This window comes from Vigna unguiculata, chromosome 1, assembly GCF_037176805.1.
Source record: "Vigna unguiculata cultivar grain cowpea cultivar isolate G323 ecotype 2 chromosome 1, ASM3717680v1, whole genome shotgun sequence".
In the NCBI taxonomy this organism is placed as follows: Eukaryota; Viridiplantae; Streptophyta; class Magnoliopsida; order Fabales; family Fabaceae; genus Vigna; species Vigna unguiculata.
The window spans coordinates 45,292,529-45,431,766 of NC_140792.1; the positions used below are offsets into that span (position 1 = coordinate 45,292,529).

General features: G+C 30.7%; 12 protein-coding genes, 1 long non-coding RNA gene and 2 pseudogenes across 23 annotated transcripts; 8 read left to right on the top strand and 7 right to left on the bottom strand.

The window, feature by feature from the left end:
- Positions 1 to 4,250: 4,250 nt before the first annotated feature.
- LOC146889008 (uncharacterized) lies at positions 4,251 to 7,541 on the bottom strand. The gene is made up of 4 exons (XR_014994318.1): positions 6,068 to 7,541; positions 5,926 to 5,970; positions 4,690 to 5,602; positions 4,251 to 4,607 (listed from the first exon to the last, which is right to left on the bottom strand). It is a non-coding gene; the product is annotated as an uncharacterized LOC146889008 (long non-coding RNA).
- A 394-nt stretch (positions 7,542 to 7,935) lies between these two features.
- On the top strand, positions 7,936 to 10,580 carry LOC114173190 (uncharacterized). Of its 3 annotated transcripts, none has more exons than XR_014995771.1 (3): positions 7,936 to 8,133; positions 8,343 to 9,143; positions 10,034 to 10,580. XR_014995771.1 is itself a non-coding variant. In XM_028057449.2 (2 exons), the coding sequence occupies exons 1-2, from the start codon at positions 8,119 to 8,121 to the stop codon at positions 8,808 to 8,810; spliced, it is 483 nt and encodes a 160-aa protein (XP_027913250.1). In that variant the 5' UTR covers positions 7,936 to 8,118; the 3' UTR covers positions 8,811 to 10,580. The 3 variants fall into 3 exon arrangements, 1 of the variants encoding a protein (XP_027913250.1); XR_014995772.1 differs by having other exon boundaries at positions 10,072 to 10,580; XM_028057449.2 differs by having other exon boundaries at positions 8,343 to 10,580.
- A 2,646-nt stretch (positions 10,581 to 13,226) lies between these two features.
- LOC114175209 (phytochrome A-like) lies at positions 13,227 to 18,692 on the top strand. Of its 3 annotated transcripts, none has more exons than XM_085674604.1 (6): positions 13,227 to 13,686; positions 13,763 to 13,867; positions 14,515 to 16,602; positions 16,841 to 17,657; positions 17,737 to 18,027; positions 18,316 to 18,692. In XM_085674604.1, exons 3-6 carry the CDS (start codon positions 14,526 to 14,528, stop codon positions 18,542 to 18,544), a joined length of 3,414 nt encoding a protein of 1,137 aa, XP_085530730.1. In that variant the 5' UTR covers positions 13,227 to 13,686; positions 13,763 to 13,867; positions 14,515 to 14,525; the 3' UTR covers positions 18,545 to 18,692. The 3 variants fall into 3 exon arrangements, with proteins under 3 accessions (XP_085530730.1, XP_085530736.1, XP_085530728.1); XM_085674610.1 differs by having other exon boundaries at positions 13,853 to 13,867; XM_085674602.1 differs by having other exon boundaries at positions 13,227 to 13,867.
- Positions 18,693 to 20,316: 1,624 nt separating this feature from the next.
- LOC114174456 (germin-like protein 5-1) lies at positions 20,317 to 21,800 on the bottom strand. Its single transcript, XM_028059324.2, has 2 exons — positions 21,521 to 21,800; positions 20,317 to 21,004 (listed from the first exon to the last, which is right to left on the bottom strand). Exons 1-2 carry the CDS (start codon positions 21,630 to 21,632, stop codon positions 20,463 to 20,465), a joined length of 654 nt encoding a protein of 217 aa, XP_027915125.1. The 5' UTR covers positions 21,633 to 21,800; the 3' UTR covers positions 20,317 to 20,462.
- Positions 21,801 to 36,877: 15,077 nt separating this feature from the next.
- On the top strand, positions 36,878 to 40,856 carry LOC114195438 (protein NRT1/ PTR FAMILY 4.6-like). Its single transcript, XM_028085914.2, has 6 exons — positions 36,878 to 37,468; positions 37,569 to 37,656; positions 37,770 to 37,987; positions 38,151 to 38,573; positions 38,666 to 38,784; positions 39,647 to 40,856. The coding sequence occupies exons 1-6, from the start codon at positions 37,319 to 37,321 to the stop codon at positions 40,524 to 40,526; spliced, it is 1,878 nt and encodes a 625-aa protein (XP_027941715.2). The 5' UTR covers positions 36,878 to 37,318; the 3' UTR covers positions 40,527 to 40,856.
- Positions 40,857 to 46,536: 5,680 nt separating this feature from the next.
- Positions 46,537 to 50,010, top strand: LOC114176106 (pectin acetylesterase 12-like). The gene is made up of 12 exons (XM_028061041.2): positions 46,537 to 46,938; positions 47,332 to 47,414; positions 47,735 to 47,864; positions 47,971 to 48,044; positions 48,193 to 48,279; positions 48,370 to 48,494; positions 48,602 to 48,662; positions 48,932 to 48,985; positions 49,115 to 49,192; positions 49,286 to 49,391; positions 49,476 to 49,621; positions 49,796 to 50,010. Exons 1-12 carry the CDS (start codon positions 46,734 to 46,736, stop codon positions 49,901 to 49,903), a joined length of 1,257 nt encoding a protein of 418 aa, XP_027916842.2. The 5' UTR covers positions 46,537 to 46,733; the 3' UTR covers positions 49,904 to 50,010.
- A 7,355-nt stretch (positions 50,011 to 57,365) lies between these two features.
- LOC114173358 (transcription factor MYB61-like) lies at positions 57,366 to 59,663 on the bottom strand. The gene is made up of 3 exons (XM_085674620.1): positions 59,031 to 59,663; positions 58,768 to 58,897; positions 57,366 to 58,680 (listed from the first exon to the last, which is right to left on the bottom strand). Exons 1-3 carry the CDS (start codon positions 59,161 to 59,163, stop codon positions 57,591 to 57,593), a joined length of 1,353 nt encoding a protein of 450 aa, XP_085530746.1. The 5' UTR covers positions 59,164 to 59,663; the 3' UTR covers positions 57,366 to 57,590.
- An 11,706-nt stretch (positions 59,664 to 71,369) lies between these two features.
- Positions 71,370 to 71,975, top strand: LOC146889009 (uncharacterized). Its single transcript, XM_085666966.1, has one exon. The coding sequence runs from the start codon at positions 71,370 to 71,372 to the stop codon at positions 71,973 to 71,975; it is 606 nt and encodes a 201-aa protein (XP_085523092.1).
- A 1,186-nt stretch (positions 71,976 to 73,161) lies between these two features.
- On the bottom strand, positions 73,162 to 75,303 carry LOC114178108 (WAT1-related protein At1g09380-like; annotated as a pseudogene). Its single transcript, XR_014985400.1, has 7 exons — positions 75,121 to 75,303; positions 74,486 to 74,548; positions 74,257 to 74,373; positions 73,923 to 74,173; positions 73,679 to 73,836; positions 73,442 to 73,593; positions 73,162 to 73,358 (listed from the first exon to the last, which is right to left on the bottom strand). The product of XR_014985400.1 is annotated as a WAT1-related protein At1g09380-like (transcript).
- A 5,574-nt stretch (positions 75,304 to 80,877) lies between these two features.
- On the bottom strand, positions 80,878 to 84,668 carry LOC114168622 (transcription factor PIF3-like). 3 transcript variants are annotated; one of them, XM_028053541.2, is made up of 7 exons: positions 84,490 to 84,668; positions 83,776 to 84,009; positions 82,615 to 83,674; positions 82,419 to 82,520; positions 82,225 to 82,290; positions 81,779 to 81,844; positions 80,878 to 81,688 (listed from the first exon to the last, which is right to left on the bottom strand). In XM_028053541.2, exons 2-7 carry the CDS (start codon positions 83,811 to 83,813, stop codon positions 81,176 to 81,178), a joined length of 1,845 nt encoding a protein of 614 aa, XP_027909342.2. In that variant the 5' UTR covers positions 83,814 to 84,009; positions 84,490 to 84,668; the 3' UTR covers positions 80,878 to 81,175. The 3 variants fall into 3 exon arrangements, with proteins under 3 accessions (XP_027909342.2, XP_085530764.1, XP_085530765.1); XM_085674638.1 differs by lacking the exon at positions 84,490 to 84,668 and having other exon boundaries at positions 80,878 to 81,070; positions 81,199 to 81,688; positions 83,776 to 83,828; XM_085674639.1 differs by lacking the exon at positions 84,490 to 84,668 and having other exon boundaries at positions 83,776 to 84,481.
- An 8,427-nt stretch (positions 84,669 to 93,095) lies between these two features.
- Positions 93,096 to 95,520, bottom strand: LOC114177985 (putative pentatricopeptide repeat-containing protein At3g23330 pseudogene; annotated as a pseudogene).
- A 381-nt stretch (positions 95,521 to 95,901) lies between these two features.
- LOC114195300 (hydrophobic protein LTI6B-like) lies at positions 95,902 to 97,006 on the top strand. Its single transcript, XM_028085721.2, has 3 exons — positions 95,902 to 96,082; positions 96,188 to 96,287; positions 96,760 to 97,006. The coding sequence occupies exons 1-2, from the start codon at positions 95,993 to 95,995 to the stop codon at positions 96,269 to 96,271; spliced, it is 174 nt and encodes a 57-aa protein (XP_027941522.1). The 5' UTR covers positions 95,902 to 95,992; the 3' UTR covers positions 96,272 to 96,287; positions 96,760 to 97,006.
- A 22,653-nt stretch (positions 97,007 to 119,659) lies between these two features.
- On the top strand, positions 119,660 to 123,381 carry LOC114192201 (D111/G-patch domain-containing protein). 2 transcript variants are annotated; one of them, XM_028081846.2, is made up of 8 exons: positions 119,660 to 119,859; positions 120,236 to 120,314; positions 120,764 to 120,959; positions 121,774 to 121,928; positions 122,178 to 122,321; positions 122,427 to 122,530; positions 122,683 to 122,836; positions 123,053 to 123,381. In XM_028081846.2, exons 2-8 carry the CDS (start codon positions 120,243 to 120,245, stop codon positions 123,140 to 123,142), a joined length of 915 nt encoding a protein of 304 aa, XP_027937647.2. In that variant the 5' UTR covers positions 119,660 to 119,859; positions 120,236 to 120,242; the 3' UTR covers positions 123,143 to 123,381. The 2 variants fall into 2 exon arrangements, with proteins under 2 accessions (XP_027937647.2, XP_027937654.2); XM_028081853.2 differs by having other exon boundaries at positions 122,683 to 122,822.
- A 1,166-nt stretch (positions 123,382 to 124,547) lies between these two features.
- On the bottom strand, positions 124,548 to 129,139 carry LOC114186131 (aspartic proteinase-like). Of its 2 annotated transcripts, none has more exons than XM_028074168.2 (14): positions 128,846 to 129,139; positions 127,731 to 128,100; positions 127,594 to 127,654; positions 127,357 to 127,451; positions 127,163 to 127,275; positions 126,888 to 127,056; positions 126,692 to 126,731; positions 126,350 to 126,414; positions 126,160 to 126,273; positions 125,995 to 126,059; positions 125,453 to 125,606; positions 125,234 to 125,353; positions 125,001 to 125,089; positions 124,548 to 124,878 (listed from the first exon to the last, which is right to left on the bottom strand). In XM_028074168.2, exons 2-14 carry the CDS (start codon positions 128,085 to 128,087, stop codon positions 124,794 to 124,796), a joined length of 1,527 nt encoding a protein of 508 aa, XP_027929969.2. In that variant the 5' UTR covers positions 128,088 to 128,100; positions 128,846 to 129,139; the 3' UTR covers positions 124,548 to 124,793. The 2 variants fall into 2 exon arrangements, with proteins under 2 accessions (XP_027929969.2, XP_027929962.2); XM_028074161.2 differs by having other exon boundaries at positions 125,986 to 126,059.
- Positions 129,140 to 133,898: 4,759 nt separating this feature from the next.
- Positions 133,899 to 136,617, top strand: LOC114186808 (Pyridoxal phosphate (PLP)-dependent transferases superfamily protein). Of its 2 annotated transcripts, none has more exons than XM_028074848.2 (2): positions 133,899 to 135,447; positions 136,385 to 136,617. In XM_028074848.2, the coding sequence occupies exon 1, from the start codon at positions 134,064 to 134,066 to the stop codon at positions 135,417 to 135,419; it is 1,356 nt and encodes a 451-aa protein (XP_027930649.1). In that variant the 5' UTR covers positions 133,899 to 134,063; the 3' UTR covers positions 135,420 to 135,447; positions 136,385 to 136,617. The 2 variants fall into 2 exon arrangements, with proteins under 2 accessions (XP_027930649.1, XP_027930640.1); XM_028074839.2 differs by having other exon boundaries at positions 133,901 to 135,423.
- The last annotated feature ends 2,621 nt before the right edge of the window (positions 136,618 to 139,238 follow it).

Consider the following 139,238-nt stretch of genomic DNA (forward strand, 5'->3'; position numbering starts at 1 on the left):
TTAAAAGTTTAAAAAATTTATAATTTATAATTTTTACCTTATATTTTAATTATATTAATATTATTATATTTTATATTTACATTGTTACATATTATTATATTTTATAATATATTATTATATCATTATGGGTCATCAAATTTTTTGAATTTATATATTTTTATCAGAAATATTAAAGTATTTATTACAAAAATTAACTTTTTGTATATATTTTTCATTTTAAATGTTAAATTTAATTTTTTTATCACATTCTATTTCTTTTACTGTCCGTTACGATTTCAAATTTGAATCCAAAATTTATTAATATTATTATATGTATTATGATTAATTTTTCACAACTTAAAAACGATATTATTTTCAATAAATTAATTTTAAAATTTATTCTAAAAACACACAGAAGGAATATATTACCTAATATTATCTACTGCTTGATGTTTACAAAAATCAACTATAAGAAAAGTTCAGTTTCGAAGGACATTAAATGAAAAAAAATAGTTTCCAATGTAAATTCAATGTAATGTAATATTATATAAAAATATAAAATGATAATATTACATTAATCCTACATAAATATAAATTTATTCTTAAATTAATATTTAAATTTAATCATAAATTGATATAAAGTTAAGAATACAACCATAATCAGTATTATTAGATCAATCAGTTTTCAAACACGTTAATAGAAGAAGATTTTGGTTTCCAATGCAATATTTTAAAACCATAATTGATATAAAGTTAAGAATACAACCATAATAAGTAATATTAGATCAATCGGTTTTCAAGCACATTAATAGAAGAAGATTTTGCATTTTGTATTAATCATTAGCGATAAATAAAGAAGCATATAACATCTCAAAAAACAACATGATGTGATGATATAAAATTTTTATATTTTTTATATACTTAAAATTGATAAATAATATTTTTCTTGAATGTCTTAAACTCTAATTATGTGTTTGATTGATACTTCATGATTCATTGAGTCCCACAAATCATGATTGTTGTTGTTCATAATAAATAGTCATAATTCAAAATGAAAAATTCTTGGAAGACGAAAAGTTTTCCATTTATTCTGTATATTTTTGACATTTATATTGAAAGACGTAAGTGTTGATTTATAAAGTTTATTCAATAAGCTAAGTTAAAATTTAAGAAGATTTTTGAAAACTGTATAAAGCTCTCTTAAAAAGGTAGGTAGATTTTTAAAATATTTTCCATTTAAAATTTTAATACAATAAATTCATATATAGCATTGCAATGAGAAACACAAAAAGTTGTTGGTTTCTAATATTTAATGTTATTTAATGACAAAGACATTCATCTTTGAGAAGTCGTAAAAATATATCTTGGAAGTAGGTTGGAAGAAACTGAAAAGTTCTTTAAGAGGTTGAAAAAATATAGCTTGGAAGTAGTGTTGGAAAAAACTGGAAAATTGTTTTAATTCTTAACATCTTTATATTTTTGGAAGATGAAAAGTAGATTTTGAAAAATATAAATATATTTTTCAGTAAGCTAGGTAAAAAAAACAAAGTCTTAATTTTTAATTTGGTAACTAAATATATTTAAGGTAAGTAATTTTAAGAAACTATTAACTGATCAGATTTTAAGAAAAGTGTAATATGTAATGACTATTTTTAAAATAAATTAATAAAATACATAATTTTTCTGTAGAAGAGGAGAAAATATTAATACTTATATAAAAAATATTTGTTAGTTATAAATCCTTCTTCTACTTTGAACTTTTTAAAAGTCTATGTTATCATTAATGAGACAAATTCATGGAGTCAGAACTTTATTTTAATTTTGTTTGTTAAAAAATTTAAAAACTTGGATTATGCCTTTATAATTTGTATTTATTATAAAAATAAAATGTAGTTTATGATTTGCATTTACTTCACTATAAAAATTCTGAAATATTAAATATTATCTTATCAAATAAGATTTAATATTATATTTTAAAGTATTCACTCTCGATTCTACAAAACATTTCAGTCATGTAATATCAGTAAATTCCACACAAAATCCTAATTAATTTATTATATTACGTTCTTTAATTAGATTTATTTTATAAAAATTAGCTACCTTCTCCAACAAACTTTGAAAAAGTTTCTAAAGTTGTTATTTTATCATATTTACTTCAAAATATTAATTATGAAGACCACCAATGATGTATATTTTGGGACAATGCACATTAGAACTCAAAACAGTATTGTTAGCTTTGCAATTGTATATAATTATATATTAGATTATATATTATTAGAGATTTTGGTCATTCAAAATAACTTTTACTCTATGGGAATGTGAGAAGATTTTTGGACCCGTATAAAAGTTTTTCAAGAAGGTATGTAGATTTTTTAAAATATTTTCCATTTAAAATTATAATACAATAAATTCAAATATAACATTGTATTGAGACACTAAAAAAGTTGTTGGTTTCTTCATAATTAATGCTAATTGATTATAAAAATGTGTTGGAAGAGACAAATTTTTATCTTGAAAGTAGTGTTGAAAAAACTGAAAAGTTGTTTTTATTCTCCTAAACATCTTTTAATTTCTGGAAGATGAAAAGTATTTTTTGAAAAGTATTAAAAGCATATCTAGCAAGCCAAAAAAAAAATTAATTTTTAATTTGGTAAATAAATGTATTTAAAGTAAATAATTTTATTTGCACTTTTTATTAATAATAAATTATTAATTAATCAGATTCAAAAAAGTGTAATATGTAATATTATTTTTAAAACAAAAATTAAAAAAATAACTAATTTTGTCTATAGAAAAGGAGAAACTATTAATATTTATATAAAAATATTTGGTAGTTATCATTATGAATTCTTTTAATTTTAAATTATAAATATTTTTTGTATTCTGAAATTTTTAAGACGTGGGACCGGAATGAGAAAACAAACAAATATATTTCATTCATGGATTTAACTTATTAAACTTTAATAAATATTTATTGAAGCATGAGCTTTATTTCAATTTTGTTTGTTGAAAAATTTAGAAAATTTAGATTTTACCTCGATTTGCATTTATTTTAAAAATAAATTGTAACTTATGATTTCCATTTACTTCACTATTATAATTCTTAAATAGTAAATATTATTGTATCAAATAACATGAAAATTATATTTGAAAGTATTCACTCTCAAAACTACGAAACATTTCAATAAATATCGTGTAATATTTTGTAAATTCCACACCAAATCCTTGTTAATTTATTGTATTACCATTTTTAGTTTAATTTATTTTAAAAACAATAGTTACTTTCTCTAAAAAACTTTGTAAAGGTTCCTAAAATGTCATCTTATGATACTTACTGCTCCAAAACATTAATTATGAAGATCACCAATTATGTTTTTTTGGGACATGACACTATCTTACTATAATAAATGAATGTTGTATATTCCAATACATGTATGAAAATCGAAAATCTGATCTACACATATGACCCCATATGAGTATCCTTGAAAGAAGATAAGTTGTAAATTGTAGACGTAGCAGCGACGTTCTTTGAGTGTGAAGAGAGGTACCGATAATCAAAGCGTGTTAGTGATAATAATATTACGTAGAACAATCATGATTATCGTCTTGAAAAGTGTTGATAACTCTGGACAGTGCAATTAATTTTATCTTGAGAAGTGAAAACCATAATGAAGAGAAATTTAAAAAAATGAAACGCTCATTGGTTGGCGATTTAGTATTTAATATTGGAATATGAAAACATTTAATAATTAAAACGTGTAGCAGATGATATAGCAGTTTAGTCATCATTATCTCGAGCAGTGCGAAATTTAATGCATTTGAATACTGATTGACACATTGTCATCATTATCTCGAGCAGAAATTTAATGCATTTGAATACTGATTGACATGATTTAGAGATAATTTGAACAACTTTTTGAAGGCGTTGGAATACAAAAAGTTTTTTAAACGGTCATTTTAAATTTATTTTTCCATAAAAAATGATCTTAAATTCTTCTGAGTATGAAAATGGTGAAAAATATTTTAATTATTTTATAACTTATATTATTTTAATAATAATAATTAATAAGTAATAGTTATTGTATTTCACTGACGTTTAAATTTCCAATTTATATGGAATGGTAATTAATGTTAATTAATTCAATTTCTAATTAAAAATAATTTATATTGACTAAAATGAAGTTGAACAAAATCTAATACAAAAAAGGAAAATACATATAATAAAAGAGAATAAAATATAACTTTTATATTGAGATATATAATAACTGCATACAAAATAAGAGTCGAATTGAAATCTTCTTATATATTGATATATATAAGAAGTTCAAACAAAATTACATACAAAATTTTCAACTTTAATACCAAAAAAATGGATAAAGAATTTTGATATCTCTGCTTGTTCTTTCACTTTCAACTTCAAAAAACAATTAAGGGTGATCCTCTGCAGAGAGTTGATGATCTCCATAGAAAGATCTTAGTTGGTTCCAGCCTTGGGTAATCATTGGAGTGTGAATATCCATGTTGTAAGCAACATGGTGAACATTACTTTGGTAATCAACAACAATCCATTTAGCAGCAAGGTCCTTCCAATAGCGTATTATGAACACTCGGTCGACGTGTCCAAAGTCCTTAAAAGATTAGCAAGTTAAGAATAAATAAATAAATAAATATAAATAACAAAAATAAATGAGTTTGAATCAAAAAATATACCTGGTCTTTCAAAAACATAGAAATGAATCTGCTAACCATTTTTGAAGAAAGTATGGATTGTGGTGTGGGCATGGATTCCATTGCAGGAGCATAGGTTGGTGATGAAGTAAAATTGTGAGAGAAGAAAATGGGTAACAGTAGAAAAATCAGATGTCTGACTTTGAATTGGTAAACATAGGGAATATATATATATATATATATATATATAAAGAATAGGAGAAGTCATAGTTGTTGGAAGTATCTGTACATACTGGACAGTCTGAACTGGTAAAAGTACAGATTAATAAATACGAATTAAAAAATAATACGTTAAAAAAAAGAATTATGAAGCGTCGTAAAAGTATAAGAAGAATTATTTAATGTAATTTACTAATGTTGATTTTTTTTCAGGAAGTGGTATTTAATATTGGAATAGAATAAAGTTTAATAATTATAACGTGTGGCAGATGATGGAGCAGTGACAGATGATGTAGCAGTTTATTCATCATTATCTCGAGCAGTGCGAAATTTAATGCGTTTGAATACTGATTGACAGGTTGATTTGGAAAAAGTTCGAAACAGTATTTGAAAGGGTTGGAATACAAAACGTTTTGTAAACGAAATGGTTTTGATGGAGTAAACCGTGATTGGAAAAATGTGAAGAACTCTTTGAAAAATGTCCGAATAAAAACAAAAATTGGGTAAAAATAAAGAGATTTGGTGATACAGTGCATTATTAAAAAATACCATTAACGAAAAAAAATGACACAAACAGAGTTTAAGGTAGAAAAATGAAGAAGATGAAGGATTTGCTTGTAGGTGGAAAAATATAGATAAATTGGTAAAGAAAAATGTATTTTGATACAAATTACTTACCAATTAAGTTGTACAGCGAAAAAGACTCGTGCATGACTTTGAAATCTTGATTTGAAGCCTGTATCCAGAAGAAAAACAATTAGATCAAGGTAGATAAACGGAAAAAATAGTTAGATTAACTCTTTTTGGTGTAGAACTTTGAAAAAATATAGTGTATGATGAACTCTTTGAAAAATGTCCAAATAAAAACGTAAATCGGGTAACAATAAAGAGATCTAATGATAGAATGCATTATTAAAAAAATACCATGAACGAAAAAAAAATGACACCAAGAGAGTTGAAGGTAGAAGAATGAAGAAGATGAACGGGTTGCTTGTAAAAGGTGGAAAAATACAGATAAATTGGTAAATAAAAAGGTAGATTTTGATACAAATTACTTACCAGTTAAGTTGTACAGCGAAAAAGACTCTTGAATCAGTTTGAAATCTTGATTTGAAGCATGTAAACAGAAGAAAAATATAAGAAACAGTTAGATCAAAGTACATAAACGCCAAAAATAGTTAGATAAAAAGTTTTTATAAACCTGATGTTAAATCTGTCGCAGTGAACCATATTAGACATGTAGCAACCCTAGAAAATACCATCATCGGAAAAAAAAGTTAGATCTGAGAAAATAAAAGAAGAATATGAGTTGTTCGCTTGAGAAAGGTCAAAATGAAAACGAAATCTGCGTAATAAAACCATATGTCGTAGTGAACCATATTAGTCATGTACAAAAACAAAACAAATAGTTAGATATGACAAAATATAAGAAGAAAATGAGTTGTTCGGTTGAGAAAACTCAAAATAAAATTGACTTCTGGGTTTAAACCTGTAAAAAAATGCATGAAAAAGTTAGATCTGACAAAATATAAGAAGAAAAAAATAGATGTTCGCTTGAGAAAAATCAAAATAAAAACGACTTCTAGGTTTAAACCTGTAAAAAAACGCATGAAAAAGATAGATCTGACAAAAAATAAGAAGAAAATGAGTTGTTCGCTTTAGAAAAATCAAAATAAAATCGACTTATATGTTCTTACCTGTAAAAAAGCGCATGAAAAAGTTAGATCTGACAAAATATAAGAAGAAAATGAGTTGTTCGCTTGAGAAACTCGAAATAAAATCGACTTTTGGGTTCTTACCTGTAAAAAAACGCATGAAAAAGTTAGATCTGACAAAATATAAGAAGAAAATGAGATGCTTGCTTGAGAAAAATCAAAATAAATACGACTTCTGGGTTTAAACCTCTGAAAAACGAATGAAAAAGATAGATCTGACAAAAAATAAGAAGAAATGAGTTGTTCGGTTGAGAAAACTCTAAATAAAATCGACTTCTGGTTTTAAACCTATAAAAAAACACATCAAAAAGTTAGATATCAGAAAATATAAGAAGAAGATGAGTTGTTCGGTTGAGAAAACTCAAAATAAATTCGACTTCTGGATTAAAACCTGTAAAAAAAAACGCATGAAAAAGTTAGATCTCATAAAATATAAGAAAATGAGTTGTTCGGTTGAGAAAACTCAAAATAAAATCGACTTCTGGGGTTAAACCTGTAAAAAAAGGCATGAGAAGGTTAGATCTGAAAAAATATAAGAACAAAAATAGGTGTTAGATTCACAAAAATCAAAATAAAAACGACTTCTGGGTTTAAACCTGTAAAAAAATGCTTGAAAAAGTTAGATCTGAAAAAATATAAGAAGATGAACGGTTTGCTTGCTTGAGAAAGGTGATATATTCAGATCTTCTCATTTGAAACAGCTGAAAAGAGGAAGATGAAGAGGTGTTGTCTGTGCGTGAGCAAAACAGAGAAAAGAGGAAGGTTGAGAAGAAGCTGAAGAGTGTACACTGGGAAAGACAGGAGAAGAAAAGAGAGAGAGAGAGAGAGAGAAACGAAGAGTGTAGACTGGGAAAGACGGGAGAAGAAAAGAGAGAGAGAAACTTTTTGAACCTCATAATTTGAACATTTTGAATTTTTTTTTAAAAGCTGTAAATTCTGGTTGATTGACACGTTAACAAATTTACCTTTTGTAGAATGAAAAATTTGAATTCAAGTAGATCAGATATATTATTTTATAGAGAAAGTTTTCATTTGTTAGTTTAGAATTGTATATAGTATTAGATTTGAACACAACCCTGGATAGACCCATCATCCCTTTAGTAGGTGGCCACCACAAATTTTAGTTCACAACTTCATTTTGATTAATAACATTGACTATCCTTCTATTTTGATTGGTTTGTCATAATTTTACGAAAAGCAACAGAACCAGCTTTTTTGAATTTTGTTGTATTATGATGGTGGCTGTGTTGTGTGGATGATAAACTGTTGAGAAAAAAAGGGTTATTTGGTCCCAAAATCAATTATGTGTGATACAGACAGAACAGAGTATCATTATCAAAACGAAGGCACAGATAATAAACCCAAAGACAAAGCTGCTACTGTAGGGATTAACTGAACCTAACATCGAACACGTGGACTCTGTTCTGCATTACAAGACCAAGGACTTCGAGTCGTAAAGATTAAGGAAGGAGTTCGCACATTCAAATCAAATCAAATCAAATGAAGCAGCTTGCGAAAAACATCACACATAGTATATATGCATACACATAAGGTTGAAATTAAAATCCAAATCAAATGAACTAGTTACCACTTTTTTTTTTCTTTTTTACAATTAGGCATTCATTCGTTTGTTTTGCCCAATTTCGCACCATATTTCTCTCTCCTCTTAACTGTTCATTATTCAATATTATTATTACTCAAATTCAACTTTGATGATAGTTGAGAATCCTAATTTGCGTGACCTAATTCGCTGCCACCCAGAAACAAGCGCGGTTGGAATTGATGTCTGGTTGTTCCGAGGAGGAGGGGATTTCGTTCTCGGACGCCGATCGTCGCGGTTACGAAGGAGGCAGTGACGACGATTCCGAAATGGGGAAGAGTCAACTTCGCAGAAGACGAAGGGTCAGTGGTTTTGGGAAGGTGGTTGTGCATCAATTCGCGAAAGCGAAGAAGCAAATACGCAGAGTCAGAAGCAGAAAGAGTCTTCTTGGGAAATCGCGTCCGGGGAACGAAGAAGGTAAGGTGATTGTTGTCCACGGTGACTGTAGTGGAGGAAGAAGGAGAGGGAATGGGTGTGGGTTTTGTTTTTCGCGGCCCAAAGTGTTGGAATCACCTAATGAGTCTCCCACGAGTGATCCCAATGACCCTAATTTCACTCAGGCCATGTTGAGAACTTTGATAGACAAGAATGATTTCTATTCCAAAGAATGCAACCCTCACTTGGATTAGTTACTATTGCAGATTCCTTGCGTTCGATTGGGTTTTAGGATAATCTGCTCAATTTGAAGTGGTGTAAGTAAAATGATGAAATTGTGACATTATGATGGCTCGTAAGGGAGGTAATTGAATGTTCAATAAAAGTGGTAGAGATGTGACTTGAGAGGCTGGAACTGTGTAATGTCAGACCCTCATTTGCATTTTTGTTCATTTAGAGCAATGTGGTGTAAGAAGTTATAGATAAGAAACTTGCTGCAATTCAATGATTACGGATTCAAAAGTTTGAACGGATTAATATGGATTGGAGAATGGAAGGTTGCTTGATCAAGTGCTGCTGTTGGAGAGGTTGGTGAAATTTGGATTCTTTGATATTCTGGAGTTTCTACTTGTCCCAATTTGGAGAAGTGGTGTACATATCAATACTGAAAATTTTTGAAGGCTGTTATTTTCGTAATCTCTTTCTAGCTGTCAGCACTTTTTGATTGGTTTCCTCGTGCATGCAAATTTTTCGTTCAGCTTGTTAGAGGTCTTGAGTGGTTGCAAATTATGGAATTTTTTTGGCATTGCAACCTGAGATAAATCGTTGCTCTGAACATCAGTTTGTTCTGATTCTTTTATAATTCGTGTCCTCATGTATTTGATGATATTTGGAAATGACAATGGTTCTCATTCTTGAGTCTGCATATATCTGGGAGATTTCAGAGAACAAATTAAGAAGTCATTTTGTATTTAAAGTCGGGAAGTTTTGCAAGATAATAAATTGTTCTGCATATGTTTGTCGATGATGAAGTATTTTAATACGCTTCATATGTTTGTCACTTATTCTTTCTAGCCTGCTGGCATCAGTGGGTTTCCATGATAAGCCATATGCATAATCAGTATGTATTTCAATCTTTCTCTTCTAGTTGTGGAGCTTTCTTTGGTTCCTCCAAGATCTTTTCTACATTCGACAATTTTATGCTTTCTTCTTTTTCATTTGGATGGATGCTTACAGTCCAATTTCAAGGGAGTTCAATATTGAACATTTCTAATTAAGGGGTTCAATTAACATTTTTATATATGTTTCAAATTACTTCCAATGTTACGAACGTTTTTCAAACATTTTATCATATTTATTTCATTTTGTTACTTCATCTCAAGAAAATTTAGTTTCTGCCAGAAAAATTCTTTGCTTCAATTTATTCCCAGCCAAAAGCAAAGTTATAGCAGTCTTTATGGGATTTTTCATGATGCAGGAGGGAAACCCTTTACTTTTGTGGTTTTGTTTGTGTAGCACCATGCCATTCCATATTGACTAAAGAAATTGAAAGGGAGGGTTGGTAAGGCGTTGTGGTTGTGATCCAGTGGCTTCTGTACGAAAGCCGAGTTCAAGGTACACATTTTACTATGGTCCAGCTGTTGAGTTATTCTGTTAGATGTGTGATCTAGGTCTACTTATGGTCCCAAACTTGGTAGTGGAAACCATGGAGGTACAGCTTCTGCTTGGCTGAGACTTGTATCTTTGACCCATAGCAAGGCTAAATTCTTTATGACTTATATTTTAGTTTTAAACATTCTACATGAGATACAAAACAAGAAAACCAAGATAAAGAAGAAGAAAAAGGTAGTTCTGTTTGTTGATTTATCTTTCTAGTGTTTGATGGTGGCATATAGTCACTATTTTTTCTGGCATCTATTTCATTCTCATCTCTAATTCTGAGGCTGATGCCCTGTAATGTACTCATTTATTTATTTGGGCGTGGAGGGATGGATGTTCACCACACTACTGCGCTTTTGTTGAAATTTGTTTGTCTAGCTTTCATTTTATCTTTTTTTTTTTTTGCTTTGATTGAAAATTTAAGTGTCTAGATTTTGATTTTTGTAATTAAAGAATCAGTAATGTAATGGATGAAGGAGAAACTGATGCTTTACAATATTTTACTTTATGCATAGCTTCATGTTGCATGATTATTGTGGGGTATCAGGTTAATTTAGTTCTGGCACAATCTATTTTTGAATGGGGATTGTGAGTTTGCTTAAATATTCTCGTAGTCTCATAAAGTAAGGTTAAATGTCATCATAAGTTGAGTTCATCTGCCAAAGAAAACCAGTTTGCTGTAATATAACATAGTTATGATTCTAAGGCAAAGCTTGCAGGTTTTGACTAATAGATAAGAAATATGGTATCTTATCACAACCATAGAGAATTTCTACTTATGAGATTCTTTTATCCCTACAGCTTTTGCTTTTGGTTACAAAACAGAGGAATCCCAAAAGCAAAAGCGTGTTATTCCAATAAATGGTCGCAAGGCTGGAAAACAATTCTGGAAACACATTAACCGAACTCAGCACATCACCTCGTTAAAGGAACATGTTTTTCGGAAAAGAAAAAGAATATCTGGAATTGTGGGAGGCAAAATGCCATAGCTATCAAAGAGAAAGATAACTGTAGTTGGTTTGTTTCTGTGAAATGTATTTGTGCTATTTTACCTTTTCCTTAAATAATTTAGTGATGGAAACCAAATTGGTACCAAAACAAGGTGGTCTGAATACGAATAATATTCTTACGATTCAAATTACAAGCAAGCACATAGCGTACTGCACCACCAAAACTACTTGTAAATGATAAACGTGATTAACCTACTATAGCAACTAGTTCAAAGAATTGTTTACCAAATATTTTATTTTGACAGCAAATATTATCTGTGATGAAGTTAATTATTGTTAACATTGATGTTTTTCCCGACCTAACAATGTTGATGCAACCAACAATATGTGTCATATTATTGTCAATGGCACCGACCATTATGTCAACGTTGTTATGTAATTGACATAGGAAGCTTAGAAGAGGAAGAGCTTTAAAGCTTCAACCTCTAATAAGGCACTTTTCATGTAGATATATAACAACAGCTCTACCATCAATAACCCATCTCCTCAGCATTGCAATTAATTTTGTATGCAGTTGTGGGCTTCTGAGAAAGATAAACACTTGGAGGGGGTGTGGGGAAAGTTTGAGAATTGGTGGATGATCTGAAAGATGAACTAATACATCAATAATACAGATGTTGAGTTTGCATGTGGGTAGGGTAAGGACCATGGTGGAGTAGGGAACAGCAAGCAAAGAAAACTAATTAAGGAGAAACTCTAATTCGCACATTAATAAGGCTTATTTCCTTACCAAGTTATCCATTGTTAATGTCATTTACATGTCTTTCTAACAAAGGTGAATCAGAACCTTTCACTGTGATTTTAATAAAAAAAAACACCCTTTGTTCTTAAATCCATAAATATCCATTTAAGATTCCACAATTAATAAATCATTTGTTTCAACTTTATACAACAGAAAAGTTTGATACTGAATTTGTGACAGTGAACTGGTTTGTTTAAGTAAAGAAAAAAACCTCCTTCGGTTTGTTTGTTTTTTTTAAATAGGTTACGATTTTAAAGTTTTAATAAATAACTAAGCGAATGTTCTTAAGGATTATTTTAAAAATTATATATTATAAACATTTTTCAATTAAAGTTTTTTAAAAATGATAAAAGTTTGAATATTATAAAAAAATAAAAGATGAATTATAGACATGTAACATATGGAGATAATAAAAACTGTAGTTTATCCATGATGGGGTTGAAATAAAAAGCCATTGGTCGTGTTGTGTGTAGTTGATTAGAAACCTTTCTAACTTCGAAGGCTATAGCTTGGAAATTGCAAGTACCACCTCATGACAGCAACCCTACGTGCACATTACGCTATCATTGAATCAACCATCTTCCAATAAAGATCTACTTTACTGATAAGGCCAAACCTCCACTACACAGATGCTTCTTTCAATTCACCATCCTTAATTTCACTCTATCATATCACTAATAAATCTAATTTCAGTATATATATTATTAAATTTTATCACGTGAATTATTTTTTAACTGTCAATGAGAACTTAAAATATAGTTATAATTAAGTTTAGTAGGAGTTATTGTTGAAGATCCACCTAAAAGATCGTGTTTCAAGCATGATCATTTCTAGAGAATGAATGTATACAAATTTTGTCTTATAAAGTAATATTCATTTAATAAAAATAAAATAGTATGTATGCTGTTATTATTACGTTGACTTGGTTCCCAAAGGTACATGGACGCTTTCATTTCTCAGCCGTCATAATAATAATAACAATTAAATAAAAAAGAATTAAACCTTAACAGGTATAGAAGTGTTTTAGAAATTGCAGCACTGTAAATAACTTACACATGCTGTGATTTCATGCGTGTACTTTCCATCATTTCATTGTTGGTAGCAGATGCACTGCAAATGTGGCTGCTTCTGCTATTCTTCCCTTTTTTGTAGTTAAAAGTCTGCTCAAAGGCATAAGCTTCGGGAGCTGCACGTGACACCCATCACTCTTTTTTCTTGTTGCTATTCGCTATGTATGTTTCCTCTCATATGGATGGGGCTGCTATGCTATCCAATGAAAAAAAATGAGTGACCCAGAAAGTAGTTTCCTTCTAACAGGGTAATTAACCTTTATTAGACAAACAAAAATAAGGTTTTTGGGTATTTTCTTCTGTTAATTTTGTATCCAGCAATCAAACAAAAAGGAAAGTCAGAGTTGTAGGTGATTAAGCAGATCATGATAGGAGCAGCAAAAGTTACTTATTTCTATTTATAGATGTAATCATCATCACCCGTCCCTTACTTAGAAACCAATCCATTATTTGATTAGCAGTAATAGTATAATAAACTATATGATTGCATGATAATATTAAATATAAGTAAGCAGCAGAAAGAAAAAGAGAGAGAGTATTCTTAAATTGTTATTTTTACTATGACATGGAAGTATCTACCGTGTCTCAGTTCTAACTGCCGAGTTCTGTGAGCTTGGAGGGGTTCCCACTTTCCACTTGTGTCCTAAAGGTCGGTGCTTTAAGATTTTCTTCTTCTTCTTCTTCTTCTTCTTTTTCTTCTTCTTTTTCTATTTCTTCTGATGCAGCTAAACAGTAAGTAGCTATCGGGGATTTATATTCCCTAGTTGCTTTCTGCTTCTACTCAAACCTTCTCTCTGCTCATTGGTTGGAATCAGATTTTTCCTTGCAAGGTGGGTTTCTTCTTCTGCATTTTCTTTCTAATCAGTTCGTGATTGTTGCTTGTTCTGGATATGTTGGTTATTATTCCTTATTCTCCTAAATTTGTTTCTTCTTTTTTTAACGTTTCTGGTGTATGTACTCCTTTCTGGAAAGGAAAATTCTTCTTTACCGTACTGTGGATGTTTCTTCTGTCGTTTCCGGGTCAATTCAGACACCGTACCATTCACTGTTCTTGCAAATTAAAGTGGAAAAAAATAAACAGAAATTTGAAAAAATTAAATAAAGTTATGTTTTGCTGAGTGGAGTGTGTTTGGTTGAGTTTATACCAGTGAAATCCTTTGGAGAATTTATGGCCTCTTACCGTGTGCATCAGATAGCAGCGGAAGAGTGCTAATGATACAAAAAAATAATACTGTTATTATTTGAACTTTGGATATATAGTAGTTAAGCAATATGATATGGCTTTCAAAGTTTGTGAATGTTCTAGTGTTGAAAAATTCACTTTCTCTTGTTGAATTGTGATAGTGAATAAGGATGATGTCATTTGACAAGGTCCATAGTAGCTTTGCATCTGTATCAGAGCAATCAAACAGATTCCGTTCTTCCTTGCGAGATATTAACTTAGTGATTCTGTGCTTGTGGTTTATTTCAAGTGCAGTTGAAGTGACAATGTCCTCCTCAAGGCCTAGCCAATCATCCAGCAATAATTCTGGCAGATCAAAATCATCAAGACGCAGTGCTAGGGTTCTTGCTCAGACAACTTTAGACGCAAAGCTGCATGCAACTTTCGAGGAATCGGGTAGTTCTTTTAACTACTCCAATTCGGTGAGATTGTCTCCTGGCACAGGCACTGCCAGTGGTGATCATCAATCAAGGTCTGATGAAGTAACAACTGCGTACCTGCATCAGTTACAGAAAAGCAAGCTTATCCAACCATTTGGGTGCTTGCTAGCGTTAGATGAGAAAACATGTAAGGTCATTGCTTACAGTGAGAATGCACCCGAAATGCTCACCATGGTTAGCCATGCTGTCCCAAGTGTTGGTGAACACCCTGCTCTTGGCATTGGCACTGACATAAGAACTATTTTCACTGCCCCGAGTTCTACTTCTATTCAGAAGGCACTAGGATTTGGGGAGGTTTCACTTCTTAACCCCATTCTAGTTCATTGCAAGTCCTCTGGGAAGCCCTTTTATGCAATTATCCATCGTGTTACCGGCAGTGTGATCATTGATTTTGAACCGGTGAAGCCTCATGAAGTTCCCATGACTGCGGCAGGTGCCCTGCAATCCTATAAGTTTGCAGCAAAAGCAATAACTAGACTGCAATCCTTGCCTAGTGGGAACATGGACACTCTGTGTGACACAATGGTTCGAGAGGTTTTTGAACTAACAGGTTATGATAGAATGATGGCTTATAAATTTCATGAGGATGATCACGGGGAAGTGATTGCAGAAGTGAAAAGGCCAGACATGGAGCCGTATCTGGGGTTGCACTACCCAGCAACTGATATTCCTCAGGCTACACGTTTTTTGTTTATGAAGAACAAGGTGCGTATGATAGTTGATTGTCGTGCAAAGCATGTGAAGGTTCTTCAAGACAAAAGAATTCCATTTGAGTTAACTCTGTGTGGATCAACCTTGAGGGCTGCTCATAGTTGTCACTTGCAATACATGCAAAACATGAATGCTAGTGCTTCCTTGGTTATGGCGGTTGTGGTCAATGACAATGATGAAGATGGGGATAGTTCTGATGCTGTTCAGCCACAGAAGAGAAAGAGACTATGGGGTTTAGTAGTTTGCCATCACTCTACTCCCAGGTTTGTTCCTTTCCCTCTGAGGTATGCTTGCGAATTCCTGGCTCAGGTATTTGCCATCCATGTGAACAAAGAACTTGAGATAGAGTATCAGATTATTGAGAAGAATATCCTGAGGACTCAAACACTCTTGTGTGATATGCTGATGCGAGATGCACCCCTAGGTATTGTATCACAGAGTCCTAACATTATGGATCTTGTTAAGTGCGATGGTGCAGCACTGTTGTATAAAAACAAGTTATGGAGATTAGGGGTAACGCCAAGTGAATCCCAGATAAGAGAGATAGCTTTGTGGCTCTCTGAATGTCACAGGGATTCCACTGGTTTGAGTACAGATAGCTTGTCTGAGGCAGGCTTCCCAGGGGCTGCTACTCTTGGTGATATAACTTGTGGAATGGCAGCTGTCAGAATATCTTCCAAAGACATAGTTTTCTGGTTCAGATCTCACACAGCCGCCGAAATTCGATGGGGTGGTGCAAAGCATGAGCCTGGTGAAAGGGATGATGGTAGCAGGATGCATCCAAGATCTTCATTCAAGGCTTTCCTTGAAGTTGTGAAGACAAGGAGTTTGCCCTGGAAGGACTATGAAATGGATGTCATTCATTCATTGCAGCTAATACTGAGAAATGCATTCAAAGACAACGAGAGTATGGAGATAAGCACATATGCTATCAATACAAGATTGGGTGATTTGAAAATTGAAGGGATGCAAGAACTGGAAGCAGTGACTAGTGAGATGGTAAGGTTAATTGAAACAGCAACAGTACCAATTTTGGCTGTTGATGTCAACGGAATGGTCAACGGATGGAATACAAAAATTGCCGAGTTGACATGTCTTCCAGTTGAGCAAGCTATTGGGAAGCATTTACTCACTCTTGTTGAAGATTTTTCCGTAGATAGAGTGAAGAAGATGTTGGACATGGCACTGCAGGGTATGCCTTTTTCTTTTCTTTTCTTATTCTCATACACTTGTTTTAGGTCTTAGCATTCATGAGCAGAGACTTTGAAATGAGTGTGGGTATTTAGATGTTAGGTTGTTATCTTACCTAAAGTCACTCATGAATATTGCATTAGTGAAGAATTCTAAAAATTTTAATTTGTCTTGCTTCGAAGTTAAACTTAATTTTATCTGAACCTCCTATAATTTAACATGTTACAAAACATGATCAGGTGAGGAAGAGAAAAATGTGCAATTTGAGATCAAAACACACGATTTGAAGATTGATTCTGGTCCAATCAGCTTGGTGGTTAATGCTTGTGCAAGCAGGGATCTTCAAGATAATGTTGTTGGGGTTTGTTTTGTGGCCCAAGATATAACTGCTCAGAAGACAGTGATGGACAAATTCACCCGAATTGAAGGCGACTACAAGGCAATTGTGCAGAATCCAAACCCATTGATCCCTCCAATATTTGGCACAGATGAATTCGGGTGGTGTTGTGAATGGAATTCAGCCATGACAAAGTTAACTGGGTGGAAGCGGGAGGAGGTGATGGATAAAATGCTTTTAGGGGAGGTTTTTGGAACACACATAGCTTGTTGTCGTCTAAGGAATCAGGAAGCTGTTGTTAACTTCAGCATTGTACTTAACAAAGCCATGGCTGGTTTGGAAACAGAGAAGGTTCCTTTGAGTTTCATTACTCGTGACGGGAAACACGTAGAATGTCTACTTTCCGTGAGTAAGAAGTTGGATGCAGAGGGTGTAGTTACTGGAGTCTTCTGCTTCTTGCAACTAGCAAGTCCAGAGCTGCAACAAGCATTACACATTCAGCACCTATCTGAACAAACAGCGTCCAAAAGACTGAAAGCTTTAACTTATTTGAAAAGACAAATTCGGAGTCCTTTATACGGGATTGTGTTCTCCCGGAAATTGTTAGAAGGTACTGAGTTGGGAGCTGAACAAAAACAATTTCTGCAAACGGGTACTCGGTGTCAACGCCAGCTTAGCAAAGTCCTGGATGACTCAGATCTTGACAGCATCATTGATGGGTATGATATTGCTAAATATTGTGCTTCCCTTGTGTCCTGCATAATTTTGACTGATTTTTTTTATGTGCATGTTGAACAGGTACCTGGATTTGGAGATGGTTGAATTTACTCTGCATGAAGTGTTAGTTTCCTCCTTAAGTCAAGCCCTGACAAAAGGTAATGCAAAAGGTGTCCGAGTTGTGAATGATGTTGAAGAGCAGATCACAACAGAAACCTTATACGGTGATGGTCTCAGGCTCCAGCAGGTCTTAGCAGACTTTTTATTGGTTTCCATCAATTCCACACCAACCGGAGGTCAGGTTGTTGTAGCAGCCTCATTAACAAAACAGCAGTTAGGGAAACTAGTTCATCTTGCTAATTTGGAGCTCAGGTAATTAATCACGTCACTTCAGTTCAATCCACATAAAGATCGACACCACTTTCAATCTAAAACAACATATAGTTTATGAGTATTATATAGTGTTTAACTTTATCGTTTATACCTAATATAAAACTTAGATTCATACTTGGATTATTTCCGACACTTATATGCTTATCCAGGTCACGCTCACCCTGAATTGGATTCATGTAACACAACTTCTGAAGGAAAAAAAAACTTGTTATGCTATATTGAGATTATATAGATATGTAATTTGTTAACTTTTGTTATTTTTTGCAGCATAACGCATGATGGTTTTGGGGTTCCGGAAACATTGCTGAACCAAATGTTTGGACGTGATGGTGATGAATCTGAGGAGGGTATCAGCATGCTGATTAGCAGAAAGCTGCTAAAGCTGATGAATGGAGAAGTGCGTTATATAAGGGAAGCAGGCAATTCATCTTTCATCTTATCTGTTGAACTTGCCGCAGCTCATAAATCCAACACTTCAAATTTTGGAAATAATTAAATCAAACCATATTTTTTGTACATCCGAAAGTGAAGGGTGCAAGAAATTTGCATTCCTTGTTCCATATTTAACTCTTGGTTTTATGTACCCACCTTCTTGTAAGGTGATAATGTAGATATGTAATGTATAACTAACGATTCACACTCTCTCCCCAAGTGGTCTCATTACAACAATTATGCGTCATTTGCAACAGAATGAAACATAAATAAAAGCTAACTAGGAACATTTCGCACCATTAAGAGAAGTTATTTCGAATTATTCAGAGATTTGAGTTTGAATCCCACCCAGCTTATTAACACTTACGACAAGAGAAGAGGTTCTTAGTTTAGGAGTTAGAAGGAACTGTCATGGTGAAAAAATAAGTTTCCTTTTTTAGTTTTATTATTTATTTATTTTAGCAATAATAAAATATTTTATTGTCCGTTGAATTTGTGGCATTAGTTTCAAAAATTATTAAAATTATCAATATTTATAAGTTGAGCATTTTATAGAAAATATTAAGTTACATTTCTAGAGTTGACAAATTTGATTAAACGTTTTATAAATAGAGTGGCCAAATAAAATGAATAACAAGCTACTTTGTTTCATGGACTTTAAATTTTGAATTCAAAGTAAATTGGTCATTATCAAATCCAAAGATAGCTCGTAAAAATATATTTAAAGTCCAACAAGATAGATTTATACACATTTTTTTTCCAGAAAATTGATATTATATTTGGAGATGGGTTAAATTGGTTGCACGAGGGAATATGCGAAATGAATGGGTTGGTAGTGTGACATTAGTTAATTGATTTTGTAATTTGCACCTTCCACATGTATGTCGATGACCTTGTTAAAGTATATAATTAAACTTCTCCCATACTTAGTTACCAGCTTTTGTTGTCTTTTCAAACATATTATGTAACGGTTCTTTAACAGTACAATATCACCTTCCACTTATATCACATTTTATTTTCCAAAAGAGAAAAAAACACTCATCAATTTGAATATCGCATTTGGATTGGTGACACTATAATAACTTAAACTAACCGTATCTGTGCTAAAACGGCATCGCTTGTGCTTGCACAATTTTTATATATAATAAAGACAAAAAGGTGTGAAGAAAGAATGAATGTGTGATAAGAAAAAAATAAAGAGTAATTACTGTAAAAAGTGTTGTAGTATAGAATTATTATAATAATAGTATACAAAATTGGTAAGAAGTCTCTGTAATTTCAAAGAGGTTAAATATAAGGCCTATACTTATATGTTTTATCTTGCTTCTACTTATTATCTTAACTTAAATATGTTTTTAATTTTTAAATTTGAATATAAAATTAAAATTGATTAATGTTATTATTTTTTGCTCTAAAATTTAAAATTACATGATGTAATTTTTTAATACATTAAAATAATTTAACATAATTAAATTATAAAAATTATAACTGTTTATTTTTAAAATTTGAAGTCTAAATTGTTTAAAAGTTCTTGACAAAAAAAATAATAATTTCACGATAAAGTTTATAGAGTAAAACCATATTTAGAGTTATTAATTTTATCTCTATCTTTTATTATGTTTTTGTCCCTTTCATGTTTTATTCTTTTTCTTTTACTTTGGTTCATACTGAAGAAATGAAATGAAGTGAGAGGCAAGTATGAATCGATTCACATTTTCACGGGAGAACAGTAGGCAAGGTTGTGTGGAGCACATATTGATAGCTATTACGAAGTCAACACCAGACACAGAACCACTAATGGAACATTTGATTAACAAAATAACAAGCATGCAATCATTTATCAAAGAAATGAATATACCCCATTTACTCACATTGAAATTCCTTTATGATTTTGCAACAAACATGAATCGTAAAGCAACAAGGAGAAGACAGAAGGGTGAAAGAGCAATGACAGAGACAACACAACAACATTCAGAGATAAATTATTTCTTAGGTGCAAGCCTGGTCTTGATTTTCTCAACCTCCTTGGTACCAATCTGAAAGGCCTGGGTCAAGACATTGTCTGGAACAGGTGGTGTGGCTGTAAACAAGGTCAGAGCAATGGACTGTGTGCCAGGTAATTGACTGTTGAATGCTGCAAGGGCTGAAGCAGGTTCCTTTGCATTGTTCTTTTGGAAGTGAACTAAGCCTTTTGGGAACACAAAAATCTCACCCTTGGTGATGGTCTTTGATATGAGCACATTGGCTGTGGTTATGAATCCCACATCGAGTGTTCCTTCCAGCACGAACACAATCTCGGTGGCGCGTGGGTGCGTGTGAGGAGGGTTGATGCCACCGGGAGCATAGTCAACTCGTGACATAGATACACCAAGGGTGTTGAGTCCTGGGATTTTCTGAACATTGGCTCCAGTCACCAACGACCCATAGGTGTTGTTTGTGGCACCTGGTTTCGCTAGTATGTCTGAGAAGAAATCAGAGGCATTTACCGCACCATCTTTGCAGGGGAATCCATTCACTTTAATACCTGTAACAATTGCACAAAATGAAAATTGTTATGCAGATCACAGATTCTCGTGTAAAACAACCTTGTAAATTTTCATTAGAACTTGATAAGAATGATGGTAGAAATGATTTCTGGTAATTTAAGATGGTAAAAGCTTGTAGTCAAATCCTGTATGTGTACTATACAAAAAAAGAAAAAAACTCACTGTCAGATTATACACGAATTAAAAATTCAGTGCACCAATCATGATACAGAAATGCGAAATGATTAACGGGAGTTGGTGAGAAGTTTATTTTAATTAATGGGAGGTGTTCGATTGCAGAAACGGGTGAGGGGAAGGGAAAAGTTAGTAATCAAATGAGGAAGTTTTGATTAAAAAGCAAAATTAAAGGTGTTGGTAGGTCTGGGAGAATGAATTGATTAAGAAAAAATAATGAAATGAAAAGGATGAAATCTAATGATTAAGTGGGAAAGTGAAGGTATGCATGAAAGTTGGCATCTTTGGATTTGTGCACAGTAGAAGATGAAAAATAGTACCTGAGGCAAGGTCAGCGACACAGAGGTCTTGAAGAGGATCAGGATCTGATGCAGTGATGGTGGTTGACACCAAAGCAAAAGTGAATAGTAGAAGCGAGGCTGCGAGCTTCATGTGAGAGAAGTGAAGTTGGGAATGAAAGGAGAAAAAAGCAGAGAGTTTTAAGAAAGGAGAAGAAAAGTATGTTGGAATTGTTTGAATGAGGTGGAAGTTGGAAGGAAGTGTTGGCGTGGTTGGGGTATTTATCACAACGAGTAGAGAGTAGATGGAGAAGAAAAGAAGAATGTAAATAATAATACATAATAATAAGTTGAATAAGTGGCGCGTGTGTATTAAACGCATGAAACATGCCTAATTCTTGGACTTAAAACATAGGAATAAAATAAACCTAAGACCTGTTTTTTGGTTTGGGCCTTTGATGAAGCTAAGGATGAATGACCCAGTCAATCGTGAGTTGCGGTCTCGCACATGTCACCTCTGCTCTGCTCCACACCATTTAGTTGAGTGTTTGATTAATTTACAGCGAGAATCGTATCTTGTTTTTGTGTTCTAACTTGAACAATTTCTTCCCAAAATTTCAAATACTGGTTTACAATACATAGCGTTTACTTTAAATAAAATGTTTATTTTAGGTCGTGTCTTCTACGGAACGAGCAACCCTCACATGGGTCAGTTCCATTTTCTATTAGGAAAAATGTGCTTTTGTTTTATATATTGTTTTAAATATTAATTGTTATTTCTCAAATATATTTCAAACAAATAAATAAATAAATTTAGAAAACAAAATGCACACCCGATCACTATTAGAAAGTGGATTGTTAAAAGTTGTGATAATATATATCAAATTAATTACAATTTCTACCATTAACTTTATCATTGACACATTTACTCTAAGCTTCATCTTCCTTTATTTAGAACAGTTAAATTTTTTTTAAAAAAAGTATTTTTTATAAGAAAATTTTCAAAATTAAATACATGGTGTATGCCTTCCCAACGTATTGGTTCTTTCGACGGATACTACTATTTAAACCAATTTGAAGAGACGAATTAAGATATAAAATATTATTCATTTGAGAAAATAAGTAAAGAAAAGAAATTTGAAGAGACGGATTAAGATATAAAATGTTATTCGTTTGAGAAAATAAGTAAAGAAAAGCACAGGTAGATTTAAAAAAATACCTCAAAATTTAATCTCACCACAAATGACGATTTGCAGTGATATATCAAATTTTATATTTTTTTTCCTCACATTTTATTATCATATAAAATATTAATAATAATAATTGTTATATTTATTATTAAATATATATTATTATATATTATTTATTATTATAATTTATTATATATATATATAACCGGTTATATATATAATTATATAATAATTAATAATAATTAAAATATTATTAAATATGTATACATATAAAAATTATTAAGAATTATTATATTAATTGTTAAATATATATATATATATATATATATATATATATATTTAACAATTAATATAATAATTCTTCATAATATATATAATAATCATTAATAATTAAAATATTCTTAAAAATATAATGACTAATATATTTATATATAATACCTAGCAATGATTATTATTATTAATTAATAAAATTATATTATAATTAATAATTATTATTATATTGTTAAAAACTAATAATATTAATATATATGTAATTATTATTATTATTTTTTATGTATATATATATAATAATTAATCTATAAAAATATAATTAAAATATTCTTAAATTTTAACTTTTTAATTATTCAGTTGTAATTTTATTAAATTTTTATTATGAAGGGTACTTTTGTAAATTTAAAATTTTATCTATTACAATTTTTTTTAATTTATCATATTAATTAAATCACTCACTAACTTTCATAAAATTTATCATTAACTTTATTTTTAAATTAATTTAAAAAAATAAACATATTTATCTCCTTAAATTCATACAAATTCATTTTTACATCCTCTTTCAAATCTATCTCTTCGTCCGAATGCAACCTAACACTATGTGAATGTCAAAACTTACCTTGATCAAGTACAATAATAATCATTTGAAAATCATTCTCTAATAATAATTTGACTTATGTTAAGTTACACAAACCAAGTCACACATTAAAATAAAAAAGTTGAATATATTTTTCGTTTCAAATTATTATAATTAATTGTTTTTCATCTTAAATTAAATTATAAAATATTTCATTTTGGAAGTTAATATAAAATATTTTTTCAAACAAATGATATATGAAATATTTTTCGTGTGACGAACGAAGTTTTATATTACACTAAAATATAATTTTCGCATATATTTTGTTAGCAAATTAAAATATAACCTCCACATATAATTTGTTCATGAGTATGTTTTACAAAATTTTTATAAAGTATAGAGATTAAATATTTTATAAATTAATTTAAAAGCTAAATTTTATTTCATCAAAAATAATTAGGGATGAAAATCATAATTAATCTAATAAAATTAAAATTAAAATGAGAAATAAAAAAATTATTTCATCAAAAATTCATACTACATACACACTTCTTTTTATTACACATAACTTATTTTATGTTGCAATACATACAAAAGAATACTATATAAATTGTTAAATCACATTTAAAATAAATATAAATAAATAGAGTTGTTTGAGCAAGCAAACAGGTGCGGAGCTCTTTGGGAGCAAGGAGGGGTCTACCCCCAAATTTTGATTTTTTTATATTTATATTTATATATATAAAATATAAAAATATATTTAAATTTTTTTAAATTTTAGGTAATATATTTTAGAAATTAATAAAAATTAATTTTTTTTACTTTTTTTATTTTTTTATTTAAACATAACATTTAATGTATTATAATAAAATATAAAATTAAATATAATAAAAATATTCAGGTTTAATTTTTTTTGTTTCTGTTTTTATTTAAAAATTGACACTAGGATTAGGTTAATTACACCAATAAAGTAAATCATCCATATTAAGAGTCTCAATTTTAATGAAAAGATCATTGATCTGTTTCCAGGAATTTAACGAAATCTAACTTAATTCAAAAATCAGAACCAAATTGAGACTAATAAAAATTGGAGGATAACATTTTTAAACAAAAACATGAATCAAAAGAGTAATTAAAAAAAATATTTATTAACATCATGAACTTTTTGTATATATATATATATATATATATATATATATATATATATATATATATATATATATATATATATATATTTATGAATATAGAAAAAAATAATAGTGTATTATGTATTAATAATAATGAATATATTTTTCTTTTAATAATTACGTGTCTCAATTTTTTATTAGATTATGATCAATTATTTTTTAGTATTATTTACAAAAGAAAAGGTATATTGATAAAGAATGAAATAATAAATTAATCGTTTAAGAGTGATGAAAAGGAAATGATTGACTAAAACAAGATAAATTCTACCTCTTCACATATTTTGAAACATTATACTAATGATAAAAAATGTTCAGTTAGAGAGGTCATTTTTTGAAGCATTATACTAATGATTAAATCTAATGATCTCAAAATTATATTACTTTGTCCACTCCGACACTTTTGGTCAAGATCCGCCACTGCAAGCAAACTACCAGGATGAATACAAATATCAAGCAAAAATAGATAAAGGATAAAAGAAAAACAAATTATTATACTCTTCAACGAACTTAAAACATATTACCAGCATGATACAGTAGAAAAATAATAAAAATTATCGACAAATGTATTTTCGTTAATAATTTTGATAAAACAAATTTTTTGTTGGTAGCATTTATTTATAAATTTTTGACGGTCGATCATTTATTTGTAATTTTGATTCAAGAACAAATTTTAAACCTTATTAATGAATTTCGATCATTGATAATATTAATTTTTTTTAATAATATATCTAATTTTAAAAGAAAATATTTTTAAAAGTTAACACATAGAAAATACTAATATATATATATATATATATATATATATATATATATATATATATATACCTGATCGATACTATTTCGATGCGAAACCAGACGATCTCAAGAACCCTTTGTGTCGAACTTCCTCCTGTTCCTCCCTGGACTTCTCCTGGATCTCCCTACCGTCTGCACTCAAGGGGTGGGGGTACCTGCAGGCACTCCGACGCTCAAGTCAGAAAGTGATTGATATGAGGTGTAATTGGTTAGTGAGAGAAGCGTACCTACCTTTACATGTTCACTAGGCCTTAATTTATACTAATTTCTTAATTGACCTGTTATTATTACTTGTGGGTCGTTCGTATTCGAGGATCGATTCTTTCCCTTTCCGACTGAGGTTACACGCATCGGTTCTTTCCTTATTGGCTGAGATTGTTCTTCCGTGTCTTTGTTAAAGATCACCTCTTTCCATTCTGAGTTTTGTCCGTCTGTACTTTTGTCAAAGATTAACTCCTTCCTTATTGGGGTTTGGTCGTCTGTACTTCTCAAATATCAACTCCTTCCTTTTTTGGGTTTTTGCCGTTTGTACTTCTCAAATATCAACTTCTTCCTTTTTTGGGGTTTTGTTGTCTGTACTTCTCAAATATCAACTCCTTCCTTTTTTTGGGGTTTGCCTGTCTGTACTTCGACAAATATCAACTCCTTTCTTTTTGGCTGAGATTGCGCGCTGCTCCTCTGTACCTCTGCGCCATAATCACATGTTCCATCTGCCACTCTCTTGGGCCGGGATGTACTCGACCAAAAGGGGCCGGGATATATCCGACCATCACACTTATTGGGCCCTCTGTGTTGTGTTGGAGAAAAGGTGAAAAACAGGTACCCCAATGACTGGACCACAACGAATGTGCCTCATACTTGGACCGGGATGATCCCGACCATTTTTATCTTATTGGGCCGGGATGTACCCGGCCATACACCAACAATATATATGAGCATTCTTTACCTCAATTTTGTAAACTTACTTATTAATATAATATTAACTTAGAACATTTTTTTAAGATTTAATGTGACCTGTTAAATTGTTATTAAACGAATATTTAGTTTCATGCATGATTAAAGTGGAGATATTCACCATCTTTCTTAAAAATTTGTTTTGTGAATATTATTTAGACTTAAGCTCAAATTTTATTAATCTATGTAATTTATTGAAATTTATTATAAATATTAAACTATCCAAGTCTTAAGCTTTTTATTAATATCCTCACTTGTAATTCTATAACTTATTATTAATTTTACAAACAATGAAATGTGCTGCCAACACAACTCTCAAAATAATAAATGAAAAAAAAGGATAATTTATAATTTATTAATATTTTTAACACGATATTTTCTAAATTACCTGGAATTCATTTTTTTTTCTAATGGACTCTTTTTATTGGTTAAAATATTTTTAAAATTAAAAAATCACAAGTGAAATTAATTAAATAATAAATTCTACCCATACAATTTTTATAATTTTAACAAATTCCAACCAGCAACTAAAGTGTGTTAAAATAATGTATCTAACTTTTTTTAATAAATAATTTAAAATTCTCCTACCTTACTTCCTTTGGTTATACATGTTAGTTGATAAGTATTATTAAATACATTTTATGCTGCAAGACTTTTAAATAAGAATAATGATATTTTGACAACTAAATTTTGACAATTTTTCTTATAATATGATGTATCATCTTTTAAGTAGTTTTTGAATATTGAGAATGAGAAAAAAATAATAAAAAATCACTTAAAAGATAACACCTAAGATTGTAAGAGAAAATTTTCAAAATTTAGTAATAAAAAATATTGTTCTTTAAATAATTTACTTCTTTTATCTAATACTCTTTGTGATTAGTACTATTCAAAAGAATTTGTAATTTGCATTATGCATAGTATAATGTTGGTGTAGTATTTTAATTTATATACTGCTAGGTGATATCTGTCACGAGGTAGCAGAAGTTGACATTGTTGTTTAGTGTTAATGAAAAGCTGAATAAAAGAAGTAGCAGTTGGATGGTTAAGAATAATAAAAAGCTTATCCAAAGTGCATGAAATGAAGCAACTTTAATTGCTTTGGTTTCTGGGTTTTGTTCCTCAAATATAATATATATGATCTTCTATCCAAAGGAAAAAAGAAAAAAGAAAAAAAGTGGTAAACGTTAGGTGTTGTGGGGACTTGGAATACTTGAGTCTGTGCTAAGGAAAGACAAAGACACAAACAAGCCATCCTCCAAATTCTAACTAATCAAATTACATCATTATCAATTCTTTCATCTTTTTTCTAATTGCTCTAATCACTCCTTGACTTTTCCATTGTACCCATTTCTGCAACATTGCTAATCACAAAAGCCATCAAAGATTCATAAATTCAGAGACAAATTAAAATCCAATCTCATATCATTATTGTGGACAACAGGACAAGTTACTTGTACATGGAAATTTCCTACATTTTGGGATGGGTATATAAGACAAAACAATCACAATATATATAAGTAAGAATAATTTGTATTCTTGACTTTATTGAAAAATAAAATTGGATTTTTTTATAGGTACCTAAAAATTTAATATTAATTAATCATGAATAAATTTACGTAAAACATTATGACCATATTCAATTTAAAATGAATCATTTTATTTATTTTTAGCGAATTTCAACTCACTTTAAATTTCTAATAATCTCATCTTAAATATTATTAAGGATGAACGACTCAAAAATTATTTGAGAATTTTTTTTAAGAGAGACGTAAAAAAATTTAGTACTAATAAATCAGGCCTATATAACAAATTATAGCATCATTTTTAACTTAAAACATTTAAACAATCAGTTTATGTATATTTATACTGTATATTAATCATTTTACTCATTTATATTTAGAAAAACTTCTAACTCAACGTGAATTCCAAGATGATGTTCAATTCTAAATTAAATTCATTATTGGATAAGTATTGCGCTATTCACACATTAAATTAATGAAGGGGTTTGCTGAAAAATAAAAAAATTCTAATCTATGAAGCTTACATCACTGTTTTCCTCAAGTATATGTAGAGGAATCATGCTCACTGCCCACCAAACAGTGAGATTTAATATTTCTCTCTTTTCTTACATTTTCTTTTTTTCTCTTAATTTAAGTTGTAGACTTTGAGCACATATAAAACTAATGTTTTCTTTAAACACCATTTATTTAACTATTTTGTTATGGAATTATTGGTGCTTTTTCCTTCACCTTTCAATCAAAAATTGACATTTAGTTTTCAATATAAATACTAGTAATTTCCTGTAGCAGTCTTTTGAAAACAGGAAAAATATTGAAAAGCAATTTAAAAATTGAAAAGGTATAAATAGAAAAACAAAATACAAATAATTTTTTTTGCTAAATTCCATCGCACAAAAATAAACAAGGGCATTTATTCTTGCACCTCTATAATTTCAACTTGCACCTCCGTTAAATGGTGAAATGTTCAGTTTATTCTTATGTTTCCTCCTTCGTTTTTTTTTTTTTTTTTCTCTTCTTCTTCCTGCACCAATTTTACACCTTCTTTGCAAGCTCGTGAACAGAGTTTCCTACAGTGGCTTCTCCATCTGTAAGTATAATTTTTCCATGGACTTCATCAAAGCCAATAAACCCAATACTCCTCCAATTAGGTTTTGCCTTTTTCAAAGGTTTATCTCATTAAAAAATATATTCTAAATTGTATAACTCAAAATGTATTTTTTACTTTTTATTAAAAAATATACAACCCAAAATACATATTTGTATTTTAAAATGTACCATTTGTAATAAAAATTTGTATTATATTGTACATTATAGAAGGAATATTGATGTTTAACATCATGGATGTGTTACACAATCCTGAACAGAAACTGTCGTAGAATAAATTTCAAAATTTGAAAATTAAGGGGTGTAGATTGATATTAGAGGAGTGAAGAAAGAAATATCCAATCAATAATTGTGGTCCAAATTGATTTCGGCCTAGCCCTTTACCATCCTGTCGGCTTAGTCATAAATATGAGATAAGATGAAAAAAGAACCACAATATTAATTTGTTACAAAACGAACAATAAAATACGTTAAAAGAGACAGAAAAAAAAAACTGGTAGCAACATATAGTTATTCAGGATTTTTATTTTTTTTGGTTTTCAGCCTTTTTAATACAATATTTCTTGTTGGTTAAAATTTATTTAAAAATTCCAACAAGGTTCAACTCTTATTTGATAATTACCTTTTAATTTTATAATTTGAATAAATTTTAATTATTAAAATGTGTTACAAAATTATAGTACTGAGAAAATGGTACGAATGAAGAAGCAGGTAGTGCAGATTTTGTGGTGGTTAAGTAACAGAGGAGATCATAAAAAGTTTCCTTGGCTCTGCAAAATACAACAAACAAAAACAAAGATTATAACTTTAAGGTGTGAAGCGACACGTACATCTTCTCCCTCAGTTTTGCAGCTTTTATCTATGCACCTCAAAAATGAAAAACAGTTTTTAGCAATCATAATTTATAAGAAAAATGATTTTTTACTGCTAAATTTTAACTACTTTTTTTATAATATAATATAAATTTTTTAAATAGTTTTTAAATATTAAAAATAAAAAAATAAGAAACATTTATAAAATGTTATCTAAAATTATAAAAAAAAAATATATCAAAATTTAATGATTGTTTCGTATATTTGCTACTTCTTTTTTTCCAATGACAAGAATGGTACCTCATTTCTAGATCGTTGTGAAAAAAAATTCATATCCTACCAAACAAGTTTGGTTACGTGGCTTCATTTGATTTGCTTAAAAACTAAATATAATTAAACTTAGGTTTAGGGATGGACATGGACTGGATTTTTAATGATCTAATCCACATCCATTTTAGATCCAAATAATTGGATTAGATTTTTGACAAAAATCCATTTTTTTAGCAAAAGTAGTTTGGATTTTTTTAAAATCCAAATCCAAATATTTGGATCAAGAATTAAATCCAATCCAAATATTTGGATCAAGTTCAAAATCCAAAATCCACTTTTTATAAAAGAAATTTAAATTAAATTTTTTAAGACTTGTGTCATTAAGGCCTGGGTGACCCAGACGGGCCCGACAACCCGAACGGGCTCGACGACCTTGAAGGGCCGGACAACCTAGACGGGCCCGACAAAACGAACAGGCTCGACAACACGAACGAGCCAAATGACCTGAATGGGCCCGACGACCTGGACGAACCTGTCCAAAAGTTCGGGCCCAATCGGGTAGTCGGACACGTTCGAGTCGTGGGGCCCATCTGGGTCATCAGGCACGTCCAGGTCGTCGAGCCCATCCGGGTCGTCAGGCATGTTCGTATCGTTAGGCTCGTTTGGGTCATCGGGCCCGTCCGGGTCGTAGGGCTAGTCCGGGACATGAAGCCCATCTGAGTCATAGGGCCCGTCCGGGTCATAGGAACCATTCGGGTCGACGTGCCTGTTCGTGTCTTCGTGCCATCTAGGTCGTAAGGCCCGTGTAGGTCATTAGGCTCGTTCGTGTCGTTGGGCCTGTCTGGGTCGTTTAAGTCGTCAGGTCCGTCCGAATCGTCGAGCCCATCTGGGTCGTAAGGCCCATGTAGGTCATTAGACCCGTCCGGGTCATTGGGCCCGCTTGGCCAGTTCGGGTCTTCTAGCTTGCTTGGCTTGTTCGGATCTTCGAACCTGCCTGGCCCGTTCGTGTCTTTGGGCCCACCTAACTCATAAGGTCATTGGGCCCGCCTGCCCCGTTCGGGTCATCGGGCTAACTTGAATTTTCTGGATCATTGGGCCCAATCAACTCGTTCGGTTTGTCGGACCCGCCTAGGCCGTTCATATCTTTAAGCCCGCCCAACCTCTTATGGTCGTCGGATCTGCCGAATCCGTATAGGTCATCGAGCAAGGCCCGTCCAAGTCTGAATTTAGCATAGTCCATCTCAACCTTTAGTCTAACCCAACTAAAAATTTAAATTGAAAATTTGGATTGGATTTTTTGGATTATCCATATTTAAAAATCTTGATTTATAAAATGGATATTCAATCCATAAAATATATAAAATGTAGATTAGATTGAAATCCAGATCCATTAAATGGATTGGATTTTTAATAAAATGGATTATAAATTGATTGGATTGGAGCAAAAGTGGATTGGATAAAAAAATTAGATTTTTTGTCCACTCCTAATTAAGTATGTGAAGTGAACTTTATATTATATCTTAGCTACGCTCATACTCAAATTCATCAATCATTTTAAAAGGATCTTATGTTAAGTCTATCACTCGAGTGTCAAACTTGTTAATATACTGAATCAAAATTACAATATCTTTTAAAAACAGAAGATTATTTTACACAAAACAAATTTGATAAAATATATAATATAAAATATTTCAAAGCTAAAATGTTAGAAGGTTATAAAATATATGCCACAAAATTAGTTAAACGTTACAATTATTAGTTTTTAGAATTAAATTTCATACCGTCCAATGCCTATGAAAACTTATAGTATTCTATTTAGGAAATGAAGAAGAACTTTTCTAGTAATCTTTATACATCATAAATAGATATATTTATTAAAGGTCGACGACAGCAAAAACAGGAAAAAGAAATTAATAAAATTTGATAGTGAAAGTAGAAAAACAATTTTGTTATATTAATAATGAGAAAACGATTTGCAAAAATAATAAATATTATAAAATATAACAAATTTGTAGGCTACAATTAAAGGACACAAATATAATGAAAACTTGTTTATGTTGCCAAAGGCGATAGGACAACCCATACAATTTAACACTATCCTATATGATTTTTTGTGTGGACAATATTTATTTAATATTTTTATTTAAATTAATTACTTAGATAAAATTTTTATTTTATAAATGTGTCTAATTGATATTAAATAGTTTCATATTATTTAGAAATTGAGTTCTAAAGTAGTTTAAATATTATTTCTTATTTTCATCAACTTTAATAGAGTCGACATTCTAAAGTGGACAATATCTCAAATATATGATGATCGACTCTAACTATGTCTTTGATTCGGAATATTGACATTCACTTTGAGTTCGATAATAAAACTATCATTCTCTCATAAAACTGATAACAGAATTATTGGTCCCTTAAGTCCTTTATTGAAAATAATCCGCTTACTTCCCTCATACCTCAAATGGAAAATAATATCTCAAATGTATAATAATTTACCACGATTTTATCGTCGATCTTGTGATTGAAAAATATATATATATATATATATATATATATATAATACATAAATAAAATAAAATAAATAAAATAAAACAACAAACTCATTGATATAACATATCTCTCTTATCTTTTATATTAACAAAATCTCCGGAAATCTCAACATATTTTCTAGCCACTCTAGTCACTTTTTTTTCTCTTAAACTTTTAAGTTTAACATTTAACCAATGTGACAAAAGAGCCAAATACGTAAGAAAGATGGCAATTGTACTTTTATCTTTAACTTTACGAAAATGTAAAGTTTTTTTTTAAATATTAAAAAGTATATAGAAAATACAACTCTTAAAACAATATTAGATGTTAGGATTAAGACAATGTAGAAAAACATCATTATAAAGAAAATTTTAGTTTTGGAAAAATAAATATGCTTTACAGACAAATTCGGTCTTTAATTTAAAAGAAAATAGCATCATAATTTTGCTTTTGTTCGATATATAACTTAGAAGTTATTTCTGATAACCGAAGTATTATGCTCCTCGCACGCCTCGATGGAAAGAAAAATAAAATGTAACTATTTTTTGATAATAAATATTAATAAATTAGAAACAAAACTATATAACAATAACAAAATAGTTGTTCTTTACAAACAATATGCAGAAAATGTGCTTAAAATGAATGTAAGACAAGTTCTCATGGGATCAACGTCTCTAAACTGTTTTCACATGCGTGGTTTTAAGATCATCATAATAAAATTGTATATCATTAATATAACTTTTTAATCCTTTTACATTTAAGCAAACCAATTATCATTCAAAATTCATATTCAGCTCACTATTAATTTGTTATTCATAAATCATTTTGACGTACATCAATTAAACAAAATGGAACAAATTCACGTGTGTTTGTCAAAACCATTTTGTTTACTTTAAAATCTGAGTTGATATTCATTATTTGAACAGAATCAAATCATTAAGAGTTTAATATTTCAATTACTAAACTATTAAACGTTAGAAATTATCATCTTTAATATTTCACTTCCACCCGAACAAAAGTTCAGTTTTCCGTTAACTAAAAATAATAATTGAAAATAGGATTAGATATGTTTTTACTATCTGAATTTTGATAAAAAAATTGAAATTTGTTTTTTTCCAAAGTTTTAATACATTTTGGTCCTTAAACTTTCAAAATGAATGAATATAGTTTTTTTAACCCAACTACGTTAACTCTTTTGAGGTGTCAAACACTTCTCATGTTAGTATTGAAGTTGTTTACACTCTGTGACACATCCTTGGTTCAATCTCTACTAAAAGATGTGTTCGACACATAAGAAAAGAGTAATGTAATTGACTTAAAAGAACTAAATTCATTTTTAAAATTTAAGAATTAAAATTTATCGAAGTTTTTAATGTAGATGAATTTCAATTTTAATCAAAATTTAGAGACTTAAACCGTACTTAACCCTACATAAGTAAAGAAAAGTTGGTTTTTATACATTGGAATCATTCAAACTCTAAAATGATATGAAAGTTTATTTTAAAATAAAATCATAAGAATTAGTGGAGTTTTAACTTTTACAATTATGATTTCAAAGTCAGAGTCCAACCTTTTCCATATAACATACATTGTCTTGTTAATTTGTCATGTTCAAAAATTACACTTAATGATTTAAGTAGTGGAAGACAAGCAGAAAGAAATAAAAACAATCTGTCATAAATACCAGAAAACATAGTGTATGTACTATGTATTAGGCACAAGCACAACTAATAACTAATAATAGAACCACCAAACAACTGGAACACAGTGTGTGAATGTTTTGAAAGAGCAGTAGAATTTGTTTTGTGGGGATAACAGATTAGAAAAGGAGGTGGAGGGACAGCAAGAAACCCAGAAGATGGTAAGAGAAGTGATGAAGCATGCACTTTGGAAAAGCATGAACAAGTTTGTGTTGTGGGGAAAGTGCTAAGAATGGGGTGTTGTTCAAAAAGCAAATGTGAAGGAATGGAAGGTGGGGTTCTTAATAAATCAAGCTTTTCTGAAAAAAGAACATTTATGAATTAAGAAGGGTTATTTCTATACCAGAGTCCCTCTGAGTAAAAGTCTAATCATGAACAGAAACTCATCCACCACAAAGGGATGCATGATTTTGATTGAAATTGATAGATCCAAAATTTTAAAGTGGCATCAGCAACTTCTATTAGTAGTGGTTGTTGATTAGTACCCACCATCTCGATAAAATGGTTTGTTTTGGTTTGTTTCTTCTGTTTATAGCTCCCTCTCATCACCAGTGACTAATTCACTTGCTTCCTACTTCATAGCTGGCTAATAATTTTTCTTTCGTCCCAAGTTTACACTAGGAAGTAACCATTTTAGTTCATGTTATTGGAACTGAAAATCGAATACAAAATTGTTTAAGAAAGATACTTTTTGAAAGTTATTAACTGATATAGCTTTTTATCTTTTGAAAAACTTGAACTTTCTCTCCAATCATGAAAATTAGCTTTTCTAATAAAGGTATATTTCCCTTTTAATTTATATTAAGGTAGAAAAAATGATAAAGTTGAAAGTATATTTCTGTCCAGTTTCTCTTTCTTTCTTTTAGTTTTCCTTTGTCGTCAAATGAGAGAATTATTTTTGGCAAGCCTCCCACTAATTTTTTCTTCTCCATTTCTCTTGTTAATCAAATCAAACCATGTGAAAAAAAATAAAAAACTTTCTTCTTGTATGTTGAAACGAAACACAGCTGTTACTCTAAAGATTAGTTTTTGAAAACAGAACCTTATCCTTTAGAAAGTGGGATGTGGTCCGTTTGAAAATTGGGTTCCAATTTCCCATATTCATTTTGGTCAGCTATAGCCTTGTGAATTTTATTTGTTGGCACTAATGCTATTGAGATTGCAGATTATAAATAAAAGTAGGACACTTGCTCCATTCTGAGCTCTGAATTTTAAAGTTGGAAAGATGGAGGGTTATTTTAATTGTATAAATATCTCTTTTATATATCCTCCATCTTTAGAAAACAGGACACTGATAGCATCAGGTGTTTTGATATGTCCCTGGAATGTAATGAACATGATTTGGACAATTATCAGGTGCATTTTCTTTTGACAAACACCTACAATGCAGATGATGTTGATGGGGTCATTTACTATGATGTCTTCGTTTCTGTGGGACTAGCTGGCTCTGGCTGGACCGGGGAAACAGAACTACCATGCATCATCTATCTCTACACAGACAAGTTTTTTACTTTTTAATTTTAACTTTCAAAGTGATTGAATTTTGTAAGGTGAAACTTTGATAGCAAAACCAGTTCGTTCTAACCCATCTCTGCTTCACACACCAATCAAACAGGGTGAGGGAACACTGAAAAAAGTGTTTTCAGTTGACAGTGATTTTCGAACAAAAAGATTTAGCATGATTGAGATACTAGAAGTTAGACTGTTATTGTGAAAGAGACAGTTCAAATGTAAGATGGATTTTATGAGTGGAATGAGATTCACAAAGCAAAACTAAAGGAAAAGCTCTTGAATTTCAGTGATGTGCATGATAAGAGAGGGAAAGTGACAGTCATGGACTTTTATCAAACAATGGAGCTCTAAAAGGACATTGAGGACACCATATGAGCTGTACCATGTGACCCATAGTTTCAAACTTTGAATATTTGACTTAGGATTTCGGTTTTTCGTGTCATTTCTCTATTTTTTACTGCACTGGGGGGAGGAACTGGAAGGTCAGCTTTGCCCAAATGTGAAGCTTTATGTGTTTCTTCGTAGTTCGTACAAATGCAAAATTTTGGGCAATATGTGATTTTTTTCCACAGAAATAAATAAATGATATCCTTTTTCTGTCTGACAAAGCTGCTTAACCAGAAGGACAAGTTTCAATTTCAACCATTGTCCTTTCATACGTATCAGAATAACAATTAATTAACCTAGCTTTGACACAAAGTTGCTGCTGCCGGTGCAGCTTTAATTCAACTACCAAAATGTTAAGAGTCCACATTTCACGCATTCACCCAAGTTCGAATCCAATCCAAACCATTACCAGTTCTCATTAATGATGCAGTATAATATGTTCACACATATATCAAGGTTGTTCTTATGACATAATTAAGAGCAAAATCATGAGGAAATCACGTGATGAGAGTATGCTGCTGCTTTATGGTTAATAAACAGTAAATGAATTTGAAGTGTGATATGACAAGTAAATCAAATAATGTTATGTAATCAAAGCGAGAAAAGTCTACGCAATTTCGTAAAGCAGTCTTTTCCTTTCAATTTGACCCATGAAAGCTTCTGGCTGAGGAAATAGATAAATGGTAGCAATGGATTGTTCAACGAAGACAAGCAGATAGATGGAGTGGAGTGGGGCAAGCATGTTGGGTTGATTAAGATAATTGATTGATTAAGCATCCAGAATTAACAGGCTTAAGCCAGTTGTGGCTCCAAATCAGTGAGTGTTGAGGGATACCCTGTCAAGAATACTACCCAAATCTTTCTTTTCTGTTTTGGATTTGAAAATGCCAAACTAGTGAGCTAAGAGGCCTTGAAAAAGGAGGGACAGAGAGCATGATGAGTAGCATGGAGGACAATTAGTGAAGGATACAGGGAATCAATTTAAGGTCATGGAAATTATAAACTAGGCCCTCTTGTGCATTTTATGCTCAAAGTTGCTCTCTCTTTACCATCCTTGTCTCAGCTCTATCTTTTTTCTCGAAAGCTTCCTTTTTGGGCTATATGTTCACAAACACCATTTCCCCTGAACACTCCATTCCTGTCTAAAACACACTTCTCCAAAATCTCTACAATGGTAAGCCACAAGGACTACTCCCTCATTCTTTCTGTTATGCTCAATCCTCCTTATCTCAACCTTTATCCTCTCTCTGTGTCTTTCAAATCTTTTCATACAGGCTGACCATGATGCCAAAGAAGAACAAAGGCCCCTCAACCAATGGAAGAGACGCAAAGGGGGATTCATGGCTTCCATGTTCATTTTTGGTATGCAAAAGCAAAAGGAGAAAAAAAACTCTAACTCTGTTGTATGATTTGATTGCAACATATATATTAGGCTTTTTTCACTTCACCCCCTTTCCCTTCTTTGTTCGTTGCAGTCTTATCAGCATTGGACAACATGGGTTTTGTGGCAAACATGGTGAGCATAGTCCTATACTTTTATGGAGTGATGCACTTTGATCTGGCCAGCTCAGCCAACACCCTCACAAACTTTATGGGTTCAACCTACTTGCTTTCCCTTGTTGGAGGCTTCATCTCAGATACTTACTTGAACAGATTCACCACATGCTTGCTTTTCGGATCACTGGAGGTTCTGGTAAGTGATGAACAATAAGTAATATCTTTGAAAAATCCCAATCCCAAATCCCAAGGACCTGCCCAACACATAGAAAGCAATGTTACTTGAACAAAATGATTACTTACTTTCAACCTTTTGATAAAGTTTCTGAAGAAGAAAAACTATTATTTCACACATGTAGGCTTTGGCAATGCTCACAGTTCAGGCTGCTTCAAATCATTTACACCCTGAAGCTTGTGGCAAGTCAAGCTGTGTGAAAGGTGGCATAGCAGGGATGTTTTACACATCACTGTGCTTGTTGGCATTGGGAATGGGAGGGGTGAGAGGATCCATGACTGCATTTGGTGCTGACCAATTTGATGAGAAGGAACCAACCGAGGCAAAAGCCCTTGCCAGTTTTTTCAATTGGCTTTTGCTGAGTTCAACTGTGGGAGCAATAACAGGAGTCACTGGTGTTGTGTGGGTTAGCACCCAAAAATCATGGCATTGGGGTTTTTTCATAATAACCATTGCTTCCTCTGTTGGGTTTGTGACCCTTGCTCTTGGTAAGCCATTCTACCGCATCAAAACCCCAGGAGACAGCCCCACTTTGAGGATTGCTCAGGTGTGTGCATCTCTCTATTTGGCTTTTCCTTCATCATAAGTACTAAACCATTTTTATAATGTTGAAAAACCATTTTTATTTGTTAACTACAGGTTATTGTTGTGGCTTTTAAGAACCGAAAGTTGTCACTGCCGGAGTCACATGGAGAACTATATGAAATCAGTGATAAAGATGCTACAACGGAAAAGATTGCCCATACCAACCAAATGAGGTGACTCTCCCTGCTCAATTTCATATTTAACAACAGGCATACACAGAATAAAGGCTAATAATTTCTTGCAAATGACAAGACTATTAAACTAAACAGGGTCCAGCAAATTGGTATGTTAGGATTCTTTTTCATGTACCTCGGAGTAGGTAACGCCAAGCACCATGGTCCCACTATAACCCATACACGTCAAGGAACGGCAGAGATATGGGGGAATGAATCATTATATAAGGGAAAAAAATCCTTGCCGTGTGTAAATTGCACAACGCAAAATAAAAGTATTCTGACATAACTAAGGAAGAGGCATTTAAAGAACAGTACTGAATGCAATCACTCAGTTAGTTTTTTTTTTCTCTTTTTTCTGAAATATTATCATTCACCTCAGTGGATAACTGTGATTTTTATTTTTGTCTCTGAGTAGGAAATTGGGTTCTCTGTCCACGCCAACCTGCCTCATGAAAGAATTTGTTAGTCCACCTTAAATGATTTCTTTTTAATTTGATTCAATCATAATTTGATTTGGATTTTAATTCAACAAAATATAAATGAATAGTTGTCATTGGGATCAGATACCACTTCAGAAGTCTGAAATAAATCTAACTTTTTTGTTACCATCAATGTCCTGCTAACCCGATTTCTGCTGAAATTGAAAAACTTTAGACTCATCAACCGAGCCAACTTCGATGATTTCTTCTTTTGTTGATATTTAATTATTATTCGGTTGCTTAAATCATAGCCTTCCAATGTATACAATAATTGAAAAATAATTGATGACAAGATTTGGGTTTAGGCATACACATGTCTCCTATCCCCTTTTTTCCACATTCATGCATGTTAAAAAGTTGTGGTTTGTTCAACTGCGCAGGTTTCTAGACAAAGCGGCAATTATCCAAGAAAACTCAAAACCCCAAGCATGGAAAGTGTGCACAGTGACACAAGTTGAAGAGGTGAAGATCCTTACAAGAATGTTACCAATTGTAGCCAGTACCATTATACTGAACACTTGTATGGCACAGCTTCAAACATTCTCAGTTCAACAAGGGAATATAATGAACCTTAAACTCGGGTCCCTCACAGTGCCTGCACCATCAATTCCTGTTATCCCACTTGTGTTCATAAGTGTCCTAGTTCCCTTGTACGAACTATTTTTTGTGCCAATTGCTAGAAAAATCACTCACCACCCTTCAGGCATAACACAGCTCCAAAGGGTAGGTGTGGGGTTGGTACTCTCAGCAATATCAATGGCAGTGGCTGGGATTGTGGAAGTGAAAAGAAGGGAGCAAGGAAGAAAAGACCCTTCTAGGCCTATAAGCCTGTTTTGGCTTTCATTCCAGTATGGTATATTTGGCATTGCAGATATGTTCACCCTTGTGGGATTATTGGAATTCTTTTACAGGGAATCACCTTCTAACATGAAATCACTTTCCACCTCTTTCACGTGGTTGTCTACAGCCCTTGGTTACTTCTTGAGCACAGTCTTTGTCAATGTCATAAATGCTGTCACCAGAAGGATCACTCCAAGCAAACAAGGGTGGTTACATGGCTTCGACTTGAACCAAAACAACCTTAACTTGTTCTACTGGTTCCTAGCCACCCTCAGTTGTCTTAACTTTTTTAACTACCTCTATTGGGCCTCAAAGTACAAGTACAAATGTGAAGATTCTGGTCCAGGTTTTAAGGCTTTGGGTGAAATGCCTCTCAAAAGGGTTGAGAGAAAAGAAGATTATGGCAGTGGTAGAGAATGAAAGGATTATTATTAGTGGATATTGAATAGAATAAGCATATATATATATTTATATAAGAGGCTGCTATGATGTACTGAGCTTGGGATGTGGAAGTAGGTAATTAGTGCTTGAAATCTCTATTGTGCTACATGTTTGCTTGTATGGTTGATTTGTTTTTGTTGGCTCTGGAACTGTTTCTCCAGACTTTCAAAGGTTTTCTTTTTTAACTTGTTCCTTTTTCGATGTAAGTTCATTCACCTGGTTTTGTAATAGCCTAATGGCCATTAAGCGATGTTAGTTTAATACTTAGTCTTATAAAAGAAACAAAGATGAAATCACGTTTGTATCTAACATTGTTTATAATTTGTAGTAACTTTTTTAGTGTGGTGAGTGGTCGAATAAACAACCTTAATCATGGTAAGTGATTTTTTTCTCCGGTATATTTACAGTGTAGGGGTGAAGATGAAATGATAATAATATTATGACTTTTTTTTTTTTACTTAACGTGGATCATTGAGTACTGTATTGATATATTTTTTTTAAATAATTAATTATTCATACTACGTCACCTAAGAGAATAAATTAAGATAAAAATCAAAATAATTTTCCAGTATAAATATAAAAATAGATATTTGGTAGTGGATGGCGAAGTGACAAGGGATTACATGAGAAAAAGTTTGAAAAGGAAAAGTGAAGGAAGTTCCATTGACACTTCGTTTAGGATTAGGTATCCAAGATTTGGATTATGACCCAAGGAAGGACCATTCAAATCAGATTCTACTCTACCCTTCATTATTGCTGCTGCTATCATCGTATATATGTAACCCAAAACAAACACTACTTAAACAACATGTGCAATTTATTTTACTCATCTGCCTCATAAAGAAAGTATAGAATAGTTCATGTGCACCGTTGAACCCAATGGATTAGATGATCTTAACTATAAAATAAAAAGATAAACATAAAAATTATATTAAAAAGTTTAAATTTAAATTATTTATTATATTTTCTAAAGATTTATTTCTTCATTGATATCTATAATTGTATATATTTAATCTCATTCATACTAATAATAGAAACTAAATTTAGATAAAAGTTTAATGAATTATTAAGATACTTCTATTCTTTAACTAAGTTTACTTAATTTAATTAATTTTGTTCATTAGACATAGGAAATCAATGACATATAGGTGAGCCAAACCAAGATTTTGGTCCTTTTTCAACTTGGACAAACCATTTACCTACTATTTCACTTTCAATTCACTATTATTGCTCCTTCACAATACATAAGAAATCAAGGCATCTAAAAACTAGGGATGACAAAGCGGGTAAGTTGGGTCCGTTTTGACTCGTCCCGCGTTTTGGTCCACAATATGCGGGTTAAGTTAGTCCGTCCCGCAGTTTAATTTTAGGTTCATTTTTCTGGCTCGCGGGCCGGCTCGCATTTGTGATGAGTGAACTTTGTTTTTTTTTTGTTAAGTAAAATAATTTTTTTTATTTTTTATTTCATAATAATTAATATTCTATCGAAATAATTTCAATTAGTTTACGTAATCAAAGACAAGAAAAATAACAACGAAGATTATAACTAAAATACAATAGCAACATGTCACCTTACAAGACATCTACTTAAAAATGCATAAAAAGATATTCCATATTCAAAAATTAAAATCATTATCTTATATACAATGATTATACATAAACATAATAATATTAATAATAATAATAATAAAAGGAACTTAAAAAAACAACATGATAAATGATGTGAGAACTAAAAAATGACAACATATAATTTTGTGACTCAGCAGACTAGCCCGTCCTATCCCATCTTTAGCCCGCACGGGCTGCGGACCATTACGGGCCAGCAAGTTCAACATTCTGACCCGTCCCATGTTTTTTTGTGCGGGCTTAAGGGTCAGACCGTCTGCCCGCCCCAACTTGCCATCCCTATGCCATCCCTTAGAACAACACTTGTTAAACTAATTGAACTAGATTCCCTTATCTACTTCATTTACCTTTACAGCTCCAGAAAAATAATCTTAAAACCTTCATTTTATTTTACAATTACAAATTCAAACACATGAAATAAAGAACTTACAAATTCAATATGTATACTGCATCACCCTGCGAAACTGGCTCTTATTTCAGATCGTTGTTCTCACCAATAATCAATTACAACCTTTGAATTCTAATTCTAAAAGTAATCATAAATGTTAAAAGAAAAAGTTGTAAGGAATAGGTAACCATTCAAAAACCGTAAGTAAGAAATATTCAGAAAGAATGAAATGTTCATGTTTCTATTACAGAAAAAATTCGAGAAAGATGAAAGTTAAGTCAGTATACATATTGAAGAGAACTTTCGGTATAAGAACTAACACAGAATTAAAATATAATCACTCATATACTATTACCTTTTTCCAGAAGAGTTCCAGATCCAGATTTAATTCAGCTCTTCTAAATTATTCTTGATTTGTTCTTTATTGCTGTAAGCCACTCAAAATAATAATAGTAACAATAGATAAATAAATATTATTATTATTATTTTTATAAGTTAAAATATGATATGCATAGCTGGAGATGCAGAAATAAGAAAGTAAAGGTTAAGTTTATGCACTTTAACACTATGTGTTGGTGGATGCAGGGCAGAGAGACCAAGATCATTGCCACTTCTGTTTTTGCTTCTGTTTGTGCTTTTTTCTTTAGCTAACCTTTTCCTCAACCTTGTTGGTGTTGTGCACATCGATGCCTTAATTAGTGTCTGCTCAATTATTTCTGCATAACACCAAATTTTTTCGAGTTATATCGCTCTTTCCCTTTTTCTCTTTAACAACTCACATAACTTATCATATATTAAATTTTCTATTTTTTCATGATTGTAAAAAGAGTAAAATTATGAGACATTGTTGTCTACCTGTGGGATGTAGGTGTGTGTGGCTGTGCCAAATTTGCATCTCGCATGTGATTGCGGGACATGTGAGGAAATCATGATTAGGATGAATTGTGCTTTACCACATTAATCTGTGTCTGTTGCATGTTATCGAAAACAGTCTTATATACATAATCTTATATACATTGAAAATTTCAATGTTTTTAATATCTGTTTACTGCTTTACTACCAAAATTAACTTCTACATAATCTGGATAATTTCTTTTTACTTCTCTTGAGAGTGAAAATTAAATAGCTACCTAAATGAAGTAGTAAGAATTTCATCAATAAAAATTCCATACGATGTATTTCCAAAATCTCTACAAATTCCATCAATAATTTGACCAATCTTGTAAATGGGTTGAAAACTTTCATAAGACAGAATCAATCATCCATACAACAAATTTAGAAAAACAAATTCTTTGAAAGTTAGAAGACAAATCTATCTAAAGAGATATAATGCACTTGAATATTCCAGACAATATTCAACACCAGGAAGAATCCAAAATCAAAATAAAACTACTCCCTCTTCACTCTCTGCACTAAAATTTGGTAATGTACATTTAAATTTGGAAAAACATTGTATGAACTTTTATATAAATATAGTCCAAATGTGATTGATGGGTTAGGTCAAGTTGAATATAATCTGAAACAGACATGAAAAGAGGAACAAGTTGAGTGGGTGAAAAAGATGACAAGAGCACGTGGTTTTGTGTGGGTAAACACAGATGAATGGAATTAATTAAGTTTGGAGAAGTGTGTAAATGAGTTGAGTAAATGTGAAGTTTAGGCGTAGAGCACACCACACAACAAATAGGTGGTGGGCACAAATGGAATGGAATAGAGATAAAATTGCGTACACGCATCAGGTGTTTCCCCTTCTAACACACTAACCACTCAACCTATGCGTGGGAAATGCAAATTCAAAAGAAACGCATATTTCATCCCTCCCACCAAAACTTTCGTATCTAAACAAAGAAGAAGAAAAAAACAATTTCCCAGTTTCTTTCTATATTCTTCACTTTCTTAAGTAGGCTCTGTGTCTAGTTAGAAAAGAGAAAAAAATGGACCCATTCACTGAATTCCAGAGTCATTATTCAATTTTTATATTGTCTGCAGCTATGAACAGGCTACCATATCTAATTCCCACTGTTTATTTGCTTATTATGTTGTTCCAAACTACGACTAAAGTAACTCACAACTCGAACTAAATTTGAAAGTTCCTTGGGTGGATTCATCAAAATGTAAATTGGTTTGCACCGGTTTTGAAACAATTGTTTTATGATCCTTGAATTGTTGGAACTACTTCTAATTAACAAGTTTTTTATTAGATACACATATTCATATCATATGTGGTAAGAATAAATAAGGCTAATATAATCTATTAAAGTTTTGAGTTTATATGGTATATTATTTTTTTTACGTGGTTAATTCATGAATTTTTCATATATATATATATATATATATATATATATATATATATATATATATATATATATATATATATATATATATATATATATATATATTCTATATTGACAATAACTCAACAAATTTTGTTTTTCAATAATTTTTATATTGATATTTTGCTTAATTATCTCTTTAACTTAAGCATTAGAATATCTAATAATGTTCCATCTCACCCCTTTCCACAAGCACTGCACCAAGATATAATTTGACCGTGAACCAATTGTTGAGATATTTTTATATCAGATTAACATTATATATTGACGATATTTTTTATCTTCACAATATATACATAAAAAAATTGTTATATTATCGAATATTTGTAAAAGAATTATAAATTTAAAGGAAGAATGTCATAATACTTTTTTTATTTTAAAAATAACAAAACTATGTACAAAATTTTTATAAGAAGGATATGATGGGGTAGGGAAGTCACATTTTTGTGTGGGTTAGTTCGTATGTAGTTTTGTTTTCTCTGGTTAATGAAAAATTTTACATGAATATATCCTTAAATTTTTTTAAGCTGTAACGCATAATAGAAAAATAATAATTTTAATGGTGATTCTTCTTAAATTATTTTACATTTTAAAATAAAAATATGATAGCACCCATAATAAATTAATTTTATTTTGGACAATAAAAACAACAAAACTTTGCAGCATGTGCTTGTAAAAAAGGTATTGATGAGAATGTGCTATCATCGCTCCTTCTATACTTTTATATTGTTATTTCATCGTTTTAGAATGAAGTTGAAATAGTAAGTGTTGTATGGACAGACGATTTTGATAATTACGGACATGCAGATTCACAAGGTTGAAAAAAAGGATTTCAAGATAACTTTATAACATTGTGAATTAATTTAAATATATTAATAATATAAAAAATTATACTTCCATTTTATTATGCATTGATATAGTGCGATTTGTTTTTGGTATGCATGTTAATTGTTTTAAAATATACATCTTTTACTTTACAACCATGCACAGTGAAAGACTCAAAGCTTCTCTATTTTCTCATGTTGGCGAGAATATGAAGGACAAAAACAAAATAGAAAGAAAATCTTAGTTAAAAAAGGTATAAAACAATAAAAGTGGTCACAAGACAACAAAAGAAGAACTACTCAATACTTCACAAAACCACCGCTTATAGCGGTGTCTCGTGTTCTCATTAAATCACACTGCACTTTTCTTTATTTCTTTTGTTACACAGATCAAAATGCATAACAGCATTAAAACCACAATCTACGGTTAACATTTCTTCTTTTGTACAAACATGTTGATGTGATTATAATAATTAGGCAATTCTTTTTGTAACACAATTCTTCGTTTGAATTACACGAGTTTAACTAAATTGAGTAAAGATTAAACGAATGTTCTAGTTTTGATTTGGTATCAGTATAAGAATTTGCTGAAAGTTAACTCCTTACGCATTTGTCATAAACTTTTGATTCCATAACTTCATCGAATAATAACAGAGCATCAAAATTAATGTAGAAAAAAGAAAAAGTAGAAAGAGAGTCCGTGACACAAACGGTGTACACAAGATATTTATTTGGCAAGCGTGAACTTTATACGATTCCAAACGTAGTGTTGTGTGTATAAATCTGATTCCTCTTCCTCCTTCCTTCATTTTCTTTATCTCTCTCGTTAGTTATTACCACCTTCGTAACTCTTCCTTGATTAGCTCCGAAATTTTAGAGTAGAGACAACATTTTTCAATAAAAATGGCTTTTCATCTGTTGCTAATGTCAGATTTGGGTGCGCATTATTGTTTGCTTCATTAACCTAACAAAGAACAGTGTTTTTGCCAACTCACCCACCAAGTGTTGTTTGCCCATGGCGAGAGTTTTCTGGACTGCCATTGCTATAGCACTAGTTTTCAGCAACTGGGTTGATGGGTTCGAAGGTTATTATGAACATCAATTCAATGAAACAGAGTTGTCTTTATTAGAGGCTCATGAAGCTTCCTTATCCTACGCCGGGAGTAACCTTCTGCTGGTAGGACTCACCCTTGTCCAAAATGCTGCTGCTAAAGGAGCAGGTAGTCATCTAGTTCAAATCTTTGTTATTTTATTTATTTTTCATTTTATAAGCAAATGAATTAGCCTATGACTCAGTCTGAAGTATAACTGCTGTTGCCACCTCTCCTTTTTTTAATATTATGTTGTTACTTGGAATGTACTTTGTCTGATTGAAATTGTTCTGTTTTCTCATTCATTTTTAAGTACTAAATCCTTGCAGCTGTCTCTCCGCAACATTAATTAGCCTAGCGTGTCTCAATTCATTTTAACCAAGTAAAATATGAATGTTTCTACATGCAGGAACTGCAATATATTTAAGGAATATTTGCATTGAACCGCAGCTTTTAACCATAATTAAGAATGCTTTGGCTATAATTTGGCTAAATGTAATTCCTTTTCTTTGGCTTTGGCAGTTTGCTTGGATGGAACATTACCTGGTTATCACTTGCACCGGGGATATGGATCAGGAGCAAATAGCTGGCTTATTAATTTAGAGGTATTATTACTGTCACTTGGTCTTTTCAATTGTTCTGTTTTGATTCATTTTATTTTTTTGTTGTAGTTTTTTACCTTGTAAAACAGGTCTTGGAAAAGGTTGATATGGATTTCTTTTTCACACTTGAAAAGCATTTGTAATGAATGAGTGTTGGTATCCCGTTTTTGTCACATGACATGACTGGACATGTCATGTATAGAAACAAAAAAGTTTTTGGATCACTAAATGCCATTAAGATTTTTATGTACTGAACAACTTACTTCTCAGCTTGATATGCTGTAGCGGTTTATAGTGATGTTGAAGTGAAAATTGTGTGGCAGGGTGGTGGATGGTGCAATAATATCAGAACATGTGTTTATCGCAAGAAAACCCGGCGTGGATCATCAGATTTCATGGAAAAAGAGATACCTTTCACTGGAATACTGAGTAATAAGGCTGAAGAAAATCCAGGTTTCTTTTCAGTTGAAAAATCTGAAACGATCAAATTCTTCTCTTTTCTTTTCCTTGTTATATGCATCAGCCGTGTTGTTTATGTTATTGTTCTTCATGTTCGTAGACTTTTTCAACTGGAATAGAGTAAAGCTTCGTTATTGTGATGGTGCCTCATTTTCTGGGGACAGTGAAGATGAGGTAGAGTTTGATATCCTGATGTTCCTAAAATTAATATTTTGGTTGCAAGAAGATGAAATAACAGAAGTTGTTGCCTTAAAAGTTTAGTATAACATGTGGAATAGCATTCTGAACTGTATTTAGTTTCATAAATTGTTTGTCAAAACAGACTGCTGAACTGCAATTCAGAGGACAGCGTATTTGGGCAGCTGCTATGGAAGATTTGATGTCAAAGGGAATGCGTTTTGCTGATCAGGTTATAGAAACTCATATGCATGGATATGTATGTATAATACTATGTCAGTAATATTTCTTCTGATGTAATGTGCATTTACTTTTGCTTCAGGCTCTTCTTTCGGGATGTTCCGCGGGTGGCCTAGCTACAATTATTCATTGTGATGAATTTCGTGGTCTCTTTCCGGTGACCAGCAGAGTCAAATGTCTAAGTGATGCTGGGTTGTTTCTTGATGCGTATGTAGCAAGCTGAACCACTTCAAGCTTTCACTGAAATTTCCACCATAATCATAGAATTTTCGTTCTTAATTTAGTGTCCAATTGTTGTTCCCTTGGAATTATAGGATTGACGTATCTGGCGGGCGCACACTCAGGAACTTATACAGTGGTGTTGTAGGATTGCAGGTAAGATAGTACGATTTATTAAGAAAGTACTTCCATATTCAATTATTCCATGCTTGTCTCGAAAAATTGACTTATAGTATGTGTTTCAACAACAGCTACAAAACCAAAATCTAACGTTGAATATGATATGAAATCATATTTTGAGCAGTTAAACTGTATTCTGAAACCAGTTTTAATTGCAACAGTTTGTATGGTTTGAAAACTTGGTCATTTACATGATGGGTACAAGTTTCAAGGCATGCTGATAAACATTTGTTTAATCATTGCAGGGAGCGCAGAAGAATCTGCCTCAAATTTGTACTAATCACCTTGATCCCATCTCGGTAATCATTGCCTTGTACCAAAAATTTAGGAATATCAGTTTCATTTAAACGAATATGGAGAAAAGGGATGCACCATTGTTTCTTGCTCCTAATTGAACTTTCACTGACTTGTTTTCTACCCTTTTTCAGTGCTTCTTCCCTCAAAACTTGATCGCCAGTGTTAAGACCCCGCTATTCATTCTTAATGCTGCTTATGATTCATGGCAGGTAAATTGTGTCACTTTATGAACTGGTACTAAATCATAAATTCTGGATCAGTAAATTAGCCGTTGATAAATACCTATCCCTGCTTATCATCAGATCCAGTCCAGTTTAGCTCCTCCATCTGCAGATCCGCATGGCTATTGGCATGATTGTAGATTAAATCATGCTAAATGTACTGCACCGCAAATTCAATATCTGCAAGGTAATAAATATGCTGTAGAGCAATAGCATTGATTATAAGTGGAGGGAAGCCTTTAATAAATTATTCATTATCTCTTTGGTGCAGGATTCAGGAACCACATGCTGAATGTTATTAAAGACTTCGCAAGAGCAAACCAGAATGGCTTGTTTATCAATTCATGTTTTTCTCACTGCCAAACTGAGAGACAGGATACATGGTTTGCTGACAATTCTCCTGTTATTAGGAACAAGGTGAGTCTGGCACTTTGAACTAATGCACTGTCACTAAAGAACATTGATTCACCTGTAGAAACAAACAACGTAGGAGGTTATAGATGGTTTTTTGATATGCTGCTACATAACAGTGATTGCTGGCTATTGCTATTAATATGATATAACATTGTTGTGATATTGATGAATGTGCAGGCTATTGCTCTGGCTGTTGGAGATTGGTATTTCGATCGAGCAGGTGTTAAGGTCATTGATTGTCCTTATCCTTGTGATAACACGTGTCATCATCTGATTTTCCGATGAACCAAAGTTTATCATCCTTCATCTCATTCATTTTTCCGCTTTTTCTCAAAAGTGGAGGATTATGCCATTCGATTAAATTATGGAAAACAATAAAAAAAAAAAAAAAAGGAAGCTGAGAAATGCAAATTTAATCTATCGACCATTACCATGTTGGAAATGCCAGCAATAAATAAATGTTATAGTTTAGTTCCCTTTTAGCTTAGAATAAAAAGAACGTGAACCAACAAGTTTGACCCACTTAGGCAGTAGATTGCTGTGTTTTTAAATGTCTTAGGAATTTGATTCATGATTGTGTATGTGAAAAATTAAAGTACTTTATGCCATACTATTGATATAAAAGAAATTTGAAAAAAAAAGGATGAATTTATCTGAATTTAAATTGTTATTACCCACTAAAAAATAAAGTAAAAAACGAAACAATCATACGTGAGAATGAGTCACTCGAAACATTAGCCTAAATTGAAGAATTTACAAAAGCCCACCAGCGCTGAGGTTGGGCGCGCTGCACGTTATTGGGCTGGGCATGGCCCAATGTTCCTTATATTGCAGTTGCCCAACCCAATCACTTACTAATTACAATACAACTCACAAGATTCCAAACTATTTTGACCCAAAAAAAAATTTAAAACATTCAATGCTTTAACTACGCTTCAAGACATGTACTGCGTAGAAGTCATGGAGATGATATACATATGAAGGGGTGGATGAGTCTCACATTGCTTGATCTGATTAACTCTAACGAAATTTGATTTGATTCAAATTATTGATTAAGTTCATATTTTAAAATTCAAGTATCTTTGGTTGGAATATCATACACATAAAACTTGATTCAACCAGAACTAGTAATATTTTACACATTTTTTTTATGTTTTGTAACTTTATAATAATAATTTTAATGTTGTATGATTTTATAGTTTTGACTTTTAAAATTAATCATAATTTTTTTTTCATTCATTATGATTTGCTATTCTGTATTATTATATTAATAGACTCGATACTACTTAAAATTAATCATTTTGTAGCTAACCATTTCAAAAATTTGATTTTTATTGAGAAAGATTCAACCCACCGTATCAAAATGACCTTGCATACGATTTTTATTATGATATGCAATATAAAGTTGGTCTTGCTTAAGATTTTATAGAGAAGGAATAAACTCGTTTTGCATAACCTAATTTTAAGGCACTCATCACCAGAAAAAAAAAATAATAATAATATTCTGTTTAAAACGTGGGTTTAAAGTCGTTAATTTTTAATCAGAATCCGACATTAACATAGTCCTTAAAACTGTTTCCTATTCATAGTGCAATGCGTTAAAGTTGGGCCTTAGATTGTTACCATTATTATTTGCCTTGTTCATGCTTAAAAACTCGTATAAATTAACCTTCTCCCGGATCAAATCTTCCGACGACAAGGTTATTTAATAATCGACACCGTCATTATTAGTTCAATCATTATCCAAATCATTTTATTCATCTTTGTCATAATCAACAAATTGTCTATTGGTTACTCGTCCTTTTATAAGTAAATCGTCTTGAAGACAATAATTAAAAATGAAAACTTTTGTTTATGAAACATGATACCAATATTTTTTACCCTTACTTGTGATTAAAAACTATTTTATCAATTTTTTTATGAGAACCGTGTGTGTCGAAGCAACTTTGTGAGCTTTGTTTAGCAAGAATATAAATTAGTATATTATGGGAGATCAAACATGGGATTGCTCTGCCATTATCTCATTATCCTACCCGAGATTTTTGTTCTGTTCCTGGACAGTGATGATTGTAGGGTCATAGAAAATAAACCCAATAATTTGTTTCACATGGTTGAAGATTCTAAACATGGAATCACAAATGTCCATAAAGAATATTTAAAGACTAAGACGAGTTATTGAATTTGTGTGTGCACATGGACAATATATAGAGCAAGTTTTAAATAATTCAATTTAAGAATGTGAGGGGGTGGCTTTAATATTTGTAATTATGACTCCAGAATTTGTCCTTATCTATCAACAATGAAACTTCAATTTCTTTTAAAAAAATATTCGTTTTTTTGCCTCTCCCTTAAAATAATTCTCTAATCGGATGATGTAAGAAGTGTTAGATTTATATATGAGTTTCATCAGAGAGATACAATACCAATAAGATCTGAGTTTAATTGCATAAGGCATTGACATCACTCTCAACCCAATATCTTAAAATTATAGGTTTATGGGTCTTCATCCTTATATAATGTTTTACTTTCTCATTTTTAATCAAGGGACTTAAATTCACATTTGGATTTTTAACGAAAAACTTAAATTGAAATGTATAATAATTTAAAAGAATCGACAAAATTTACAATTTGAAAGAGTTGAACCAAATTAAATTTGTAAATTACTTTAAACCGTTTCAATTGTTTAAATTATTACTAAAACCCCATCTTTTTTAAAATGTGTTTTTAAACAATAAGGTGTGTTATCGTTAAATTTACGTACTCCTATTTAATAGTTTAATTTTTTAAAAGGTATATTAATATAATGGTTTAGTATAATTTTTTAAAATAATTTAATTCAATTCAATATGAATTTGATTTGGCTCCAGAAAAAAAAAAAAAAAAACTCGGTAGGAGTCTTAATAAAAGCTCAGCCAAAAAGCTTCGACGAAAGTAGGTTATGCAATACAACACAGGAAATAGAAAGAAAATAAGGTGTTGTATGCAATATTATGAAACTTTCTATTGTATCACAAAAACACAGAGTGCAGTGGGGTCATTTGAGATAAATCTCTATTTTATGATGCAAGATTTTGTTCATGCAAAGTTTAAACTCTAGTTGGTCATAATATATGTTGCAAGTTAATAATAATTTATTTATCGGTTATTAATTAATAAACGCTTTTCTTCATTTAGTAAATGACATTAAATAAGGTATTAAATCAGTTGTCATAATTATACATATAACTAAAAACAATTATAAGTTTAATACATTCTTTATTAGTTAACCATTAATGATTCAAGTATTTAGTCATAATCAATATCTATTAAAGTGGCATCGTGTGACATTAGGTATTTAGAATCAAAATATACTAAATGACTTGTTCATTAATTGAGATGATATCCGATTAAAAATACTTTTTCCTATTTTATGAAAAGTATGTTAGTGATAATGATCAATATCTGCTAGTTTTGAGTCTGTTTAATAACCATATACATTCTTACGCAGGCTTTATACGTGTAATTTAAGAAATTAAACTTCTTTAATTTTGTTATTAGGTGCAATTAATGATTCTTAAGTCCGGATCGGATTCGAATTAAACTTAATTCTATTTAATATTTTAATTTTTATATTTAATAATATAATTTTCAACTTATGAACTAATTTCGGATTAATTAGGTGAATTATTCAGATTCTAGATGATTTTTTTATTACACTTCTATTTTAACTTCGAATAAATAAAATAAATATATTAAATATTTGAAAATTTACATAAATAATTTTAATGATTATTTTTACTATAGATTATAATTTTATTTATTTATTATTAAATTTTAATAAAAGAATATCACATTAAAAATAACATTTAAAATTTAAAATAAATTTATAGATTTATTAGGAATTAAATACATCTTTATTTTCTATTTTCTTCTATTTTATTTAATTTGGTCATATTTTTGTCGATTGAGTGTTAATAAAGTTTTAATTTTTGTCATTTTTTGTAATGTCATTTAAATCGTTAACGGAAATGAATAGTGTTATCACATGTTAGCTTATAATTTTCTTAGAATATTTTTTATTTTTTATTAATTAAAATTTTTGTTCACATGTTAAGTCAATTGTGACACGTGGTGGTAGTCACACATGCCGAGTCAGTATCAGTGTCACATATCAAGTCTGTATCAGTGTCACGTGTCGGTGTCTTTTATTCAATTCAGTCATAATTTTCATTATTTTTTTTTCAATTTAGTTTTTATTTTGTTAAATTCAATTCCAAATTTTTTCTTTCTAAATTGATCAAATTTAATTTTTTATAAATGTTATACTACAATTTTTATTAAAATTCAGATTTATGATAAATATTTATTTCATTATTTTTAAACCAACCATAACTATGTTATTGGAAGGAAATTATTAGATTTATTTTTTATTTTTGTTACATGTAAAAAATAGTGTTAGAGTTGATTTAAAATTAGAAAGAAAATTATTCATTATTTTTAAATTCAGAATGAAAATTCTTCTTTATTTTTAAACCAATTCTAATCCTGTTTTTTAAGTGTAGCAAAATTCAAACATAGATCTAATAATTATATTCCAGTTATATAATTATAATGAGTTTAAAACTAACGAAATAAATATTTAATAAAATTGTAAATTTTAATAAAGATTTTAGTATATTGAAAAAATAAATCTGATCACAATTTGAAAATTAACAAAATTAAGATTGAATTGAAAGATTAAAGAAATTCTGGACTGAACTGAATATAAGATACTGATGTATGACATTAACATTGACATGTGACATTACATGTAACATTGATACTAACTTGACACTAATACAGTCATGTATCACAAAACTGATTTGACACATGAAGGATTATTTTTATATTAAAAAAAATAAAAAAATCTAAAATTAAAAAAATCACTATATGACATATGACATATTACATATAACACACAATGTTCATCTTCCATTAAAGATTTAACCGTTATTATAAAAAATTTCAATTAATCAAAATTGACCAAAATTTAAAACAAAGATAAAATTGAGCAAATTCAGCTAAATATTACAAAAGTTTTAATTTACTATTTGGTAATTATTTATTTTAGTAATTGTATTTATTCAACGTTACCGGTGGATGTAACCCGTGCGCATAAATTTGTTTTCGAAATTCTGCGGTCAGGATTGGGAGTTATTTATTCTTGTAAGATATTATTAATAATATTAATTTTTGTGTGTGGCTGTCATTTCTAATGTCACTCAAACCAAAAAACAGGGCAACCTATTTCAGTGTCATGCGAGTGTGGGACCCATTCATTTAGAATTCTATCGTCACAACTTCAAATTGGTACTTTTTCTATCATCTAATAAATATCCTTGATAATCACTGATTTTAAGTTTCAAATCTTTTAATATATAACTATTTTTTAAAAAAATTCTATCACAATAAATAATTATATCTGTAAAAATTAAGCAAAAATGTATCAAAGTAAACGACAGTTATCTTCATAGATGGAATTTCACATTATTTAATAATATTATTTCTTGACACTCTTTAAATGATGAATATATTTTTCAGTAACTCCTTTTTATTTACTCCTCTGATATAAAGTTTGAACTCCTCTGATATAAAGTTTGAACACGAAAAGTATTTTAGAAAAAATATATTTTGAAGATAAATCGTGTTTCTTCTAAACTAATCAAAAGAGTTTACTTTTTATTTTTGATTTCAGTGTAATTAAAATTAAAATAGAAACAAAGTTTAACAATTGAAAGCTAAAATCTGGAAACAAAACTTTTTGAATAAACTTAGAGAAATTATTTATCTTTTTATGACATAAAAAATGGCATACAATACAAACAAACAATATCCAACGACGGTTGTGTCTTTTATTTATTTATTTTTAATTTATAAATTAGAAAGAAAATCGACTTGGACGGAATGGGTTGAATTTTCTCTCCAAGTACGTGTTTGGTTTCGCGTTTAAAAATGTAGAATTGATTTTCTAAAATAAAATCAGTACGTATTTGATTTTTAAAATTAATTAAAAGATAAAAATTTTATGTTGAACTAGAAATAACTAATTCTTACTTTTGTGTTGAAGAATTAATTTAAATTTAAACTATTAATTTCTTTCAAAAAAATTGAGGTAAAATTTTGGAAGAATGAAATTTAAATTTTAAATCAACAGTTATATAATATTCATAAAAGTTGTATCATGATATTAAATTTCTATTAATATATTATTGTATTGTTTAATTTCAAAAATAATTAAATTAAAATAATATTCATTATAATAAAATTTTTCTTCCTTTTATTTTTCAATGTTGCAATGCACTAGGACCGTGGTGCAACCAGTTGACCTATCAACCAAACTGTGTTGTTGAGACATAAACTATCTTGCTTAATTAATTTGGTTCACAATAGATAATGGTGAAACGTTTTAAGAATGTTTTATCATTGTTCTTATCTCGTGCAAAATTTCTGTACAATCCTAATTTCAAATCCATGTAAATAAAAAACGTGCAACATATTAGACAAGACCTAATTAGGTTATCTTACACTAATATAAACATGTAAAATTTAAAAGGTACATGTATATAATTAAGATAGATTTTACAATATATTTTTAAACAAATATTATCAATATATATTTATTAAAACACAATTTTTATGGATCCAGTTTCCTAAATATTGAGCACTTAAAAACAATCCTATTTGATAAAATATTTTTTTAAAATAAATTCTATTTTCTAGAAAATTCATTTTAAAATTAAATTTACAAATTAATTTTTTCGGTGTCAAATAACACCACTGTGACGGAAAAATGAACAGATACTTTTTATGCTTGGGATTATTAAAGAGTATTTCTTTATTAATTGTCGTAGATTTACTATTTATTTTAATAAACGAAGGTAACGTAATTTTAAAGATATAATAAAAAAATGAAAAGTGTATTTTTTTAATTAATTATTATAGAAAAAGAATAACAGAAGAGTGAAGAAAGAAATTAAAAAAGATGGTGAAAACTGAGAGAAAGTTATATGGATCATGTAAAATGTAAGTAAAATGTGTATCATTATTTCATTGTGTTGTTGTTTTACTTTTTGGTTGCGCCGCGTCTTTAGTATAACGAAAAAAGGCGTTAAACAAGTTGAGAGTGCCCTTTATTAAACTGAATTAGTCGGTGTGGTGCCATAAATTTGGGTGTTTTTTTTTTTTCTTCTTGCAGAGACTACAGTGTTGAGTTGGGAATTAAAACCGTCAACAGTTTTGGATTGCGTAGATTAGAAAGACGTAGGTGAAGGGAAGAGTAGAGAGTAGTAGTAATAGTCTTATCTTCATGGAGCTAAGGTTTGGCCAAAAAGTGTAAACACTCTTTTATCTGTATGAGACAGTGATAGACACCCATTAAAGAAAAAACGGTACCACGACACAAAACAAAATAACCTCACTGGATTCTCAATTGGAAAAGGATCAAGTGAAAAGCTGACTGTGTAGTAGCAAATCACGGACACACAAAAGATAATCATACTAGATTTCAAACTATATTGTGTCACACGCACGCTCCATCACCTTAATGGTAACTATTACACAGTATAGCGACAAAAACAAAAACGTAATTCAGAAAAATAATGCTCACTGTTATCATAAATTGTATGTAGATCCATATGAATACTGTATAAGGAATAATGGAGATCTATGAGGAACAAGCCTTATTCTGTGTTTAATGAACAAAGTGATGGAAGAAGAAGAAGCTTGAATCAATCACAAATATTAGTTATACTGTAACATAATGCTGATTGCTGAGGTGTTTTTTTTTTCGGTATAAATCGGACACATTTACAATATGAAAAGAAAAATTTACAGCACACACCTGCGGTCAGAACTGGCGACAAATTTCTGACCTACTTCACATTGGAAATGTCGGCATCTTGCTCCTCTCTTGGGTTGAGGTTTCCACGTGTTAAGTACAGTCATTGCCTGCAGGCTACAGGGTTTGTCCAAAGGCCACTGAAAATCTCTGGAGATCTTTGCTATATATATCCGAGGGTTGAAAGTGCTGGCTGTGCTGCCAACTGGTACTTGATTCGTCTGCTATGAACCCTGTTTCTGGCTTCACCTCATCACTGTAGAGAGAGTGAGTGGTTTGATGATGATGCTGCTGCACTGTGCTTCCCAGGAAAAAAGGGGTGTTGTTCAGATACTCCGACCATTTGATGTCTTCTGCTTCTGATTGCAAGGGCACCACATGAGAAGAATGAGCATCTTTAGTATCTGTCTTGGTGCCAGATTCTGGGTGCAGCCCCCATGTTATTGTGCTGCCATGATCAAGGAAGTTAGTGCTGCTTTGTAATTGGATGCTGCAGCTACTGCTCCCATTGCTTTTGCTTGCATTGTTGTTGTTGTTGTTGTTATTGCTGAAGGTACTTCCTTCCCAGTTCTGAACCCCGTCAGAAAATATGGAAGAAGGGTTGTTGTTGTTATTAGACTGGAGGCTGACGGTGGGCTTTACATGTGTTGAGAACACAGAATGGAGCATGGTGGAATTCAGCTCTGACATCATCTGGGAAGAAGTGGAACCAGGAATGAAACAAAGTGGGGTGTTGTTGGGGTTTGCAGTAGTGAGTCCCATGTTTGGTCCGTAGTTCAGGTGCTGGAAAGGGAAATATCCCATTCCCATCATATCAGAACTAGCCATGGAGCTGTTGTTGTCATGACAAGTGCCAAACCTGTCTAGGCTGCTGCTGCTATTGTTGTTGTTGTTGTTGCCACCACTGCTGATCTTTGAGGTAGCAGAAACTTCAAGGGGATATCTATCCATTGGCATAGAAGTAGTATTAGATGTAGTTATGGGCTTTTGCTTTGGTGGCTCAACAACACTCATCTCATTGGAGCCTTTCTGGTTGCTTCTGTCAGCTGTGAGACCCTTGTCCTTGTCATTCTCAACCTCGGAGAGGGGTTGGTGTGTGTTTGGGTCAATGCCTCTTTGCCTAAGCTTCTTCTTCAGACACGAATTCCATAGATTCTTTATCTCATTATCAGTTCTTCCTGGTAACTGGGCTGCGATCTGCGACCACCTGGTACACCCATCAAAACTTCAAAACCATGAAACAAAAACATGTATCGCCGACAACCTTAGAAAATGGAAAACATAACAGTACTACCTGTTGCCAAGGACTGCATGAAGTTCAATTATGGAGTTCTCCTCTTGCTGCGAGAACGCCCCTCTCTTCAAATCTGGCCTAAGGTAATTAATCCACCTTAATCTGCAGCTCTTGCCACACCTCTGAAGGCCTGACACACAAACATGACATAGAGAAAGGAAGAAAGTTTGAGAGAAGGATTAAAAGAGTTATTGTGTTGTGCAGATGGTGCGATATTGATAAAGTGATGATGAAAGATTATGTGTTGCAGAGAGTAGTGGTACCAGCTAGTTTTGGAACGGAGCTCCAACATCCATGGCCATGTTTGGTGATGTAATTCAAAAGCTTCTCGTCTTCCTCCGGAGACCAGAGGCCTTTACGAAGCTTCTGTTTGTAGCAGCAAGAGTGTCTCCCCATGTGCACTATGGCTGCCTTAAGCGATTTGAAATGTTTGTTAAAAGCGGCAAAGTCTTGTGTCAGAAGCTACGTGGATGGTTAAGAAGGACACAGGGGGTTTGATGTGAATTAATGGGAGGCTTTGGAGCTTAAGAATTTTGCAACTTGCATAGAGATTCGAATATATAGAAGGAGCCTTATAATATAAGAAGGGTGATTGGACACTGTCGTTTTGAATTTATATATCTGACCTTCCAGAACTAGCTTCATCTCTTTTCTTCACGAGACATTCCACATAATTGTTTCGGTCCCACACTCTGATCAAACGGGTGACATGCCACCAGGGAGGATCATATGCTTTGACTTATTTATGTGAATGTCCCACCACCACCATGGCCATTGGTCACCCTTTTTCTTTTCAGGTTTTTGTTACCAGAAAATGGTGTTTGCAGTTTCACAGCCAAGAGTTTTACACTCCCAATCAACTACTACTTACAACTACTTATCCAAGCTCAGTGTGTGGTTTAATACGATATAATTATTTTTTATTGTGAGAGATAGAGAAAGACGAGACAGAATAGGTTAAAGTGTGTGTTGTTTAGTTTATTAATAAAAAGAGTGATGTAATAAGATAGGAAGGGGAAAAAAACAGTTGTGAAATGGGTATATATGGGAAAAGTTAAGTTGGTTGTAAGGGAGTGAAGGTAGTCCTAAAGATAGGTATGTGAGAAATTGTGGTACAATGGTAGCTAGGACGGTTTTCACTTTTAACCGACCTTGGTGGTTATGTAATATGTACCATGCTGGTTTAGAGCATATAGTTGTTATCTCGTGAGTTTGAAAGTTGTGGGGTGTGACGAAATTTCTCCATTCCCACATGAGTTGGATTGGATGAGAGAGAAGAAAGGAATTTGATTTGGGGGAGTGGCATGGCCTAGGCAAAGGCAAGTCCAAGATTAGTAATAAGAAGTAGAAATAAAGGAGTTGAATTAAGAAGGGCAAAATTCTCGTGGAAAAGTAAAGGCTTAGAGGGGTAATGTAAGCAAACAAAGCATACTGCATTAAATTCACGATAACAGAAGCTTCTCTAGCTTCTCTTGCTCCTATTGCTGATAATACTTCAAGTTTTGAAAACTCTATAGCCCTTTCCTTTTCTTGTCCAACTTTTCCGCCAGATACTCTTTGGTACAAAACTGACCTTCTCTTCTTTTTAGCTTTTAGGGATCATTTTTCAAAAATCATTATCCTTTGGAAAAGTTCCATCCTTTGGGTACAAATACAAATTTACTTTTGACAAACCACCTAGTTAAGCTCACATTTCTTCTCATAGAAATTGTTGGACTTCAACCAACTATCCAAATGATTCATCATTTTTGCATTTTGAAAATTAAGTCTCTTTTTCATTAAATGTCCATTTCTTCAATTTCAACGTTCGACCTTTATCAAAATTCTGCGTCTCTGTGGAAACATACTAAAACCGTCCTTGTTTTATGTAGAGTACCATAACCATAGTTAATAATAGAGACAAACAACTCTATACAAGTACGACAATCGCAATAATATAACTGTCCCTTTAATTCGCTTATCCAACCCTGCATTTTTTTATAACCACATTCAACCTTATTATTTTATCTTTACCAACATATTTTAAGAACGCCTTCTATTTTCTATTGGACCAAACTTCACATTCATTACGTCTAAACTCATCAAATTTCCTCTGTTACTATGTCTGCATCTCTGTCTCGTATCTACTTAGTATTTATACCGCTCACCATCTACTGTCAAATTCAGAAAACATACCAAGAAGGTTTGTGCAACTTCAAAAATATTGCATTGTAGGAGAAAGATAAAAAATAAAGTGACCAAAAAGTTAGAAAGTTTGAGAAATGCACAATTGAGTCTCATAATTTCAGCTTTGTGTACAGAAAAATAAATCATTGAGAAAAGTTACCTGTGGTTCAGTTAAAAAACAATTGTGTTTGCAAAAAGATATTCAACAAGTTTGGCTAGCGATAGCTTTCCCCCTCTCTAGGGACAAATCAAAAAAGTGGAGCAGAGAGATCAGAGGTCCAAAAAGCCCATCAGCATTCTGACTTTTTGCTAGAAAAAAGTCAATTTTAAATGGCATTGTAATTCGTGTCTTGGATGGAGATTGGAGGATTCCTCACTATGTCATTGAGTTCTTGCTGAAAGGTAATTATCTAAACTAAGCCTTTCACTCTACAGAGTTTGTCTGCTAGAGAATTCAAAAGTTAACAGAGAAAATGATAATACCACAACCAGTTAGTTAAATCGGGGACTAGTTACTGTGTGCTAACAGAATGAATGGTATGTAATGAATAAAGTTTAACAATTTCGACTAACAGAATTAGCCTTCAATTATCAGATATAGTTGTTGAGGGAAAAAAAAGGACATGGCCATCGAGTAGTAAATTAATCGATGTCATAGACATTCGCTTCAATCATTTCAAAACAGGAAAACTTAACAGCAATAAGGGTCGCAGCATGTGTCTAAAGTAATGTATATTGAAGATAGATTGAAAGGGTGACCTACTTCTTTTATGTGGGAAAAAATAAATTAATTACATTAGATATCTTGGAATAGAAGTATTACATGACATTGTACGCATAATAAATTAAACTTTTCCTTTGTCCTTCTGAGATGGCACAAATTGTACAATATTCTCTGCAAGTTATTCATGGCGCACAAGAATCCAAAATAGTGTCTTGTCCTGAAGTGCTTCATTTTTTTCACAAACACGTTCTAAACCCATAAGGGTATCTTCCTTCACCTCTCAATGATACAATGCAAGTTTATATATTAGTAATATTAGTTTTGATATCTTTCTGCGATTGCGTGTCTATTTGTTCTGACATATTGTGAGGTTCCGCGGCCTAAGCCATGTCCTAATTCAGCCATCCAATTGGACATTTTGAATTATAAATAAGTCCTCCATGGAAAGATGCTTGTAATCTCCATAGTCCACGACCATACCTCATCATGCACCTCTAGGCTTATCTTATATTTCCCTTATGAGCTGTTTCAAGAAGTCAAACTCACAACATTGTAAAATGTTTATACACTCCATTACACTTGCTGTCTAAACACGTCTATAATATATGTCGGCTTCGTTGTCCTTCGGATATTCGCAGCAAAAATAATCAACTGGGTCATTTCATTACTGACAAAAATGAAGTTGGTCAGCCTTATAATTGAACCAATGTTTTCTAGTCCTATTCTTCTTCCACCCCTTTTGCATTTTTTTTTTTTTTTTTTTTTCATTTCTTGCGTGAAATCAAAATTGATGTCTATGTTTATGGGACAAATGAAGCGGTCTTGTTTTAACAATAAATAATGATAACTTGTTTTGTTATGTTATGGTAGGGGCAAATATTCGGTTCCAGGATAGAAGCTAGGGTGGCACCTTAATTCTTGTTAGAAACACGCTTGTATGGAAGAACCGTTCATGGAATCTGAATATGTTTTACTTTTTCATTTTGTTTTTTGAAAATTAACTGGCCATTACTAGTCACACAACACAAAGGTAAGAGCCAATAGGTATGTCAAATTCTCTTGAGCCATGCATTTTGATAATCAGAGGCAGACAATAGTTGAGACAAATCTAATCCAAAATCACTTGGACACTTTGCTGTGTATTTGTCTCACAAGTTGCTTTGCTTCGATTGCTTTGTGATGGTTGAATATATATATATATATATATATATATGTGGAAATTTCAGTAATTGCAGGTACTGGTCCCCTAGTTATTCTGCAGCAAAGAGCAATGCATAAGAAAGGAATTGTGTGGCATTATCGTCAATTTGGGAATATGTGATGTTAATCTTGGTAGGCCACACCTAAAGTTAAGCTTATTATTTAGGTCCAATGCATAGTGCCATAAATGAGAGATAAAGGACTATAAGACATAAGTATGACACTCTTTCCTTAAAGAAAAGAAAAATTGTATTCAAGTCTCTTCTAATTTGTCCACAAATCATTGATTGCCAGTATTGAAACAAGTTGAACAACAAAAATCTTGTCCTCACTACGAGCCCTCCACAGGTAAAATACAATGTATGTTAAAATTGATGGCCTGAAATTTCAAACACTAACCAAAATACAAGCAGTGCAGACAATTGGTAGCAACCATGACACTTCAATTGGTATTCTGCTGCTTGAGTGGCTCAATATGACCGTAGCAGGTTGAGTGAAAAATGTCTCTGTGACATAAAGCAGAAGAATAATTTGGTTTTAGAAATTGTTAATTATTTTATAAAATTTTCTAGAAGAGGTGGCAACTTTGTGCAAAGGCTGGCTTATCATGTGGGAGGGTGTAATAACAGTACTAGAAACGATTTTAATGATTTAAAAGGATGTGATGAAAGAAAAGAAAAATGTGTGATTTGAAATGCTTAAACCCCCGAGTTATAATTTTGATGGGAGGTTTGAGAAGGAAATTTGATGATCATAATGGGCATTTGAAATAGAAGGAGACATAATCCACTTGCCCTTGAAAAATGAAGATGCCTCTGCATTATCCTAAAAACCAGCATTTCCACATCTAATCCTACAACAGACAACTAATTGACAAGAAAGAGTAGTTGTTAGAACTCATAATTTCACTATACTTAACCATGTTTGCTTGGTATAATTGAACTAGCTTGTTAATGGGAGATATTTGATTATAATAATCAACACGAAACTGTAGAAATAGTTGTAACCACTCTGGAGTTAAGCTTACTTTGCACAATTTGGTCTCTGTCAAAGTTCCCACCAATACTATTATTATTTAGCATAGGCCTAAAGTGAAGTGTGTTTTCTTAAGTTAGACCCCAGAAGGAAGAAGTGTGTTACTATGATTAGAAATTAAGCAGCTGAAGAATTTGACAAGAGTTTGAGGTTGTTCCTTAGGAACATATTTTGCTTAGTTAAAAGTAATTAGGAAATTGGCATGAGTAGAAGAAGGAGTGTTAGTAGTAGAAAGTATGATGGAATGGAATGGAATAGAATTCGTGGCCAGCGAGTTCCCACCTTGATTTGTTGGATAACTGAAACTAGTAATGTTCACAAAAGTTTGAGTCTAAGAAGACCATATTAACCCGGTAAATTGGCCCATTAAGCGTGATTGGAAACACAGGCACATGCAAAACTTCATGTGTTTTAGTTAACAGCAACTTAGTTATCTTTAGTCTTGTCAAAGCAAGAAGCGATGATGATGATGACAGAAACATGAGTGTCTCATTCTTGACGTTGCTTTCCATTTATGGAAGATTAAGATCCAACTAATAATGATTATTAAGTTAAGGTCTAGAAGGCGTTCCCCACTAATCAGGTGGATTAGTTTATTAAGTGTAATCTATGAAAGAATGGTATAACCCCATCAATTATGAAAAGGGTTTGTCTGGTTGAAATGTTGGTTTGTACCCCATCTTTGCATAATTACATTTTTCACTTTTGCTTTGTAGTGGGAAATGATAGTCAACTTTATTGCTACATTTACATGATTGCTTGTGATTTTGGGAGAGAGCTTATGCCTCCATTTGAACTATTTGAGATTCTAATAGGCATTAGGTGTGGGACTTGAGTCTTCTCAATCAGAAGTTGTTTGTGGAACTTGGGGAATACTCCACACAATTTCATTACAAAGGTCTAATCAAACTCAAAGAGAAAACTAGTGCCAGACATTAGACACACCAATATCTAATTCGATCATCCTTCCACATCGTACATTCTTCTTACTTTACAAATACACCTTAATACATTCCACCCAATCCATAACTTTTGCCTCTCTACCAATCTACGCACAATCTCATCATCTCCTTCTCTATCATGCTTACCAGTTCATTATCTCCCAAAAAAATATGTACCTTATAGATAGTGATGTTCAAAGTCCACGCCCAATCAGATTCAATTAGCTTTTTATTGTGATATATACTCTTTGTTTTCTATTTAGAGCTGTGTGGGTAGAGGAGACCAGAGGTAGTGGCTCTCGTATGTTAATAGTCGGATAAATATTTGTCTTGTACCCGTTTTCATATTCGTACAGATATATGTTATACGGATATTCACATATTTTTTAATATCACGAATATCTACAAATATTCACGACTATTTAAAAAGTAAAAATTAAAATATTTAACAATATCTTTTAACCATAAATTTAAATAAAACACAATACATAAGATTCATAAATTTCAAATAAAGTCAAAATAACTTATTTAGATAGTGTTAGATGACAGTTTACAAAATGAGGAATATTGTATTTTAAAACCAATTGATAAAAAATAATTCATTCAAAATCAATGTGTTAATATTGTAATATTTTGTTTAATTTGAAGTAGAGTATAGCAGATTCACATGTATGGATGCTAATACCCGTCCCGTTAATAAAGAGGTATAAAAATTACCCGTACCAATTACCCACAAATATCCATTTACAATATTCATTCCTTATTTGTTATGAATTTTTTTGACATTTATAGTTCTATTTCACATACAATGTATTTTAATTAATAATAATAATAATAATAATATATGTTTGACAATGGAATATAATTTGTTAAGTGTTAGCTTTTATTTTTAATGTAATTGCATTAGTCATTCTCCGACGCTTCAAAGGATTTTTTACTTCAAAAAAATATTTAACTTTTTTATTACATTTTTTTATAGAAATTTCAAATTTTATTTATATAGTTATATTATCAATTAGTTATCCAAATTCTTGTAATTCAATAAACTAGTTATCAACTCAAAATGATAAAATAAGGGTTTTCCATGCAATTTACCTACTAGTTACATGATAATCTAGTGTTCTCAACTACACTCTTAAGCCAAAGGGAGGGCCAGTCTGGACTAACTTGATAAGTGGTCTACCGTGTGCCACAAATTTTCACCATTAGATTAATCAATCTAGACTATGTAAGTATATTGTAGTTATGATTCAGGAAATCCTACACTCCATGACCACGTTCACAGAAAAATCTCCAAAGCCATAGTTTTTTAATTGAACATTTCCTCTTTGTCTTCTCCTCGACCAAGGTTATTTATTTATTTATTTCTTTCATAAGCTGTTTAATTATATGACAAATTTCTATGCCACAGTTAAAATGTAATATTATATAAAACTAAATTCGTACTTTATCTTTTATATTTTCACAAGTATATAATTTTAATTGCATATTTAATGGTTCTTACTTTTGAAATTTAAGTAATGGTCTTCTAATTACTTCAAAAATAAGTATACACATTTATAAGTAATCATAATTTCAATTATTTATATATGTCAGATCTTATTAGAAAAATAATAATTAATTTTAGTATATGTTATTTTCAATAATATGATTTTTTTTATCAGTAGTTCAATAATATTAATGATAGACGAAATTTCTTTAATTTTAGAAATCGAAGAATCAGGCTTACAATTAAAATTTGTAGAACAAAATTTGAGATGTATTAAAATATATTAAAATTAGTTTTTGAAATAACAATTAAAAATTAAAATTACTGTAAATAATTGTCATTTTTTCCCTTTTTATATCACAGGAAACTGAGATGCTTAGCTTTTGAATTGTTATTGATGGTTCCCATCATGATTGTGTCTAGATTTCATATTCTGGTCGGTAGGAAAAAAAAAGTCATTCCACATAAACATCACAATAAAATAAGGTAACATCAATCAACATGAAGAGTACCAAAATACTTTATAAATAGTTTTTTTTAAAAAAAAAAAAAAGAAGGAAAAATGATTGCTTAAGAGAATTAAATTCTAGCCAAAGAGACCCATAATTGAATTATTTGAATAGTAAAGACTATAGATGAAAAAATTAAGTAAAAAAATAAATTAATTTTTTTTATAAGTTACAGCTATTTTACGCCTAAATAAAAAAATACAAATTTTAAAAGATCATATAGAATAACTTTATATATAAATTAAGCTGAACTTATGAATTTTTTTCAAATTAAAGTCTTTAAAAAAGAAAACTCGTTTGAATAGTTATAAAATGTGAAAGTTTCTCCAAGCTTCCTAATCACTTAGCTTGAGTAAGAGATGGACAGTTAGTCTTTTTTAGGTGATGTGGGTTCACTTCCTTTTTAATTCCACCACTTACATTTTAGTATTTTAATGAAGGAATTTCTTCCTTCACCCTCATATTTTCTTCCTACACCCCCCTTATATTTGATACATTTTAGATTATTCAATCCATAATGCAAAATTCAGAACTTACATTTCATATTATCCATATTAGTGTAATCTTTCCATTTATTTAATAAACAGTTGTGAATGTTTTTGAATGTGAAGGTGGAAGAAAAGATATGGTGGGGGTGAAGATGGTGGTTGAGGAAAGTATGAAGATGGGGAAGGAAGGCAAATTTGACTTTCTACCTTGTTTACGAAGGTGCACTTTTTTTCTTTAATAATATTGTTTTAAAATTCAAATAATTAATATAATAAAAGTATTTGTTCTAATTTTATTTTTTAGTAAATATTTTTTTGAATTCAAATAATTATTAAATCTCGAGTCTATGACTAGCTTCGAAGTAATGTTCACAATGAGTAGCTGCACCATAATCATTAAGACGAGAGGAACGAGACTGCTAGCCATTTGTTTGTCAGAAAGGTTAAATCATCCCAGAAGTATCCATTTTGGTAGCGAGTTAATTTTTTATAATTTTTTATTTTTTTTAAATTTAAAAAAAGAAAATTTGTCACGTGTCAATCTAATATCATGCCACGTGACAGAGACAGTGTGATGTGCCACATGTCACTAACTATTAAATGTGAAAAGTCTCATTATAATTTCTATACTTATTATTTTGCCTCAATTTGGTCTCAATTTTTAAAACGGAATCAATTTCATCCCTATATCAAATTTAATTTTTATAAATATTTTACAATGGTATTTTTATCATAATTGACATTTTTAACAAAATTAAGTTTATTTAAATGTATATTTTGCACTGGTATTTATTTAATTTTTTTTTAAATATTTATATATCTATAATTTATAGATAAATGTTAGAGATGCTTTAAAAATAAAAACTTTATAATATTAAATATAAAATTTTAAAACAATTTAAAATAAATATATCTAATTAAAATTTTACAATTTAATTTGTAAATTTGTTATTTTTAAACCAATTCTAACATTTGTCTATAAATTATTGATATATACATATTTGAAACAATATTTAAATAAAGTTCAATACAAAATATACATTTAAGTAAACTTAATTTTGTTAAAAATATCAATTATAATAAAAATATTATTGTAAAATTTATATAAAAATTAAAGGTGCACTTTTTTCTTTAATAATATTTTTTTAAAATTCAAATAATTAATATAATAAAAATATTTGTTCTAATTTTATTTTTTAGTAGATACTTTTTTGAATTCAAATAATTATTAAAATTATTTTATAATTTGATAAATTTATTCAAAAATAAAAAAAAAAACAGTACACAAATCCTTCATACGTGTGTTTTCATATATATATATATATATATATATATATATATATATATATATATATATATATATATATATATATATAAAGTACACAAATCCTTCATACGTGTGTTTTCATATATATATATATATATATATAAAATTTGTTTTGTGCATATTTTTTTATCTCTTAAATACTTGTTATTTTAAATTAAAATAATCATATTCTTAATTTTATCTCAAATTTAATTATTTTTATAAATTAAAATTATCATTTTACTATTTTCTCCTTTTTTAAATTATTATTTATTTTACACTAAAATGACATAGGATAACACATGTATTAAGTAGTCTATTACACATTATTATAGAAGAGACGGGACCATCACTTAGAGGATCATCACCAAATGGTTTACTTATACCAGACAAAACATAATTAATAGAATGTAAGAGGTGAAAGTATCCCAACCTCTTCCATGTTAAAACAAATCTGTCTAATATAACTCAATCAAGAGGAGGAGTGAATTGGTTATTCAATTTTTTATTGATTTTAAATGAATCTTGAAATTTTCTTTAATCTTTATGACCTCAAACAACCAGTTTACCAATTCTGAATTAATGGACTGACCCAAGTAATTAAGAATGACATAAAAGATGAAAAAAGCAAAGAGCACAACAATTTTTATACTTGTTCGATTCAAGATGAATCTACATCCAGTCTTCTCCTAAGCAACCCACTTAGGAGGATTCCACTAAATCAATAGAGTTACAAGAATTACAAGAGCATCTATATAATTCAAGACCCTAAAGACTAAGGAGCTTGATCTACAAATCAAGAACTTCCCTAAATGCAATGTCTCCACACAATTGCTCCTAGATCTTCACCTCACACAGTGAATCAACTGTAAATAGAAATAAAATAGAAAAGAACCAAGGAACGAATACACCTAGTGGATGTGCAGATTTAACACTTGATCATAGATCCAAGCTTGACCCTCCAAGATGAAGTCCATTATCAATCCTCCTGAATATCCAAATGAATGATCTCCAAGAAAGCAAGAACTCTGTGAATCTTGATCCCAGAAAGAAATCTCTTAGTTCGTCTCACAATAATCCAGTTATTTCTCTCCATTTTAAAACTGATTTCAAAACTTTTTTTATATCAGAGTTCTACTGCTGTAATTAATGGATTAAAAATTTACCTAATAGATTATCGTGGGTGTATTTTCACTGCATCAGTGCAACACCCTCATATAATCCATGATTTAAGTATTTAATCCATTAACGAGTTCTACATTTGACACATTCAAGAGTTTGACAGCTGATCTAATTCAGTTCAAGCTTAGTTTACATGTAATCCTATATATACAACACCTATGCAAAAGATAAGATCAGGACCAAACCTAAAACAGTGATACACAGTATTTGTATAGCTTTGGACATCATCAAAATCAACTTCATTGAATTTGAGGAGGCTCCCCCTCTCAACATTCCAAGTTGAGCCACCAATACCACCACGTGTAACCCATGCAACATAAATAAATAAAACTTCACAAAATCATAAACTTTAATTAGGATATATTTATTTGAAATGAAACCAATAAAAACTTTCAATCAGTACTTAAAAAAAGAAAAATACAGATGTGCACCAGTTAACTCAAAACAAAAAAGCTAGTACATATACCTCCTCAATCCTCTCTCATCGTCTTTATTAAGAAATTTTGGTGTCCAATTTTTAAAGTTACACTCAACTTGTTAAGCATCTATCTTTTTCCACCTCGAGAGATCTGTGTTCTTTTACGATAAAAACACTTTTAATAATTATAATTAAGTCATGTTGCTTAATTTTGTTTTTTTTCACTAAAATCTTAAAAATATTGTATTTTGTAAAATTAAGAAATAAAAGTTGCACTTGCTAATGTGTTTGTGTTTTGTAGGTTTATGAATTTTGGATACTGCCCTATTCAGAGGATTAAAACAAAAGGAAAGAGATCTTCACTTTTTTTTACATCCTATCTTTTATTTTCGGAAACCTTTGAACTTAGCATACACCATTTCTGCTAGGCATCAAATCGGCAAAGATAAAATACAAATATAGCATAATTCAAGTGTTATCATAATTACTTTCGCGTATATTAATAAAAGTAGATGGATTTAAATTCTAACATACACTATTATACCAATTCTGCAAGTTTTATATTCTTATAAAGACTAATGTGATTGAAAATTTGAAAGTGACGTGACTGTAGATTAGGGTAAAATCATAATCTAGTATTACTGATTGGTACTAAAGAGACAACCGATTATATAAATAAAAGTTACAGTCTTAAACTGCAAAAGGTTCTTAATTGCAAGCTAGAGAAGGGTTGGATTGGGCATGAGTCTCTAATGTGACACAAGATTACACACACATGGGATTTCAAATGAACTAGGAAAACAAGAATAAAATAAAAGCAAATAAATGAAACTTCTCTAAATCATAGAGAGAATATTACTTAATATCTTTTTTTATTTAAATTAATTTTTAGGAAATATTTCAGTTTTAAATATATGTTTCAGTTTTAGAAATTAGTTATTATTTTAGATTAGGAGTGAGATATTTTAAATATTTTATACTTGATATTTTGTCATATTTTTCTCTATATATAGGGTATATTAATAAAATACAAAAACATGTTCCTCCGTATAACATATCACATATATCTCTCATATCTCTCATATTTTCAAAAGTCCTAAGAATTCCAACTGGTATCAAAGCCATTGTTTTTACTACCGATAGAATGGAAGAAAATATGTCACACGTCGCTATTCCACTCTTTGATGGTGAAAGCTATGATCTATGGGCGGTAAGGATGCAAACATATCTAGAAGGGCTAGATCTATGGGAAGTTGTGGAGGAAGATAATGTTCCTTTATCTGAAAATCCCACTGTGGCTCAAATGAAAGTGCATAAAGAAAAGAAAACGAGAAAGACAAAGGCAAAATCATGCTTGTTCGCATGTGTTTCACAAATGATTATGACCAAGATCATGACTCTAAAGTCTCCCAAAGAAATTTGGGAATACTTGAAAGCAGAATATGAAGGGAACGAGAAGATTCGAGGCATGAAAATTTTAAACTTGATAAGGGAGTTCGAGATGCAAAGAATGAAAGAGTCAGAGACGATTAAAGAATACTTAAATAAATTGTTGGGTATTGCCAACAAGATAAAATTGTTGGGAAAGGAGTTTCCAGATTCCAGACTCGTTAAGAAAATTTTCTTGACGGTGCCAGATGTCAAATGTCACAAATGCGGTCAATTGGGACATGTGGAAAAGGTATGCAAATCTAAAGATTCTGAAGAAGATGTTCAAATTGTGGAAAATAAATCAGATGAGGATAAATAAGAGGAGGATCTACTTTTTACAATGTGTTACAGCCAACAAATCTACAAAAGATTGGATTATAGATAGTGGTTGCACAAACCACATGACTCGTGATAGAGAAATTTTCAAGGAGCTCAATAAGTCAAATATTTCCAAGATAAGAATTGGGAATGGAGAACAACTTGCTGAAAGTACAGGAACAATTTCAATTAAAACTCATTTATCCTTTGAAAATAAAGTATGTGTGATAAAAAATACTAACAACATAGAGGTATTCAAAGTTCACATGAAAGACAAAAGATTTGCGCTGGATTTTATGAAGGAGGAATGTGCTACAAATAAAGTGAGTATAAAAGAAAGATCAAAATCAGAAGATAAATATATCTGGAAGAAAGTAGATGTCCAAGTGAAGAAAGTAGATGGAAGTTCACATTCTAATATTCATAAAAGGTCCAATGCAATGAAATCCATACCGAACAAAGAAAAAGAAGATGATGCTGATATAAGAAGAAATATGAAGGATGATGCCAAATTGAAGAAAGATGTGATGCCATGGAAGAAGGAGAAAAACAAATATTGCAAGCACAAAAAGAGGAGAAAATCAAGCATCCAAAGATGGAGAATCAAATATGAAGATATAAAATTTAAATAAACAGATATTATTTTAGATTAAGAGAGATATTCTAAATATTTTATACTTGATATTTTGTTATATTTTGCTCTATACATGGAGTATATCAATAAAATACAAAAACATATTCCTCCGTACGACATATTACATATATATCTCATATATATCTCATATATATCTCATATATATCTCATATATATCTCATATATATCTCATATATATCTCATATATATCTCATATATATCTCATATATATCTCATATATATCTCATATATATCTCATATATATCTCATATATCTCATATATATCTCATATATCTCATATATCTCATATATCTCATATATCTCATATATCTCATATATCTCATATATCTCATATATCTCATATATCTCATATATCTCATATATCTCATATATCTCATATATCTCATATATCTCATATATCTCATATATCTCATATATCTCATATATCTCATATATCTCATATATCTCATATATCTCATATATCTCATATATCTCATATATCTCATATTTTTAAAAAGCCCTAAACAAATGGCCAGTGCCATCTTTCTCACTCTGCTTCATCATTCTTTTGCACATCTTCGGGTACTGACACGATTACCATTGGATGGCACATAGTATTGCATTTCATTTCGGTGTCATTCTTCGAATCCTTCATTGCTTCTTTCATTACCGTCTTCCGTGCTCACCTCTTCACTCTTCCCCCAGAGAAGAGTATAGAGCCCCAAAACGATCAACAGAGACCCTAGGGCACTAAACAAAAAAACAAATGTGAGCCAAAACCAGTTATTATTATTTTGATTGGTGAAAAACAATAATGCATGCGATTTTCTTACGTTCCAACATATAATTTCTCTCGCAGCAAAGCCCAGCTTAAAACGGCAGTGAGGACTAACTGCAAAGGGATAAATACGGATACATAAAGGGGACCTTTTCTCTCAATGGCCCATGACATAAGGGAATACGATAACCCGGTCGCCATTATTCCCTGCAACCAACATTAACATATACTTAGTATATGAATCAATGCATAGTGTATATCAATTCTTTTTTAAGGTAGCATGTGCATGTACCGCATAAAGAGCAGCGGAAAGTCTCATGGCATCGTGGAGTGACCAAGCTGAGGCACTGTGGTCGAAACATAATGCAATGAACATGCACTGAAAGCTTGCCAAGAAACACATTAAGCCTGTGCTTGTGTAAGGAGCTGGGAACTTCTTGCTTATGTCGGTCCAAAACACGAAAATGAATAGGTATAAGATATAACACAGTGGTTCAGTTATGTAAGTTGTACTAAGTTAGGATATGAAGTGCTTACTTGAATTATGAACCACAGCGCCCAAACAAGAGTGCTACCAATTAAGAACAAAGGACCTACAAACATGTTGCCTGAGCCAGAAGCGGTAGTTCCTTCGATTTTCTCTGCATATCTCCAGTGAATACTAGATTGCCCTAAACCAATGGTTTTTCCATGGTAGAATGACAAAATCATCGCTCCACTCACACACAATATTGTCCCGAATACCTTTGCTAGCCCATACCTCTGCTTGATTCCTAGATTCTCTTGTCTTTCCAAACAACAAAACAAAACAAAGATTAAAACATAGTCGCCATGTTACTATTGTGGGAATAAAAGGTATTTGGTACCAACCTGAAGATAACTGCCAGGATAAAAGTGAAAGCTGGCAGCATATTGGACACTGCACATACAATTGTAGGGGTTGAAAATTTTAGCCCCACAGAGTATAGCATCTGGTTTCCTGTAAATCTGCATTCAAGTTCAGTGTGATTAATGTTATCTTTACCTCTGTTAATGTTATGTTTTGGAAGAAATTAATCTTGCACGGTAATTAATCAAATAGATAAATAAAATACATTACCCTGTCAAGGACGATAGTAATATCCGAAACATAAGCTCCTTTGTCAACCTGGGAAGTGTCTTCCTGAAAGAAGAGATGGAAAAAAAATGAAGTTACCTTATTAAAAGGTAATACAGGAACGAAAATTTATGCATGCAAGACAAACATAAATGACAGATTTTGAATCAAGCATGGAGTTTTCCTATTAACTGAGTGACTATGGATGTTGTCTTTTTCGATAACATTTTTGTTATATCTTTCCCCTCTTCATGCATGTTCTTTGCTTCAGTTTCCCAGTAAGGCAAGAAGCATCTTTCATGAATTTCTGTATATTTACCAGTTTCATTAACCGTTTGAAAACGTATGAGATTGATTGACTTCAAGATAATCAGGAAGAACATGAATTTAATTTAAGAAAACTGTTTTCTTGATTATAATTTGCGTAATAGATGGAAAAGGTGTTATTTAATAAGAACAACTATCACCTCTCTTTTCAGAGTGGCCTCTACCCGATTAATACAACAACATATACACAGACACATGAATAGATAGATAAACGGCACCATCAACCAAAACATTTTCATGCATGCAAATAGTGTAAATGAAATGAAACAAAAAGCAGAGAGTTATGGGTGTATATATATTTAATAAGGTACCATTCAAGCCAGAGAGCAAAGGGAGCAAATGGAAACGGTGGCAAAGAATTGTCTATATGTGACGAGGATCAGAGGACTCATCCCCGAGTCTATGGCCAGTCTTGAGGTAATGTTCACTACAGCAATCAGTAATTGCACCATGATCATTAGAACGACGGAAACGAGACCGCTAGCCATAGCCATGTGAATTTGTTTGTGAATGAGATGCACAGAGAATGACTACATTCTCAAGCCACCTTTAAAGCCAACTTTAAGCAAACACTCTTTTCGTTTTCGGTTCTTATTTTTTAAATATTCTTTCTGTTACATTTCAAAATCAAAATCAGTTTTATAAATATATTATATTTTTCTTTAAAGATAGAAAATAGAAAAAGCAATTTATATATTGATTTTTTTTAATTTGTTACTAAGTTCATTTTAAGTTTGTAGATCTTATTTTGTAGATCTTAACTATGGTCGAAATACGGAAAATTATTAACCGTTGCTTCATTTAGATTTAAATTATTTGTTTTTTATTGGCTTAATGATTACATGTTTGAAATAATTGTATGATACGGTAATTTTATTAAAAAGAAATATAGATAATGTAAATACATTTTCATGATAAAAAAGTAAAGTATTATTTATTATAATTAATATTTAATGATTTTATCAAAATAACTTATTTACTCAACATGTTTAAAAATCAACATATTTTATATATCAAATCATTCTAAAGAATATTCAATAATAATTCACATTAATATATATATATATATATGTATTTTTTATCCTAATTATTTTTATTAATATTGTTACTATTGTAATCAAAATTTTATATACTTTAAAATTTATTATTATAATTAAATTAAATATTAAGTAGTGATATAATAAATCACTTGCAAATACTATTATAACACAAAAATATGCAGTGGCTTCATCCATTTAAATTTCTTTCATAGCCATTTAGATTTTAAGGTTCTGGAAGTTGCCTCCAATAAGTTAATGTGATAACTAATTGAGTAGCATAGACATCCTAAATGTAAAAGATATAAAATTAGGTCACCTCTTGATTTTTGTTTTGATTTTCTTTCGGACGATGATAATTTCTAGAATATTAAATCTTTTAATACTTCCAGATATTGTGTTTCAGAAGTGCTTCAGGACCCTATTTTCCAATTTTAGTGTTCCCGAAATGCATTTAGTAAATTCTAGAATTTGAATTTTGAAATATCTATAATTATTTAATAACATATTAAAATAATGTTTTTTTTAAGTCCAAAACACGAGAGAATAAAAGGGAAAATGATGCAAGTAAAATCCAAAAATAACATTTTAAAAAGTAAAAATGAAAACACAAAGGACCGCAAATGAGGAAAAATGATGCAAACGAAATCCAAAATTGGCATTTTTTTAGAATACAGAAAACATGAAAAAACACAGAAAAAAAAAAGAAGCAAATATAATCCGAAAAAGTTTTTGGGCCTTCAATTTTAGATAAGAAAAAAATTATCATGGACTACAAACATGTACATGTACTGCCTTCTCTATTTCTTTTGTTGAGGAAAAATGGTAGTAAAAAAATACAGAGCTAATAAAATATAATCTATACTGTTCTGTTATATAAAATGGATTAATTTTTTTATGTCTATATTATTTTTCTAAGTTAACATAGAAGCGCAGAAAGAAATTCATTTTAATGAATTACAAAAAATCTCGTAATAGGCCCAAATATCCAAGACTTCTATATGCAACCACTAGTTTAACTTCAACACTTCCTTTTTGTGCCCGTGCACATTTCCACACTCTTGCAAAATTACCCATTTTGTAGTTTATTTTTCTCTTTGATTTTATTAACTTAATCTTATCTTTTCCAATCAATTTAATGTCATTAGATATAATATATATATATATATATATATATAATTATTCTTTTTAATTAACCTGTATAGGGATGTTCTTGGTTTAAATTTTCATTTTTTATTTAAAAATGTCCCAAAAGATATTCAGAAGAATGTAAGCCCTATTTTTCAGTTCATATGTGTTTGAGCCTGAACTTTTCGTAGGCCCAAGACCAGCCCATGAAAGGGACCCCCAATACTCTGTCCAGCCCCTCACACTCTCACTTTTCTCATCTTCAGAAAGTTATCCCTCTCTCTTTCCTCTCTCTAGTGAAGCAGAAGCTCTGCTAGGGCATAGAGAAGTTCTCTCATCTTCAAGCTAGCCAAGTCCACCCCCAACCCCAAGTAAGTTGAACCTTAGGTTCTCTAGTCTGTTTTTCCCTTTTCATCGTTTGGGTACGTTGGTTTGGATGGGGTTTAACCTCCTGCCCTTGTTTTGTCTAGATTTTCATGTTTAAGCTCACTGCTCTAGCTCTTGGAAGAGCTGCAGAGAACAAATAAGATGAGTTAGACACAAGTGTCACCTTACCATGTAGTCCGCTATCTCCTCAGTTGGTCTCTCCCCGGTTGATACATGTCAGCTTGAACCCAGGAGGGGTTACCTGCAGAAGAGTCTCCGAAGCTCAAGTAAGTCAAAGCTCTCAGAGAGTCAAATCAGTGATTAATGAATGCGTACCTTTAAATGATGGAGTCCACGCGTATTTATAGAGCATTAATGACGTTTGACCATTTCATGGGCTGGGCCTTAACTTGGGCTCTAGGTGGGGCTTGCGAGTGGGCCAGGGCCCAAACCCAGGCCCTTAAGATTTATTGAATGTGGGGGTTTCATCATACCGAGTGTATTGAAGTGGTCGGCTTAGGCTGTAACCTTACCAGATATGCTCGAGTAGTCGGTCTAGACCGACTACTTGCCTTGATGGCTTATGTTGGTGATATGAGGTGCAGGTTGTCCTCTTAGACATTTAGTTTAGGTTAAAACCGGTACAAGTTAGGCTAACTCGGCCTAGGCTGGATACTTGGCGGTCTCGATATGCACATTGTTTACTTATTTGGTCGAGTTTGGCTAGGTATGGTACACCGAATCTAACAAGGTAAGGGAAGCTAGGGTTTCACGTTATTTCTATTTTATGTGATTAGTGTGTTGTGGAATATGATACAAGATTGGGGAAAACGTTAAATTTTGGTGTATTTCCAAGTTAGGGGTCAAATATTGTGATATTTGACGTTATTTTTCGTATTCTGGAAGCGTCGAGTGGTCGAGTGGTCGTTGGGTGAGTGTGTATTTTTTTGATATGCGCAGTTTTAGTAAAATTGATTTTCCCAACTCATTAACAGTTCAAATTTGAACATTTGGTTCATAACATGCTATTTTGTGGTTTGATCTGTTGGATTGTCGATTAGATGTCTGTAACTTGAGAAATGTGTCACGCATTACTGCAATGATTTTGGTTTTGTGATAATAAATTTTCTTAAAAATTTTGGTGTAAGAATTATGGTTGTGTGTTGTGCTTGATTGTATGGAATTGCAAGTACTTAAATGTTGACACTCATTTATTTGGGATGAATATTATTTTGTGATATATGTATGTCATGGTTTGCATTTATAAAGTATGAGATTAAATGAAATCTTGTTATGTTGAGTATGAAATGGAAAACATGACTTGTTTGGTTGGTGGATTAACATGAGACTTGAATGATTGAGATGGCATGTAAAAATTGTTGGTAAAAGAGTTTCAAGGGAAACTCTTGGTGATGGTGGTTAGTGTATATCTTGATATAGGAGATGTCTAGATAATAATCTTTCACGCTCATGTAGAGCAGAATGATTTATGTGGTGAGAGTGGTAAGAGGTCCTAGTCTTGGCTCATATTGGGCCAAGACATTAGAGGATTAACCCTGTGTGATTGAGTGATAACCCCTTACGTCTAGAATTTGCAGAGTTTAGAAGTCAGCACAGGCGCATACTTCCTTTAGAATTATATATTATATATCAAGAGTAGTCATAGAGTCTTGAAATTGTATGCGTTCACATGATTTGGGTGCCTGGGTGCCTATTGTGTTAAATTTTAAATTCTTTGAGCAATCTTTTATAAAACAATAGTACTCTTGTGTTCTGTTTTTTAATTGGCATCATGGTGTACCTAAATTTTCTCCCCAGTATGTTTTTGGAGAACTGTATTAGTTGTATTAGTGGATCCTCCATGCTTTATGTCTGATGCTCTATTAGTTTAGTTGTTACGCGTGGGTTTCTAATCCACCTTGACCACGACTTCCTTTACAAATTTTCTAATTTCTATGAAATTTTTTATAAATTTAAATTGGATTATGTATAAACTAATTTATAAAAACATCTTACATAATTTATTTAATTTTTAATTTACATATAAATTATTTTTAATTAACGGAGAAGTTTATTTTCATTTCATATTTTCTACCCTACAAATCTATAAGGACAAATTCTTCCTCATATACATTTTTTTTTCTTTAATATTGGAAAAGATGAGATAGAATTTGTTTTCACTCATTACCTTGGCCCCAATAGTGAAAAGTTTGAATTTATTTCGAAGAGATAATTTTTTTTTATCATCGTATTGTTTGGTACCAACTTTTTTTTTCATTGTTGCTTATTATTGAATGAAAAAAAAAAATTATTTGTAATTTTTTTTTGTGTGAAAAGAATATACAAGAATGAGGTTTTACTTATACAAAATAAATTTATACAAAAATTGCCAATTAAATATATAAATCATAGAAAAATAGTTTTTTGTTCATTAAAAAAAAAGTGGTTTAAGAAATGAAAAGTAAAGTGTTTAATATTAAAAGCAATTAAATAACACGTAGTTAGTCTATAAAAAGTGCCACCATAAGAACTGCTATTACCAAAATAAAAATTAAGTCAATATTAACATAAAAATGCAAATAATAATAACAATAAGGAAAATATTAAATTACATTCGTCATTCTCCAATAATCTCCTATGTGTTATTAACGAAAAAAACATAGATAATTTGTTTTATTCTCTTATAATCTCCAGTTCACAATTTTAGTCAACAAATTTAATTCCCTAATTTATAAAATTATACAACTTTGATATAGATTCATCAGTTGATTTTGGCATGAAAAGAAAAAAAAATGGAGATGAGAATCGATTCCCTAATCTCCAATATATTTTAGACTACCTTATCACTTAAGAATCTGGCTTATTCACTTTATAATCTAAACAATATTTTACAAGTATAACTACTTCTACACGAGATAATTAATTTTTTTATCCAAGTATCTTGATTTGTGTGAAATTATTATTTTTAGTACTTTCTTTGATATCTATACAAGACTCCAATAATGTTATCCAGCATGTTCTGTGAAAATAAATCCAAAGTGTATTTTATATTAATGATTTTTTTTACATAAATAGTTTTAATTAAAGCAATTTCTCTTAGTTCAATATACAATTGGTGAAACACATTACTTATTTATATACGAGTTTCGTTAATGTTAGAGAAAATTTTATATGTATATACGCAAGACATATTTAATATTATAAACTAAACAAACCAAATTTTTTTAATCTGATGAGTTAGTTGATTAATTTAAAAAGATTACTAAAGAGTATCAAATTTATATTTGAACTTTATAAACGAAAAATTGATGTGAACATATATATTCAAATCGTGATAAATATTAGTCAGATTCATTCTTCTTACATTTCTTGTGAACTAACTACTGTTTATTATATAAGGACTTGTTTGTACGATAATGGTTATTCCACTATGTGTATGGTTTGATTGTGTCAAAATATACAGTTCACAAGTTTATGATAATCTTCTTATGACATAATTTACTTTATCGACACTGAATCATAGCCCACAACGACAAGTAAAAGTGAATGATCAAGTTATTCTAATATAACATTTCCTTACTTTACAAGTAAAATGTCAAAAACAAAAAACACACGTATATCAGGTGCATCTAGTAATACTTACTACAAAAGTTGCAGTTCCTCTGTCAGTGGTATCACCACTACTTGGTACGAAAGTTGAGTGTTCAAATCCACCAGTTTTTGCTTCACACTAGCACAACACAAATGGACACAAACATCAACATGCCTATGGCTCAAAAAATCATCATGGAAACGAAGTCTGTTATACCCAAACCTTAATTCCAACCAAGATATATTACACAATGTTACGACACAAACCTGTGTTGACATCTGGTTTGTCGGTGTTTTGTGCATCTTGTGAGTTCACATGTGGCATCGGATCCTTTAAGTTACAGGCTGAAACCGAACCAACATTTTCCGTAAGTGCTGATGTTCCAGAGGCATTTGGTCCTAAAGTTGATGCTTTCATAAAGGATTCTCCTGGAAATGAAAATATGGGAGCATGTGGCATTTGCATTGGCATTGGCATCCCAAACACTTGAGCATTTGGCATCCCATGTAAAGCAGTGGAAGCAGGTGCATGTGCTGTGGGAAGTTTTGTTCCTTGCATTTGGGGCACATGAAGCATTGGAAATCCAGAACACTCATCATTACCATTCACCATGCCCATGCCACAACCCACTCCTAACCTCATTTGCATGCCAACACCTACAGGAGAAAATGGACCCATATGTGGTGCGTGCATCTGTTGTATTCCCGGAGGTAACATCATACCAGGCATGTAAAAACCGCTTCCCATTGACATTATCTATGTAAAAACATACCAAACGTTATCTATGTAAGATCCTACACCGTTTCATCAATTAAAATTCAAAGGATTCATGGAAAAGAAGGGTACTTGAAGTTGGAGTTGAAGTGTTTTCAGATACTCTATCGCCTCATCCAACATCGAAGCTTTATCCGCCTAATACATGATAAACAAGAAATCGAGTATACAAATAGAACTTAACTTTGTGATGTTTAAAACAAATTATTAAATGGTTTTCTATGAGTGAAAAGGCTTAATTACTTCAAGATGTGCCAAAGACAAAGCCACTATTTTACGACAAAATGACCCTGTTGAAATTCTTGTGGAAATATCTACATGCAGAAGATATATGTCTCAAAATAGTGGCTTTGTCTTAAAATTTGCTTTCAAGGTTTTACTTTTTAATAGCTCTTCAAGAAGCTCCGATGCTTTGATAATAACATTGTCCATTGACACACCCAATTAAAGCTTAAATCATATAGTGTGAAAAAACTTTCCTATGCGTACCAAGAAAAAATGAGAAAGTTAAGTTCAACCTTATTGCAATTTGGGATTAGTTCTTGTAATGCACGCATCTTCTCATTGATCCTGTCTCTTCTTCTCTGCATAAACAAACACCAAAGTTTTATTATCATATACATCAGAAACAATATAATTAACAAAGACTTAATAAGGAACATTGGTAAAAAATTTAATTAACTCAACACAAACAGTAGATAGTCTTGCACACCCTTTCAGAGAGATTATGCACTTCAGCTGAACGGTGTCTCTTGGCTCCAATTCTCGGTGCAGGAACCTCCTTTTCTACACCAACTGATTCTTCCTCAACATCCTTAAATTGAAAAAACGTTAATATAGTGGAACACCATAAAACAAATAAGAAAGCAATACTAACATAACAGACAGCGTAATTCTAAGAAACTAACTTCACTTTGGCTCTCAAAGTCGTCGGTGTCTGTGCTTTTTGTCTTCAAAATTTGATTTGGATCCTTCAAACCCCTCTCTGCGCCATTGCCAGAGCAAACAGAGGAGGATACTACAGCTGGCTCTGCATTTTTTTCAACAGCTTCCTTTCCTTTGTTCACACTTTCTCCAACGACTACATTTGAAGTGTCATCAACCCTGCACACATCTTTGCAAGAAGGATCACACTTTGTAGAAACACCACCATCCTGCTCAAGATGTTTTGGCTCCGTAACGTGATGATGACTTTGTGTGACTGTTTTTTTTGGACACTCTCCGAATAATTCAACTTTTGTTGATTCAGAAGGATTAGCTGCAACAGTTGCAGCAGCACCTTTTATCTTTATTCCCACACTTCTTGATCTTGATGCCAAACCAATGTTCTCAAGGTTAGCTTTGACAATAGCAGCAGGCTTTGCAAAGAGGGAAAAATTCATCATGGTGGAACTACTGCTACACGCAACTGGACCTTGCTTCTCCATCTTTAAGCTAGAAAAACCACTTGAGGGAGATGGAACATTATTTGTATTATTTTCAGCTATATCTACTATCTTGGATCTAACAGATGCAAATGGGGTGTTTTTATGAGTGTCCCTAAATACCTTACTACAACTATTTCTTCTGTCTAACAAAGAAAATCCATTTGATGCTGATGGCTCATTCATGGTGACCCCAGATAGTTCATTGAAAAAATCAGAACTATATCCATGTTGCAAAGAGTCATCTATTCCATAATTCAACCAAGGCATCACCATGTCTTCTTCTTCTTCTTCACTGAAATACACTTCACCCGAAGGGACCACCCTTTTGATTTCATTCAATTCAGCTCCTAAACTGCCAAACTTCCCCATCCTTGTGATGGTAGCATTATTATCATTAGCATATCCTCCTAGAGGAGTGTGAGATGGCGAGCAATGAGATGGCAAAGTTTTACAATTTGGAGTCTTTCGAGCTTTACAGGATTGACCTTGCACTGAAATCTGGCCCTTTTCCCAAACGAGCTCAAACAAATCATTGTTGGGTCTGCCACAGAGGTAGGGTTAAAACAAATGAGGAAGCAAGTCTCAGAAACACAACAAAGATCAAATGAAATGGGATTAACAAAAACATGATATTGAACTTACGCAGAAGATTGATCCGCTGCATAAGTGTTGTTGTTCATCTCTTTTGGGATCAAGTCTCCCTTAATTCACACGGTAAAACTCATGCAGAGGCATGATGAACTAAGGTAAAGAAACACTCTTATAATAAACTTAGCGATTATTGTTGTTGCATCCGACAAAAACACAATGTTAACTGCGAAGTGCGAACCACCTTTCACAGGCCACACACGGAATCCTGACGCTAGCCCCACCACGCTGTTTGATTTGAATATAGAAGAGGAAAGATAAGAAAGTAACAGTAATAAATAATTATTTGCGGATCTTTCTTTTGCTCCATATTAGGAAAGGAAAGTACTGCGACATGGATAAATAAATTAATGACATAGAAAATGGGGTCAAACCAATTCTTAAATAACCATATACCATAAATAAATTATCCTTGCCAAGTCAAGAATGAACTCAACAAGACTTCAAAATAATTCGGTCTTATAGTTGTCTAATCAGCTTTCAGTTCAGATATAGCACAAGCTATAATACTATTTTCTATGGATAAGATTACCGTCGCACTAATTCAATGTTGAGAGTGAAATAAAGGAAAACCGTGACAAATAACCAGGGAGTAAAACCCTTAAGAGAGTATCTTAAAAAGAAACAAAATTTCTTCACCCACAAAATTTGCTTAATGCAATAAATAGCGTTTGAGTTATGATGATGATGATGCATTAACAGTTCCACCTTGGCAGTTAATAGAAGTCTTAAGAGACCACCGTGTCACAGCTCGAACTTAACTTAAGAGAAACCTCAAAGTTTCAGAATAGGAAGGAACCCAGAAGAACGCGTCGTGAGGAAGTTGCAGATAAAAGCATTTAGACCCGAAGACACATGTCACATAACATGTCACATGTACCAGCAGACAGAGAAAAAGGAATAGATTCAGGAGTTTTCTGTCCGGGATGTGATATGTATTACTCTCTTCAAAATTTATATTACCATCTAATAACTACTTTTACTAATTTTTTATTTTATAGTTTAATTTTAATTTTAGTTTAATATTTTATTGAGATTTTAAATGGATATGGAAAAAAAAATTCTTTTTTTTTTCCTTTATTTTTTAACTATGGGATTCCAGTTGTTAAGGTTGTGTGGGACCCTTAATTTTGCGTAATCAATCTCAAACAAAATCCAACGGTTACCTTCAAGTAACTCTCATGACTGACTCACTCAGATCACACGGCTAACCTGGTTGCCACAAGGCCGTATGCAATTGATGATCACTAAGCAAGAAACATATGACCATGTGAATAGTTATTATTATTATTATTATTATTATTATTATTATTATTATTATTATTATTATTATTATTATTGTAGTATGTATTATGATTTTTTGTATTTGATTAGTAAAATTTACATTTTCAATAAAAATAATATTAAGGAAATAATATAAATTATAATTTTTTTAAAAGATAAAAATATTATTATATTGTGGAACTGTTAAAGTGTGTGTAAATTTTTTAATAGTTAAATAATTTATATTTGTCTTTTTTCCTTTGTAATTGCGTTAAAGACAATTTAGTTACCTTATTTAAAATATAATTAAAAATAAAAAAATATGGTTATAGATTTAATAGTTTAAAGAATGGAAATAGAGGAAAAACTAAAGTAGTTGGGTTGTTCAGCGTGATTTTTGACTCAATGGAATAAAACGAAAAGAACGATGCATGGTGAGTCACGTTTTCCCTTCAGTCTTCACTCTAACAGACAAACGTTTCTTTGGCATTGTTATCATAGTTGCAACAATCACGTCCTCTTCCCATTTTTATATTTTTTTTTTCATCAAATATATTTTTACATTTTTTTTTTCATTAAATATAAGGTGATCATGTCATCTCTTTTTTTTTTTTAAATACTTTTTTTAATAGAAATGTATTTATGTTAGATTTTTACTGATTAGTTTAAACTTTTCAAAATAACCGAAAGCTAAAAATAAGTTAAAACTACTTATTTTTTACAATCTAGTCTGAATTATCTATGCAGAACATGGACGAAAAAAATTGATGAAACACACGGAGATAGTTTCATGAATTTCTTTTACAAAGTTAACACTGATTCTTAACTTTTAGTTACTTCGCTGATAAAATACAATTGCAAATTAAGTATGTTGGAATAGATGAATTATGTGTTATGCAGTTTTCCATGTTTATGTATATTCTATATGCTTTTATGGATTGTCAGCAACATGTTTCGTTGTCTCCTGGAACAAATATAAAGTTACAACAATAATATGCTTGATTCGTGTAGTAAATTAATTGTGACATTTGTATGGTGGTTGCATTCATCTATTTGCTACTTTATCAGTACTGTACATATTCTTTGAAGGGTACGTGGATGATGCAAAATTAAAATATTTACATAATGTAAATATTCACAAAAAAAAAATGGTTTTTTTTTTCTAAACAAACGCGTTATTTTGTAATGTTTATTGATGTGTTTTTATATGAGAACACTACTTGTATGTTCAGATGTTTTTATTTAAAACCTTGGAGACTTAAACACTTAGCAATTGTTTTTTATAATTCTAACCAAACACAAAATAATTTATATTTTTAGTAAATAAATTACTTTTGTTTAAAGAACTTAGTTTCCTCACCAAAATTATATTTTATTTTTCGAGGTCCTTTGTTGGGGGAGTTAAAAAAGGTACCTGAAGAAAACAGAGAAGGCATTTAGTAAATTAGTAGGGGTCCATCTTATAATATGTGGAGCACATGCCACGCAAGAGATGAGATGAGTGAGAAGACAAACTCTGACCAAGTTAGCTGAGGCGTGAACTTCACGTGACTGTCTTGTCTTTTCCTTTGGTTATAGGCGAGATGTGATAAAGTGAATGTGATGTGAGTGAGTGTTTTTTGTGTTGTGCCACTTTACTTCACCTTCACCCACTTAATTACACTCTTTCAAATTTTCTGCAATTATCATATATCATTTAATTACGTGAGAGTGATAATATAAGATGCATTTATGGCTTCATATATCGCCATTTAAGATTTTCACTTATCTACACTTTTCACTTCAATGTTCACCTTTTAGCCTTATTCTTCGATTCCACACAAATCTTCTGCATAGGGTCCAATAATCTTGTTGCCTTTATAAAAGTGCATCAAAAATCGTGAGAGATATACGGTAATGAAGTAGAAAAACTACACAAAATATAATTTTAATATATAAATTTTGAAAAATTTGTGAGGTCAAATGGGAAGAACATCCAATCAAACTTTATCAAACCCTTTTTAAGTCTGTCCCAATCACTTAAGTTTAATTGTGTCTATATATACTTTTTTCCTCGTATTGTCTTCACTCTAGGGAGATGATCTGAAGAAGAGTAAATGGATGGATTTGAAGAGATAAAAAAATAATTATAGTATTGTTTGTTTTGAAGGACATATAAAGAAATTTAAAGAAAAAGTTTATGAAAATTTATAAATAATTTTATAGACGTGACAAATGAAAAAAATATTTTAATAGATTAAATTATAAAATTACTCTTTTGTCTCTGGAATGAAGAGAAAATAAATTTTATTTAGGTAAAATTAATGGAAAATACAAGCTATTTAGTTAGAATAAAAATTTAACAAGTATAATAAATTTAAAATAAAATTTGATTGGCTGAAATTTTGTTTTAATTATTTATTGAATTACAAAAACTAATAATATTATTATTAGTTATTATGGTGAAGAAGTCTATTGCACACCACAGCACAAACCAACAATCACGGCCACACACACATTAATTTGAAAAAAAATAAATAAATGAATGGTAGTTTTAGTTATTTGCATAGGATAAATAGTAAATTTTTGCTAATCCCTTCGATTATGTGAAGATGCAAATAACACACTCTCCTGCACCTGCATGTTCCTTTCTTCTATTACCTTCAAATTTGCAGAAACGAACAAACTTCTTCCTTGCAAATCCATCTCTATAAATAGTACAAGATTGGAAGCAAATACAACATTAATCTATCCAAAGATGTTTTAAAAATAAAATTGTAACAGAAGTGAGTTTAAGCTTCAAAGTACGATACATCTTAAAATTAATGACTTTAATAATATTCAAGAGAATTATACAAACAAGAGTATTTTAAAAAATCAAGTAAGAAACTACATTCTATTAGTGCATTCAATTTCTTTTTATGGTGATATGGTATTGTAATAAGATACTTATTGAACTCATGTGTAGGTGCTCTATTTGATTTGGGAATGAAAGTTTAATTGTTGTTAGAGTATTAAGATCAAAAATTTATGTATTTGAAATGAAATAAAAAAATTTTAAAAAATGTCATGTTCATGAAACATTTTTTTTGCAACGCCTGGGGAGCGAACGACGTTAATCGGTTGCACCTCGGCCGTGTCGGAATTTTGCTTTCAGAGCGGTGGTTCTTCCACGATACAGTTGTCTTGATTTCTGTCTTCTTGATAATCTGTTGTATTGCTAACAGTGTGCTATTTTGGTTTCTCTATTTTCCTAACAGAGGTTACTATATATGTGGAGGATAACCATTCTTGATTGTATGTTCAAGAACAAACATATATGTTTAACAACCTTTGTGGTGGAACATTAAAATTATAACAAATTAAATTGGTTTGATTTAGTGTGTGGTTTATAGCGAAATAAGTCTATGCGCTTTAGTGCGTGGTTTATAGTAGATTAAATCCGTGCACTTTAGTGCACCGTTTACGGATTAAACCTGTGTGTCTTAGTGTGTGGTTTATAACGGATCAAAAATCATGCACTTTAGTGTGTGGTTTATAGTAGATTAAATCTGTGAGCCTTAGCGCATGATTTAGCATAAACAATTTGTGCGCCTTATTACGTGGTTTAGTGGATAAAATTTGTGCGTATTAGTGCGTGGTTTAGCGAATAAAATTATAAAATTATAAAATCATGCACTTTAGTGTGTGGTTTATAGCAGATTAAATCTGTGAGTCTTTGCGCATGATTTAGCAGATACAATTTGTGCGCCTTATTGCGTGGTTTAGTAGATAAAATCAGTGCGTATTAGTGCGTGGTTTAGCAAATAAAATTATAAAATTATAAAACTATAAAACTATAAAACTATAAAACTATAAAACTATAAAACTATAAAACTATAAAACTATAAAACTATAAAACTATAAAACTATAAAACTATAAAACTATAAAACTATAAAACTATAAAACTATAAAACTATAAAACTATAAAACTATAAAACTATAAAACTATAAAACTATAAAACTATAAAATTAGAAAATTATAATAGGACTAAATTCAGTATTTCGAAATTGACTAATTCAAAAATTCACTCAAAGTTAAGGGACCAAAACCATATTTAACCCATATTTAAATCATATTTACAAATACTATGATACATGTACCCGTCCCGTTAACAGGTATAAAAAATACTTGTACTCATCACGTGCGGTTATCCATTTACAATATTTATTTCTTACTCGTTGCAAATATCCATATATACAGAATTTTTTGACATCTCTAATTTTTCCTATATTTTATTTTGAATGAAGAGGTGAATTTTACTTTTTTATTAGTAAAAGTTACTTTCATACAACTTTTTATTATAAGATTTTAGAGGACGTTTGATTAACAGTCCTACGTTCTATAATTATATATCTAAATACAAAAAAATATAATAATTGAATAATTTGTCAAAGTTTGACTCGATTTGTCTGATTCATTAATCTGATGGACTAGAGACATGTATCTTTTCTAAATTAAAATTTTAAAATAATTTAAAATATTAATTTTAATGCTCTGAAAGTTGTCTTGAGTAAATTGGCGTGATAACTAATTGAGTAGCGTAAAAATTCTAAATGTAGGATTGGTCCGTTTTGATCTAATCTGTAATTTATAGGCGAGGTAAGGTCGCTCGTCGGTTTTTTTTTTTGTTTTTTTTTTTTTGTATTTCAGGGTTTTTTATTATAAAATTGTAAAATAGAGTTTGTTGAATTTAAAAAAAAAAATTTGGGTGAAGTAGTTACGGGGGACAACTTTGTTTAAATCGTTTAACTTAACGACTTCAATTTTTACTTTTTTTTTTCAAATCAATTTTAATTTTTTTTAATTTTTTTTCAAAATCTCATTTTTTTTTCAGGTTTAACAAGTTTTTCATTATTTCTCCTTTTTTCTCAAATTTTTTTAGTTTTTAGTTTTCATTTTTTTAAAAATTATTTTTTATTTTTTAGTTTCGTTATTGTTTTTAAAAAATTTTAGTTATTAATTTTTTAAACAAAAAATTGAAAAAGTGAAGTTGTCGTGTGAGGACGATTTCACCTTTTCCAAATAAAAGAAAATGTTAGATGACGACATTAATTTAAAATAAAAATAAAGAAACCGGTCAGGGAGAAGACGACTTCATCTCCAATGTCATGACCATTTAACCATTTTCAAAAAAAAAAAAATAAGGAGCCCATTTATACAAATTTGACTTCTAATAAACCCCAAAATTTGACTTGATTGTGTTTATATATTCTTTTTCCCTTAATCTATCGAAACATTTTTAAAAATAAAATTGCAACAGGAGTGAGTTTAAGCTTTAAAGTACGATACATCTTAAATATAGTGACTTTAATAATATTCAGGAGGATTATACAAACAAGTGTATTTTAAAAAATCAAGTAAGAAAGTACATTCTATTCGTGTATTCAATCTCTTTTTATGGTGATATGCTGATTTAAAAATGAGAATTGAAATTCAATAAAAAATGTGTCTTTTTAACAAATTATATATTTATTCCAAAAGGTGCAAGTATACGATGGTAATGTTTAAGAGTTTTTAAATTTTGTTTTCATATATTGTTTATTTTTTACAGTGTTTATGTGTACTGTTCATGTCATATAAAACTTGGATCCGCATGCATTTTTATATATTTATTTATATATGAGATGGAAATGCGATATTGTTGCGAGAAACTTTTAATTTTTAGTGAGATTATTTTAAAATTAAAAAATATACTTAAAAAATAGGATAATTTAACCAAATACATGTATCTGTCATTTAATTTATGTACGAAAAAGGTGCGAACAATCAATTGCGCTCCTCGTGTATCATAACAATTTGCGTCTCATTGATAGGGATGGCAACGGGATGGCATGGGGACGGGTTTCACTATCCCATATCCATCTCCGTAAAACAAATTCATCCCCATTTTTATACCCAAACCCAACGGGTATCAAAGTTTTATCACATCCCATCCCCATCCCCACAGGATAACGGATATAATCTCGTACCCATACCCGTACCAGTTTCCTTACTAACTTCAATATAAATTTTAATTAATTTTTATAAATTACGGTAAAGGAAACATAATATTATCAAATATTCAATATTAGAAGGATGGTTGTTTCTTTGATATCAAATAATTTGAAATAAATTATAATTGCTTACATTTTAGATTGGAATACCAAATAAAATTTCATGAGAACTAAAACATTTATTAAATTTGCAAACTGTAAACATTAATGAAACCTAGTTGATAAAATTTAAAAATATTTTTAAAAAAATTTAAAGGAAAACAAATATTCAAATTAACGTATATTTTAAATGTTTGTTTACTTCAATTTTTTAAATTCTAATTAATCTCTTTTTTTATACACTAATAAAAATGATAATACATCACTTAATCAAAATGACGCAACTAACAAATAATAAACATAATAAAACAAATTTAACATGATTATTGTATCTTTTGAACTTCAATATATGTTAGATGGTGATAAAAAAATATTCATGACAATTACATTAAATTTTGATATTGTAGTAAATAAAAGTTATTTATACAATTATAGTGAAAAATTACAGTATGATTGATATAATGAGTTAAAAAATAAAAATAATTAGATAAAATATACTGAAATAGTATTCTACATGATGAAAATAAACAACAAATAAAAATATTAAAAAATTAACGAATGTATGTCTTAGAAACAATTTGATAAACTATTGAAAGAAATCACACAAAGAAAAACGATTGTATAATTAAGGGTATGATAAAATGAAAAATATCTTAGACATCTAAGAACACTTTTCAAATATCAACATATATACTCAATAGTTGAAAAATAATTGTTTTAACGAAACAAAAGAGTTTTTCAAATGAAACAAAAATTAATAAAAATAAGTAAAGAATTTTTTTTTATATTACATAGTAAATGAAAGATTTAAGCTATTAAACACTTAAATTGAGAGTATTGAACATACTCATGTGAAAGGAAAATATACAATAAATAAAAATATTAAAAAATAATAGAAATATTCAAATATGAGATATAAAAAATTTGTAATTGACATATATAATTTTAACATAATTACATAAATGTTATGATAAGATGAAAAATATATTGGAGATGTGAATGAGTATCATGACAACCCAAATAATTAGAAGAAATAAAAAATTGAGAAATAAATAAATAAATATATATATATATATATAGGGTTACTTAATTAATTGTGAATATTTTAATCATTTAAATAATGACCGGAGATATGGTGGGGACGGGTATTATGGCGGGGATATGTACATACCCATAACCATCCCCATACCCAATTGAAAAAGTCGGGGATTCCCCATACCCATACCCATACCCAGTCAATGCGGGGATTCCCCGTCAAAACGGGGACGGGTTCGGATAATACCCACGGAGACGGATTTATTTGTCATCTCTACTCATTAAGAATAACGATTTATACATAAAAGAAATCAAAATGGAGAACAAAAATAGGTTTATGTACATTATGACCACAAAAACACGTTAAACAACTTCATGTTGAAGTATTTCCGGAATGGTTGTCTAAAGCGTGAACCATAGAAAACTATTGCCATCTTAATTAATATTGACAAAATAATTTTCCTAATTAATAATACCAAGACAAGGAACCCTTCACACCTGAGAGAAAAACGGTATCTTCTCAATATTATTGTTGTTATAAATTTTTTATTTCTTCTTCACTCTCTAGACTCGAACTATGTGTTATTCCTATTAAGGTCTCAACTGCAACAAAATAATAGAGGTAGATCTTTATTTTTATATATACTTGTGTGAACTTTTAGTTAATATAGATTTCAATTCATTGTTGCATAAGTATTAAGAAAATTGTATTGGGTTTTGAACTCTAAATTTTGATTTGTGGTTTTTTTTTTTTTCTAAATGAGTTGAGAACTGGGAGTTTAAACTTTGTACAATTTGAGAATATAAGCAGGTTAGGTAGTTTTGTTAAATTTATACAGAAAATGAATATACACAAGAAACTAAAAAAAGTATTGGTGTAGCACATGTTAAGAAAAAAAAATGATAAAAAATAAATCAGTCCTTGATTGGATTGTATAAACTGTTTAAGCATGTGTAAATCAATCTTAGTTTTTTCTTGTTCTTAGGCAGTCATGACTCATGTTCATTTTGTTGAATGTGTTTCAAATTCAATCACCAGTAATCCCTACAAGAGCAGGATCCATTTGTGAATCGATGAAACCTATTGATATCTCTCACAATAATTTCTCTTTGAAAAATCTCTGAAGCAAACTTCATAACAGTATGGCAATCACCACATGTCCTCAAATTCTTCTTTATCCTTACCGGAGATCCAGGTGGGAGAACCAGAAGTCCAAATGCAAGAGCTAATTTCTCACTGTGACACCACAAACTCTGCTCTTCAGAACCTTCCACGCTGTTAGTTGCAAACTGGGTCTCAGCCACATACCCTTTCCTCTTCATCAATTCCTTCAACTTCTGCAACATTTCATAAATCTCTCGTGTCCTTGAATGAGACCTATCATTCACATTGAACACAAAGGTCCTGTTCTTAACATCAATCCAGCTACACCCAGTCTCTTTCCTCACCCCATTCATCCCCATCAATCTTCTGACTTCATCAGCTTCTTCCAACATCCCATGTCGAGTATAGATATTCGCAAGCAGCACGTAGTTTCCTGGATTATCCGGTTCCAACTCGAAAAGCCTCTCTGCAACCTCTCTTCCCATTTCAACATTGCCATGCTTTCCGCATGCCCCAAGAAAAGCCCCCCAAACAGACGAGTCAGGCTCGATCGGCATCAATTCAATGAACCTCCATGCTTCCTCCAATCGACCAACGCGACCAAGCAGGTCAACCATGCAAGCATAATGCTCAAGCCCGGGTTCAATGTTATGAACATCAGTCATAGAATTGAAGTACTTAAAACCATCATCAACCTTCCCTGTATGGCTGCAAGCCGACAACACCGAAACAAAAGTTATGTATTCTGGCACAATCCCCTCCTTCAGCATCTCTTCAAACAATTCAATTGCCTCATTTGCGCAACCATGTTGATGGCAAACTGTTATCATAGCAGTCCAACAAACCACGTTGCAATCCTTAGTTTCTCCAAAAACACCGTAAGCATCAAACAAACTTCCACACTTGCCGTACATAGTTACCAAAGAACTCGAAACACACGCATTTTTCATATGCCCGGTTTTTAATACACGACAATGGATGAAGGTTCCTTGTGCCAGTGCAGCAATACTTGCAGAAGCGTGAAGGAGAGATGAGTATGAAGCCTCGTCCGGTTCCACGCCTTCCCTTACCATATCCTGAAAAAAGGTGCAAGCTTGTTCGAAGTTTTGGCTATGAACACATCCCATGATCATTACATTCCACGTGACAACATCTCTATCTCCACCACCACAGAACAGCTTAGTTGCATCCTCTAACAAACCGCATTTGCAATACATGTCTACCAGCGAGTTCTTCACGTAAACCAACCCCATCAAACCACGCTTAACAATGCTCCCATGAACTTGTTTTCCAAACCCAAGCTCAACCAACCCAGCACAAGCACTCAACACGCTGGAGAAACTAACTTGGTCGGGGTCAAGTGAAAGAACCTCTCTAAAAGACCCAATGGCACGACCGAACATTTTGTTTTTAACAAACCCCACAATCATGGAGTTCCAGGAAACGAGGTTTCGGTGGGGCATTTGGTCGAACACATCCTCGGCGAAGGACATGGAGCCACAGGAGGCGTACATGTGGAGCAAAGCTGTGGCAACAAAAGTGTCGGTGTGGAAGGCGTGTTTGAGAAGCAAGGCGTGGATTTGTTGGCCCTGTGAAAGGAGCATGGCGTGAGCGCAGGCGGGTAAGATGGCTGAGAAGGTGAACTGGTTGGGGTATATTCCGGTGGTTCGCATCAGGTTGAAAGATGTGAGGGCTTGGGAGGGTTTGTTGAAATGGGAGAGTTGGGTTATGAGTGTGGTCCACGTGACCACGCTTCTTGAGGCGCCAGGGGTTGTGCCGAACAAGAGGACCGCGTGCTTGATGGAACCGCATTTTGCGTACACCACGAGGAGGCTGTTGATGTTGCCGAGGGACGTTTGATTGGTCGTTACGATATGCGAGTGGATTTGCGTCGCGTGTTTAAGGTTCTTCAGTTTTGCGGCCTTGTCCAGGTGAAGTTTGATGTCGGGAACTGAGGAGAATCGGTGCAATTTTGGAACACCATTTTGGTTGCTGCTGCTTCTTATTAGCAAAGCAAGTTTCATAATAATCATCACTCATGGAACAGTTACTCACTCTTGTTTTGCGAAGCTAACGAGACCCAAAAGCAATGGAAATATTGGGCCAGGCCTTCAGAATCAACCTAGTGTTAAATCGATTTCTTCCTGCACCCCATGTTATTTAAATGCACCAATAAAAGTTAAACTTCAGGTTATATAATTCTTGATATTAGCAATTTTTATATACAAAAAGGGTGATTGTCTTTATTACTACAAAAATCATTGTTAAATGACAAAGTAAGATAATTTTATATTAATGAGCATAGTTTGTGTTTTTCTTATTATGAATGATCACAAATAATAAGCGTAGTTTGCTTTGAATTCCATTATCATTTATGGGAAAAAAAAATCAAGTATTGAAAACATTATTTTCTTAACGTTTATTATACTTACATATATTATATACTTTTCCTATAACAATTAATGCATTAAATAAATTACGTGTATAAGTATTTATGATATAACTATGAGAAAACGCGTAATAGTTATTTCAATTTGTAGATGAGTAAAGAAATTGCACTTAATGCGAAGCGGTGAAAATAAGTGGAGTTGTTAAAACGTGTTGGCTGTAGTATAAATAGCATCACCACCTACACCTGGAACTCGTCGTCATCATCGTTGTGAAAGAAGAAAGAAGCAAAAAGGTAAAAGAAAATGGCCGGTGACAGCACAGCTAACTGCGTCGATATCCTCATTGCCATCATCCTCCCTCCTCTCGGAGTTTTTCTCAAGTATGCCTGCAAGGTATATGCACTCTCTATTTTCCTCTTTTCTTCTTTCTACTCGTTTCTTGCTTCTCCTTTTAATACCTAATTTTATTGCTTTCTGCTCTGCAAATTCCATATACAGTGTGAGTTCTGGATCTGTTTGCTGCTCACCATTCTTGGTTACATTCCTGGAATTATCTATGCTGTCTATGCCATCACCAAGTGAAACTCATCCACCTTTTGTAAGTAACCTTTTTTCCCTCTTCTTTCTCCATTTTTTTTTACGACTTGTATGAGTATTTGTAAAACTATGCAGTACTCTGCCATGCATGTACCAGATCAACTCAACTCTCTGTTTCTAAATCATCATCATCATTATGATGATTATTATTATATTCTATATTTTGTTTTACTCTTGAGCGATTTAACCAGCCAAAAAATGAAATTCGCGTTTTAATAGAACGCGCGGAAAAAAAAAATCTCATGAATAGGATAGCCATTTTCTGAAATTGATTATTTGAGCATGGAATTTTGCAGAATAGTTGTGGTTAGGTAGTAGCGTAGTACTTACTTTGCTTTGCCTTAATTATATTTCTTTTTTGTTAAATTTTGTGGAGAAATAAGAAGAAAGTGGACCTGCCATTTTTTGTTTTTGGTGATGGAGGTGGTCCTTCTTCTACTCAGCAGTTGATATCAATGGTTTTTTGTGAGCAGGTGGACAGTGATTGAATTTCAAAGGAGCGTGTGTATGTTCTTCTGTACTCATCGTTTGATCTTTGGTGGACGCACGTGATGCTTTCGTTTTCTGTTTATCCGTGTCAATATTCCGTTTTAGTGTTGTGTTTTTTGTTACTGTTATTGCCTTATGTGGAACCAAACGTCGACGTTGTGTCCTTTAGTTTTAACGTATGCTTATCAAATTGAATTCGTAATAATTATATTCTTCTTCTTCTTTCGTATATATTAATGCATTTTGTAAATTTTCTTCCTATTTAAAAGAAATGTTTTAGATTGACATTACTATGATATGACAAATGTTAATCATTTTTTTCTTATTTAATTTTTTTTAAAATCAATAAAATTAATTTATTGTCTTTAATAATCCCTTTTTTCATTTATTATGGAGAGCATTTTCGTCAAACAATGAAACTGCTCTCTCGTGTTTATCTTGCTGAAAGCTTTGCTTAATTAATAGGTTTAAGAGATGGATTGGCTGGATTCATGAAAAATGGATTCCTACAAAAACTTACAACCGATTTAAATTAGCTATGCATATATATATATATATATATATATATATATATATATATATATATATATATATATATATATATATATATATATATATATATATATATATATATATATATATATAATGTACGCAAAGTGCTAGTAAATTGAAGTGGTTGATAGTGTTTTGAAAAAAACAAGGGTACAAAATATTTTAAAATATATTATTATAATATAAATCATTACCGGTATAAATTATAATATTTTTGTATTATCAAAAAATAAACTAAAATCCAAAAAATTAATTAAACTGTACTTATAAAGAATATTAAATTAAGAAACGTGACTCGTCATATTTTTTCTACGTAGGAATTATTATTTTTTGGTCAATTAAGAACTCGATATTTTGAAGGTTTCGTTGCGAATAATATTATTTATTTTAAATTTTTACAACGGTCCTTTACATTATTTTTTTATCGTATAATAATAATATACCTTGTCTAACTTTTCTGCTTTTGTTTTATATATATTTTATTTCATCTATCATGTTGTCATAAAAAGTGGCATAAAATAAATAAAATGAAGTCCCCCTCTCGTAAATAAATGGAAGCCTCCACAAATGCAAACGTGAACATGGACAAAAGAAATATTATTAATAATAATATTACAACACTAAAAATAGGCACATACAGCCACGAGACACCTGCTTATGTTGTATTGGAATCATATTTGGTGATTGCGTAACAATTGAGTCGAAACCATTGTTTGTATAAGTTTCTTCGTAAAAATGATTTTTTTGAGTTAAATTTTGTTCATGTAAAAGTTAAAAAATTTCAAAAGAAAAATTATATATTTATTTTATTGTTTTAGAAAAGATTTTAAAGGACAAAACCATTACCGAAAACATTAGTAATATTTCAGTAAAAGTCGCATTCTAGGAGCATAAATTAGTCTTATTACTTATTAACATGAAAATTTTGTACAGACGATGTTTATTGACAAAAAAAATTATACTTAAAATTCTTTCTATTTATTTTTAATAATAAATGGTTACTGTATTCAATGATAGGCCCCAAGGTATGAAATCCTGAAGAATCTGGCAGGTGAGATATGAGAATAAAGGTTCTTCAAAATGGGGTCACATAAACATGAACAACCCAGCTTCATTGATGATATAATAAACATGAACACTTCAAATACACTGTATTCAAATCCTTAGTTCTCGTTTTTCTCACAAATTTTCAAATAGATGCATTGATCCTAAGGATATCGCAAATAGATTCAAATATATTATAGGTTTTTTTAAAGTATCTATATTTACTTTAAATCAAAATATTAAGAAAATAAAAGAAAATTCCTCAAACATATCATATTCTTGCGGGTAAACAATTTATAATTGAAACTTCTCAAACCATGCAATTATTAATCAACATCTTACAACATCACGTTTTAAAATCACAATTATGTTAAATATTCTCGTATCAATATCTTACAAGACATATTTATTCAATAATAAATATAGCCTAAATAAGTCTTTCAATCACAAAAATGCAAAAAATTAAAATAATAAAAAAACTTATTTATTAACATGAATCATGTTATCACTAATTGGGGAACATTATTTGAACCGTATTTTCCAATAAAATTGTACTTATTCATTTTAGTCACTTTACTTAAATGAAGTTGATGGTCACTTAAATAATGTATTCATGGTTTCACCTATAAGTAATTGCTTGAATGAAAAACCTTAAAATTACACGATTCCAATAATATATTTAATTCATAATACCTCTAAACAAATAAAAGTAATTTACTTTATTCCACGGTTCTATTTCTTGTATCACGAAAAGTAATTTACTCTATTATGCGATTCTATTTCTTATATCAATAGTAGATGTAAATTAGTAATAAAAATCAAATTTTATTGTTAAAAAATGGATTTATCGATAAAAAATTTATTGCTAATCACTGAAATCCGTAATAAAATAACATTATTGATGAGTTACATCGATAAATTTTATCATAATAATATTTACCAATAACTATTTATGAATTTTAAATATAAATAAGTACCACGGTTTTATTTCATTTTTTCTTTTGTTTATTCTTTTTTCACTTTTTTTTTCTTCCTCGTCATATCCTTTTTGTTACGCTTAACATCTTCAACTTCTTTTCTTTTTTCATTGGTGTTCCCTTCACCTTCATAGTTATCGATAATTCCTCTCATCCTTTTACCCCTTCTCCTTATTTTTCTTTCACTCATCTTCAATTATTTTATAACCGTCAAATTTGACAATAAAATTGACATTTATTTTTCTAGTAGATTTACCAACATATTTATTACAAGATTTTTAAAAACATGAATACGGATGAAATTATCATTGAATTTAAAAAAAAATGAATTATTAATGAATCTATCGATATATTTTCAAAAACTTAATTACCAACAATTTTTTAAAAAATCCATCAATAAAACAAACTTATTGATAAGTTTTCAGAAAAATCAATTACCAACAAAATTTATCAATAAATTTTACAACAATATCATTAAAACTCGTTCGACAAGTTTTGACATTCATTTTAACAATAAAATATCCATAGCTATTATAAGTTATGAATTACTAGATATTATTTTAAAACAAAATATGACATGATATTATTTAGATGATCAAATCGATCTAAGTATATTTATTATAAAAAGTTTCAATATTGAACAAAGAATTTTAATCATAATATCTTATAATTTCAAGATTTTCAAACTATTAGTCACTATTAAGAGCATGTTTCGATGAGTGTTGCCAAATCAATTTTAATTGACATGAATGAATTAATTGTAGTTGACGGAGAAACTATAATTAGTGACTTCTCCTTGAACGTGAAAATTTTAACTACAAATTAATTTTGAAAAAACGAATTAAACAACCTATAGACATTATTTTAATGATTTCATACACACCAAAATCAATTCTAGATCCATCTGACCAATTGACGTGAAACCACACAAACACTAAATTGACCAATTAAGTTTTAGAATTTATAATGGATCAAATAAAAACAAAACAAACCGTCATTTCTTTCAAAGTTAAAACTTGTCTTACTAAATAATTTAAACCCATCGATGAATGTTTTCAAGGGTTAACATTGCAGATATTTTACCTTAACTCGAAAACCATGGTCAAAATTACAATTTATTTGGTATATCCATACATTTTATCATTAAGCTCTACTTCAAAATTGTCTAAACCCCCTCTTTCATCACAAGGCTAATCAACCATCTAACATTCAATTAACTACACATTATATCAAATAAATTAAAATTTTATTTGTAAGGACTTAATCTAAATTAAAACAAATGTAAAACACATCCGTACCAATTAACAAATAAAAAAAAAACTTTGAGTATAAGTTAGAAGTTGAGTTAAAGTCTAATTCAACCCCACAAATATCCAAGGAATATCATTATGATAGTTTTTTTTTAATGGTTCTGATACCATGTTAGAAGTGAGTTTTAAGCTTAACTCAATTCCACAAAATCGACTTATAAAGCGAGGATTGCACCCACTTATATACTATGAATTGATCTTATCTCTAGTCGATAGAAACTTCCAACGGTGCCTAGAATTAATTTTAGAATATAATTATCTTATCTTTAACTTGTTCTTGATGTTATTTTTAATTTATGGTATTTATAAAAGGGAATATAATTTTGATATTAAAATTTTGTTTAAGAAATTTCAAATGTACAATATTAAAGATGTCCTTAAGTCTTCTCACATTCCTTTCAATTTTTAAATTTAAGATTTGATTTATTTTTTAAATATATTATTTAATCAAAATGTATATACAATATAAGGCTCGAAAGGTTATATCAAAATAATGAGTATAGGAAAATAATATTTTTAAAAATTATCAAATAAATTTTGTAATTTTAGATATAGTGTCCAGATCAAATCAAACTCATAATAATAGATTAAGTTAATTTTATTTGGAAGATATAAAAATGACACATATTTAACCCAATCCAAACTATGGTTATCCATTTTTCAAAAGTATTTTTCTTCCTAGAAAATTATTGATATTATTGAATCTTTTGACAGAGGATCACACGAGGATACAACATCAATAAGATATGAGATTCGTCTGAGCCGGTCACCAATATAAACCTTAGGTTCTGATATCACGGTTGAGTCTTCCAAGAGAGGATCACCGAGAAGATATAACAATAATAAGATATAAATCCAACTTACATATAACATAAGTGATTTACACCACGTCTAACCCAAGACCTTAAGACAATGAGTTTATGTGTTTTCATCTTCACATGATATTCAGTTTTTTTACTTTTGTTTCATATGAAATTTAGACTCACACTTTGATTTTTAACATATATTTTTATATTAGATATGATTTTTTTTATTCAAATCTTGACACGTGAAAAATTAACTTCTTTAACAAAATACTTAACTTAATCTATGTTGATAGAATATTATTTTCTCCCCTGGTAGTTTTTTTTTTTAATTGTGTTAACCTTCATAAATCTCAGTTAAAAGACTTCCAGATATATTTTTGACATACCTAATTTTTTAAATAAAACTAATTTTAGTTCTTTGCCTATTTAAATAATAATTTTTTATTTGAACTTGAGTCGTTTGTTATTTTTCAAAACACGGATATTTTATGTTTTAAAACATTATTTTAGACTTTTCTTAATCACTTTAAAATATGGAAGTTGTCCCATCATATTCATCTAGAAAACAAAATGAAATCAAATTATGTCAAAAGAAAAATCATATATATAAAAATAACATGAAACATGAACCTTAAAATACAGTAAATTGGAAATTTTACATTAGGCAAGTGGTTTCACTTCCACAATAACATCGTACTATTTATTAATCCCAAAATTATCTGTAAGCTGGGCCAAGTAGTTCCACTTTTATAATCAGCCCATATTGGCACCCCGCATTGTTTTAAAATTTGAGAACGCTATTACCACCCCTCTTTATTTTGTCACTTCACGCTCTAATATCTTAAAAGACGAAAATGTAGTTATAATGGAAACTTATTTTCATCCCATATAATGAAATAAAGCAAGAAACAAGTTTCCTTTGCATATAAGAGCTCTAATGCACAAGTTTCTGTTGTGTATCATGATTTTCGACATTGGTGCATTGCAAAATTAAGTTTTTATGTGTTTACAAAAGACTTGTTCTTATGAGAGTGTGATTATTTTTACACATAACGGAAAACTATTATTGTTTCAATTCTTACCTTATGTACTAATTGAATAATGTTGTATAAGATACACGACCCTATTTTTAAGTAATAAGTTTTTCTTTTTCTATTCAATTTCTTTCCCTTTAATTATACTCAATTTTAATTTCAGATTCATACTTAAATCTCTTGTTAACTAACACACCAGCTTCCGAATTATACTTTCAGACATATTTATATTGTATAACTCATTTCGGTGTTTAAGTATGAGTCAAAAATATCACACCAGATAAAATTGACAAAATTAAATATTATATAAGAATAAAAATTCATAACACTATTGTCTTAAAATTATGAAGTAAAAATAATATCAAATGTTTTATTTGTATAAGACTAATAATATCATATATATATATATATATATATGATCACAATCTTTCAATCTTTCAATGACTATAACTATATGAAAAATATATATAAATCCTTGAGGAAAGATTATTAAGAATAATTCAAATGTGAATCGAATAACAAATGGACACACATCAAAATTTTGTTTCGATATATTTTTTTTTCTGTATATTGTATCTATCTGTGTATAGACGGATGCAAATTGGTTGCAGAGAAGGGTTATAATTCTAGAAGTTCGAATTTCAAAATATACTGAAAAGCAATTTGACTAGATGATGCTTTTTAGATTAACTAAATTTGAACTCTTTATGGCAGGCTTCAATTCAACATGCCATGGATCACAATCAGAACATGATTCTGATGTAAATGAAGATTAATATTAGAAGGAAAAAGTGAAAGCTGATAATTTTGTTGGCTGTGGTAAAACAATAACTGTTTGAATGATTGAAAAGAGAATGTTCTGAACTTCTGATTACAAATAACTTCTGTGTTTACATCAAAGGCTAAAGGGTAAATGACTTTAGCTATAATTTGGTAAGATTCAATTAGCTGTTTATTCTCCAGCATATGTGAACTATGTTGCATGTTGACTAGAGTTAAAAATATAATATCTTTTTAATAATTTACAGTTTTTCACATGTTTGAAACTTCAATGTACAAACCAAATACACACCTGTTAGACTTAAATAATTGTTTCATCTTATTTATTGAAACAACTAATTCTCACGAATTTTTTATAAATATTAATACTTAGTTCGCTGGTATAGTTTTGGGATTCAAAAAATCGACTTATATGCTTTGGTTATGGTAGAAGTGATAGCATATTAAAACGCGGTGATAATTTTTCAATTTTCGTGAACTTTTATCTTGATTGTCCAAATAACCAAATTATATAAGGGTTTTTTCGCATTTTTTTTAATCTTTTTCTTTTGTTACTTTTGTTGGTGTTTTGTTTTTTTTTTTGATTTGATACCTAAGATGAATATGTCTTTAGGTACTCTTGTATTGTAGTAAGACTGTGTAGCTCTCCAAAACACGGTTGCATCCTCCTCTATTGTCGTTTGTTTTTCATGCTCCCAAGTTTCTATTTATAATATGAATTTATAATTTTCTAATTTGTTGTATGTTAGTTATGTGATTAATTTTATACTTCTATATATATATATATATATATATATATATATATATATATATATATATATTGTTTTATTTTGTTGTATTGAGTTAATTTAAATTTATCGTTTGAAATTTAATACTAAAATTATGTATTGTTTCAATTTTTTTTTTTTGAAGTTGTATTTTTTAAAATTAAAATAAGAGGACATAATACTAATAATTTCTATGTATATTGAATTATTTGATCGGACAGTTTAAAAAATTTAATTACTCTTTGATAATTTATTAGTGTATACATATTTTAATATATATATATATATATATATATATATATATATATATATATATATATATATATATGTGTGTGTGTATTAAAATTTATTAATAGTTGTCAACTATATTTTGTATAATTGTGAAATATGTTGTTTAAAACTATAGTTTTTTGAATGATTGAAAAGAGAATGTTGTGAACTTCTGATTACAAATAATTTCTGTGTTTACATCAAAGTCTAAATCAAAGTCTAAAGGATAAATGACTTTAGCTATAATTTGGCAAGATTCAATTAGCTGGTTATTCTCCGGCATATGTCGACTATGTTGCATGTTAACTAGAGTTAAAAATATAATATTTCTTTAATAATTTACAGTTTGAAACTTCAATGGACATACCAAACACACGCCTATTAGACTTAAATAATTGTTTCATCTTATTTATTCAAGCAACTCATGCCCACTGTTTTTTTATAAATATTAATACCTGTGGGTAATTTTGTTGTCTGGGTTCAAGATTTTCTTACCATATAAAACAATAAAGATACTGGGATACAATGTATAAGTTTATATGAAGTCAAATAAGGAACCGTTTACTTTTATTTACGTGTGTATTTGCATTTTTCTGTTTGCACTTTTCAATATCTCCTTATTTTCTAGTTTTTCCTGTTTAAAACTTTTATGAAGACACATCAAACAATACTTTTCGTTTTCTATACAAATTTCTCAAAATAGAAAAAATGGTATTAACAATTTGGTATAATTAGTCATATAGTACCTAATTTGGGACTAGGATGTCAAATAGGTACCCGGTTTTAAAAAAGTGTCAATTGCATTCCAATTTTTCAAAGAGTGCTTTAATTAGGTCCCTTTCAGTGTGTCATGCGTCAGTCTGTGGTTTTTTTTATTTTATTTTTTTAAAATTAAAAAAATTTAAATTTTTTTTAAAATTTTTTGAAAATAAAAATAAAAATGCCACGTGTTAAGTCCTTGTATGTGATACGTGGCACTGTGTCAGTATCACTATCATATGCCATTGTGTTGATTTCGATTTAGTCCCCATATATATTTTTTGTTTCAATTTAGTTCTTAAGTATGTGTATCTGAGTCAATTTTGTCCCAATTTTTTTTAATAATTAAAATCCATTTTTTTATAAAAATAAAAGTAATTGAGTATAAAAGTTTAACAAAAATTAAGTATTTGATATTTATATTAAAATTTAGTGGTAAAGGTCATTTTATTAAGTCATTTTTAATAATAAAAAAAATTAGTATAACATTCAAACCAATAGAAATTTTGGTTTAAAATTAGTAAGAGACAATAGTGTTCTATTTAAAAAAAAATTAACAAAATATGAGTACTTAATAAAAAAGTAATTAATAAAGTAATATGTTAAAAAGTCATTTTTAATAAAAAATATTAGTATAACATTTATATAAATAATAAATTTGGTCTGAAATTGAGAGGAACAATATAAATATTAGTACTTAATTTTGTAAAAATATTTATAGTTAATTATTTTTAATCTTATAAAAAATGGATTACAAAAATATTTTAATTATTAAAAAAAATTGGGACAAAATTGAATCAGATATACATACTTAGATACTAATTGAAACAAAAAGACATATATGGGGACTAAATCAAAATCAACATAATGACATATGATAGTGACACTGACACATGACATTGCAATGCCATGTGGCACTGACAATGCCACGTGTCACACACAGGGACTTGACATGTGGCATTTTTATTTTTATTTTCAAAAAATTTAAAAAATTTATTTTTTTTTTAAAAAAAAGAAAAATCACAGACCGACATGTGGCACGTTGACTAACGGCGTTAGTTAACTCTGTCTGAAAAAGACCTAATTAAAGCACTTTTTTAAAAGTTGGATGCAATTGACACTTTTTTAAAACCGAGTACTTATTTGACACCCTAGCCCCAAACTAGGTACTATACGACTAATTATACCTAACAATTTTATAATATAAAATAAAAAATAAAATAAAAGAACGTGAATAAAAGGAAAGAGACCCTATAAAATTCTCAATTTATTTCTCTTTGAGAAGAAACCCTAAACTCTTAATCGTTTTGAGTTATTATTTTTATATATTTATCTCTCTTTTATTTGTATTTTCTAATTAAATTATCATAATTTTCTTTTAAGAATTTGAATAGTGTAAAAGTTGAATCTTATATAACAAGTGTATCAAGAGTTATAGTGCGAAGTAACCTAACACCAGGGGTTTAATTTGGAGCAACTTTATCTTTATTTGTCTGCATTAAAAATCCTTTTTTAAATGATTGTGGGGATGAATAATTTGAGTACATAAATTTGAACTGACTTATAGGTGTTCAAAATAGAAGTACGAAAAATTATACTTTAACTTCTAATTTTTTATTTTCATTTTAGAGAATAAATAATAAAAATAAAAAATGAAAATCATCCATTGATTAAAAAAAATGTTGTTGACACGTCCATCAGAAAAAAAATTCTGTGTTTTAAAATTGAAGAGTAAACGAAGAGTGTGAACATATACGAAACAGGTGTCGAGGTGAGAAAGGAAAAAGGTTGTGTGGGAAACATGGAATTGAAGGGAAGGGTGTATAAACAATGTGCAAAAGACAACACATGAAGACATGAGAAACCTAGAAAACAAGGTTGAGTGCAAAACCCTTATTTGCATTTGCATGGTCACCATTATGTCCTGTTATACAAAAGGTGTACAACAGTACTACAGAACCATTTTCTTTTAGCCTGGCATCACTAACTCACTCCATTTTTTATTTTTATTTTCCCTTTTGGTTTGGTTCAGAATCCAGAAATTAAAGGACAAAAGCAAAGAAGACAGTATTTATAGTTATTTATTTAAAATTAGTTGCCAAACAAAGAAAATGGAAGTAGACAAGACAAGGGAATATTAGTTTCCAGAAAAACCCTTGGCAAGTAAATTGGAGTTCATCTCTACACACTCCCCAAATTCAGTGTGCTACCACTGCTTGGAATATCTCATGCCATCAAAATCATAAAGCTGATTTGATGGAAAAAAGTGGATTCTTACCTACCTTTTAAAGTTATATGTTTCGTTCATTAATTTTGTCTACAACAAACTTTGTTCTCAAATTTACGTTAAATTATTTATTAAATTATGTATAATACCACAAGACAAACTATCAATTTTAGGATGGAAAATATTTTTTTTAAGTTTAGATTTTCTACTCAATTTTGTTATTGTACTTTTAGAGTACTTTTTTAAATATATTAAAAGCGCTTTTACTATATTTTAAAATATGAAATGTAAATTAATAAATATATATATATATATATATATATATATATATATATATATATATATATATATATATATATATATATATATTGAAGATAGATATAATTCAGAAAACACAGCAGAACATTAAAATTAATTTTTTGACACCGGATACATTATTATGATTTTTAGGGATATTTTAGTCGTTAAAAAGGTTAATTTTTATATTTGCAAAAAAATGAAAGATAAAATAAAATATATAAAGTGTATGTAAAAATTTATTGAGCTGAAAATAATAGTATATTTTTAAAAGATATATATCTATCCTCAAAATAACTTTTTATTTTTTTCGATAAAAAATAATACCATGATATGTATAGTATAGTTGTTTTTTCTTGTGAAAATCACATCAATACTGTCCTTTTTCTTTTGAGTTGCTTTCTATTATTGAAATTTTTATATCAAAATTTAAATTACTTGAAACATATAGAAATGTGATGAGGTTAGGCTACGCGTAATAATTTTTCGTACTCTACCCGTCTGTCACCTACTCATTTTTATATCCGTATGGTTATTCATTAGAGTATCACATATTTTTTCAATATCGTATTTAAAAAAATTATATGTAATAACATATTTTAATTTCAAATTCAAATAAAATATAATATATAATATTCAGTTCAAATAACTATTTAAATAAGATTAGTTTACAGTTTTAAAAAAAATCAAATTTTTAAAAATTATTTATTTATTTTAATCATAATTTTTTAGTTTAAATTAGAGTATAATAAGTACGGATATTAGGGATACAGATACTATGATATCCGTACCCGTTTCTTATCATGCGAATATAAAAAATATTTGTACCCATTATCCACAGATATTTATTTAGAATATTCATTTATTATTCATTACGAATTTTATTTGTGAATATCTACAATTACGTATTTTATATATATATATATATATTATTTATGATTAATAAATCAGATTTTTAATCTGAAATCTTTCATGCATTTAGCTTTTAATCATAAATAACTGAACATAGGTGTAGGTAAAGGCGGGATTTGAAGAGATAAGATCGTAATTTTTTATTAATAACTGAACATAGGTGTAGCTTTATTATTAGTGTGCCATTCTTACCACTAAATATTTTTATTACTTAATAAAGCTTTAATGTTTTAATTATTAAAATGAAAATTTTCTATTAGTCTCTTTATTTGGTTCACGACCTTTGAATCCTTATATTTATTTAATTAATTGGAGTTTGGAGAAACATTGAAGATAGAAAATGTTTTAAATGCGAGTTTAAAAGTTTAATTAACTAAATTGGAAAGAATTTATATTAAAAAAATCTTCTTCTAGTTTTGCTTATTTGATTGAAAACTATATGCAATGGGCTCAAAATTTTTTGCGTACAAAGTTTTTATTTAAAACATTTGTATGCTTTTCGTGTATGTATATTATATTAATTAATCAAATGAAAAATCACTGAATTGTGATGTACTTTAGTAGACACCGGATGAAATTCACGAGCATATGGGGAAAATTATTACGATCAATAATTAGGTTTTTCTCTTATAATTATCCACTAAGAGAAAAAATATATATAATTATTGGTGATCTGATTAAAAAATAATCGTCAAATATCATGAAGTTGGAAGAATATAACTTCCTCCATCATTAGCTTATTTTTCACCTTCACTTACAAATCTGAACTAAAAAAACATGAACAAGCTTGTATATATATATATACTATAAAGGACGAGATAAAGACGGGCAGAAAAGAAAGAAGATAGCATCTTTTGAAAACCCACCACAAAGCACGTGAGAAGTGAGATAGAATTAGAAATATGCATGCCCGTGTTCAACGTGTCATATTTTGTTCTTGGAAAACAAAAACCAATTAAGGTTGACAACTGGATCCAGTTTTAAATTATTAAGATTTAGATTGTTTAAATTAAGGGACAGGTACGAACAAAACAGAGGACTGATATTGAATTTAGAAAAATAAAAAAGAAAAATTATATTTTAACTCTAATTTTTACTCTCTAACCTAACTTAACGTGGATTATTAATTTTTTTTTTAAAAAAACATAATAATATATTAATCAATTATTCACATTAAATTATATTAAGAAATAAAAAAAAAAATGGAAATCATAATATAATTTTTATATAAAAAAAAAATCATCAAGACATTCCTGGCTCAACTTTCTTCACTTTAATATTCATTAGCAAACAGTTTTTGCGTATAATATTATCGCATAATTTGAACAATATTTCACCTCAAATCAATACTTAAAATTAAAAATATAAAGCTGAAGTTTTCCAACCACAATAATTACAAGTCTCTCTAGTGAAATGAAAATGAATATTTTTTATAAAGTTTCTTTCTTTCTTGTTGGTTACTATTTTTTTTTTTATGTCAGTGTTGCCACCGGTATAGAATAAGTTATCAGTTTATGTTATTTGATGTACTTGGGTAGGGGTACTTTGTACTTCATTTTCAATACACTCTGATATATCTTCAAGAAAAATAGCATCGATGAACCGGTTATAATTAGAAAGATACTCATGCAAAGGGTACAGAGTTCAAAAATCAGTATTCAAAACATGTTCAAGGACACATGTCAAAGAAAAAGAAAATGGTACAGAGTGTTCTTTTGTAAATAAATGTATATTTCTCTCTAAATTAAAATCAGTTTCTGTAAATATTAATTAATAATGAGAAATAAAGAAGTTTTACGAGTAAGTTTTACAAATTAAGTAACCATAAAACTCAATTATTATATAAATTAATTAAGTATATAAGACTAGAAGAACATCAGTTAGTTTATAATAATAAAATGCAGAGAAATAAACACATATAGTGACATATATTCTTCTTCTTCTTCTTCTTCTTCCATATTATGGCATGCATGTGCAGGCATAGATAGCGAGATCAAGGTTGATGGTGAACACGGTTCTTCTGCTTATCAATGAAAATTCGAGCTTTGTTGTCAATATTGGGTGAAGCCACACCCCAAGTCCCTTTGTCATAATCGCTAGGCCAATCACGCACAATCTCACGCCCATTCCTTCGCCTTCCTTTCGTCTTCTTGTTACTTCTGAACAAGTTGAGAAAAAAGAAGAAGCTTAACATGTTGTTAACTCTTCTTGGCCAATGATTGTTAAATAAGGAATTGTTAGGTTTTTGATCGTAATTGGGAAGGTGGGATCTGAATTTATAGTGGGTTGAGGTTGGTGAATAGCCATGAATACTGGAGAATCTGATAAAGGAGTGGTAAGATGAAGGACTCAATCAGCGTTGATGATTGCATGGCATGGAAACAAACGACAATTTGAAGGTACCAAATACTTTTGCTATAGTCCGCAACTCACCTTCTTGACCGAAACAAGCTTTTCTGTGAAGAGTATTGAAAGAGATTTAATTAGTAGCTATAGGTATATAGATAGGGTACTGTTAATAATGCTGTCTAGGCTATGATCTCTGTACTTTCTCCTCACCTGTGTGAAGATTCACGTCATTATTAATTCATTGCCACTTTTTACTTTATCTTTATGCACGTAGTTCTGTACCACTGATAATGGACTTTTCCTCATCTACATTTCCTTCTTACCACCATCATAAGTGCATGCTTTCCCTTTTAAAATTTCTTAATCAATTTTTAAAATTAATTCATTCGTGTTATAATAAATTTGTTTACAAACATCCAAAATTAATTTTATAAATATCAAATTCACGTCAAAATAGAAGCAACTTTTTTTTTTTTAATTTCTTCATCAACCAAAATCATTTTTTTTTCATCAAGTAGAATTAATTTCTAAGCAAGAGACTAAATATTAATGTGTAGTTGGATAGCAGATGATATAATAGACCTAATAATAAGTCTCACGATAACCGATGATATATAATAGACCTAACAAACAAATTTCGTTATGATAGAATCTGACTCATGATTATTCTGATATCATGTTAAGAAGTAAACTTTAAACTAAACTCAACCATAAAAAACTAGTTTGTAAGGTGGTCTTTGCGTCCACTTATATACTTACGTAATTTAAACTCATTTAGATGTGAAATCTCTTACCGTTGCTAAAATCTTGTTAAACGAACTGATTTCTTCATCAAATAATAAGAGTAGTTTCTCATTAATATGTGATGGTGAATTTGAGCCCTCGATTATCTAATATTTTAGACATCATTCCAAATCCATTAGAGATGGAAACAATAAGAATCGATTGCTTTGAAGGAACTATACGATGATATGCATTAAATGAGTAGGTCTTTTGGCTACCTCAAGTGGCAGATATACTATTTTTTACAACAACAAAAAAAGTCTAGGACCCAACCTTTTTAATTTTAAAATGTTCAAAATATTATTAGATCAAATCATAGTTTTAATAAAAAAAGTTAAAGAGTGGAAATTCATTGTATACATATAAAAGCGTAAATCTCAAGAATATCATATATTTCACATTAATTTTGCAGTACATTAAAAAAGAATATTGTGAAAAATCTAAGTATAGAGTTGGTAATCTCAAACTAAATAAAAATGAGTAATATATAAAGATAAGTATTTATTAATCCATTATGTTAACGTTCTGGATTAAAACTGATGTCAGATTTAATTGATGCTTATATATAATGTGAGAGTTTTATAAACTGAATAAATTTACATGAATTTAAAAATGAGTTGTGCAAAAAAGAGGAGGAATTCACTTGGGATTTTACGTTTTTTCCTTTTCTAAATTTAACCTAATAGCACTTGATAAAGATGGTGGATACGTAACTCTTTGAGAACAGAATAAAGAAAGGAGCAAAAAGGAGGAAGGGAAATGAAATTGCAGTGTTTGAAAGTGAAGCACAAAAAAAGGTTGATAAGAAACATATACAACGTACGGTACTGTTTTTTTCCCAAAGAAAACCACAATAACCCTATTTCCTGGAAGCCTATAGGATTCCAAGAGCTGGCATTCACTCAAATGATAAAAAAAATAATCATGTCATCAAGGTCACTTTAAAAATAAATAGTGATGAAGGTTTTTTTTTTTTTTATTGAAAAAATTATTTGTGAAAAACAGTTAAAAACTTTTTGTTTGAAAACACTTTGTATACTTTTTTAAACATATATTTTTAATTGAAAAATACTTAAAAAATGAACAACCATAGACAGATGAAATGACATATACCTATTTAGATACGATTTTATGGTCAACAAAATGTGATAAAAACATGTTGTTCTCTTTGATTTTAGTTTATGGCATAGTATTTATTTGTAGTTTCGATATAAGTGTGTTATTGTAGTTTTTTAGCACATCTTTTTTATTAAACAAATACTTTAAAAATATAAACAAAATGACAAGATCCAACATACCTATCATGGACAATAAAATTATGTAAGAAAAAAGTTGTTTTTTTATTTTATTTTATTTTATAGCATAATCTTTATAGGGATAAATATGTTTTTGGTCCCTCAAGTTTCAGCGAAATTTGGAATTAGTCCCTCATCAAAATTTTTGACCAATTTAGTCCTTCATCTTTTAAAATGTGTGAATTTAGTCTTTTTAACCAAATTTTGTTAAGTTTATCTGATGTTTCAAGCGCATTTCATGATAGTATTTAAATTATTTACACTGTTTGACACATTTTTGCTTCAATATTAATTTAAATACTATCATGAAATGTGTTTGAAACATTATATAAACTTAACAAAATTTGGTTAAAAAGACTAAATTCACGTATTTTGAAAGATAAAGGATTAAATTGGTATAAAATTTTGATGAGAGACTAATTCCAAAATTCACTTAAACTTGAGGGACAAATACATATTTAACGCATCTTTATATCTATGCGTGCATAGCCAGTTTAGAGGAGAAAAACACTATTTGATTTTATTAATTTATGTTAGTTCCAGAAAAAAAAAACCCATCCAACATCTATTAACTTATGTGTACTATTTTTAGTTAAATTTTGTTGAAGAGAGTAATACAAAAAAAAATGTTATCAATAACCAGAATTCGATTACATTAAATGTGAATGGAAAATTATATCAACTTTAAAACTTGAAGAGAAAACTATGCAAATTAATTGTAAAATAAAAATATTATTTTATATAATTATTATGACATGTCAAAATTCAAACTCTAAAATAAATTTCGAGTTAATAAGATTACAATAATTTCCAAATTTAATTTATCTAAAAAGTTACATTTTAAATTTGATTTCCCATCCTTTAAAATTTTAATCAAATCTAAAACAACATTAAGTTCAAGAATATGTTTGATTTTTTTTTTATTAAAGATGGTTGATACAAAATAAATTGAAAAGGGGAGAGGATGATGCTAATTTCACTATTCAAAAAGTTCTGTCTCGTTCCATCTTTATCTTTATACTCCTACACATTTATGTACTCGTCTCTTATTATTGCGAATATTAATTAAATATTTAAAAAAAAATTATATTAATTAAAATATCATACTATCATGTATTAAGTGAAAAACAATGTTTTTTCTATAATATCAAATATCGAGAAAAAACTATTATTGTATATCAAATAAGAATTATAAAGGTCAAATAAATATACAAATTTGTAAAAATAATTAAATATGTAACTTATAAAAGTAGGTTACCAAACTAAAGATTAACAAAAATATGATATAATTTTTTTATATTACCTTAATAAATATAATGTGTTTTAGAAATTCAAAAGGGGAAGTATGAGAACGAAAATAAATATTAAAATAGTTATGAACACAAAAATTAAATGAATATATAGATATTCGTTCCATCTCTATATCTAATTTAAAAAATTGAATACCGAAACATTATAATTTTATATAATATAAGGTGTATATTTAAAGGTTTTGTATTGAATACTCTCTTATTTAGAGGGTGTGTAAGTGTATTCAATATATATATTTTATATAATATAAGGGTACTTAATACAAAACACTCTAAAATGATACTTTTAAATTTTATATTTACATTTTTAATATTTAAAAAAAAAAAGTTTAAAATATAGATTTTTTATTGAAATTAAAAATTACAAAATAAAAGTAATTTTAATATATAGATGAATTGATTTGATATATATAAATTTTTTAAAAAATAGTTTAACATATATACATAAATTATATTTTAATCTTAATTACTAATTTAGTCCTATTATAGAGGGTACAACATTGATCAATTAAAAAAATATGCTAAATTGAGTCCGTAATCACAAATATAGAAAGGATAATGATATTTTAACCAATTTTTTTGACATACTTTTAACCCACCACTTCAATCACCATTAAATTATCATATCACATCACTAAAAAGAATCAAAATAAATGATCAAATGGTGATTAAAGTAATAGATTAAAAGTGAGTTAAAAAATATGAATTAAAATATCATTATCTTGACAATTATTATGACCTTAACTAAATTGAATACAAGATCGTGTGATGTGACATTGACATTAACATATGACACTATACTGACACGTAGCACTGCTACATGGTACGACAATGACCTGACACATGACACTTTAAAAAACCCCAAAAATAATAAAAAAATATATAAAAAAATAAATAATGAAAATATTACAAATTTACACATGTTATGTACAAATATAATGTTAGCCGCAATTAATAAAAAAACATAAATAGATTATTTTTAAAGATTAAAAAAACTTAATTGTATCAAATAAAAATTACGGATTTTGTAATTTTTCAAACAAATTAAAGAAAAAAAAAACAGGTAATTTAGCTAAAAAGAAAAACTCCTTTCAAGAACTTCAATATGTAGTAGGATATATTTTGCCCCTGTTTTCTCCACCTATTTATAAACTTTTATTACAAATGATTCCATTCTACTCTGGTCAAAACAAATAAACAATCAAAGGTATTCTTTAGTGACAAATACAGTAGGCGTGAAATGATGTCCCAAGTTTCAGTCATATCATTTAAGTAGAAAGGGAATCCATGTGGATTTGTCCATTAACATCAAACCAAGTCACTATTCGCTATATTTTCTACAATTTTAGCTTTTACATCGTAATGAAAGAAATAGCTTTTACACTTTTAAAAAGATTTTAGTTATTAAAAAAAGTTAATTTTTATATTTATAAGAAAAAAAGTGAAAAAATTAAAAGGTAAAATAGTAAATATAAGATATGCGTACAAATTGGTTGGTAAAAATAATAGTAATGTGAATCAATATTCTGAATTATTAGCTCATAAGAACACCTCTTCACCCTTCTAAGAATGGCCTCAAACTAACGAGAACATTACACAGTAAGGATGTCTATAGACTACATATGACCCAGACTCCGAATTATGATTTAACAATATCGTGATTATTATTGATATCTAAACAAACATGGTTTTTTGTGCTTCTCAACTTATTAATCAATAGTAACTAAAGACATGGAGGTTTAAGTCAGGTACAATAAAAGAACAACCTAGTACTGTGACTGAGCTTGACAATGAATTTCAGATTCTGAAACGCGCTTCTTGTATTTTGCAATGTAAGCTGTGGCTCTGAGGTCAATGACAGGATCAGCCACCCCCCATCGTCCCTTGTCTTCATCACTAGGCCACACTTTGGTCCCAGAAACCTTTGGTCCTTCATCATAGTAACTGCTGTAACTGCTTCCTCCTCTCTGCTTGTTGTTGCTGGATTTGAATATGTTGAAGACAGAAAGAAAAGAAGATTTCCGTTGCCTGTTTCTGGCAGCCATGGTTATGGTGAGGAGAATAGTGGGAAGAAAAACTTGTAGGAGTTGAGGTGTTGGGTTACTTGTTGGAGGGTGGAGGCTGAATTTATAAGCACAAGTTGGGAACTTTTTTAAACTGGGATTAAGGGTGGAGAATCCGATTCAAACCACTGTTGTGATCAATATTCATGGTCCAATTAAAGCTGACATGGAACATGTAACACGGTTCCATCTTTTGGCAAAGGCACATTTTCTGTGGTCCGCTGGTTTCACTCACTCATAGACTTGGTCTTGGCTATGCCCCATTCCCCCTTTGGTCATCAAAACTTCACAATTGCTTGGGTTCCATCTTCCACTTACCCTTTCCTCTCTTCGTAACAAACATTTTTTTGTAATATGCATTGACAGCTATTACAAACCTCACTTTTTAACCACACTTTCCAAGCAAAAAGATATGAACACACTTAACAAACCTAGAAAATCTCTAGTATCTAGACCCATCTGTTCCATGTAAGATTTCACTAAGTCTTTGGATATCTAAATTTGAGTTTGAGTCTCTTGTGAAAAAATTAACCCCTAGAGGGATGAAGACCGATAAATTGTCTCTCTTAAGGTTTTGGTTGAAAGCACTATTGATTTCTTATTTGTGGGTTACGTTTATATTCATGTCTCATTGATGTTCTGTAACTATAATACACAAAATACGATACGTCTATTGAATACGACATGTCAATACGTTTATTTGAAAATAATAAAATATAATCCGTGATATATTGATACTAAAAAGCGTACAATAATTCTAATAGATATAATAAATATATTATTGTTATTACGAGAATCTAACTTAAAATCATATTTAAGTTATCAAAATAAAAAATTATAAATTATTGTCATCATAAAAGTATTATTACTTTATAGATTATGAATTGATAAAATATTTTAAAATATTGAACATGAATATATGTCGGACATGAATATCACGAGACACGGACACATGATTCATATTAAAGTATCGGTGCATTATCGCGACTCTATATAATTGTTTCTCGAAAGATCCATGAGTGATAAGGTTGGTACTCGTGGTCGTGGTTTGTGAAATGGGAAAGTGAACGCTGTTTACTTAAGTAAGTTACCTGCTTATGTAAATAACATGACATTAGCAACAATAATATAAGGTGTAGTCTGCAGAATAAATAATCATGGTCGTGTTTTAACGAAGTGAAAATTAGTTGGAAGACAGCTTTTTAGATTGGTTCATGCACAATACAGGAGCGTAAGGTCCAGCGGTTTCTGAGATTTTTTATAACAAAAGGAGAGTCTTAATTAAGTGCTTTTAAATAAAGTTGATTCTCTCTGGGGTTAAGTTTTTCTGTTGAACCGCAGAACGTACTTGGTGGCTTTAAAGTGGTGGCGCCCTGTAACCCAAAACCTCGATTGCAAGTTTTAACATTCAGAGTACTCATCCAAAAAATATCACAGATTAACAGTAAGCAAGGTACTGCTGTTGTGGACAAATGAACTTTTTCGCTTTTCTCTCAAATATCTCTCAAATATCTCTCAAATATCTCCATTCATTAATTAAGATATTTGCAAGGGCCATGGTTTGGAATACCCATTTGTACTTAAACCACACCCTTTAATATTAATATATTCCTTCTTTGCATTACAACTGCTATTTTAAGTCTTTCTTCTGATCATGTTTTCTAGCTGTAATCACTTTTAATTAAGCTTTTCAACGTTATGCTCAACAAAAGAACAATTCAGTCCTGTGTCTAATATTTCAACTACAAAGATTTGTATAATTAATAAGTAAAGTATAAATCTTTTATATTAATTATATTAGTGCGCCCTTAAAAGAGTTTATCTTTAGTTATATAAAAATTGTCCTGAAACTTAACATATTCAGTCTTATATTCAACCTTTTCCCTCATCTTCTTCATTTATTTTAAAAAATTACTTGCTTTTTAACCGAGCATGCAAAATACGGATCAGTGGTCCGGTTTCTTTAACACTTGTTTGTTTAATAATGTTTTGTAGCATGTCTCATGTAATAAATATAATACTATAGTGTTAAAAAATGATACATGTTCTGCTAATAAATATATATATTATGACTATGTGTAAAGACTCTGATTAAAATCAATGTGGAAAAAATGTTTGCCTGAGCTGAAAGTGAGTAGAACATGGCTCAAGCTTTCTTTCAGGGTGGTATTATTGTAGTGTGTAAATGGTGATGATTAAGATGAGATTTCTTTTCAGTATGATTTGATGTTTTTGTGCTAGCCTGCACCATTTCTAGTATATTGCCAAGAACATTTGTTATTTATTTTGGGTCATCAAATTATTCCGCTCCTCCTCATTATTTAGTTTGAGGAAAAAAAAATAGAGAATATTATAATTTGATCTTTTGAATGCAACAAGCTGTTTCTCTTTCTCTTTATTTTTATTTTTTTTCTCAAATTGGAGAGAACCGAAAACATAAGTTCCATAGAAATTTTATTCTTTCTTTTTTTATGTTATGAGGCAACCCAGACAGGAAAAGAAACGTATTTTTTATTTTTCTCTTCCTCTTGTTTCTCTCATATTCACTTGTTCTAAGCATATTATAAATAATACCCACTTTGAATAAGGAGAGCAAATTTGGAAGAATGAAAAATGAAAGAAAAGAAAAAAAAGAGAGGAAAACTAATAGGAACCACATTCCAATAAGTACCGAAGTTGTTGTTGATATTGAGATGAACTCAATGTTACGAAGAATGGACCTAATGATTCTTAGGCCCATTCTTCGTGATATTGAGTTCATTCTCAGTATCAACAACAACTTCCGTATTTATTAGACTGTGATTCCTATTAGAAACAATATTTTTACATTACCAATTAAAAAAAAAAGAAAGAAAGATAAACTTAAATAGATAAGAAGTAAAGAATTTTATGCCTTGAATCTATAACATTCAAAATTGTCTCTTACAGCTCATGTGAAACTTTCTATTATAAAAAACTTATTTTGAAAAATGATCATTTATTTGTAAAAAGTAAAACAAGCATACTGAGTTAAAGTAATTTTTCAAGTTTTTAACTGAAACAAGAAATTACATTATTTATATATATATATATATATATATATATATATATATATATATATATATATATATATATATATATATATAAAAGTAATACAGTAATGTTTGCAAAAACAACACCAACCAAACGTAGGCTTGTTTCCGTAACTTTGATACGATTCCGTATAGTTATTCTTGTTCTTAGTTTCCACTTTTTTTTCGGCCCAAGCCCTAAACACAGAAAACGTATCTAAAGACACACTTTTCAGGTTTAGCCCAAATTGAATGAAACCAACCCAATGTCCAATCCTTACATATCCACCACTCGTGTTCTTTCTCTCTCTTCTTTTTCCATTTTTCTATTTTTTTTTCCTTTTAATATTAAAATATCGATATTTTTGCTTTCAACTTGATCCTGTTTTTTCCCTCATCTTATCAAATCTGAACATCTCAAGCCCAAGACCCTGCGTTGAAATCTAACCAGGACGATAACGTTGTTTCCAGAATATACGCTATTCATCCTATCATCAAGGTTGTGTACTTTCTCATACAATAATATTTCCAAATCGTGGTTTTGTTCTTAGAATGTTTAAGCCAGGGTTTTCTGGATCTGATTACAATTTTCATTCCCAACAGTTTTCCTTGTTTTGTTTTGGTTAAATCTCAACAAAGTAGTAGATTTCTTTTTCCAAGGTGGGGGAACTCATTAGCTGAGTTGTGTTGGCCTTTATCATTACAATTTATTTTTATTCTTGTACAATTTGCCCTGCACTTTTCAATCTATGTTGGGTTCATGTTGTGTTTTCTCCTTTCAGCTTATTTTTCCACCTTGATTTAGTGAACAGTGCACCCACTCTCCGGTTGGCTATGTCTTTACATCTTATGTGTGATTATTGTTTCCTGTGTAGATCCAAAATGGACTATCGATGGACTAATGGTAGGCAGGATACAGGTGGCCGTGACAGGAGGCAATCTAAAAAGGAACAGGTAATTGGTGCCCCCCTTCTCCTCAATTGAGTCGTGTGCGAGCTTACATTAAGGTTTTTGATATGTCAATTTTAAAAAGTTGAACCTATCTCTGTAGTTGTAGTGAATATGATTATGAAGACCGGAATTTAGAAGATAATGATTGCTGGTTCCATCTGGAAAACTTGTGTTGCCTTTTACTTGTGTGTTTTTTTAAGACACTAATATATTTGTTTGCTAATTATGAATCTATTCATTTTTAATATTTTTTTTATCATAGATATAAATTTTAAAAATAGCAGCTATCTCTGCTTTTCCGCTATATCATTTTTTGTGGCTGGGTGCTATCTGGGATTTAAAACATTGTGTATTATATTTATACTCGATGAATATGATATTTTGTCTTTGAGACATGTTAGATATGCAATTATTACTGTGATTTCCATTGTATTGAGATGAATATTTTTCAGGCATATCATGACTCTCTTGTTGAGGATTTGTCAGATGATTTCCGCTTGCCAATCAACCACAGGCCAACAGAAAATGTTGATCTGGACAACGTAGAGCAAGCATCTCTGGACACACAGTTAACATCATCTAATATTGGCTTTAAGCTTCTCCAAAAGATGGGATGGAAAGGAAAGGGTCTTGGGAAGGATGAACAAGGTTTGTACAGTTCTTTGATTTTAACAATTTGTTACTCTGTTTTTGAATATTTGTTTATACAATGCACTTACCCATTGTCTTAGCTTCTGCTGTGCTGCACAATTTTTCCCTTCTCCTTGGTTCATCTTGAATGTCTCCCCTTACCCCTCTGTGAACCCCTCTTCATAGTGTTGTTAGAACATGCGTTTTATGTCTATTTTTTCCCCTTTCTTTATTCTTCTGGAATGGTTGGAATGAAAGCAAAACTCTCTCTGGCATGACTTATATCTCATGGTGCTTCTGATAAGCTGACAGATCCCAGGTCCCATTGCTGGTGGTTTCCAATATATAAAACTTCACTTCAAATCTTGTTATTTTGGTCTTTATTGCTGCTTCATTCAGTCATTCAATAGATCAACACCTAGTAGTAATTTGTTCTAAGCGTAGAAAGGATTGCTGTAATTTTTGTTATTTTATTCCAGCATTTAAATTGATTTTCTATTTGTATACCATTAGATCTTTGTTAATGTGACCTTTAGCACCCTTTTTAATTCTATGCAAAGTGCTATTTGCACAAGCTTTTTATTTTTCCTTCTGGGTGAAAAGTTGTATTTTTCTCTGGTTCGTGCTAAATCGCATCATTTATTGAATCACCTGAGTATTTGCACTTGCCTCTGATTCAAACAAGGATTTTGGCAATGAGTTCATTTTTTTCAATTATTGTTTTGATAATATAATGTAATGTTCCTGATTGAGGGGATGCTTAAGCTGAAAGTGATGTGATTTTAGTATTGTCCTTTATATTATATTTCAAATTGACTTGGCATGTGTGCAGGAATCACTGAGCCAATTAAATCTGGGATTAGAGATCCAAGACTGGGAGTTGGTAAGCAAGAAGAAGATGATTTCTTTACTGCAGAAGAAAATATCCAGAGAAAAAAACTTGATGTTGAGTTGGAGGAGACAGAAGAACATGTGAAGAAGCGGGAGGTATGATTTATCACTCCTTAGTAGTTGGTCTTAGTGCAAAACCCACATAGTAGTATCGAGTTGATGTTTATATTTTCTCAAACCTGCACCCCTCATAGCAGAAGGCTGCATATAGCATATATGCATGTCTTTTGACCGGATTGGTATGTCATAAGGAACCATCAAGTTTGGAAGGTCTTGAGAATTTCCTGCAGTTTTTATTACCTGGTGGCTTCTTCTGCCTGCTTCGTGCACATTATGAAAATTCAGGTGTTAGCTGAACGTGAGCAAAAAATTCAAACTGAAGTGAAAGAAATCCGAAAGGTGTTTTATTGTGATCTCTGCAACAAGCAATACAAATTAGCTATGGAATTTGAAGCACACTTGAGCTCTTATGATCACAATCACAGAAAGGTAAACAATTTGACTAACTGTAACTTGGCTCTGCTTTTGTTAATTTGATTTCCAAATTGACTTTTTTTTTTTCTCGTAATCCTAAATCCTTGATGTTAACTACAGCGATTCAAACAAATGAAGGAAATGCATGGTGGTAGTAGTCGAGATGATAGGCAAAAGCGAGAACAACAGCGTCAAGAGAGAGAAATGGCAAAGTTTGCTCAAATGTACCCATTTGCTCATATGTCCATTTATTTTTATTCACTTCTTCCCTTTTTGTTTTGATCATGGGTGGGTGGGTGGCTAGGGGGACAATAGTCTAATTTTTATCGACTTTCTTTCATGTCATTTGGTTTTCGGTTTCCTTAATGTCTATCAGTGCTGATGCTCAAAAGCAGCAACGGCTTCAACTGCAACAAGAGTCTGGATCAGGAACAGTGTCCTCCGAATCTAGAACTGCTACTGCACTTACAGATCAGGAGCAGAGAAATACTTTGAAATTTGGGTTTTCATCTAAAGGTAGTGCTTCCAAGGTATGTCCAGCTGGTGTCTAGGGTATGAAAAGAAAACAAAAATTGTCCATAGTACTTGGGAATTTGCAGTGCTTGCTGTTTTTATACATCTCAATGTCAAATTCTTGATACTGTTTTGTTCCGATTCAAGTCTTGCATACTTTCAACCCTGACAATCCATTTAGTGTTCCTTTTGCATGCTAATAATATCATTTTCTTTTCGAAAATGCTTGGCAGATAACATTTGGTACCAAGAAACAAAATGTTGCAAAGAAGCAAAGTGCCCCGATCTCCTCTATATTTAGTAATGATAGCGATGAAGAATAAAGGAACATTACTCATGCAGTGGCGTATCAGTATGTTGTGACATTTATCTGGTTTGGTTTGCATTAGATGTTTTATTAAACATTTGCCACCATCCTCAGTTCAAGAGGAAGAAAACATTTGGAATTTCACGATAATTTGGTAGACCAGAAATGTTATCTGTTTATCTGTGTGACAATATTATGTAAGGATTTTATATTTTTTACGTGGGTACAATAGTTATGTTAGTTTCCGTAGTTCAATTGATTCTTGAATCAAGATTTTAGGCCACGGCCAACAACTTGGATGTGTAGTTTCCAATATGTTGCAGATGAAAATTTATTAGGTTGTCGTTGCTACTGATGACATAAAACAGTAAAACAAACAACCTTTCGTTAGCTTGAAGCTGAATGCTGTGAATTTGTGATTACAAAGCTTTTGGTTAGATGCAGTGATGTACTATTCTCAGAACTCATTGACGAAATGAAGAGAACTTTGAAGAAAGTTTAGGTTGTGGGAGCTTATATTTGTTAGACGTCGTTTGCTACAAGGCTTGTGCATTTACTTTCACGCGCGGAGGCATTATTCATTTTTCCTCGATAATTTAATTGTTCCACTTGTTCATTATGAATATATAAGTTTATGGGAATAAAAAATGAAGTTGTTAAAATAGGTGATGTTGAGTACCCAATTTTTTATACAATCATCTTACAAGTCTATTTTTATTATTGAATAATTTAGTTTATATTTCAGTTTAATATTTTAATATCACAAGATAGTCGTCATATGGTTGTTAAAAAGATTTAGTAGATGTATCTTTTTCCCTGTTTGATTTGCTCATCAATTCGTATCTTTTAAAATTTAAACCTGTTAGATATTAAAAAATTGGATTTGGATACTCTCTTATTTGCTGTCAGCGGAAAAACACTATTTAGGAAATTCTAATCATTTATTGTGTTCATTTATTAAATCTAAGCGTTGCAATAAAAGTTACTAAAACCGTAAGAGTAATGAGAAACAACCATTTAACGAATTAGTCCATTTTTATTTCAACATTATATATAGTAAAAAACATTATTAGACAAAATATCCTGTCAGTGATAATGAAGATAAGATCTAAATCCTGAAAAGTTAGATATATATTTAAAAGTTAAATTTCAACATTAAATAATTAAAAAATAAATATTGAAACTTTATATCAATAAAAATATAAAAATACAGGTAGAAAAGAGAAGGAAAGGAATGGAAAGAGAAAAAGATTTGGGAAAAAAAATGGGAGTGAAGAGAAGTAGATACATGAAAACAAACTTCACATAGGTGAAAGAACAAAAAAGTATAAAAAATATTTTTAAATTTCTAATCTGATAGACATTTTAAAACGTATAAAAGAAATAAATAAACCACCTTAAAACTATGTCTAAACACAACATAAAAAAGCAGTCGAGAAAATTTATAGTGATAATCCACAGGCACTGGTTGTGGGAAAGCATGATGAAGTTTGGCATGAGTATGGCCCAACACTTCCAACTGTAAATTTATTCCTACGTCTTAAAACGATAAAAAAAAGTCCGTGATTCCATAAACAGCTACAGATGTTACAACAACTTATTTACATTACACTAAAGGCTACTGAAATGATTTCAAACACATCTTTCAGAACCATGATTACTCATCATCACACAGCTTGAGCAAACCCAACTTGGAGATTTCCGTAGTCAAAGATGGTGTGATATGCCCTCATGAAAATATCCCCAAGAATCCTGCATACACATATACACTACCATTCAGGAACAAAGCTTACATGGATAATACACTTCATTCATGGTTGTTCTGTACATTCTAGTGATCTTAAATGGATAAATAATTTAACAAGTTAACATACCACAATGGACCCCGTGGAGGAGGAACATCAAAAGCCATAAACCCACTAAGGCATACTTCTGTAATGCCTTCTCCAGTTCTCAAAATATACTGAAACCACAAAAAACATTCTTAGATCACAAAGAAGAACTAAATAGCTACCCTTAATCTATCTATCTATAGATAACAGTATAATCATATCCACCAAAGCCAAGCACAGTGTAATTTAATTTATGGGAATGTTCAAACCCTAACCTGCTCTGGTGTAAGGACAAAAGGTTTATCTCCAATTGTGAATGTAATGTTTGGCAACTTGGAAAGACTACTACAACTTATCACAGACTCTCCAGAGGGACTAGGCAAGCTCTCACACAGCTGCCAATCATCAGAACAAACATCAACCACATGTCAGTACTCTAAACCATATATATATTACTGCTTGAGCTTGTGGATGGGATAATATGAAGGGCATACTTGATTCACATAGTTGAATACTTTGTCCTTTGTTTGTTTTTGTTTTAGTTGATTCTGGATCCAAAGAACAAGCATCTGACAAGAAGAACACAAGGGAGTATCTCTTGCTGTCAACTCACTCTGTTCCTTTTCAGTTACCATTTCAATCCCAGGGCTGCACAACAATAGAATTCAAAGTGATTTAGGAATCTGTTTCAGCCAAAATATAGAAGGTTTTTTAGCATGAGTGAGGTCAAGTCAAAACATAAACTCTCCCAATGGCAGTAGAATAGAATCATAGAGTAGTAAGCTAGTAAATGCAAATGTAATGAAGGTTCCTTGACAGTTTTTTTAAACAACTCGTCTTTTCTTATTTGCTAATGCATGGAATTGATACATCTGACTTTTTAACCTTGATAATCAGAAAGAAGTATCAAACATTCATCCAATCTCTTCAAAGTATTACCAAACTAACTAGCAATTAAACAAATATGGTGAAAAAGCAGTGCAAGGGAAGCAGAAAGTGGAGACATCTATATAAAAGAGTCATAGACCTTTCTGACCTCTTAGATTGAATCCTTTTGGCGGAACATAAACCAACTTGGGAACATATGTCATCAGGTTTCACCTACAGAACAAGATCAAACTCATTAAGGTCCAAAGAGTGAAAATGCAAATGGGAAAAATATCACAAGCCAAAAAAAAACCATGTTCAATTCGATACCTACCCCTGCTACCAAGAGATCCCATATCATCTCTCCATATTGAGAAACGACATCCTTACATTCTACACTGAGAACTCCTTCAGCTCCAATAGCATGGTTGATTTCAGCTACAACAGGCTGAAATTAATGGTCAACAGAAATTATAAATAAGAGTAAATAAGCCAAAGATTTCCAGAAATATGGAAGCACATACAGTTGGACCAGCCAGCAAAGATGTTCCTGAATCCACAATAGCAGCACAGCCACCCGCACAAACACCTAAAAAGCATTGATATGTTTCAGAATTAGAAGTACATTAATCAAAGCACATGCAACAAATAAGAGAGAAAAAATGTCATTTCTCATACATTGATGTGGAGATATAGTTTGTTGACACTGTATTTCTTGAAAACAAAATCAATTCAAGTATGAGGAAGTAAAAAGTCCATTACAGATTCACTCCTTATACCATATTCCAAATCATCTTAACCACTCAATGACTCCATTAGTAAATCCCAAAATAGAAGTTTTTATTGTCGAGGAACAATAAAATCACCTGTAGAAGCACCTCCAATGAAAAAATCTCCAATTTCAATCTGCAAAAGGAAACTTTCATGTTAAAGAATTTTCTGGTGTGTGAATACATAGGGTTTAGGTTTAGGGTATATATATACATACATACATATATATATATATATACATACATATATATAAGGAATTCCTAATCAAATAAATTGTGTGCTTTTGCTAACCTGCCAGTAACCTTTTTCAGTAACTGGAACATAAGTGTGGTCTCCTTTGAAGTGCTTCGGGTTAACACCCCCGAAAACTAGTTCACCACCTTTTTTCGCATTTGGATCCCCATTCAACCAAAAAGAAAACACCTTCTCACTGATAAGATTTTGCTCCACCATTTTGTACCTGTGATTTTATGATGGACTGGTCAGTTAAAGGCCCGAAAAATGGAAACAGCTCTGATAATGAAATTAGGTATAGATGAAACAACAAAAGAAAGATTGAAACACACCATAATGGAACAGCATTTTCAACTGAGATCTCCTGAAATCCAAGTCCCAGTATTCCATCGAACTTTGCTGACAGAAAGGAAAGACTTCCTTCTCGGGTAGCTTCAATGAAATCCTACAGTTCACAGTAGTAAAATATGTAAGCATAGCTATCTACAAATATATATTGAGTGGGAGCTCACAAAAAAGTACTCACCAGTTGCTTGACAACAGCGTTACCAACTTTAACACTATCTTGACTGAAGTAACCAGATATTGATCCAGATCCATAGTTTATTTTACATGATGTTCCTGAACAACAAGGTAGTTACAAACTGACGATTAAACTAATATTACATGACATACAATAAGGTATACAATATCATATAAGTTAATGCATACATCTAGCACAGTACCACTTTAATCAACATGAATAATGACAAAAAGGAATTACCATTTTTGATATATGTTCTGGATTTCTTTGGCTTGTACCAGTTATGGGTATAGCAAGCAAGCTGCGAGAGAAAACTAGTCAATATGATAAGCTTATATGTACATGTTTCTAAAATATACAAGTTAAGTTGAACTCACAGAAAAGTAGCATTTTGATGATGGAACCCAAAGGTTGGAACTACCAGTATCAAACACAACAGTGAAGGTCTGAGGGGGTGTGCCAATTCCAATCTCACCAAAATACTGAGCATCCAAATAGTTTTTCAAAGGTACAATATCTTCACCCTTTGCCTTACCAATAAACTGATCATGCTCACCCATAATTGGCCTTCCAGATCTTAAACCTTCTCTTGCCTTTCTAGCAGCATTAATACTATTAAGATCTAGAGGTCTCTTCTTCAAACCAATTCTTAGAATTCCGAAGGAGAAAGATGGAAGAAGGGAACATGTTAAAGCCCATAAACAAAAGGCCACCAACAAATGCTTTTGCCCCATGGTCAAGGAAAATCTGCCGTAAAAGGTAATCAGAATGTAAGTTGAACTGAACACAGTCCTAATTTTACACAAAAACGCAAGTAAGAATGGAACAATAAATGAAATAAATCAGTTGAGACACTAAGTCCTTGTAGTATATTCTCCACACAGACAAACTCAGATAAATAAACAGAAAAACATAACCCTCTTTTCTACATATATGTAACTGTTCGGGTAGTAATTACTCCTACCATCATAATCACAAGAAAATTTTTAGCTTCTTATACAATCTAGATTATTGGTCATCTAAAACAAGTCAACTTTAAAACAAAAAAATGGCATTGTGCTATTTCCATGTTTGGTCAACGTGGCAGAAAGGAAAAGATATTAACTTTATTTACAGTTGATTTATCTTTGTGTCCTCCATGGGAGTTATAATTCTCCACCCGCTTAACACATAAAACATAAAGCACATAGAAAAAAAAAATCATAATAAACAGAATCAGTTCACTGTACTAATGTTACAGACAATTTTACACAGATCTCCAACACCCACATACCAATTATACGAACAGATTCCACAAAATCCAAACTAAAGGAGAATAAATAGGTAATTTGGGGTGGATAGTTAGTAGAGGACAGAAGTCAACTGGATTAAACTCATCATCATGTTCCAAGATTAAAGATTGAAAACCAAAACAAAAACAAGATGAAGAGGTAGAGGAATCAAATGGTTGAACACACTAAGATGACAAAATTTTTTGAAATAAAAAACAAACCTTTCGTAGCTTAAAGCTACTGCAGATGATAATGTTGCTGCTATGAGCGCCCAACAGATGAAATGGAGAGAACTCCGAAACACACACACAAGGTGGAAGGTCGTATCGAATAAATAATAATTGATGGATGTCGATTCATAAGTTAGCAGTAACTTGCTATATCTGCAACCTAATTAACATTATCGAATAATAAAAAATCATTTGCTTTAGAAATATCTGCTTCAGACCAAAAAATTGCAGGTCGTATTTGTGAATTTTTTTTATGTTTAGATTGGCACATGTCTGTTTCTGCAAAAAAAAATAAAATGTTTTGATTACTTTTAATCAAACATAATTCTTTTCCTAAGAGTGAAAAAAAAAGTACTACTTTTTAATGGACTATGTTTTTTCTATAAACTTTATCACTGATTTACTTTTAAATATTTTTTAAAACACAAATTATTCTACACTTTCTGTAATTTAATGGGAAACTTTTTGTTGTTGTACATACATGATGATATATGATGTGAAAATATTAAATATTTTAAACTATTTATATAATTAACAAAATTAAATTTTTAATATATATTTTATTCTTTTGTTTTCATGCTCACACAATAAACAGCCCCTTTGGTGAGATTTAATAACACTATATCACATCACATCAAAGTTAAAAAATTTAGTATTAGCCTTTGTTTCTTTTTTTTTTCTGCAGATAAAACTTCATTTTATTTATTTATTTATTTAGGGCATATGATGTGAGAAATGCATGATTGATAATTTCATATTGCGAGTGAAGTTTTTATGATCGTGATAGAACTTTTAATTATTATTGATTCACTGTTAGAAAAATAACTATAACATAATTATCCTTTCATTGGAGAAAAACATAGGATACACTTAACGATAACAATCAATAACATTAATGATTTTCCATTTCATGAGTAGGTGTCGTGTTTCATTCCGCATAGAACCAATCAGATTTAAGAATAATATATTGAGATATTTCTTAAATGTTTACACATGCTAACCAAGGATACCAATTTATTTTTCTCAAAGAAACATTGTTTCTAATTTAGTTTATATTTTGATGCATTACGCAACCTAAGTTTTCCGTATATTGTTATATTATGAATTTGAGCAAAATAATTTAGGTCAACTAATTTGATTAAAAAATATCCATCCAGTTGGAGAAGTTGGTGTGAGGGTTTAGAAAATTGACAATCATACAGATAAGGTACGCAAAAAGAAAAATATTGATCAAAATTTCGATAAAAAAAAGAAGAAGTATGTCGTGCTATATTAAAATACTCATGTTTTTAATATTCGAATGTGTCCTATTATAGCATCTCCTATCACTTATCATTTTGATGGGAAAAAAAACATTAGATAAACACATGAAATTACATAGCTGGATTCCTTTTCTACTTTTAAAAATCATTTTATATAACATTTAAAATATCTTTTAAAATTAAAAATTATAACTACATAGATTTTGCCCGTTTGAAGAAAGATAAAAAGAGAGAAAAGATAAACAATGTAATAAAGTGGATTAAAACTAAATTATAAAAAAAAAAACAGTATGAAAATAGTTATGATCGTTACATATCTTTTAAGGAAATTTCGTAGAACTTTCACGTTATGGCGTGATTTTCTTTTTCGTTGGTTTGCTTTTATTTCGGCGGAAAGTGATTTTGTCCTTCCAATGATCCAAAAATAAGTCTTTTATTTTGAATCCAAAAGCAGAACATTGAGTGGTTAACTTATGTTCCTCGTAATCCCCAATGGAATACTTAAACTAAATGATAACTACCAACTATATTGACTGTATTATTTATTGGACATCTTAATGGGCTTTTTGTTCAAAAACCCAATCCATAAAACCCAACCCTGGTCCCAATGACAAGTCTTTGTACTGATGCACTTGATGATTCTATGCACTTTGAACATGGTTTGTTTTTGTTTTCCCATTAACCATTACAAGTATTACAATGATGTAATGTAATACCATTAAATTGAGACACAACGCAAACAATGTTATGTTTGTCTCTACACATGTTTGTCATTGCAATTTTTGCAATAAAATCATTATCTGAACGTAACGTAAGACACCACACCACGGTAAGTTAGGTAATGTTATACTTGCATTGATTCTGTTTTCGTAACTCCACAAACTGCTATGTTTGTTTCTGTTTTCTGTCTTTCAATCTGAATTTAACTCTGAGTCACGCGAAGTCATGGAATCTTTGAGAAATTGTTGGTAGTTTGGTACACTATATTCTGCTACCAATCATGTCATTATTTAGGTTTTTATATATTATTGGGTACTTTTTGTCTCTTTGCTTGTTAATTTTAATCGGTTTTAAATTTTAACTTTGCACACCTAATCATGTCACCAAATTGCTGATAACATCACTTTATTATCCGTCATGGGAAATTAGTGGGTGGTTTACATTAATTTATTTTCATTTGTTAGATTAAGTTAAATAGTATTATTTTGTCATATATATTTCGTATAAGATTTCTGTTCATCTATTTATCATTTTGTAATGTCATTCTTGGAGCCAAGTTTTATCGTGTCATTTTTCTTTTCTTTTTCGCTGCTACTTTTATGTTTTGAGAGTCCCTTTACAAATTAAAAATATTTCTATCTTTTTTGTACCACTTATTTGAGTGCATAACAAGAAATAAAGGAAGACTTTCGTGTTAAAAAAATTGTGAGTGAAACTCACTATTGTCAATTAAAATTTGTATAGTGTAAAGGATAAATTTAAGGGTTAAATATGTTTTTGGTCCCTTAACTTTCAGTGAATTTTGGAATTAGTCCATTTTGAAACTTTGGACCAATTTAGTCCTTCATCTTTCGGAATACGTGGATTTAGTCCTTTTAATCAAATTTTGTTAGGTTTATTTGACATTTCAAGCACGTTTCATAATAGTATTTGACTTAACATTAAAGCAAAAATGTGTCAAACAGTATAAACAACTCAAATACAATCCTAAAATGCGTACGAAACATCAAATAAACCTAACAAAATTTGATTAAAATGACTAAATTCACGTATTCCGAAAGATGAATGACTAAATTGGTCCAAAGTTTCAAAATGGACTAATTTCAAAATTCACTAATAGTTAAGGGACCAAAAACATATTTAACCCTAAATTTAATAAATTCACAACAATGAATAAATCGTATTTGAAAGTCACAAAATTCAATACTTCTTTTAATTATAAAAAAGTCGTATATATCATAAAAAAATTCTTTTGACAATTTTTTTAATAGTAAAGATTCTATCAAGTTATATAATTTCTGCTTATTTATTTCTTCTCAAGTTGTCAATGTCATGCACGCATGAGTTTTTCTTTAAAAAAAGGTTTTATTTAATAAAATAGTAGTTTCATAAAGTTTAATCTATCAAATATAAGAATCATGTGAACGAAGCACTCCGGGGGTGTACATAAATTGTAGGTGTTACTTTCTATATTTATTTTGGGTTGTTCGCCTTATGTGATTGAGGAATGATGTCAATATCTTATGTGGTTCGACTCAGGTTTTATCGGTGTTTGTTCTCTCCAGTAAAATCTCTCTATAGACCTAACAAGTGGTATCAGAGTCGATGGTTAAAATTGGCTCAGAAGAGTGCAATATGGTCCTAGTATCGAAAGACTCCCTGACAAAGGATTCTAGGTAAACATGTTCTATTAAGAAGAGCAGCGATACAGAAAAGGGGAGAAAAGAAGTACTCGTGGTTGGAAATGTTTCCGCGGGAAGGGGAGTGTACTAATGTGGTTAAAGAGACTCACCCTTGAGGAGGAGATTGTTAAGAATCCAAGTATGAGTCTAAGTTCCACATTGATCAAAAATGATAAAGTAGAGCACTGTATAAGGATAAAGACCCATAAATCCATTACTTTAAAATTTTGGATTGAGAATAGTATCAGTGACTTATATGGTAGGGCTCACGTTACTCCTTCTATGATCCTAACAAAACCTTATATTGACGCTACCACCCTAGATCAGAAGTATAAACTCTAAAACTTGATTTTTGTTAACTTATATTTATAATATCATTTCATTCTATCTTTTTACCTCATTGTTCTTCACTCTGGTATGGGAATAATTTAAAAAACCTAATTCCCAAATTTTGAAGTCAATCAACAACAGTACCAAATCTACTTTCCCAGCACATAAGAAATTGAAAAAAAAAAACAATTCAATACTGGCAAATATAAATATAAAGAATTGTTTTTTATATATATCATGAAAATATAAATAATTTATTTAGAGACACTTTAAATAAATCTGAAAATGTGTTATATAGAATGGAAAAAAATGAAGAAAAAAGAAGTGTGAAAATAAAAGGTGACTATTATGTTATAAATATAGTGGAAATAATTTTTTTTTACTCAACAAAAGTAGAACTGATTTTTTTAATTATTCAAATTTAAAATTGCTTCCTAATTATTAATATTTTTATTATTATCAGTGTTATTTTCATTTTTTATATAATAATAATAATATAATGGAAATGATAAAACGAAGGGGATTGATTATATTGGCAGCGTCGGCGACACATTTTTTGCACCACTCAACGTCTCATGTGTTTGCACAAACAACCATTTCGTATTTGTCGTCATTTGCAATGATTGAAACAAAGATAAAAAGCAACAAAAATATGATACTTTGACATCAATTTTGCAAATTTTGAACATTTGTTTATCAAACCTAGATTTAATTAACGTGATCCATAGCAAGTTTAAACCTGGTATAATCGCATCGATTTTGATACCTCTGTAGAAGGTGAAACAATGAGGTTTCTGGTGTTTCTTGCCGTGTTAAAACTTCCCTCCGCCGTTCATTTTTGTTAACTTTCTTTTGCAAGTGGTAAGTAATTGAAAACACAGTTTTTTATGTAATTTATAAAAAATGAGTTAAGACGTGAACACAGTCACGCATCCACAATCCCAATTTCTAGTTACTTCATAAAGTGATTCCTGGAAATAGTAGTAACCAGTACCGTGTTTGATCTGCTTTTATTATGAATTAATTAATGTGTTAAATGGAAGCAGAGTAGAGGTAAACAGGATTAGCCACTTGTCCTTGTTTCCCTCATCTATCTATAATGTACCTTTCTTTTTCCTCTTTCTCTCTCTCACTCACTCGCTCCTCTCTTCTCTTATGGTGAAATTCTCGTTGCTCTTCTCTTCAATTTCTCGATTCTCGTAATTCGCAAGCCCAATGTCTTCCGCCACCGATAACCATATCCACGAAAGCAACCACCACAACGGTTCTCACATAGCCAAAAAGCCCAAACTCTTCTCATCCGTTATAACTGCCTCGGAAATCGAATCCGAATTCGGCCACCACGACACCGCCGTCGCGCGCATCAATAACGGCAGCTTCGGCTGCTGCCCCGCCTCCATCATCGACGCGCAGCACCGCTGGCAGCTCCGGTACCTACGCCAGCCCGACCACTTCTACTTCAATGACCTCAAAACCGGCATCCTCCAATCGCGAACCCTAATCAAGGACCTCGTCAACGCCGACCACGTCGATGAGATCTCCATTGTCGACAACGCCACCACCGCTGCCGCCATCGTCCTCCAGCACACCGCATGGAACTTCCGCGAAGGAAGATTCCAGAAAGGTGATGTCGTCCTCATGCTTCACTACGCTTACGGTGCCGTCAAGAAATCCATGGAAGCGTACGTCACTCGCGCCGGAGGCAATGTTGTCGAGGTTTCCCTCCCTTTCCCTGTTAACTCCAACGACGAGATCGTTTCCGAGTTTCGGAAGGCCTTGGAGAGAGGAAAAAGTAACGGAAATAGGGTTAGATTAGCGGTGATTGATCACGTGACTTCCATGCCGTGTGTGGTTATTCCTGTCAAGGAATTGATTCAGATTTGCAGGGAGGAAGGGGTGGACCAGGTTTTTGTTGACGCTGCTCATTCCATTGGATGCACTGATGTTGACATGAAGGAAATTGGTGCTGATTTTTACACTAGCAATTTGCATAAGTGGTTCTTTTGTCCACCTTCAATTGCGTTTTTGTATACTCGTAGGAACCCTAAGGGTTCTGGTTCGGATTTGCATCACCCTGTGGTGTCTCATGAGTATGGCAATGGCTTGGCTGTGGAGAGTGCTTGGATTGGGACCAGGGATTATAGTGCACAGTTGGTTGTTCCTGCTGCGGTGGAGTTTGTTAACCGGTTTGAAGGGGGTATTGAGGGGATCAAGAAGAGGAATCACGAGGCTGTTGTGGAGATGGGGGAGATGTTGGCAAAGGCATGGGGTACTCGGCTCGGGAGTCCGCCGCATATGTGTGCTAGCATGGTTATGGTTGGTTTGCCTGCTTGTTTGGGGATTGGAAGTGATTCTGATGCTCTCGAGTTGAGAACACATTTGAGGGACGTTTTTGGGGTTGAGGTCCCGTTATATTACCGGCCCCCAAGAGAGGGGGAAGTTGGGGTGATTACTGGATATGCCAGAATTTCCCATCAAGTGTATAACAAAGTTGATGACTATTACAAGTTTAGGGATGCGGTTAACCAACTTGTGCAAAATGGGTTCACGTGTGCTCATCTTTCGGGTTGAAGAGGTTTGGTCTAACCTCCTTTGAATGGTACTTCATTTTTTAACAATAAATGTGTGAATGTCGACTTTGCAATTGGTTGTGACTGCAGTAGTGTTGGTGATTGTGGCCTAATGTGGTGCCACTTCCTTTGAAATTGTCATTGTAAATATAAATAATAGAAGTTAACACCGGCAGACACTGAAATCCACTGCAAATGTTCTTCCACTCCAAAAATTTTGTTTCTACAGAATTACAGCATCACTGCGGTTTGTTCCTTTATAGTTTATAGTTTATTTGTTGGAGGAGTAATGGTGCTGTTATAACTGGATTGAAAACATCATTGATTTACATAAATATTGGAAAATTTCAACATCTTATTAAAATTTCATTCATCTATTAATTAATTTAAATACCTTAAGAAAGGTTTTGAATCTCTAATTTTTTATTTTAACATGTTCCACTTATACCTAACTTCACATAGCAAAGACCCTTAGGCACCGGGATACCTTAGTTTAATGTTGTTTGAAATTGATGATGATGTATATTGTGATCATATACATGTGGTGTTATTTTCTTGCCATAGAAATATTTTGTTCTGTACTTGGCCATTGAAACCAATACTTCTGTAAAATACTTCGTACTGGAACAAGAAGATTCAACAAAGGGTAAATCAATATTTCCTTAATAAATCATAAAGCATTACTGAAAAAAGGTGCCACTCTGTTATATCATATATTATGTGCTCTTAATCTCAGCAAAGTCAAGTGCTCATTTTCGTTGGCACCATTAGTAAGTTCAAACGTATATTTTGGCTTTAGAACATTATAAAGTTATAGAGGCAAAATATTCTTTTGCAACTGTTAAGAGTCCATTTTATGTTTAACCAAAGAAATTTAGTTAGTTGTTTTAATTGTTTTGTTTGTAATCTTATGGTTGTGTTATATTTGGTATTACTCTTATTGGGGTGATATTCTTTTATTTGCAGTTGAGATGTCTCACTGTTGTCTTTCTGATGAATAAAAGCTGCTTGCAAGCTTGACTAGTTGTGATGGTTTCGGTACCATAGACTGCAGGTTTTGCTAAGAAGCTACAGTAATTGCTCATTTTAGCTTTGCTCCGAAAAATTCCTTAGGAGTAGCTTCAATGTCGAGATCTATGGAAATATCCTTGTATATAATCATGATCCTGTGACAATTTAAGCATAAAACTTTTCCATCATCTTTAAGTTTGATATTTTAGGATTAATCTTGCACTGCTTTTACTTAGTTTCTGACTTCCAATGAAATGAAGTGAAAATAATTATTATACACTCACACACAGACCCCTTTTTAATACAAATCTTTTCATCAACAGAGTACGATATTTTACCCTACGGTTAATTTTTAATTCTTTAATTGTTCTTACTAATTTAATTTTCAAGTACCTTTTTAGTTCTCAGAAAGGATCTTAGTTGGTCGATTTCTTATCAATCATATCGGCCCATTGAATATCATTATGACATTTTCATTTTAAAACTATTCCCATTCCTCCATTTCTGTAGGTTTATATTCCCACAAACGTGTCCGAGTACCAAAGTTGCATAGCCATAAAACTTCCTACCACATTTGTGTAGGTTTCCCATGCCAAAATGTTGGACACATGTCAAACACTCAGTGCTCCCTGTTCCAACAAGAAGCCCTATTAGCAGTCATCACCCCCACCCTTTTAGGCATGAATCTATCCTGCAGCTAAAACGTATGTTAAAGAGGGATTTGGCTTAGTGATTGCACTGTGCTCTGTTTCTGTGGATTCTGTTGTGTTTTGGAAGTGATACATATATGGGGGAACATGGTTCGATGAGCTGTAGGGGTGGATTCTGTTTGGATGATGGAGATTTGATTTGCTCCTTGAACTAAATCTTTTAGATGTTGGTTCATTCTGACTGTTCAGGTTATTTTATTTATGATGATTTGGAGTGTGGCATCTATAGTTTTAGAGGTAGTAAGGGTGTTTCATGGTTTACAAGGGACGGATTCCAAGATTGCAACAATAGATGATTTTAAAAGGTGATAGTGATTTTCAGGGCTCACATGACATGGGACGTTAGTGTGTTTGGTTGCACATTACAAAAGGTGGATGCCCGTATAATGGAAGTAAATTGAACTAGTTCTTTGTTAGACTAAAATTTTGTAATACTACATATGCACTTTATGTCTGATAATGATTTGTTGAATTTAACCAAATGTTTTCCCGATTTTACTTTTGTTAATGGTTATAATAATGTTATCTTATTTAGAATCTGTTTTCCTTTTCAAAGTATATTGGTACTAAAAGTAATGAAACAGTTTTCTGTCCCCTGTGAAAGGTGAAAGGTTAAGCTCCTGTGATTATGTAGTTTTATTGAAGTCTCCCGAGCTCATATTTAACATCATTGTATCGTGGAAGTAAATTACATTTTGAAAAGAAAAATGAAATGGAATAATAAAAAACGGAAAACAATGTTTTAAATGGTACATGTGAACAAATTTGGAAGGAAATGAGATGGATTTACTTGTGTTATTGGTATTTGAATTGAGATTCTGATATGGTTAATTATTTAAACTTAAATTGGATTTATCTATATCCATTTGAAAAAAATATCAGTGGATTTTATTTTATTTTTTTTACATTTGAGCATCCATGGATACTTTGCATGTTCCTTAGTAAGGTCAAACACAAGATTTGAGATCACAGTGGAGAACTTGGAATGGTGGAAGGGTAAGAATAGGTTAACACTCAGGCGTGTATGTAGCTATTTTATTCTAATATGTAATGAATTCATCCCTAGTTGTTTCATGTGATATGATACTATTAAATAATGAATTTATTAATGAAAATTATATATGAATTAATATTATATAATGTAGTAAATTATAAATGTAAATAATTTATGGAAGGAAAATGAGATAAAAATATAAATAAAATGGTCACATTATGAATTATGTATGGTAAACAAATTATAATAACATGTGGAATAACAGTTATAGTTAATCTTTTTATTGCGAAATTAAAATTTTACTACGCGATTTTATTGGACAGATGAAACATCTAAAATTAAGTTTTTGTTATTTAAAGATATAATACCTAAATAGAATGCCTGATGTTTAACATCTTACATGTACTTATTCTACTTTAGTTTCTTTTTATCAAATATATTTATTCTTGATTGATTTGTTAGGTAATTTTAATAGAGGAGAAACTATATATACATATTTTAAAATATCCACACAAATTAGTTTATCATTTGCACGTATTTTAAAGGAAAAAAATAGATAAATTAATTTTGGACACACGTAATTCTTTGTCCTTATTTTTATGAAAAACGATTAAAAAATCAAATTCTAGATGCAAGTAGAAATTAAAATACGCAATAATAACTAAAACCCGTTTTTTACAAATGTTTTTGCTTTAAAAACGTCATTGACTTAATAATTGTAAAACCTTTTCTGTAATAAAGCTGACCTTAGTGATTACTAGCTTGTCTTGGTGCACGACACAACATGATGGTCCCAATTCCTACCCTATTAAATTCATATTCAGTAGAAAAACTAGATTCAGAGCATAAATTAATCATTGATGGTCTGAGTTTCAGAAATTAGTCATTAATTGTCAACTGTAAAATACTGAGTGGACCATATTTATGAAAAAAAATCTACTAAAAAAAGGCATTTGAATGCATTCCCCATTTAATGTTTTTCCCTATAAATAAATACTTACGTCTAATTACGTCAATTCTTTTTCCTTCAAACATCTTACGTCCCTCAAATTGGATAAATTCTCTTTCGGTTCTCCAAAATTTTAAAAAATCTTAATATTAAATC

Coding starts and splice junctions, on each gene's coding strand:
- LOC114175209 (XM_085674602.1), top strand. CDS start 14,526: ATGTCCTCCTCAAGGCCTAGCCAATCATCCAGCAATAATTCTGGCAGA. Junction 17,658..17,736: donor CTTGACAGCATCATTGATGG/GTATGATATTGC, acceptor CATGTTGAACAG/GTACCTGGATTTGGAGATGG. Junction 18,028..18,315: donor CTTGCTAATTTGGAGCTCAG/GTAATTAATCAC, acceptor TATTTTTTGCAG/CATAACGCATGATGGTTTTG.
- LOC114174456 (XM_028059324.2), bottom strand. CDS start 21,632: ATGAAGCTCGCAGCCTCGCTTCTACTATTCACTTTTGCTTTGGTGTCA. Junction 21,005..21,520: donor TGTCGCTGACCTTGCCTCAG/GTACTATTTTTC, acceptor CAATTGTTACAG/GTATTAAAGTGAATGGATTC.
- LOC114195438 (XM_028085914.2), top strand. CDS start 37,319: ATGCTCAAAGTTGCTCTCTCTTTACCATCCTTGTCTCAGCTCTATCTT. Junction 37,469..37,568: donor TCTCCAAAATCTCTACAATG/GTAAGCCACAAG, acceptor CTTTTCATACAG/GCTGACCATGATGCCAAAGA. Junction 37,657..37,769: donor GGCTTCCATGTTCATTTTTG/GTATGCAAAAGC, acceptor TGTTCGTTGCAG/TCTTATCAGCATTGGACAAC.
- LOC114176106 (XM_028061041.2), top strand. CDS start 46,734: ATGGCGAGAGTTTTCTGGACTGCCATTGCTATAGCACTAGTTTTCAGC. Junction 48,045..48,192: donor CTGGGGACAGTGAAGATGAG/GTAGAGTTTGAT, acceptor TTGTCAAAACAG/ACTGCTGAACTGCAATTCAG. Junction 48,663..48,931: donor GTGGTGTTGTAGGATTGCAG/GTAAGATAGTAC, acceptor TAATCATTGCAG/GGAGCGCAGAAGAATCTGCC.
- LOC114173358 (XM_085674620.1), bottom strand. CDS start 59,163: ATGGGGAGACACTCTTGCTGCTACAAACAGAAGCTTCGTAAAGGCCTC. Junction 58,898..59,030: donor CTCCGTTCCAAAACTAGCTG/GTACCACTACTC, acceptor TTTGTGTGTCAG/GCCTTCAGAGGTGTGGCAAG. Junction 58,681..58,767: donor CATGCAGTCCTTGGCAACAG/GTAGTACTGTTA, acceptor TGGGTGTACCAG/GTGGTCGCAGATCGCAGCCC.
- LOC146889009 (XM_085666966.1), top strand. CDS start 71,370: ATGGAAGAAAATATGTCACACGTCGCTATTCCACTCTTTGATGGTGAA.
- LOC114168622 (XM_028053541.2), bottom strand. CDS start 83,813: ATGAACAACAACACTTATGCAGCGGATCAATCTTCTGC. Junction 81,845..82,224: donor TAATCCCAAATTGCAATAAG/GTTGAACTTAAC, acceptor ATCATGTATTAG/GCGGATAAAGCTTCGATGTT. Junction 81,689..81,778: donor CACTTCAACTCCAACTTCAA/GTACCCTTCTTT, acceptor GTTTTTACATAG/ATAATGTCAATGGGAAGCGG.
- LOC114195300 (XM_028085721.2), top strand. CDS start 95,993: ATGGCCGGTGACAGCACAGCTAACTGCGTCGATATCCTCATTGCCATC. Junction 96,083..96,187: donor TTCTCAAGTATGCCTGCAAG/GTATATGCACTC, acceptor TTCCATATACAG/TGTGAGTTCTGGATCTGTTT.
- LOC114192201 (XM_028081846.2), top strand. CDS start 120,243: ATGGACTATCGATGGACTAATGGTAGGCAGGATACAGGTGGCCGTGAC. Junction 122,322..122,426: donor ATGATCACAATCACAGAAAG/GTAAACAATTTG, acceptor TGTTAACTACAG/CGATTCAAACAAATGAAGGA. Junction 122,837..123,052: donor CTAAAGGTAGTGCTTCCAAG/GTATGTCCAGCT, acceptor AATGCTTGGCAG/ATAACATTTGGTACCAAGAA.
- LOC114186131 (XM_028074161.2), bottom strand. CDS start 128,087: ATGGGGCAAAAGCATTTGTTGGTGGCCTTTTGTTTATGGGCTTTAACA. Junction 126,274..126,349: donor CTTTGCTGGCTGGTCCAACT/GTATGTGCTTCC, acceptor CATTAATTTCAG/CCTGTTGTAGCTGAAATCAA. Junction 124,879..125,000: donor CCTCCACGGGGTCCATTGTG/GTATGTTAACTT, acceptor ATGTGTATGCAG/GATTCTTGGGGATATTTTCA.
- LOC114186808 (XM_028074848.2), top strand. CDS start 134,064: ATGTCTTCCGCCACCGATAACCATATCCACGAAAGCAACCACCACAAC.